General features: G+C 35.5%; 11 protein-coding genes, 2 long non-coding RNA genes and 1 other non-coding gene across 20 annotated transcripts; 4 read left to right on the forward strand and 10 right to left on the reverse strand.

Moving 5' to 3' along the window:
- The first annotated feature begins 1,249 nt into the window (after positions 1-1,249).
- Positions 1,250-3,174, forward strand: LOC131175330 (probable xyloglucan 6-xylosyltransferase 5). The gene has a single exon (XM_058139089.1). It carries the CDS (start codon positions 1,449-1,451, stop codon positions 2,802-2,804), a length of 1,356 nt encoding a protein of 451 aa, XP_057995072.1. The 5' UTR covers positions 1,250-1,448; the 3' UTR covers positions 2,805-3,174.
- Positions 3,175-4,083: 909 nt separating this feature from the next.
- LOC110635678 (uncharacterized) lies at positions 4,084-6,335 on the reverse strand. The gene is made up of 6 exons (XR_002491189.2): positions 6,168-6,335; positions 5,992-6,049; positions 5,345-5,420; positions 5,016-5,095; positions 4,864-4,932; positions 4,084-4,255 (listed from the first exon to the last, which is right to left on the reverse strand). It is a non-coding gene; the product is annotated as an uncharacterized LOC110635678 (long non-coding RNA).
- Positions 6,336-8,587: 2,252 nt separating this feature from the next.
- Positions 8,588-12,032, reverse strand: LOC110635670 (pentatricopeptide repeat-containing protein At5g44230). Its single transcript, XM_058139696.1, has 2 exons — positions 9,882-12,032; positions 8,588-9,799 (listed from the first exon to the last, which is right to left on the reverse strand). Exon 1 carries the CDS (start codon positions 11,904-11,906, stop codon positions 9,945-9,947), a length of 1,962 nt encoding a protein of 653 aa, XP_057995679.1. The 5' UTR covers positions 11,907-12,032; the 3' UTR covers positions 8,588-9,799; positions 9,882-9,944.
- A 3,025-nt stretch (positions 12,033-15,057) lies between these two features.
- On the forward strand, positions 15,058-16,688 carry LOC110635665 (uncharacterized). Its single transcript, XM_021785091.2, has one exon. It carries the CDS (start codon positions 15,362-15,364, stop codon positions 16,364-16,366), a length of 1,005 nt encoding a protein of 334 aa, XP_021640783.2. The 5' UTR covers positions 15,058-15,361; the 3' UTR covers positions 16,367-16,688.
- Positions 16,689-18,004: 1,316 nt separating this feature from the next.
- On the reverse strand, positions 18,005-31,129 carry LOC110635662 (formin-like protein 20). 6 transcript variants are annotated; one of them, XM_058139718.1, is made up of 18 exons: positions 30,470-31,126; positions 29,168-29,871; positions 28,862-29,083; positions 26,828-28,784; positions 26,272-26,794; positions 26,007-26,136; positions 24,444-24,515; positions 23,519-23,617; positions 23,346-23,387; positions 22,768-22,848; positions 22,602-22,652; positions 22,437-22,518; positions 21,400-21,494; positions 20,416-20,487; positions 20,223-20,339; positions 19,526-19,594; positions 19,371-19,437; positions 18,005-18,887 (listed from the first exon to the last, which is right to left on the reverse strand). In XM_058139718.1, the coding sequence occupies exons 1-18, from the start codon at positions 30,540-30,542 to the stop codon at positions 18,736-18,738; spliced, it is 4,608 nt and encodes a 1,535-aa protein (XP_057995701.1). In that variant the 5' UTR covers positions 30,543-31,126; the 3' UTR covers positions 18,005-18,735. The 6 variants fall into 6 exon arrangements, with proteins under 6 accessions (XP_057995701.1, XP_021640779.2, XP_057995703.1 ...); XM_021785087.2 differs by having other exon boundaries at positions 26,272-28,784; XM_058139721.1 differs by having other exon boundaries at positions 18,742-18,887; positions 19,371-19,432; positions 26,272-28,784; positions 30,470-31,128.
- A 3,774-nt stretch (positions 31,130-34,903) lies between these two features.
- On the reverse strand, positions 34,904-43,190 carry LOC110635667 (protein IMPAIRED IN BABA-INDUCED STERILITY 1). 2 transcript variants are annotated; one of them, XM_058139508.1, is made up of 9 exons: positions 42,595-43,190; positions 41,252-41,536; positions 40,696-41,013; positions 39,841-40,068; positions 39,122-39,219; positions 38,517-38,604; positions 37,894-38,424; positions 36,712-36,844; positions 34,904-35,690 (listed from the first exon to the last, which is right to left on the reverse strand). In XM_058139508.1, the coding sequence occupies exons 1-9, from the start codon at positions 42,949-42,951 to the stop codon at positions 35,572-35,574; spliced, it is 2,157 nt and encodes a 718-aa protein (XP_057995491.1). In that variant the 5' UTR covers positions 42,952-43,190; the 3' UTR covers positions 34,904-35,571. The 2 variants fall into 2 exon arrangements, with proteins under 2 accessions (XP_057995491.1, XP_021640785.2); XM_021785093.2 differs by lacking the exon at positions 34,904-35,690 and adding an exon at positions 35,750-36,259 and having other exon boundaries at positions 42,595-43,189.
- A 6,904-nt stretch (positions 43,191-50,094) lies between these two features.
- LOC110635680 (eukaryotic translation initiation factor 5A) lies at positions 50,095-51,956 on the reverse strand. Its single transcript, XM_021785109.2, has 5 exons — positions 51,718-51,956; positions 51,116-51,238; positions 50,959-51,015; positions 50,780-50,854; positions 50,095-50,380 (listed from the first exon to the last, which is right to left on the reverse strand). Exons 1-5 carry the CDS (start codon positions 51,838-51,840, stop codon positions 50,279-50,281), a joined length of 480 nt encoding a protein of 159 aa, XP_021640801.1. The 5' UTR covers positions 51,841-51,956; the 3' UTR covers positions 50,095-50,278.
- Positions 51,957-52,240: 284 nt separating this feature from the next.
- Positions 52,241-53,895, reverse strand: LOC110635681 (uncharacterized protein At5g01610). Its single transcript, XM_021785110.2, has 3 exons — positions 53,648-53,895; positions 52,892-52,946; positions 52,241-52,786 (listed from the first exon to the last, which is right to left on the reverse strand). The coding sequence occupies exons 1-3, from the start codon at positions 53,729-53,731 to the stop codon at positions 52,407-52,409; spliced, it is 519 nt and encodes a 172-aa protein (XP_021640802.1). The 5' UTR covers positions 53,732-53,895; the 3' UTR covers positions 52,241-52,406.
- A 769-nt stretch (positions 53,896-54,664) lies between these two features.
- LOC110635679 (phosphoglycerate kinase, cytosolic) lies at positions 54,665-58,662 on the reverse strand. Its single transcript, XM_058140228.1, is given in 5 exon segments — positions 54,665-55,104; positions 55,678-55,995; positions 56,066-56,326; positions 56,449-56,526; positions 58,468-58,662. Coding segments are annotated over 5 exon segments (1,005 nt in total). The 3' UTR covers positions 54,665-54,951.
- Positions 58,527-65,050, reverse strand: LOC131175583 (phosphoglycerate kinase, cytosolic-like). The gene is made up of 6 exons (XM_058140229.1): positions 64,854-65,050; positions 64,519-64,725; positions 62,494-62,571; positions 62,111-62,371; positions 61,723-62,040; positions 58,527-58,674 (listed from the first exon to the last, which is right to left on the reverse strand). Exons 2-6 carry the CDS (start codon positions 64,711-64,713, stop codon positions 58,666-58,668), a joined length of 861 nt encoding a protein of 286 aa, XP_057996212.1. The 5' UTR covers positions 64,714-64,725; positions 64,854-65,050; the 3' UTR covers positions 58,527-58,665.
- Positions 65,051-70,435: 5,385 nt separating this feature from the next.
- Positions 70,436-72,761, forward strand: LOC110635657 (WEB family protein At5g55860). The gene is made up of 3 exons (XM_021785081.2): positions 70,436-70,678; positions 70,753-70,900; positions 71,000-72,761. Exons 2-3 carry the CDS (start codon positions 70,790-70,792, stop codon positions 72,668-72,670), a joined length of 1,782 nt encoding a protein of 593 aa, XP_021640773.1. The 5' UTR covers positions 70,436-70,678; positions 70,753-70,789; the 3' UTR covers positions 72,671-72,761.
- A 9,796-nt stretch (positions 72,762-82,557) lies between these two features.
- LOC110635682 (probable LRR receptor-like serine/threonine-protein kinase At1g74360) lies at positions 82,558-103,452 on the forward strand. The gene is made up of 4 exons (XM_021785111.2): positions 82,558-82,936; positions 83,181-87,437; positions 87,932-88,247; positions 102,766-103,452. Exons 1-2 carry the CDS (start codon positions 82,873-82,875, stop codon positions 86,417-86,419), a joined length of 3,303 nt encoding a protein of 1,100 aa, XP_021640803.2. The 5' UTR covers positions 82,558-82,872; the 3' UTR covers positions 86,420-87,437; positions 87,932-88,247; positions 102,766-103,452.
- Positions 88,760-89,814, reverse strand: LOC131175369 (uncharacterized). The gene is made up of 2 exons (XR_009145495.1): positions 89,475-89,814; positions 88,760-88,901 (listed from the first exon to the last, which is right to left on the reverse strand). It is a non-coding gene; the product is annotated as an uncharacterized LOC131175369 (long non-coding RNA).
- A 1,407-nt stretch (positions 103,453-104,859) lies between the features above and the next one.
- LOC131175666 (small nucleolar RNA R71) lies at positions 104,860-104,966 on the reverse strand. The gene has a single exon (XR_009145858.1). It is a non-coding gene; the product is annotated as a small nucleolar RNA R71 (small nucleolar RNA).
- Between the last annotated feature and the right edge of the window lie 39,213 nt (positions 104,967-144,179).

Consider the following 144,179-nt stretch of genomic DNA (forward strand, 5'->3'; position numbering starts at 1 on the left):
TCTCTCCGCAATTTTAATTACTAAACAAATAATTGAAGTTTCTGTGGTGATTTTCATTCTATCGAAAAATCAAGAAGCCGAACCTAAAACATTAAAAAAAATAATTTAATTATTTAATATAAAAGTATGGTTTAAAAAACAGAAAATAATGAGATTTTCACCATATTAATATTATAATTGTCTTTAAAATTTTTATGATTTAAAGTTAAAGCTTTTATTAAAATTGAATGAATCAAATAAAATTTTATGAAAATAATAAATTTTAACTTAATAAAGTTATGATGAATTTTAAATAAAAAGGTATATGAATTATCTAAGCATTAAATTTAAATAAAGAAACTAATTTATTAAAAATAGAATCTGGAGCATTTAATTATTTTAATTAAAAATAAAATTAATGCTAATTTATATGAAGCATCAATAAAAATTGACGGTAAGGAAACAGAGGAGTGGGAAATCCACGTGAATCCAATACATAAAGTTATATACTTTTAATATTCAGGATAAGTAATTTTTTGATTAATTAAAATTCAATTTTATTGATAATTATTATAAAATAATTTATTATAAATACAATAGGTTAATATGAAAAAATATACCCTTAACACTAAAATAAATGTACATGTATAAAATTTAATATGAAATATTCTAATCATAAATTAAAAAATAAATAAATATCACTATCGAAATACCAAAACATCTTGATTATATGAGTTTCAATTATTTTTTTATAATCACTAAATCGTTATCATTTGATTTTTTAAAATTTTATATCTAATATGAAATATACATGTGTAATGCTCGTATAAATGGAAAATCTTAATAAAATTATTAAAATATTAAATTTTATCTTCAAATATTGTGCGTACATGTAGCTCTGATGGAGATTTACAGTGTGAGAATATGTCCAGATATTGATCCTCTCTAAATACTGTATATATTTATCTTCGACAACAAAAAAATCATAGTCGTTTTAATAATAATTTTCAAAATCCATTTCGGATATAGCTCCTCAATCATTTCCGACAGGCGCATGTAAATATGTAATAACTAATTATCTACTAAGAAATGGACATTTATATATATATATATATATATACACACACACACATAAAAGTGTCACTGGACAAGCAGTAGTTGGACGTGCGTCGTCCCAGCGCAGTCCCTGATTTGAACTCTTCCATTGTCACCGCTACCAAAACAGGACCAACGCGTCCAACACCAACGCCACCGTCACCGTCACCGCCGCCTAGGATTTTTAAATTATTCTTCCGCTTCCCCCGTCCCTACAAAGAGCTCTCAGAGCTAAGAGAATATAGAACTTTATATTATTATATTAAATGCCTTTCAGATCCACACACTAGAAAACTATACACCAAAAAGAGAGAATTTGGATCTCTCTCTAATTGCTGCTTCTGAGTCTATAATCCGAGAGAGTTAACTTTACTATGGGAATTGAGAACTTCACTCCCCTGAAGAGAGCTAGCGGTGGCCTACCTTCCACGACAGCCAACGGCAGAGGAGGCCGTGCAACCATGCCGCGCGGCAGGCAGATTCACAAAACCTTCAATAACATCAAGATCACTATCCTCTGTGGCTTCGTCACCATCCTCGTCCTCCGTGGCACCATCGGCATTGGCAATCTCACCAGCTCTGAGGAGGAAGCTATCAACCAGAACCTCATCGAGGAGACTAACCGGATTCTGGCCGAGATCCGCTCCGACAACGACCCTACCGACCCGGATGAGCCGCCCGAGGCCGAGATCAACTCCAATGTCACTTACACGTTAGGCCCCAAACTCTCTAACTGGGACGAGGAACGCAAGGTATGGCTTAGCCAAAACCTCGAGTTCCCTAATTTTGTGAATGGGAGGCCTAGGATTTTGCTTTTGACCGGGTCGCCTCCTAACCCCTGTGATAACCCGATTGGGGATCATTACTTATTAAAAGCTATAAAGAATAAGATCGACTATTGTAGGATTCATGGGATTGAGATTGTTTATAATATGGCTCATTTGGATAAGGAATTAGCTGGGTACTGGGCGAAATTACCCATGATTAGGAGATTGATGCTGTCGCATCCTGAAGTGGAGTGGATTTGGTGGATGGATAGTGATGCAATGTTTACGGATATGGTTTTTGAGATCCCGTTATCCAAGTACGATAAGCGTAATTTGGTGATTCATGGGTATCCTGATTTGTTGTTCGAACAAAAATCATGGATTGCTTTGAACACTGGGAGTTTCTTGTTTAGGAATTGTAAGTGGAGCTTGGATTTGCTTGATGCCTGGGCTCCAATGGGTCCTAAGGGGCCAATAAGGGAGGAGGCTGGCAAGATTTTGACTGCAAATTTGAAGGGGAGGCCAGCATTTGAGGCTGATGATCAGTCAGCTTTGATTTACTTACTTCTTTCACAAAAGGATCAGTGGATGGATAAGGTGTATATTGAGAATCAATATTATTTGCATGGGTATTGGGCAGGTTTGGTGGATAGGTATGAGGAGATGATTGAGAAGCACCATCCAGGATTGGGTGATGAGAGGTGGCCTTTTGTGACTCATTTTGTTGGTTGCAAGCCTTGTGGGAGCTATGGGGATTATCCTGTTGAGCAGTGCTTGAGAAGCATGGAAAGGGCTTTCAATTTCGCTGATAACCAGGTGCTTAAGTTATACGGTTTTGGGCATAGGGGACTATTGAGCCCCAAGATCAAGAGGATCAGGAATGAGACAGTGACTCCATTGGAGTATGTAGACCAGTTTGATATTCGCCATTCAGTACATGGAAACAGCAGGTCGGGGAGCTAGTGAGTGAAATATGTTCACTGTGTCATAATTTGTAGGCAATGTAATTCCTCAGTTGAAGGCAGATATAAATTTGATAGCAATCTACATTTAAGTAAGTTTTTCCTTGCTATGTTGTCTTGGTTATGCTTCTGAGATAAAAAAGGATAGAATTCTTTTATTGGCATCAACTTTGTCTTCCTTCTTGTTCGAGTAATCAATGAAGGAAATTTATAAACAAGAGCTACAGTATGGTTGTCCTCCTTCGTTTCTCTTCTTATTTGGGTAATGACTTGTTTATTTTCCTTTGTACTCATTCTTCTGGAATGTAAATGATAAGAATATTGTGTACGATTATAGAAAATTGCAGTCGGGAGAAAATTTGAAATCCTCAGTTTGTCATTCAAATTATTGATTTGGATGAGAGTGTTTTATTTATGTGATTAACTTTATGCTATTTTTGAAAAAAATCATATAGATGTTCTGAAATTTTCCACATTGCACCTTAGATGGATGATTGCATCTGACATGCAGCGCTATTGATCTTTCTTTGTTTGCCTTAATTCAATTCTCTTATTGTCCATGTTGGTTATGATTCTAGCATGCTTAGCCTTGCTAATGTAGTTTGCGAAAAGACATCTTGCTTCAGCAAGCAGTGCTTACTGCTGACCCCTTGGATTGGAATTTTGGAAGTCATGAATGTTCATATTGCCTGTTTCTTAAAGAGAGTGATGAGGAAAGATGAAAGCATACTTTATCATATGGGAAATTATTTGCACTCATAAATAGTATATAGTATATATACAGTTCATCTTTGATAAAAATTTATTACCCCTGTATGTAGATCTGAATGTAAATAATGTATAGTGCGCACTGAATAAATCCTCTCTAATAGGATTTTTCCGATTTAAACACAATTCACCGTAAACTTAAAACACAGTATATGTGTTTAGATCCTTATATTTAATAAACGAATTCTACGTATTTGTGTTTTGAATATACAGTAGACTGAATTTAAATAAAAATTTTTCTTTAATTATTTCATTAAAATACAAAGTATTTCAATATTTAAAAAACAAAAATTATATAAAAAATATAAAACTTAAATTTAAAAGCTCATAATTAAAAAATTATATAAAAAATATTAAAATCAAATTTAAAACCTCACAGTCATAAAAATTATATATAAAAAAATATTAAACTCAAATTTAAACCTCATAAAAACGATCCTAATGACACAAGTCTCAGCTATGTACGTTGCCACTATATCATGTAGAGTTCTTGTAATTAACGGAAGGGCTCATTTACGGAATCATCTTTCTGTGGTCATAGGATCCACAATCACGTGGATCAAAGAATGCTGATTATAAATTTTGATATCTTATGGAGCATTCAATTTACAAATACAAATTTTATTATTGCACCCTGCAGCCCTGTTCTGCCGCTCTAAGATATACCAATCCTCGTTTTATCCTCTGCAAAATAAATCCGAAAGAAAAATGATCAGCGTAATAGGATCCTTGAGATCATTTGACAGATCAAAGAGAATTTTATCCATCAATTCCAGTATCAAGAAAAAGCTTGGGAAAACGTGGCTTTAAAATGCCACATAAGAAATCACTGGAAGTAAATAACTTGATGCACTACTACCAGGCAAGGAACATTTTCCAGGCATTCATCACCAAAGCATTTCGTTACTTTATTTGTCTTACCATCGGGCATCACATAAGTAACATCATCTAAATAGTACCAAACTATCAAGGAGACTAGGAAAAATGTGTTAAGTTCTAAGCTTCATTTGTTTAGTGGAAAATAACTTATGCATGGAAAATATTTTTCATGAAAAATTATTTTTTAAGAAAATATTTTCTATTGTTTGATTGCAATATTAAACTAATGGTATGTATAGCATATAGTTATACATTTTAATAAAACTGTTAAATTTAGAAAATGACTTTCTCTTTTAGAAAGAGAAAGCTATTTTTTTAAAAATGGCTTTGTTAACCCTAAACACTAGAAAATGTGAAAAATATTTTCTATAAAAATATTTTTCTCATAACAAACAGAGCCCTAATATGTATACCTCTTCTGTATCCTTTATGCGCAGGAGCTCCAGTTTTTCATAAGGCTTCCTGTCTGATAATGTAGCAAGCTGCAGCCAAGCATAATCATAATTAGAAAGTACAGTAAACCATGTTTTACTTCCTCATTTTTCTTGTGAATAATAATCAATACCCAGAAACTGAAGCGCTCTGGATCCAGTGGTGTGGGCATCATCACTTCTACGTTGTATGGTTTCTCAAGTCATCTTCGATCTGTATGAATTTTGTCATAAATTGAAATAAAACATTGCAAAATACAAAACAGAAATATAGAATAAGAAATCCTTTTCTGTGTGTTGGCAAACTCTAAATGATTTCTTGATACAGATGCAGATATGAAAATCATTAAAAATAACAAAAACCTTGACTCAAAGTCTTCCATCTGAAAAACACACCAAGTTTTATGTTTTAATGGAATAAATAGAGCTTACACAAGTAAAGGCATTCATCTCAAGCGTTTACCTCGTCTAGCAGATTCCTTTGCCCTCCTTAACCATGATTAAGCATATTCTGCTGCATTATTTGTATTATCCTGTAACTGAAAGCATCCAGAAATGAAACAACAAAGTGACTACAACACATAAAAAAGATGAGCACTCATCACAATTTGAACATAGAAATTTCAACTTGGAGATCTTAGGTTTTAATCCTATTTGGATGAGGGGTATGAGGGTTTTATGGGATTGAGGAGAGCTATCCTCCTTATTTTACCCAATGATTAACGTGACCAATGAACAACTCAACTCAAATGAAGCCCCAAACCCCAGATGAGCCACATACACAGAGGGTTGATATCCTATATCTTCTTGTAACAATATAAACCATTTGGTACTATGAAATCTCAATGACACAAGAACTAACAGAAAGTAGGTAACTTTCTTCAAATTCAAAAAGTGTGTATATGTGCCAAAAGACCAACAATATATAAATCCCAAGACCCTTGAATGGATCAAAACCCAGTAACAAAAGGTTTAACCACCTTTTTCTGCCTTCTAACCTCTCAGCATCACTTTGACAACAAAACAAAGGAATTAAAATGAAAAAAAAAAAAAAAAACTAAAAATAATAATGCAGGAAGTGAAAGAAAAAGATAAAAGCAGCAAGCATACTTGTGCTCTCCTTTTCGGTGGACCATCCTGTAACCATTCAACCTGTGCAACACGATACCTGCTTTAAGAAATAGAAAGACATGAAAAATAACTTACACAATAGATAGACTGGATCAACATCCATAGCTAATGCTATTGAAGAAAATAAATGATATTTAAGAGAAGGCCAAGCTCACCCATTTTGATCCCAAGATCGGAGGATGCGAAATCTACGGCCACTTTCAACCTGCAAGAAATTGTACTTTATTAAACAGGAATAAACATAAAAAAGCGCACACACAGAAAAATGCTATACTTCATGGAAACACCTCTGCCCTCTTCACCCTTGAGGGCTGATAATTGGATCCCGCTGCTCAAAATTTGAAATGCATTTTCTACATCTAGTTGTCACTAAAACAAATATTGCCCACCTTATGCAGGGTGCTCATCAATTATGAAGTCCTGCTACTTTTAGAAGACACGAAATAAAAAAAATAAATAAATAGAAAAAGTAATCCAACCCAAAGCTTCATAAACAATTTAGCTTTCAGACTTCATCGTTTGTAAAGAAAACAAAAAGAGTACAATATGCAAATATTTAGGCAGGGAAAAGAATAATGGTATTTTTACCTCTAGATAGAGTCGTCCATCTGGAAGTGGCTCACGACTATACAGTAACTAGTTAACTCAGAACAAAGTCATGTTTAAACGAAACTGTTCAGAAATATTGGGGGTAAGTGCGACAACTAGACAGCTAAAAATTTGATAACTAAATGGAAAATGAACCAAAAACCCACTCTGTAATGATGAGGAGACACTATCACCAAAGCCACTTTCATTACTCAGGAGTCTAATTATAAGAAGAGCAAGGGAGTTATAAATCTTGATTAGTAGACTTTAAAGGTGCCAAGATGATTAGTTTGGACTTAGCCTTAAGCCTTTAAAGTATAAATGAATTAACTTCACATAATTAAATCTTAAAATCTAAATTTTAAAATATTTTATTATTATTTTTTTATATCATTTATAATTCATATAAGTATTTTTTTTTTATATCAAATAGGAGTAGCTAAGATCAAACATTGACAACAACCGCCGCACCTTCACTCTTGAACCGTTTTGCCTGGCACTTTTGTGGGGGAAGCATCGGGAGATGCAACTACTTTCTACTGTTGTTTATTTAATTATTTATTTTTAATTAGGCAGAAACGTCATCTGTGGCGGTTTTGGTTTATAAGCACTGCCAAATAAAAATGGATAGCTTTTAGTGCTTTCGAATCACGACATCTCCGTATTCCTATTTGTCTCGTTTAGTTTCTCATATTAAAAATGAGGGCTGATCACTATTTAATTTAAATTAAATAAATTAAATTAAATTATTTTAATTTAATAATTTAATTTAATTTGATTTAATTTTTAAAATAATTTAATTTTAAAAATTAAAAAATTTAATTATTTTAATTTAATTTAATTTTAGAAAAAAAAATTAATTAAATCAAATTAAATTGAATTATTTTATTAATTTTTAAATTAATTTATTTTTATAAGAAATTTATGAATTATATGTAATTATATATATATATATATATATAAATTGTTTAATTTCATTGATTAATAATTATTATGTTTAAATTAAGATCAAAATTATTTTAAATAACTTGAAAATTAAGTGTAAATTAAAAAAACCTATCAAAGTTCAAAACCGATCAATTCAAACAGAACCAAACCAAAATAAAACGGTTCAATTCGATTCGACTTTTCATTCATTTCGATTTGATTCAACTTCTAAAATATAATAATTTAATTAATTCAGTTTTAATGGTTCGATTTGGTTCAATTTAAATCAAAGCCCTATTAAATACTGAAACCCTCGTCTGGATCAAGAGAATTTATTCAATGGTTGGTAATGAATTTTAATATACATGTGTATATAATAAAACACACTTTTTTTAACTGTAGAAATTGGACCTGAACTAATAGGAAATGTGAAAATATTTCAGAATAAATAATGAAATTTGAAACAATTTTCCCTTTTCAACACTCGAAAATACCAAAACAATTCAACCTATTTAGCATTGCATTGTTTCGACAAATTACAAAGCAACTGCCATGCCCTTGGCTTGACAGCTGCTGCAGCTCACTGCACCAGAGATGGTAATTCTTTAACATATTCTGAGTCATTTCCAGTGACACCTTTCGGAGATGATGAAAGGCACACTGGCCATAGTTTACACTTCCTCATTAACTTAATTATGTGATAAATACCAACAAATTAAGGTTATCTGATATCAAATATTTGAACCTCAAAAGAAAAGTCACCTTTGACGATTTAAAAATGGTTCTTCCACTATTTCAACCTTACTTCTGGTTCAATTCGAAATAAAGATGCATGAAAACAGATACAAAGGAAAAATGAAATAGATAATATAATAAATGAAATCAAGAATTTTTTTCTTTTTAAATAATAATAATAATAAGTCAGAAAAAACAAATAAATAAGAAGCATAGGTCTCTTAGCTTACACAGAGATTGCAGGAAATTAGTCAATTTTCGGCTAACCCAACCAGTCTTGTTTCAAACTCATTTTTCATGTCAAAAACTTTCAACAGGTTGGCACTAAAGCGAAGACATAACACACCAATAAAGTATATTTGATATCCTAACAAAATTGCCATTGCAAAAAGCCTAACATAAAGCGGTACAATATTCAGACACAAGTAAGTTTGTGTGCCTGTAGCATACGCCAGAGTGAGAAAATGTCATTCTTATACTACAGCAGCTGTAGCTCACTGCACCACAAATGGCTTATGCAAATAGAGAAGTGAGAGCACTGATCAGCACCACATCACAAAAAGAAGAAGAAGAGGAGAAGGACTTACTTGGCGACGATGATACGGGATCAGCATCGCAGGTAAGCGGATCCAATGATCCCTTTAATCTCCCGAGTTCCCATGCTCTGTTTTGCCTTTGATTATTATTCTTAAATTACTTCATAATGTAGTCAAATTCTAATAATTACAAGAATAAAATTTATTTTTATTAAATAAAATATTTTATTTGGTGAGAGCATTATTTTTAATATTTATATTACTATTAATTTCAATGATTAAGTTTTTAATCTACCATTCAAGATATTAGTAATAAAAATGACTATAATACTAACATTATTGAGTTATAAACTCATTAATTATTTTATCTAATTAATATATATATATATTCTTATATTTTTTATATTTATGCATTTTTCACGTTTTCATTCCCTAAAATTTTAAAAATGCCCTTTCCCGTTTCTGTTTCTACATTTTCCTGTGTTGGCATTTCCGTGCCCGTGCTACATAGCAAAAGAAAAGATGAATCACTATGTGAGCAGCGCTGTTGCCCTGCCTACGAACAAAAGAGAAAGACACCTCTATAAGAGATGTTGAAAGCCTCTTACTATCGGTAAGAACATTCCAAATGTCCAGCGGTGATGCGTCTCCATTCAGTGCCCTGATTAGCACCTGGGAATCCCCTTCAATAATCACTCTACCAAAGCCTTTCGCCAAAGCGAGGGGGATCGCCTCTCTGCATGCCAAGCTTTCTAAGATTAAGGAATCTGTAATTGCCTTGTATTTTCTGCAAAACCATCCACAGGGTTGGCATAAATGATCTCTGGCTATAGTTGCTACTAATCCCCTTCTGCTTTGAACACCAACTGCTGCATCAAAATCTGGAAGAGACGTGTCACCTAGAACAAATTGTCTCCCACAAATGATTGAAGCTCTTCCACATGAAGTATCAAGCAGATGATTTGTTGAAACAAGTGCAACATTATTAGGGCAGTGGAATCCTGATGCATTGATAAAAGGAATCTATTAGCAGGATATTTTATGCAAATGCAACAATACACAAGTGATCAGGCTGCAACAAACCATCCATGTGAAGACAGGATTCTAGTGGTCAATCTCCAATCCTAAAGAACATTTAAATCCCCGTCACCAGAAATTACCACAAGAGCATGTCCCATTAGAGAAATGATGGAATCTCATGTTATCCCTGACAACAATCTCTCTCTCCATGATTTGAGATGCACCACACATTACTAAGTGGCAATCTTCACAGATTCTTATGTTCTTCATAATCCTTATAGAGCAACCAGGATTCATACTGATCAATCCAAATGCTAAAGCTAACTTCTCACTATGAGTCATCAGTATACGTCTCTTTTCTTCATCGCACACATCATAAGGCACAGAACTCAGTTTTGGTTGGTACCCATTAGCCTCCAATCTATCCAGAAGATCCATTAGTACTCGCTTAATCTCACTGGACATGGGATGGGTCATATCCCCTGAAAAGAACTCATGAATGACTCCTTTCTTTGGTTCAATCCAGCTACATCCCGGATTTTTCTTTAGACCTTTCCTTCTCATCAATTTCCTTACCCATGAAACATCATGCCACCTTCCAGCTGATGCATATATGTTAGAAAGGATGATGTAGTTTCCAATACCATTGGGTTCAAGCTCAAACAAATGGCTAGCTGCGATTGTAGCAATGTCAGGATTCCCATGGATGCGACAAGCTCCAAGCAGTGCTCCCCACACTCCTCCATGGGGCTCAATTGGCATTGTTTTAACAAGTTCCAGAGCTTCTTTCAACCGTCCTGCTCGTCCAAGCAGATCCACTATGCAAGTATAATGATCAGCTGATGGTTTAACACCATAACATTTCTCCATGGAATCAAATATGGACAGACCTTCTTCTACCATACCTGTATGGACACAAGCAGTAAGCACCCCAATAAATGTAACCCTGTTTGGTTTTGTCTCCGTTTTAACCATTTCATTAAACAATTTAAGTGCAGCATCAGTACGGCCATGCATGGAAAAACCCATAATCATTGAGCTATAAGAAAACACGTTCCTATCCTTCAACCCCTCAAAAACTTTATAAGCATCCTCGACACGCATGCACTTTGAGTACATATCGACCAACGCTGATCCCAAGACAACACTATGACCAGAAACAGGCCCAAGTTTCTCAACAATATCACGAATCCAATCAGCATATTTAGCTGCACCTAATTGAGCACAAGCCGAAATAACACCTACCAAAGTTACTTCATCAGTTCCAACACCAGCGTCCTGCATTCTCTCAAAAAACTCTATTGCCTCTCTTGGCCTAGCATTCTGTGCAAAACCTGTAACCATTGCAGTCCAGGCCATCATATCCTTCACAGGCAAGCCATCAAACAACTCACGTGAAATCTCCATATCGCCACGCTTTGCATATGCAACAATTAACTCCGTCCAAGAAATCACATCCTTGTCAGGCATTTCATCGAAAACTTTAAGCCCGCACTCCAAAAACCCGCATTTTATATACATATCGATCAACGTATTCCGGACGAACACATCAGAGCAAAACCCACCAATCAAAATCGACTGGGCATGCATCTGCTTCCCCAAACTTACTTCCGGCAGTGCACCACACGCCTTAAGAATAGCTGAAAACGTAAATGACACAGGCCCAATACCTTTCCTTCTCATCAAACCATACAATCTAATAGATTCACTTAAAGGTCCTTGGACTGAATAACCCCGAATGACAGCAGAGTAAAGGAACGGATTAGGATACTTGACCTGATCAAAAATGGAGCGAGGGTATGGCTCCATGGGAACATTGAGGTTGGCGAGCGTTCGGACGAGTTTGGTGACGACAAAGCAACACTGGTCAAGTCCTATACGGAGAATATGAGTGTGGACTTGTTTGATTTGAGCGAGGGTGGTGCAGGCATCGAGGGTGGAGACGAGGTGGGATTCTAGGAGGCTTAGCTGTTGTTGAAGCTGAGAAAAGGGAATGGAAGTAGGCGTTGGGTTGTATTGAGAAAGCTGTTTTGGTATATACGAAAGGGAACTACTAGTTGAGTAGAATTTGCGAGAGTAAGTAATCATTATACTCTACTTGTTGATAATCAGGCTGCCATAGTCCACTGAGACTCTTCAGCTCCGCCCTCTTTGCAACTGCAACTGCAACTGCAACTGCCACGGCACTTGAGCTTAGTCTCTTGTATTTGGGCAGCGTTTAAATTTCTCTTGTTAATTATAATTGCGAATTTATTTAGGCCCAAAGAACTATGGGCTGTTTCCCGTGGGTCGAACGTTGAATAAAACATATAATAATTGAGTTAATCAAACGACACACAAGCTTCAACTTCCAGTTTATGGAATCAGTATCACAGCTCTTTGTTAATTATTAAAACAAGTGTACTAAATTTATTTTTTAATTTTGAGGAAATTAATCGCATCATATAATTGAGTTTATGCCATATCTAATTTTGTAAAAAAATTAAAAAAAAAGAAAATATAATGAATTTATATGAATTTATTAGTTAGAATTTATTTATTTTACTGTTAAATTATCATTTAGAAAAAAATATATATTATTTTAAAAATATTTATTAAATTTTAATTTGATGAGAATTGTAAAATAATTTGTCCTTTTCTTCTGTGTATATGATTGGTGGCTGGTATGTATCTCTGAGAGTGATTGATATTTATTTTAAAGTAAATTAAAAAATAAATTAAATCCTTTAAATCGGACTATATTAATCAGTGAATCAATTTGCTTGCTGTTCCCTTACATTCAATCAAATTGACTCGGTAATTTATTTAAATAATATTAAAAATAAAAAGAGTAAAAAAATTTATTTAAATCCTTAAAATTATGTAAACAGTCATATAAATTTTTAAAACATTTTAAGATTTAATTAACTCCTTCAGTTAAAAAAAAATTAAATAAATCATTTAAATTGAAAAAATAAATCAAATAAACACTTTTATTATTTTATATATAAATAATCTATTTAATTTTTAAAAAATATATAAAAAATTAAAATATAATTTATTTGTAATATAAATCTAAGTTAAAACTATGCACAAAGATTTTCTAATGTATGAGTCCTCATAAAAAATCTTGCATATCTCATTTGCACCATTTTGATAAAAATCTGTTGTATCTTAGAATTGATTAATATGTTGTTATTTATAGAGTGATTCAAAAAGTTTATTTACATAAATTTTTTGAATCCATGGGAAAATTGATTGAATCATTCGATATCGAATAATTTATCAATCTGCTTCAAAATGAAATAAATACTTATTAGAATGTTACATAGTAGATATTTAGGATTGCTAACGAGGATCCCGTGGATTAAAAGAATTTCATATATGACATTAATTAGATTTATCTTAGAGTCAAATTATAATTTAATTTTTTTTATTTATTTTTAAAAGTTAAAAAATTTATTTATTAAAAAATAGTAAAAAAGTTTATTTGATCTATTTTTAAAATTTGAATAACTTATTTAATTTTTTTTTAAAACTTAAAAGGCTTATATAAATAATGACCTATACTTAAAGGGTTAAAATAGGCGTTTTGTCAGTAAAAAAAGATGTCACTAATTTAATCCTTAATTAAATTTATCTCATTTTATTTTAAAAATGTTAACAATACTATTTAAACATTCTCTTTATTATTTGTACAATTTTTTGAACAATTATGAATTTTTAAATTTTTAATAATTAATCAATAAATTTTACTTTAATGGTATTAAAAATATTATAAAAATAAAATAAATTGTAATAATTGAATTGAACTAAAAAAAAAAAGAAAGTACAACAGATTGAGTAATTTGGCAATTCAATTATTAAATTAGTAATTTTTTAATTATGATCACATGGTATTATACATTTAAAAAAAAAATAAATAACTTAATGAGTTTAATTAATGGCATTAATTAGGTTTAGATACGAACCTTTTTTTCAGTTAGAAGGTCACTAAATAAATATTGACCCGTTACCTTACGGAAGCAACATTAGCATACTTTTATAGTCAATTCCTTCCAACTCAGATGTGCCACGTCATTTTTGGAGAAATTTCTAAACTCGTGCCAGGTCAAACGACTGCGTACCGACACCATAACTTCCTACCCAATCTGGCTTGGCTCAGCTAAACAGCCTCGGCTAAATTTATTTATTATGAATTTAAAAATATAAATATATACATTTTTTTATATTTTAATTTCATGATAAATTATATTTAAATAAAAAAATTTCAATATTTATTATATTAAAAATAAATTATTCATATTAAAGAATTTAAGAAGAAAATTTATTTTATTTTGAGTTATAGAATGTAAACTATATTAATTATTTATTAAATAAATAAATTATATTAATGAGATAAAAAGTAAACTCATTTTTCAACTTAAAACTTAAGAATGAATTGATGTAATTGTAAGAAAAGTCTTCTCATTATTTAAGAATTGATGACAAAATTATTAAGTTTAATTAATGGAAAATATATATGGCTGAGCTTTACTTGAGTGGTTGATGTCCTATTCAGAATAATAGAATAAGCAAGCACTAATCATGGCAAATGGGTGATAAAGAAATACAATTTAAGAGGCAAGACCCATATAAATTAATGGATTAGAGGTACCTAATTAAATAAATTTAATTAATAAGATTAAAGATTTGGTGCTAATTTCTGATGGGTTTTCTTTTTCCATCATAATTTCAAGAATTAATTAATAAGATGTTAACCCATCTTTGCTCCACTTCTTTTTGCACTAGTGATTATTAAAATTTTCTTGAAAGCTAAGAATACAAATATACAATCACTTGCCATGTGAAAGCCTAACCAATAAGGGAGAGAGGGATTGAATGGACCCAACTCTAGCTTTTCAAGCAATCTCAGTCTCCACAATTTTTGTTGGCATTACATTCCAATGCAATTTTCTTTTATTGAAATTCCCAAAAAAGACATTTTTGTATTTATTCCATTTGTATATTCTCTTCAATGATTCTTTTCTAATTACTCAACAATTTTCCAATTTTTGATTTCTTGTTTTTGTGTTCTTCTTGGCCCACTTTGAAAAGGGAAATTTGAGAATTAATGCTTGAATTGTAAGGTTTAAACAATCCATTAAAGAAAAATAAAGTATTCTTTGAGAATAAGTGAGATAAAAGAAGCCAAGCCATTCAACCCATATGGAGATATAAAACTAATACATGATGAAGCCAAGTTTCCTAATCTTGGCCAACTATATTAAATTACAAAATATGGAGATGGAAAGGACATAAAACCAAATGAAACCAAAGAAAGTCATTGCTCAAACAACTCCTCCAGTAGATTTTTTTTAGTTGACCTATCTATTCATCCAACATAACCAACCCTCTATGATCCTCTAACCTACCATTGAGCAGAAAGAAAGAGAGTGAGAGAGAGAGAGATTGAAGAAAACCCATTAAAAGAAAACTTGAGAATAAAAAGGAGACACCAAATACCTTGTACACTAGTCTCATACACAACCCATTAGTGCCAGTCTCCCCATCCTTCTTCCTCAATGGAAGATAACCGAAGAATTCCCATGGAAAAAGCTGGCAGGATCATCAGAAGATCTATCTATACTTTCCTTCAAAACTATCAATACTTCACCTCAATTGCAGCCCTCCTTGCCTTCCCTTTCTCAGTCTCAATTCTGCTCTCACAAGCAATAGTTCCGTCCTCAACATCTCTCTTGCCAACAATATACTATCGCTTGCAGAATCTCTTCCATGCCGCAGGATTCCCCCTCTCATCAGAATTCTTCACCATTCTGAATCTCAAGCTATCCCAAACAATCTCTTCATCCATCTTCACACTACCCTTCACCCTCACTTTCTTTCTTTTCGCTAAAGCATCTATAATTCAAGCTCTTAATCACCACAAACCATCTTCGCCACCTTCTTTCTTTTCTTTTATTTCTATTTTCAATCCTCTCCTCCTCACCTATATCTGCAACTCCATCTTGATCATCTCCGCGAATGCAACTGCCTTCTGTCTTTTATTCCTTTCTTTCAACTTTCTTGAAGGATTTGGCTTCTATTCGCGCAACAACGTTCTCCTCCTCTCAGCTGCTGGAGTAGTTCTTTATTCTGTTCTTCTTGCCAATGCTCTCATAATAAGCAACTTGTCGTTGGTTTTATCCGGCACAGAAAGATCTAGCGGATACCTGGCGCTTCTCAAGGCCTGTGTGATGATTCGTGGAAGGACTTCAACAGCACTGTCGCTTGCCCTGCCTGTCAATTTAGCCCTGGCTGGAATTGAAGCTTTGTTCCAATACCGAATCGTGAGAGCTTCTCATAGAGGCCAAACACCTTCTTCTTTGATGGCTCTGGAAGGGATGTTAATCGCATACTTGTATTCAATCTTTCTTGTTCTTGATACCATTGCTACTTGCATCTTCTTCAAAAGCTGCAAGACAAGTTCTTGCATAGATCAAGAAGGCAAGTGCGCTTACAAGATTGAAATTGCAGACGAAGATAATGTTGGTTATGTAAGCTTAAAGGTCTCGCAAGAGCTTCCATAAAGCCGGGGGGGATACACGAGGACAGGATCAAGTATTTCTTATTTTCTTGATTTTTATAGAAAGATTCATAGAAAGTAGCTTTTCAATCGCTTCAGGGAAAACCAGGCTAGGGAAAATAAAGACCCACAAGTGAGATAAACTCATCACCAAGAAGCACAAAGGCAAAGGGGAAAAACACACAATTTGTCCAATTCTCCAATTCTTTTTTTCCCCCTCAAGATGTTCATTTGTAGATTGGAAAGTGTTACAATGTGAATTAAGGAAATTTTTTTTTAATGTAAATATAATAACATACAACAATGAAGTTCATGCTTAGTGATAATGCAGTAATTTTCAGGATTGAAAAGCCTTAAATTCGAAGTTCTAATAGAAGTTAATTATAAATAAATAAATCAGTAGTTTATAGCTTTAGAGTTAATGCCAATTTTCAGAGGGAAGGGGTTAAAATTTTAAAATTCAACTTCTTTCTTCATTTTAACAAAATTTCCAAAAAAAATACCCAACAGGGGAAGAGGACAAAACTAACATTTGCAGATGTTAGTAAGAGAGAGAGAGAGAGAGAGAGAGAGAGAAATGAAAGGCAATCATCTGCTGGTAGAAACCAAGAATAGAAGTAACGTAATATATAAGCAAGTAGGTGAAGAAATAGGGTTATGATTATGGCTCGCACTAACAATGGGCTAGAGGACATAATGACGAATCAAGCGAACAGTTAAAAAAAAAAAAAAGGCACTGGTAAACATGTTCCTTCTTCAAAATGCCATCATTGATTGTCCATTTTCCTGTTTTTTCATTTACATATAAACAGAACCTTCCACGTCCCAAATTCCCAATTGATAGGCAAAGAAGAGTTTGGAAACTATCAACTATGGAAGAATCGCATGTAATTATATTTAACTTTGAGAAGGCGTTTTTCACCACTAAAATGCTTTAGAGATTCTCGCTAAGATTTTTTTTTTTTTTTTTTAAGTTTTAAATTTGCTAGAATTTAAATGGAAGGTTGCTTAATTACAATGAAATTACTCTCCATTGTAAAACTTATCCTATAAACAAATAAAATTATTATTTTATTATGAAGCTTATTACATAATAATGAACAAATAAAGGAATTTTCTATGGTTCATAATCATCTCAATTTTAGATTGCACCAAAGTTTTATAAAGTGGGAAAAAAATCACGAAACTGAACACATCACATCAAACTCAATAATAATCTTTAATCCAAAAAAAAAATATATGAATTACTACGTCCCCTTAACTGCATGAGAGACGTAGGTCGAGAGTTGAGCCATCTTCACCTCTTACCCCTAGAGAAAAAAGGGAGTCAACTTCCTTGATGTGGATATACAGATATTTAATGCCATACACAAAGATTTTAACAGTAATGTAATATATTATTTAGTTTTAATTTTACAATTTGAGTCGATTAAGTTGAAATGGTAGAAGAAGCATATTTGAATGCTTCAAATTTTTTTTCTTTTTTTTTTTTTCATGATTCATATATACAATATAAAATCTTAAGATTTATATATACTTTATTGCAATTGTTCATTATTCAGCTAGTAAAAGAAAAAAAAAATAATGAAGAAAGAAACTGATGATCACAGACAAAAATAGAAATATAAATAACAGAAGAAGATTAAAGAAACAAGAAATTTTCATTCTGCAACTTATATTTCGATGTTATAATACAATTACACTAAAAGCAACACCTCTTCTAATTGCTCTATCTTAACCTGAACACCTATACAACATATTTCAGGATGGGTTAGCTCAAATTTTCAATTAGAAACAAAACTAAGACATTAAAAAAAAAAAAAAAGAAAGAAAAACAGCGCCCTATGTGTTACGAGAAAAGAATTGAATCTAATGTTAGGGAGGGGTTAGAGCTTTGTACATGGTCTCATGGTACAGAGCTGCTTTGTGCTTTAGATTACTCGAGGCATCTGCTCTGCTCTGGTGCTGCCAAACCAAACGACAAAATCATACAGAATTTCTTGAAGAACAAATGCCAAGGGCCATATCATCTCCTCAAATATATTCTGCACTGTACGATTCACTACGCCGACATATTTAACCACTCTATTTTGCAAAAACATGATCCGTGTAAAATCTAATGTGTTGAACTCATCATCTGATTGAATGAACCTTTTGCATGCTTTAAGCTCCACAAGCCTCAAGGAATAGCCTTTTCACCTTTGCCTATTTCACCTTGTGAGGCTTATTTCACTCTGTAATGGAGAAGTTGGAGCTGAGGTCCTCAGCAGCAATTTTTGCCGTCACTGACTAAAAAAACAATGCGGCACAAAGTCCGCTGTGTGGCAGGGAGCTCACACTGCCATGTAGGGGAAGCAACATATCAATTCACAACTATGTGTCACTCTTTTTTGTAAGATTTATTCCCTTTGCCTTCTCCATTTCAGCTTCCTTCTCAGCTTTCTTCTTTTCCAATTCAGCCTGTTTCAAATTTTCTTCATGTGCTTTGCGGAACAACCTCACAAAATTTAATAGAGTTGCGGTAACTGCATTGATCATTATGGCATTAAGGACCAAGCAAATTAAGATTCTCATTTTCACCAACATAAATGACAAACCAAGATCAAACTTGGATAACTTTAGAGAATTACAAATCCTTGTTCCCTTTTATCCCTTGTCCTTTTCTTCTGTTAATGTTCTCATTACATAGTTCTTTCAATATAATTACAGAAATCTATCTCGAAGGAACAAGGAACTATTTTCAAAATTAAATTACATCATAATGCTCATACACTTTCCTCATATTTTTTGCCATCTAAATCATCCTTTCACCATTCCACATTGGATAATTGACCCAAATTTCATGAGCTACATACCACCTCATGTGGCCTCAAAATATAGAGTATCTTTAAGAAACATTTACCATGGTACACACACTAATATAGGCAATGCTTAAAACTCTAATAATTACTTCTATAGACTGAATGGAAATAAAATAGAAATGTAAATGTGTAATATACGTAACTTACCTTGCTCAAATGGGCAACGAGCAGGATCCTCACCAAAATAAAGTGCAAGTGCATCTGCGTTTCTACCCTATTCGCCACAGCATAATGATGGATGAGATCATAATAAAACATTAGATGTTATTACACAATTTTTAAAAGTAACAGTACGAGATTACCACAACAGAATATAGATTTGTCACAGATGCCACCTCTGTCTCAGCAACAGAAATGAATTCTTTCAAAGTCTAAAATTGGTAGAAAAACATGTCAGTGCATAACGATGATAACATGCAAGAAAATCTGCAGAAAATAAAATTCAAATTATGTAATTTCTCCTTCTGACGTATTAGATGACATTCTCAAAGGAGATCCTGTAAGTAAGTAAGATAGTTCACAATCATAACATTTTATAGCACCAAATTTTCTTAATTAATTAATCATATTTAAATTTGAAGTTTTGTCACCTGCAGATGTCAGCTAGATGCATTTAGAGACAGATATTTCTTCTGCAATCTAATTAATCCCATTCTCTATCCTCCTAAAAAACTATTTATACAAAACAAAATTAAAAATAAGGCAGCAAAATAAATGACAGTAGATCATCTAGGCATTTTAACATGCTCTCGCTCAAAGCAGAAATCCTGTCGTTGCAAAAGAATACAGCTGTGTCAATTGACTATCAGGAAGAAAAGAAGAGCAAATATCATAAGTAAGAAACCCACACTAACCAAACCACCAAATCAATACATAATCACACAAAATATATATATATATGATAACCAAACTCCAATCAACAATCTTAATGTGGCAAGATACACCAGATATCATGAAATCAATCTAACAAAAAGTTGGAAGACAGAAATAAAACAATACCTTATGGAAAACTTCAGATACAGGACCATCATTCTCTGATGCCAACAGCTCCTGTTTCACCTTTTCTATTCCTTTGATTATAGCTTGCATTTCTTCTGCTAAAGACTTCAATTGTATCTGCAATAAACCAAGATCCAATCTAAGCACATTCTAAAAAAGTGTTTAACTGTTAACAATTAAAGACAATTAGAACCTTAGATGCAGCTTCAAGGCTAACAAGGTCCAGGTGAAAATCTAGAAGCGCGGGTGACTTGGCTGCAAGTACCTGGGAGTGATCATGAATTTGCAATTGCCCTTTAATGTTTGAACTTCAGAATAGCAAAACATATCAGCAGCAAGCAACTAGAGGATGGAAGTAAAAAACAAGTTGAGAAAGCATTAATAGCCCTTTAAAGTTTCTCAATCGTGACACTGAGGCAGTGAGTTAGAACAGAGAAGCATTCACTTTACTTTTCTGGGAGTTGAGCCATAATCCTACAGTAAAGATATCAGCGTACAACATAAATATGAATAATATTTTCAAAAAGCAGAAATTGCAGACCTCCATGTTATTAACTGTGATTAAACTCACAGGATTTCAAGTGTTTAGAGGGCCGGCACAGCTAAAATTAGAATGGTGCATTCAAGATCAATTGTAGAAGCAGAAAGGAATGGTCCTGACGGAGCTTGAGAAGATGCATCTTGATGCCATTATGATTGCAACGAAGAATAAATTTTTTATTGACAATAAGCATCCTCAGCACAACCCTGAAGGCTGAAGCTTCAAAGAAATGTTCTATACAAATGGCATGCTGAAGTGATTTGGACCATTCTAATAACTCACGTTTTGCATTAAGAAAACTAAAGTTCAATAATTCAGGGGGAGGAGTTTCTGAAATACATCTCCTTCAATCCAGTAATGATAAAACTAATTTACCTAAGTAGATTTTCCAGCATCAACCAAATATATTTTCAAAAATCAAATTGTCACCAAATACATACATTCCCAGTCCCAGATATAAAACTCAGAAATGCAAAAATCATTTTTCTTCCCCCAACTATCCTTGATTTACAAACAATAGCAGGCACAAATCTTTAATTCGCCATATCAACCAAATCAGGAATAAGCAAACCAACAATAAGTAAGAAAACAAGCGTTCAAAAGCCTTTAATAAACAAATAAATACACTAAACATACCTTGCAAAGGTAATGCATAAGTGTCATCTTGCTGTTAGAGGCACGTGTGTCAGTAAGTTTTAAAAGACTGTCCAACTTGAAACCAATTGCTGAACCTGTACCAATCAGAAGCATTTGATGCTTCATATCAATTTCATAGTAATCATGGAACAAATTCTTTTTATTTCACTCATGAAAAATTCAACAAAAATTTTTATCACCAGAAGGCAGGATACTAGTAAATTGCAAGAAGTGTAAGGAGGTTACACAAAAAAAATTAAAGGCTTAGTGGTAAAAAAAATCCAAACCTTTTCAATTTTTTGCAATTATGTCCAATCTTTTAATTTTAACAAATTTGACTAATTTAAAATGGTCAGCTGCAATTATAGCCTGCAGTCATAATTGGTTCTAAATCAGCTTGTATAGCATAATTTTGACCATTGATCTCCCTCTCAATCAAATGCCATGTCCGTTGATTTAGAACCAATTTTGATTGTAGGCTACAATTACAATTAACTTTTATAATTAGGCTAAATTGCCAAAATTAAAAGATTGACATGCTTGAAAAAGTCAAAAAGGTTTGGATTTATTTCAACATTAGGCCAAAATTAAAAAAAATAGCAAAGTAAATTAAAGAGCAGTATTTGTGAAACAAAGTACTAGAGCATGAGAGATTATTCTCCAAACACCAAATCAAACCTCTAGTCTCAAACAAGAAACCATAACCACTTTCAAGCTATGAAGTGAAAGCAACGAGACACATGTAGCAAGTCAAGGGCATGCATTGAAAGATGAAACAGTGGTACCCCATGAATTCAAAGAATGCCTGATCCCGCATTAAAAATAAAATAAAATAAAGAAATTTTCATATGTTGCACAATCTACCACCCAAAAGTAGGAACCAGTGCCCATACAATAGAAAACAAATAAATCAAGAGAACTCGGTGGACACTTTCAAGTTTTAAAGATGACAGTGCTTAGAATTCAGTAAATTGATGCAAAAGTATATAAACCAACAAACTGAGTTCTGGCTTAAAAAGTAAATAATAATGACTCACCCCTTGCAGTTCCTTGGTTCAATGTATTCCCTAAATAAAGAATCTTCTTCATAATTTCCTTCAACTTGAGGGAATTCCGAACCTAATTAACAAATAATAAGGCACCTGGTTCAAAAGAAAAGCAACAATCTGCATAAGAAGGGCTCATTGTCATTTGTGGCATACCTCGTCACAAGCAGAGTTTACTGTGTTTAAGCTCTTTTTAAATTCTGTTATCTGAGAAGGAGGCCATGAATAAGACAATTGTGGCACCAATAATTAAAGGGGAATAATAATTTGAGAGAACTATTAATTTATCAAAACTAGAGTAACAATGCAGATACCGCCAAACCTGAGAGCCGAACTGAATCTTGAAAGAAAATACTCTCATTTTTGACTCAACACGAGGCACTTTCATCAGCTCCAGAAAATACTGCACATAAATATGTATAATAAATAACATCAAATACTTTGTTTCAAAATATCAAAGTTATTAAATAGACATGCACTCAAGTTATCCAACCCAATACGTCAACAAGCATGGCAAAGTTTCCAGAATCAAGTCAATGCCTTACAGGACAAACAAAACTGGAAAGAAATGCCACAAATTCTAAGACATAAGTCCATTATATCATGCAATATGGTCACCATGCACAAGATTGACATAAAAGGCACCTCTGTTCTAATAATTGAACCAACAACTGAAGAAATGTGATGAGATCAAATGTCACAACAACCCCATCTAATCCTTGCTCTGGCTTGGCCCTTAACTCCCTAATCCCTAGGTTTTCTATTACTCAGTAGATGATTATTGACAATCAAATAAATTGTTTGAGAATTAGTTTCTCTTTGCTCTTCTTGTTCTACATCAATTGCATTTCACTAAAGATGACTAATTAGAAATCTGGTTGATGAGAAAATTTTGCAGACCTGTTCACACTTTCCCAGGTTCTCCTTGTCACCAGTGTAGCCCTGTTATTGTAAAACCATTCATGATCAAACATCTAATATTGACCTTAAGAATTAATTGCTAACAAAATGTCAAACACTCTTGAATAACTAATGCAATGTGAAAGGGAATCCTTGTGTATTCAAAGCTTCACCTTGAGAAGTTCCATCTCCTCCTTAGTAGGGCAGAATTTGATAAGATTTTCCACTTGATCAGCATCTAATATTGATTCATCCATTGCTAGAACTGCAGCCTGCAAGTAGGCACAAAACTATATTGATATATATAACCTTAAATTCAAAAAATAAATGAAGAAAAAGAAAAAGCTGTCAAACCAAATTGAACCAAAGAAGAACAGCAGACATCATGAAAAAATACATATCAATTGAAAACTAGTGACATAAAATTGGGAAGCCTTATATCTCAATTTTAAGATAGCTACCAAGTAAAATCTGTTGTGAGGGCAAACTATGCACAGTGAAGAAGAAGACAAGCACAGATGCAAATGAGGTAGCATTTTTTTCCTCACAGTTGAAAACTATAAATTGGAAAGTGTATTCCACTATTAGGCTAGACTAAATATTAAGGTGTCTTAATCAAATATGCATATCTATAAAATCCCACCCTGAGATATACTAGCTCCTGAAATCTCCCTATTGGGGTCTAATAAAAACCCAAAAGCAACAGCAAGTTTATCAAGTTCTAGTTCCACGTTAGAGCCAGTCACATTTTCCACTGTATATAAACTTACAATCCCCTGTACTAGATGAGGAAGAATATACTCCAAAGTTACAAACACGAAAGCTCTGATCCATTATAACAAATCCAAGAAAACAAAGCATAAGATCTTCCATTAAGTGCTTTAAAACAGAAATAACTTAAAGGTGGTTTTCCTCTCAGTTAAAGAAGACAATTTTCTTCAACACATATGATATGCTACTATCCCATCCATGCATTTTAAGACTCAAACATTCCATATCTCAAATAAATATCATGAATATGTCAACACAGCACACATACTAATAAGGAGGGGGGGAAAGCTCTGATCAATGCAAGAGCATTCATGATGTCTCTCTTACCATCATGTCAGGCAGTGGCATCTTAACTTTTGTGAGCATAATTTCAGTGTTGTTGGCCCTCCTCAGGTCAATCTACAATGCACAACGATATAATTAATTTGCAAAAATGGTGTGAGAAATTCATTTTCAAGTTATTAGAGAGTAAGAATCATCATCAACATAAATCTATCATAAAGGCCACATTTGAATTTTTTTTTTAAGGGAAAAAAATTTGCTTTGACAGAAAGCAGCGAGAAAACATGCCCATTTTCAATAGAATTTAAAAAAAAAAAAAAGAGGTGGATGAGAATATCTTCTACACAGACAATCTGTAATACCTATAATACGCAAGTAGATATAACAAAGCACATGGTTATATAACACTTACGATCTGCATAGAGATGGCACACATTCCATTGATATTTTATTATGCAAGTAGATATAACAAAGCACATGATTATATAACGCTTACAATCTGCAGAGAGATGGCACACATTCCATTGATTTTTATTTGCATGGTTAGACAACACAATGGCAATCGATAGTTAGCTTAATCCCAGTTGAAGTCACTACATGAATTTGTCTCCTACATTCTTCCGGCCCACATTGTCCATGAGATGTTTAAAGTCGAATCTTTTCCTACAAACTTCAGCCCAAGTACCCAACTCATTTTCATTATCCCCTCCAGTTTAGCACTTACAACTTAAAATTTACTACTTTTAATTCATTTGAATTGTTACCGTAATTGCAGTTAGAACTTAAAGATAATTTGATAAATAACAAATATAAATAGAGTGCTATCAGACACTGCTGTAATAGCGATAGTGCCACATTCAATCAAAAGAATAAAAATTTGAACATCTCATTCGACTACTCTTAAATATCATATTCTGGGAAAGAAACTATTCACATTGATTTCTTTAACTAAACTTCAATCCCGATGATGCTTACAGCAAACATGAACTTCAAAAGGCTTAAACTCACGTTTCCATGCTTTTCCCTTTTGTGTTGTCAACACATGTAATATGTCTGTATTATATATTCTGTGTGTCCCGCAATCAAACTAGGGTTTTATGGTGAAAATTAATCAAAAACCTAATTAATAATTAGACTTACTGTGTGGTTAATTCAATAAGAAAGCATAACTTAAAAACATGAATACCATTTCATAGCAGCCAAAATGGGATCGCAATCACCCTTAGAAACTTTACACACACACTGTATCAAACTTTTCATATGAGAATCTGTGCAAATAGACTTTTAAGTAACTGGTGAAAAAAGCATTCATACAGATATTCACTGCATTTAAAAACTAAATACCCTAATGAAACAAACAAATTCCAGAACCATTTGTCATAATAGCTTGGCAAGACATAATTGAACAGGCTAATCGAGTATTAGCTGTGCATGTCTAACAGAGTTGAATTAATTTGAGTCTCCTTCACAAGAAAACTGCAACTTAAAATTTCTCAATTACAGAAGTCAAGAAAAAGGGTGGTGAAAAAAGAATAAAAAATAGCAATGCCAATGAAAAATCCTTCACATAAAAATTATTCAAGTTGAAGTATTGGATAGTTTGAGTACCAGGTGAACTTTGTCAGTTTTTGATCCAGCAGATTTGCGTCTTCCTCCACCTTTGCCTCCTGAATCAGCAGGTTTGGGGACTGTTGCCGAGAAAAGGCTCTCTAGCTCTGACACGTCAAACTCTGGTGCACTACAGCATATGAATGCAAGATCAGCAATTAAAGGAAGAATAATACTAAACATAAACTGTTTAAAGTATATACCATAACTTTTTAGAGTCTGAAAGACATAATAATTCTAAAAGAAAATCAGTAAGTTACAATACATTTGGGGCTCCCCATGTCTTTGCAGCTCCTCCCACAAACTTCCTTGTAATGCCCTTGTTACCTTGCTCCAGTGAAGAGGCTTTAAGGATGATCTTCTAGGTGCTGTTCCAGCTGAACACATCCCTGAAGACCGTGAAACCCCACGCCCTCTTCCAGAAGCCAGGCCTCTTGTATCAGCTACAGCTCCTTTGCCACCTAATGGCGGAGGCGGAGGGGGTCCAAAACCTGGAGGTCCAGGTGGAGCAGGTGGGCCAGGAACACAGCCTCCAGGAGGAGGTGGGGGAGGTGGGCCTCTCCCTATGGAAGGTGGAGGAGGAGCTCCACGTCCAGGAGGAGGTGGCGGTGGTGGTGCTCCACGGCCTGGAGGTGGTGGGGTTCCATGCCCTGGAGGTGGAGGTGGAGGTGGGGCTCTGCGCCCTGGAGGAGGTGGTGGAGGTGGGGCTCCACGAAAGGGAGGAGGTGGTGGAGGAGGAACACCACTTATTGGAGGTGGTGGAGGAGCTCTACTTGAAGGAGGAGGAGGTGGTGAAGGTGGGGCTCTGCGCCCTGGAGGAGGTGGTGGAGGTGGGGCTCCACGAAAGGGAGGAGGTGGTGGAGGAGGAACACCACTTATTGGAGGTGGTGGAGGAGCTCTACTTGAAGGAGGAGGAGGTGGTGGAGGTGGGGCCCTACGCCCTAGAGGAGGAGGTGATGGAGGTGGGGCTCCACAAAAGGGGGGAGATGGTGGAGGAGGAATGGCACTTATTGGAAGAGATGGAGGTGGTGGTAGAGCTCCCCTTGTAGGAGGAGGTGGAGGTGGTGGTGGTGGTGGAGCTCCACACGAAGGAGATGGTGGTAGAGCTCCATGTGAAGGAGGAGGAGGAGGTGGTGGTGGTGGTGGTGGAGCTCCACGTGAAGGAGGAGGTGGTGGAGCTCCATATGCAAGTGGTGGTGGTGAAGGTGGAGACCCACCTGGCAGTGGAGGTGGCGGTGGAGGCAGTGGAGGTGGTGGTGGAGGCAGTGGTGGAGCTGGAACTCTACGTCCTGGTAATGGTGGTGGTGGTGGTGATGGTGGAGGTGAACCTCCACAAAGAGTAGGAGGAGGAGGAGAATATCCTTGATTGGGAGGAGGTGGTGGTGGTGGTGGTGGAGTAGTAGTTCCAACTCCACCAACCTTTAGAATTGTTGAAACAGTGACAGAATGAGGAGGAGGTGGTGGTGGAGGTGGAGTTGAAACACTCAAAGTTGAAACAGGGAGACTTGGACTATAACTAGACTTCCAAGGGGGTGGAGGAGGTGCAGGAGGTAACACCATCCCAATATTATGCCTATTAGATGGAGGGGGCGGGGGAGGGGGAGAGCGAGGGGGAGGGGGAGGAGGAGGAGGAGGGGGAGGGGGTGGAGGGAATGCATGGTGTGAAGCTATCTCCATATTCTGCCTAACAAATGAAGTGCAAGTAGGGGGAGGGGTGGGGGGTGGTGGAGGTGGAGGTGGAGGTGGAGGTGGAGGTGGAGCTTTAACTGGAGTCTCAGGTGAAAATGCATTGCTAGAATGAGGTGGAGGTGGAGGTGGAGGTGGGGTTGGGGGACGTGGAGGCACAACATTTGCTGGGCCAAAACGTGGTGATACAACTGGAAGGGAAGCAAGCTCGTTTGAAGCTAGATCTCCAGCAGCAGCAGTATCAGAAGAAGCCTTTACATGAGCATCCGCATTAGAATCCTTTGGGGAAGCACCAAAAGCAAGAGTAGGTGGTGCACTATTATATCTGGACGGTGGATGTGCTACATGCATTGAATTGGCAAAGGGGGCTTCATCAGGGGGAACCCAACGAGGTACAGTATTTGGCCTTCTTTGTTTCCCATTAGTTCCATGAGGCTCAAGTTGTTTGATTTTTTGTTTCACGACAGTTGAATCTGCAACAACAGGTATTGCATTCCTAGGTGAAGGTGGAACTAACTTCTCAGGTTTTTGTGTACCAACATCGACACTCAACTTTAGCTGTGGAAGTGTGGCTTCCAAAATTCTTTTATTATTGTTTTCTCCATTAGCTTTATTTTCCATCTCTTTGAAATCTTCACTAAAATCTTCATCCACTTCCTTTATTGCTTCGTTTCTCAATGTATCAACAGCAACAACGATTGAATCTACCTTGATATCCCCATCATCCACAGTTATGTCTTTCACTGCTTGAAGATCAGGGTCTACCTTCTCATCCATCTTGTATTTCACATCATCCACAGCTATGTCCTTCACTGGATCAACATTAAAATCCATCTTCCAACCCTCTTTGTGATTCCCATCATCAAATGTATCCGTGAAGACTTCTTTATGTTCTATGTCAACTGTCAAGTTGTCATAGTCTGTGTGAGTGTCATAATCCCCTTTTGCTTCTTGTGCATCTACCGCATTGCTGAATATCTCTTCGGCCTCAAAAAATTCCTCAGGCGAAGCAATTTCTGCCTCATTCCCATCTTCATTTGCTTTAACTGCAGTGAGATTAGGCACAATGGCATGACCATCCCCAAAAAGTACCTGATACAGATATGAGTATGCATTCAACTCTAACAGTTTCAAAGGAGACCTTTAATTGAAGAATAATGACGGCGTACCTCTGCCTTGAAGTCCTTTGCAAATTGGTCCTTGGCATCCCACAAAGTGTCAATTTCATCACGACAGAGCATCAAAACATTTGCCCTAACAAATGCTGTATGAAACATAACTCTAAAAATCATCTCCTCGCGAACAAGATCTTCTTCCAAATGGATGCATTCAAGAACAACATCCCCTTGAACACGGCATCGGACGTCTATTTTCACCAGCATACACTCTTCCTACAATTGAAACTTGTAAGAATAACTAATAATGTAACCAACTCATCAGGCATTTTCAATAATAAAACTTGGTATTAGCATTACCTGTAGGTAATGCCTAACATGTTTTTTTGTCTTTGAAGTCGAGAACAGAAGCTTAGAAGTTCTGTTGGCTGGCTTTGAAGGATCCTGACCATAAACTCGTACAACTGGCCTGCAGCCCTTTCCCCCCTCATACAATGGAAGAGCCCTGAGCATCAGGCAATCCAACACCAAGGGCGTATCAGATGGAGGCCAATCGGAACCAAAATTTCTTCTAGAAATGTACTGAAGATATCTTAGTTGGGAAGGTTGTGGATTTAAAGGAGATAAAAGGTGTAGAAGTTCTTTGGGAGCTTGCTTGTAGATCATTTCAAGAGTCTTCTGCTCCCCGTTATACTGTTTCCGATATAACAAAAGACCTGCGAGCATGAACGCAAGCACAGGCCATCCTCCTCTTTCGCAATGCATTAACAACACATTTTGCTGCCCCTCCAAGGACAACCAGCTTTCGCTAGATCGAAGGAAGTGGTGGATCATCTCCAGCGGAAGCATAGGACATCCTTCATATTGACGAGGATAATCCATGACTGTCATATCGTATTGAGATAATACGTCTGATATTTGGCTCCGCTTATCCCCTTCTCTAAAATTAAACACCATGAAGGAAGCATCAGGAAAATGGTCCTGCAATTGTGCCACAATGCCACCCAAGTACACTTTGTACTCATCTTCTTCCAACACATCAGTGGAGAAGCAACAATCAAACACTACAAAAGAATAGAAAGAAAGAGGAAATGAGGCAACCAGCGGTCATAAAGAAAGGGAGCATCGCCATGAATACAGGAAGTTCAGTCTCTTAATATATGCAGTATAATCAATTCGCTACAAAGTTAATTCATTAGTCATAAAATAAAATTGTAAAAATTAAATTCAGTTATTGAACTGGGTAACCTGACAAGTGACAACTCCACCTAAGCTTAAATTTCCAAACCTTGACTACCAAAGAATGAGAGGAAGTGGCCGCAGCAGGCACAAGAAATGAAGAATGCTAAAGCCTATCAAAATTTTGTTCCATTTACATAAAACAAAATGTGAATACAGATAACCAAAAGGAAAGTGCTGCATTGTTTGAAAATGAATGGCAGACTTCAATAATTGAGCTTCTAAAAGGTAAATTCGCAAAGGAATTCTAAAACCTAATTGAGCTCCGGAAGCAATCATGTAACTTGGAAAATAAAATTGCAAGCAAAAATTGGTCACAATGAGACAAAACCGCATTCTGCACAGAATCCAAGAGAATTTCCGAAAATCAATATTCCTCCAGGGAAAAAAAAAAAAGGGAAATAAGCAAAATGCAAATGGTACCATAAACTCTCTCGGAGATTTCAAGAAGCCGATCCGGCGGCTTCCGGTAAAAGAAGCGTCTGAACAGCGCCATCTGATGGCGCTGTTTCTCCCCCGATCGGATCCAAACCGTTGATTTATAATACAAGCAAAGAGATCCCAATTGACGTCAAAATCAGAGCAGATCCCAAAATTCTCCAACGCAACCAACCGTTACCTCAAAATGCGCCAAAATTCACCGATTATCCCCACAACATTCAGAAATGAGAAAACTTATAGAGGAAAAACTGGTCACGAATTGAAGAATGAGGCACAATGAGCACGAAACTTCCCAAAAAAAATAAAGTCTCCGGCCAAAATCGAGGTAGAAAAATCAGCTAAAAGACAGGCGCTATTACATTATGATGGAATGTGATGAAGAGAAATTAGATAATTTAGAGAGAGAGGAAGAGAAGTGAATGTGTGCAGAAGAAGTGACAGTAGAGAGAGGGGATCAAGGTGAAAATGATGATAACATTTTTTGGAAGAGAATTTTCAGAAATTTGCTTATTAAAAATTAAATTAGGATCAAGCAAAATCACATGGAGAGAGAGAGAGAGAGAGAGAGAGAGAGGGAAAAGGAAAAGAGAAACTCAGTGGACTGAAAAGGAGAATACTTCTCTAAATACCCCTAAATTTTTGGTTTTGGTTGGCTTCATTAATCTTTCCCTCGCACCTGCATATTAGTGTCGTGTGGATTCTACGTGGCTCGACAAGTGGCAATTATTACACACGTCCATACATAGAGGAAGAGGTGCGTGTCGTGTTTATTTTATTTTACTTTTACTTTTCATATTAAATAAATTAAAATAACGTAGAGATAATTAATTTAATTAAAATAAATTATTATTTATACTCAACAATATCCCTAAACAATTTATGTTGTTCACAAATTTTTTTTTAAATAGGTTACTGTGTATTTCTCTAATAGTTATGATATTCATAGCCTTGCGTGTGACAATAATACTATGATATAACTCTAGTTGTAATAATATAATTATGCCATAAATTTATATCATTATAATTATTAAGTAGATAATAGTATTAAAAATATTTTTTATCTTTTAAATTTAATATTAATTTAATATTATATATTTATATGCATACATGAGTATTTAAGTTTTATATGATAACTAAGAAAGTAATTAAATAATTTTATTTTTATAAAAATATATTAATGATATTTTTAGTGTTGAAATAGGTTTATATATACAAGTTAGAAAATCTAAATCATGATGGGTATGCAAATTCCAATTGGAAATTTCCTTGACAAAACTAATTAGATCATAATAATTGATAAATTAAATAAATTATAAAATAAGTTATAATTTATAAATAATGACATTGCCATGTTTATTCCCATTCATGGGATTTTTTTTTTTTTTTGGGGTCATATTATGCCATAGTGATGAGTTCCCTTTTACCTAATTAATGGATAGTATGCATATGAGTTCCTAATCTTTGCCTTGCATGTGAAATAATTGTATGATATGAGTGAGAAAATGCCCATTAAGATATGAAAAAATTTTGAAATAAAATTTTTATTTTTACACAAACATTACTATTTAAATAAGTTGGAACTAAGCGCTTATGGACATTGCTTTAATTAATAGTAATAATTACTAACATGCTATGTTTTAGGCAAGACAAGATTGCAATTATTTACATTCTCAATTTAAAAAAAAAAAAAAGAATTGTAATAAACTAATTCTAAACTAAGCTGAAGGCTTGTTTTTCCATATTTAATCAAAAAATATCAAGTAACCATCTCAATTAAATTTTAATTGCAATTAAATTTAAAACTAGTTGAATTTTATTTAGCAAAATGTTCATTTTAGTTCTTACTTATTGGAAAAAATCAATTTAGGCTATTTTTAATTCTTTATCTAATTTAGTCTAAAAATTTTAATTTAAAATTAATTTAGTTCAAAATTTAAAATTTATGAGTTAAATTTTTTTATTTAAATAAAAAATAAAAAGTTTAGTTTTTTTAAATTTTGAAACTGAATTTTTAATTTTTTTGATTTAAACTCAAAAATTAAAAAATTAATTTTTTATTTTTTAGTTAAATTAAATTTTTTAAATTAAATAAAATAAAAAATAAAAAAATAAATTAAATTAGACTGTCAAGTAGAATTGAGCTTTAGTCTAATTTTATTTTATTTGTTGAGATTCTTCTTCACTGGACACGTGTAGGGCCAACATGGCGTAACGTGTTTAGAAGACTCGTCGTTTAGTGTATCCTAAAATCACAAAAATCAGACACTCTCTAGGTTATTTTGCTCTGCAAGGATTATATCACAGTTCTTTATCTTCTCGAAACGTTTCGTTTATTTTTTATTTATTTAATTAATTTTTTTTTCTCTTTCTGATAAAATAATGATCGTGTTAAAGAAGTACCACTATGGTCTGTAGCTATACGCCTTAATAAGGCGTGTTTGGATCTAACGCATCTTGCTCCTGTGGTCTCATCTTTTCATCAATGTCACCACTGTTCCAGCGGCGGATCTATAAATTTGTTTTCTCAAATTAATTTATAAAAATTTATACATATTACGAACAAAGTTTTTAAATTATTTTTAAATTATTAAGAATTCAACATTTAAAAATTTAATATAATAAAAATAAATCAATCTAACTAATGGTGGGAGATGCATTAAAAACACTTTAAATCTACTTTTCATTTATACAATAATTAATATCAGTTTTTATTAATATTTTTTTTTTAATTTACCAAAAAAATAAATTTTTTTTTATATTTTCACGCAAATTTAAATTTCAAAGTTTCTTTTTCATTTAATTTTTATTAATTTATATTTTTTCATTTAACAAATGAATTAAACCCTTGATTTCAATGTTACTATCATATTTAAATAAATACTCAATATTGACATTTTATTTATATAATAATATTATGTTAATAAATATAAAAATTAGGAATGATGATTGTTCACAAGTTAATTAAAATTATTTTACACCCACTAATTTTTTTAATTTTATTTTAATCTCAAAATTGTGCGGACAAAAACGAAAAAAAAATCTCTTTAATTCGAATTTCAAAATCTCAACTTAATTAAAATATTATGTTATTATTTTTATTAAAATTTAAATTTATTTTTTATATTTAAGTACTTAAATATAATGTTAAATAAAGGTCCTAATTGGATTCTGGATTTATGCTTGAATTTGTTATAATTTTTTTTATATTGAATTACTGTGTTGTGAATTACGGTCTTGAGGTCCATTACTAGTGTCTTGGCTGATTTTATAAAATGGGGTCACGATTTTGTTGTGTGAAGTGGCTTACTGGCCCGACGACGTGTTAAAATCATGGGGTTGAGAGTACATGGAAATTGTGGTCCATCGAACTACTGAAAAATTTCTCACTTTTGCAATAGGGAACCACTCATACCAACACCGTTGGTTCCATATGGATAGTTTAATTAATAGTTAAAATTTAATTTTATAAAAAATTGTTATTTTAAATATATTAGGTAAATATAAAATATATATTCTTAAAATGTTCATGTTAAAGAATTGAATCATAATATATTATTGAAAATATTTGTTTACAAATAAAAATGTATAAATTTATTATTTATATAACTTGAATTTTTAATTATGGCTTAGGCACTGATTTTTATTAAAATTTTCATATTTAACAAATTTTTAAATATTATGTTATAAATATCTGGGTGAAAAAAATTAACATTTAAGTAATTGAAAAATAAATAAAGAACATGGGTAAAATATATTTTAGAACTTATTATTTGGAGGAAATAGAATTATAAAATAATAATACTAATTAATGTGAAAGTACTTAGTCTTTGTCCGTTGACATCGTTATGTTGCGAGTGAACAAGCATTATTGATTATAAAAATATAATTAGTTTTCCCTACTATACATAAATCTGACTTACACGTGTTTTAATTTTTTATTATTTTTTTGTTAATACTAATTAAATAGTATTCAAGTGACAATTATATTTATTATTAAAAAATTTTTATATAGATCTGATTCACTATAAATTTAAGATACAATCATATAAGATTCATATATTTAATGGATAGATTTTACTATATATTTTAAATTTTAAATATAAATATTTATTATGTTAATATAGAAAAAGGGAAAGTACATTATATTGGGTATTTATTAGAATTTAAAAAAAAAAAAAATTATATATATGTATATAAGAGTAACTTGAGAGGATAAGACGTGAAGGACTAACCTTTGACAATGAAAGAAAAAAATCAAGAGTAAGGAGCCGAAAACACATCCATTTATTTCAGAGGAGGTGAACCAAAATGGTCCCTTTCCACTTTATCATAACAATGATGGAGTCCTTCCAAATGGTGAATAACAAAAGCCACCATCGCCCTTACCCTCCCCCTCCCCCTCAAATGGTTGGCCCTATTCGGGGATCCCATGGACTGTCCCTCTCTTTAAAGGTGTGATGGATGGTTGCTACTTGCTAGGCAGTACCATATGTTGATTGATTTTGAAACTAGGACTCAACTTCTTTGTACATTATGGGAACCTTCATCCTAATTGCATATCTTCAACAACAATTTACGACAATAATTCTTCCTTGAGACGACACAAGACTCATGAAAAAACTCGTTTGTTTATGTGACACTCCTCATGGTTAAATTACTAGATATTTAGCCTAAGATAAGGTTTAGGTAGAGGTCCTTATCTATCTCAAACAACTGAAACAACATTTGTTATGGGATTATTATTCTTAGAATTTCCCCATTTTGCCTTGCAAGTTGCAAGCTTCACCCTTATAATACAGTTCCCAGCCCAAAAATCCAATTTTGGCTAAAACTTTGTAATTACATGCTGATCCAAAGGTTTCATCAAAGCCCAAAATCGAGAACGAGCTTACAATTTAGGTGAGCAGGTGGAGTTTGGGCTGGACCCAGATTGTTTGTGGTTGATAATGTAATCATTTTTGTATTATCTAATGGCTTTAGTTGAAGTACAGCCAGCAAGCAAAAGAGCACTACCGAGTTTTTCACTTTAAAGCACCAAAGCAGCAGCAAATGCAAAATCAGAAAACGACTAGAAAGGTCTTTTTTCAAGTTTCTGTATAGGAAGGCATACTTGTAAGCTTGATCCTGCGCTTACTATAGTAAAGCTGAGTTGAAGAAGTTCCTTTTGGATGTTCGACTGTGAACTGGACTCTAGATGATAACCCTGCAATGCAATGCCAACAAAAGGAGAAAAAAGACACCTGATGCCACAAGTCTTAGAAATTGTGACCAATATTATGCTTTATATTCTCTTAGTAGATGATTAGATAAATCAAAGAACATGTACATGATGAATAAAATAACCTCACTGAAGGGAGGGAGGAGATAATTTAATACAAAAGGGACTAAAAACAAATAAACTAATGCTCATAAGGTAAGGGAAAAAAAAAAAAGAAAGAAAAAAGAGAGCGCAAATCATCATTGATTCATTGTGGATCCCTTTTTGCTTTCTCATCTCTACTCTTGCTTTTTAATATGTACTGCTCCCTAAATCTCATTGATCACCAGTCTTGTGTAGGATATTCTGCTTAGACCGATGGTTTCATTGTGCCAATTGGTGGGAAGGAAGAGTTTCTATGATCCTTGCTTTTGAGGGCAGGGATTCTCGATAAATGACCACTTAATCTGATGTTCCATCTCTTTTCCACAGGAAAAAGAGAGATGCATCTGTCCCGAAAAACGGACACTATGAGGCCAATATATCTAGTGATCATCACTTCCCAAGTTTCTTGCCTGAGACAGAATCATACCATGAGTCATGCTTGATTAGGCTTCAGGAACTTTATTCAACAAGATGGCAATAACATGCTTAATTACTTATCACGATAGATGGAGTTTTTAATAGTGGACCATTATAACATTAGTTCAAGTTTCTTTAATAATTTTACTAAAAAATTGTAGGAAGCAGTATATGAGGATCATAATGGCAGACAATGGCCAATGACATCTTAGCTACTTGTTTTCAATTAATTGTCCAAGTGTAGGTTTATTTTTCTTCTGTTTCTGATTGAAATAAACCTTTTATAGAACCCAACAAATTATCATTGTTGCATGGTACGATGACAGCAGGCTTAAGAACAAAGCATTGGCTCAGATCTAAGATTAATTGATCAAATTGAAAAATGCTGTGAAGCTTACCAAAAGAATGAGAAAATTAAGATTATCATTATCATAATCATATATACCTCTTTGAAACCATGACTTTCGAACAGCTTGGCGGATATGGCGTTCATGTCTTTCTAGGAGTTCATCCACTCTATGTGATTGGGTTAGCAAGGGTCCAGACAATTCAACCTTGTCTCCTTGATCTTGAAAACCCTGCTCAATTCCAACATAACATCAGACGGTAGAAAGTAGAAAAATAATTCATATATGTCAATTTTACGTGCACTTTACAAAATATATAGATGTACAATGAGAAAAAAAAATGCACTACTTGCTGAAGCCTACTTTATTGATGATAATATCTTCTGCTTTTAACTTTTAAACCATGACAATTATAGTGAAAATCATATTCCGCAAGGTTCATGTTTGCTTTCTTGTTTTCCAAATAAATAAATAAATAAAATGAGGAAAAAATATTGAAAGAAAAAAATATTAATGCTTTTGAGAAATTTTCTTTTGGGATAAAGCTTTTGAGATTTCAAATTTGGCATCATAGTCTCTGTTACTGCTGTTAGTGCAGAAGAATCATCATCAAGGTACCAATGGGGTTCCCCTCTCTGCCCTCACTGCGACAACCACCTGTGCTAGTTGAACCCTGCTGCTGTGCTGCCTCTTTGATTGACCCAAACTTCCAGCATATCCAATTCACTGAACTTTAAAACATTAGTTATATACCTTATGACTATTTATTATTATTATTATTATTATTATTATTATTATTATTATTATTATTATGTTAGTGAACATGATATGCTTTTAAAATAAAATTTATGATGTTTCCTAGATGAGGAAAAAAAAATTTAAAAATAGAAAATAAAAACAAGTGTGTTTTTCTATATTGCTAATACAAAGATGCCAACCCCACTATAAATTTTCTTTAATGGCAACTAAACTTAATGGCTTAATGCCTTAGTAAATAAGACTAGTAAAAATAAAACAAACAGATAGACAGTATAAAATGGGAGATATTCTCACCTACTGAAGTTAGTGAAACTAAAATAATCATTTAGCCTTCATCATTTCACTTTTGGATTTTAACAAATTTCCATTAATTTTTAGATTTTCATTGAACCTAAATCTATGGCAAGTTGCATGCTTTTTTAACAAAAATCTAAGTATGCAACATTAACGCAGATATTTCCTTCATCTTCAACAAAGAGAAAAATTAAAGTTAGATGTGATTTTATTATTTACAAACGTACCAAATTATTTCTCTTTGCTTCCATTTCCTCTCTTTGATAAAGTGCCAATGAAAGTTCTTGTGAATGGTACCCATCAGAAGCGTCAAAGGAATCTGGCCTTTCAAGTTGACTCCACTGTTTCTGCAAAGCACGCTTGGAAATTTCATATGAATCATGGCCCCTAGAATTGGAACGGATCCCATATGTGACATCTCCATTATCATGTTGTCTTGAATCAAAACTCTTCTTTTCTTGCAACGCAGTAGAGGGTTCTAATCCGTTATTAATGTGAACTCTTGAAATAGACCTATTGTGGGATCTTATGGATGCATCATCCTTCCGCCTTTTTGCCCATGCAAAGCCACTTGAACTGGAGACCTGTAATGGGCCAGAAAAGGGAATGTCTCCTTGGGATGCATTCTTTACATGGAAAATCTCTTCCAGTTTGTCAAATGATGGCTTCCGTGCCTCTCCACCAGACCTGCCATCCCTTCCTTTAGGAATACGCATATTATTACTAGTATTATTTTGAGCACCTTGCATTCGAGCTGCCTGGAAAACAAGAAGGAAGCTATCAGTGTGAATTAGCTTCCTTAAAAATATGTGCCTGAGAGAGAGAGAGAGAGAGAGAGAGAGAGAAAGACCTCTGCTGGTGCCAGTTTACAGCTTCCACCAGGTTTTCTTGCTGGCTTTTTGGTTTCAGCACCACGACTTCTCCCACTGATCTTTTTCCTGAAAGTTTAGAAAGTCTTCTCAGTAATCCAGAGATTTTTCCTTTAAAAATTTTGTTTACCATAATTTCTCAAAAAACTAGCCCCAAACAAATTACAACGTTGACAAGCTATTTGACACTGCCTTTCATATAAAAATATCAATTTCATTTCCGCAAATATTTATAATTTTTATGGTTTCCTTACCAACAGAATGACCCTTGTTCTAAAAAGCATTTTTAGGATTTTTATATCATTATTATTTTCTTGGTTATTGTAGTGGCCATATAACCATGACAAATGCAGTCCAATATGCTTTAAAACATAATAGAGAGATCTGATAATTCATTAGATTCCATCCCATCACCATTAGTGACTTGAATTCAAAACCATAGACAAATATATAATCTAATTTCATGCTTTCAGCTGTTCCCCACAAGTATGATTGATGACATGACTGTATGTCGGCACAATCAATATTTATTTCAGAGAGGACTAATTGAAAACTTTCATCAGAAAGGAAAAACGAGAATCCTCACCTCTTTGCCTCCTCACGGTTTTTCGCATCAATCTCTTTGCTGGGTGGATATTTTGGCAAGCTTGATGGATCACAGGCATAAGGTTTTGTGGTGAAGTACTGAAAATTGAAGATGAAGAGCATTGCATTAGAATAATCCTAGTAAGACAAACCAGAGGTGACAATCATAGAATTCCCAAAAAAAAAAGGTGCAATTGTTTTGTTGTGTGGTTTTATTAGAACTAATATGAAAAATATGAACCAAATATGAAGAGTTTATACATGAATTCATCAATTTTGAATGAGAGATGGGCATATAACTGAAATGAACAACAGTGTTATATGGTAATGTTTCTTAAGAAAATTGGCTGAGTCTAAATCACCCAAAAAGCTAGCTCAAGAGGAAGGAGTGACCAAGGCCATATAAGAAGTACATTACCCTATTCCAAATTAATGTGAATCTTAACATACCCTCCTCACGCTTAGGATACTTAGAGCATAAAATACTTACGAGAGGTCCAAATATTGATTGGAGAAGTTTTGATACCATCTTAAAAAAATTGACCGAGCCTAGCTCACTCTCAAAAACTTACTCGAAGGGGAAGGAATGTCCAAGACTATACAAGAGGCACATTACTCAAATCAATGTAAAATCTTAACAATGTCAAATAGAGCATGATAAAGAAAATTCATTTCCATGATCGAGTTGCCCCATCAGATTTCATAGAAGAAGATGATCACCTCAGATGCAAGAGCAGACGTGGCAGTGCTACGCTTGTACGGCTCTACAGATAGAAGTGTTTCTATCAGGTTCACAGCAGTTTTTGGCAAATCTTTGAAGGTCTCATGAAGACAGCTATCATAAGGTTGTTGTGGCTTGAACAAAGTAGCATGAGGAAGTTTGGATTTTTTCCAATATTCATCAGGTGGAGACCCGCAAAGCTTGAAAATTTTGTGTAATTGTTCAACCTGAAGAAGAAACAAATAGTATTTATTCATGTCAAATCTGAAATTGACAATTCAAAAAAATTACAAATAACTTCTTTTAGGTCGGATGCTTTATCAGTTTGTAACAAATATCATAATAAAACAGCTATATCTGATCATCCCAATTCCTGATTCTTGCATGTTGTACTGTTTAAATTATTACACAGCAGAATCTCAAAAATGGAAGGGGTGTTTTTGCAGTTACCAAGTTAGATTTTCCAATTAAAAATTGCCACATCACGGACTGTTGTAATGACTACTGACTGGAAGCAAACGGCCAGTTTTGTAATTCAACAACGACAAAATGGTTTTGCTGGCTATATTTTCAAACTCCATTAAAGAAAAGAAAAAGGCCTCAGGAATATGCTTCTGACCGCCTATTGTGTTTTCACACAGAATTTTAAGAAAATAAAGGTTAATCTTGTCATAATTTTAATCATTAATGAGCATGTTAAGCCTGTCAACACACCAGGAAAAGTGAGCACTTTCACAGAAACTGCACATTTTCTAATATAAATCTTTAACAGCTCGATTAGCATATTTCACCAATTAGATAATGTGAGAAAAAGAATAATGGTACATAAAAATGTAGTTCAATCAGTTGATTACCTCTGTTCTCCCTTGAAGGACAGGTTTTCCAAGATGAAGTTCTGCAAATACACAGCCAACACTCCATAGATCCACAGCTGCTCCATAATCAGTTGAACCTAGTAAAAGTTCCGGGGGACGGTACCATAAAGTTACAACTCGACTGGTTAATGGTTGCCTGTGCCCAGAATTGCAGAAGTTTGCCAATCCAAAATCTCCCACCTTCAATATTCCTTCGTTGTTTACAAGAAGATTTGATCCTTTGATGTCCCTATGCATTACACCCTTTGAGTGACAGTGCTCCAGTCCAGAAAGCAACTGCTTCATGTAGCACTTAATCTACAAAAATGAACAATTCATATGCTTCAACAGAGAAGGAGACACATCAACAGCAAAAAAATTATTATCTTTCCGTGATGTTACTATCATTTAGAAGTCCATTACTCTGAATTCTATGAATGGATTAAGTTCATTTTGTGTGGTTAAAACTTCAATGCTGCAGAATCAAATAATTTCCTCCTCTATTTATGGTCTCGGAACACCCTAAATAGAATTCCAGAAAGTTAAGTGAACAAACCTGTGATTCACTGAACCTGACATCAGGGCAAGACAAAAGTCCAGTGATGTCATGCTCCATGTACTCAAAGACCAGGTAAATGCTACATGATAACCGGGAAGTAATTAATCCATCCAATTTCATTACGTTGGGATGGTTGAGCCTGCGGAGAATCAGTATCTCTCTTGCCATGAACCGGACACTCTCAGGCTCAAAATTATCAAAGCGAACCTTCTTTAGAGCAACAATCCTCCCAGTTTCAAGCTCGTGTGCTCGAAACACACTGCTATATGTACCTTGTCCTATCTATGAAAGCAACTGAAAATCCGGTAAGTCCATTATCCAGTTAAAGTAACAGAAGCAGTGGCAAAAGTTCATGAGAACTACCAATAATTGATATATGCAATGGAGGAAGGAAGAACTTTTCGTAATGTAATAAAATCAAACACCAGCAATTAACACAAAGGAAAGCAAGATACCATCATAGCAAAAACGGGGGAAGAAGAAGAAGAAAGGGGACTACAAATAACAGAATACTGTTATCAACAAGATTTTATATCATTCAAGGAAAGTGCATAACAGAAGTAACTGATTTCTTCAAAAGGTTTTAACAAGACTAAAAGATCCTTAAATGAGTACAATACTGTCAAAACCATCGTGGCAGCAAGATTCTATTCATGCATAAAAAGTGCAGGTCAGAAGCAACAGAGAGGGACAAAATTTTTTCAAAAAAAAAAATCTAAAAAGCACCGGAATTTGGTCCAATGAGAGTATGCCCACTGTTAGAAACAAACAATTGTAATCAACCACGAAGGGAAAAATTGCAAGGAGCAAACTATAAACTTAATACTAAGAATCTCAAATCACAAGAAAAGAAATCTCCACACCACCACCACCCCCCGCCCCCAAAATAAAAAGGAGGAAGAAGAAGAAGAAGAAGAGCTCCACCAAGCAGAGATGAGTTAACAACTTCTTAATTTCTCAATTATGCCTGTCAACCAAAAAGCTCAGAAATTCTAAATTTCGAAAAAAATCTCTATTCTGTCAATCTTAATGGTGAAGAAGAAGCACCAAAACAATATTATTCTTTTTCCGAAAGCAAGAAAGATATGAACTTTCCCAAGAAAAAATGCACAATGAAAATAAGACGAGTTTCTTCATAATTCACATTAACCTCGCGTGTTCATTTCACAATGGACCAAACAAAATAAAAACAAAGCCGCTTACCATCAACAAAATGACAAAAGAAGCTATCTTTGCACCAAACACGTCACCCAATTCCATTTATAAAAAAAAAAAAATCTTGAAATCTTAACATGTATGCATGTGAATTTATGTGTGTATGTAAGGACGCACGGGACAACCTTCTCCAATTTCTCAAACGCATCGGCTTTAAGCGGAACCCAACCCTGAATGGCCTCGCCGGCGACGGCACTAAGCCATGCAGGCCACCCGGCGGCCACTTGTTCACCTTCAATATACTTTTGCAAATTCCTCAACCTAAAGCTCAACGATTCACTGTTAGAACTAGCTCTCCCGGACTCACCCAACTCGCTTCCACAACTCAACTCGCCATTCTTCTTGTGGTTGCTGCTCCCGTAACTCTTGTGGCTGGCCTTGTCATTCTCTAGCCCCACCCGAATCCGACCCGAGTTCAACCCACCCGAGTGGTCGAACGCCGGCGTGACGGACACCGTCTGCTTGGAGCTGACGCACCCCATTGCAGAAAGCGAGTGCAAGCCGACCCGGCAGGAGGGTCCGGTAAGATTCGGGTAAGTGAATTGGCTGATCCGGAGTCCAGAGCGAGAGAGAGGGGGAAAGAGAGGATACAGACCGCTCAAAAAATGAAAGTGAAAAATGGGGCTTTATACAACCCAAAAAACCCAAATACGGGAATGTTCTCCATCACTTTCTGCTCTAGCTTCTCGCCATTTCTATCTAGCTTGCTTTCTTTCTTTTCTTTTTTTTTTTTTAATTCCAGCGAAAATCGCGGGCCTATTTTAATTTTAATTTTAATTGGCCCGATAACAAAATCGCCGGAATCAACGGAAGAAAATTATATATAAAAAAAATAAAAATAAAAATGCTTATGTTAGGAAAATATTAATTGCATTTTTTTCCAATTTTTTGTTTGGATTTTGCTCTCTTTTTTTTTTTCATTCTAAAAAAATGTTTTGTCAAATTCTGAGTTGAGTTATGGTGGGGCCTTTCTATCCCTGAAAGGTGCAGTAGGAAGGACACTGGACCCTTCATGGTGGGAGCCAATAGGACTGCGCGTGGGTTTTTTTTTATAAATAATTTTATATAAAAATAAATTTGATAATAATTAACTTAAATATTTATAATTAAATTTATGTAATTTTTGCATAAATTGAATTTTTATAATAAATGAATCCATCTTAAAAACATCGTGCATGTTACGGGCGGTTTTGGTATCGTGGATCTCGGGTGGGTAGTTGTTGACTTAATGTGGATATGTGACGTGTCATGAGTGTGTATTATTATTTTAATATTTTTTTTCTTATAATTCAATTATTTGGATACATGGTTTACGTGGCAGTGGCAGCAACACAAAAAAGAGGGGGAAGAAAAGTTCAAATATGGTTTTTATTTTTAAATATATTTTTTGACAATTTATTTTTAAATATTCAACTGACCCAGAAATAAATGCAATTGCAGAAATTTAAAATTTAAAATATTTTTACATTTTAAAATTTTTTTTTTTTATCAAATATAAATTATACGCACAAAAAATTTTAAAATTCATTTATAAAGATAACAAATAAAAAATAAAAAAAAGGATATTATGAAATAAAACAGAGAAAAAAGAATAATAGAAGTAGCGTGCTGGTAGTCAGCTTTTTCTTTGCAATCTTTTTCTTATTAAAATGCATAAAAATGGATGTACAGATTGAATCAGCAGTGTGAAATTGGTCTCTAAATAAATTTTATTTAATTTAAATTTTAAAATTATTTTTATTGAAAAAAATTTATTTGAATATCAATCCAATTTGAACGTAAGAATTAATATGTACTGAAATAAAAGGGGTCCCATAATGGTAATGGGGACAAAAGGGCATGGCATCTCTATGCTCTAATTCACAGTGAAATATTTAAACTTTATGATTGCAGACATTGACCCCTCTCAACCTTATTATTATTCCTTTTTTTTAATATTAATAATAAAAAATTTAAAGATTTGATTAGAAAGCACACTTTTGGATGCTGGGGATTGGATAAATAGTGGAAATTTTATGTTTTTAATACAAATTAATGATGAAAGAGGTCTGCTTTATTAGACATTGCATTCAATTTGGGAGTCTTATTACTGACTAATTTAAAGTTACTTTTCTTAACCATTTTTTTCCCTGGTTCTTTATTTATGTGTGGTGGGCTAACACCACCATTCTTGCAAGAAGGTTTGCCTAATCATTAGCAGAGCAGAGAATAGCAGTAGTGGTCCATTAAATGCTAAACAGAAAGGCTTAACTTTCATTTACATATTTATGATACAGAATCAATCCAAATTATTCATCACTAAAGCCATGCAGAATATATGAAATCTTTAATCCAAAAATTAATTGACAAATTCAACTATCTATTAGGTTATGTTTGATGGGTGTTTCACCTTTTTTGTTGGTGGATTTATTATAATATATAAAGTTTCTTTTAGAATATAGCATGTGGTGAGTGGCACCACTACTCCTGCTGCTCTCATATTAAGCCATGATGGTTGCCTCCCATGATCTAATCAGGGTATCCCTTTTCTAGTAGAAAAGCATTCCCTTGCATTTTTCACTCATGCACACCCATAATATTTATCATTACACTTAAGAAACCTTTTTAGCAAACCAACACTATTTCCCTTTCTTTTACCAGGAAACCATCTGTCAGCTCAATCATAAAGAAATTTCCCATATGCTTGTGTTTCAAGAGTCTTCATCTTGTTTTATCAAAATAAATAAATAAATAAAGGTCTTGATCTTAGACTAGTTCAACACATAGACATATATGCATATACAATACCAAAATAAAAAAAAAAAAAAGAATTAGATTTTTTTTTGGCTTAATTAAATGTCTTCCACATGCATCAAGGTACTAGCGTGCTGCATGGTGAAATGACATTAATCAAAGAATTAAATAGGGGATGGTGATATCCAACCAATTATCTATATCCATTGCTCAAAAATAGTTGAGAAAGGGAAAATTTGTTGATGATATTTGAATTCAAATGTTCCATTATTAATATTATCGTCCAAAATAGAGTAAATTATCGATGCTCGAAGAATTCAATGTGATAATTAAAGTGTTAACGCTCAATTAAAAAATCAGAGTAAAGAAAAATATTCATTGCTAGAGGGTTAGACTAATCATCGTGTGTCTCAGATTCACTGCACTGAGCAAGTAAGATTCGGATTACCTAGATGGAATAAAAGAAAGCGCGGATAACTCAGACTGAGTAAAAGAATGCTCGGGCTAGTAAGGCCAAACGAACACAATCGACGTGACAATATTGTGAAAACGCTCACTTGACATACCGAGCATCAAGCATACCAAGTATCAGCAATACTAGTCAACGATAAGACCGAATTTTTAGAAGAAAATCTCGAGATATTAGTCGAACATCCGAAATTCTTGCAGATGGTATAACGGCTATGTGGCCTTTAGTTTATAAATATAAGAATCAGTCATTAATCAGGAATGCTTATATGCTAAATTTATCTCAGAACTCTCTATTATTCACTCTATTCTGCAAGCATTTCTAAGTTGAGCATCAAGTGGTTGGCCAATAGGCCACCGGTCTCATTATTTTTCTTGTTTTCAGGCCAACTTGGCATATTGAATTAATCATGTGAGACTCACGATAGCATCAATTATTATTAATCAAAGAAAATTAATTAATTAGGCATTTTAAGGTTGATTTAGCCATTTATGCTCTAATAAACAACATTGCAATCAGTGAAATGCCAGTGGTTATATTTGGTTAATTTACTTGAGGATAGACCTTCAAGTCGCGATTCAGCAGCAGTCGCTAAAAAACTTTCGTAAGTTTGAAACTACCAAATGCAACAACTATGGAAAAAAAGGAATTGAAGATTGGGTAAGTCAAAGGTAGGTCTGGCCAGTGGTGTCATCATCCAAATCATTGTCTCGTCTAACAACTCCACTCTTAAGCCCTAGGTGATGATCAACAATTAAGCACTTCAATTTTAGCTTAAAATCAACTGTTTTGGTAGGAGAGTTCATTTATTTGGGGATGAGAACATGAAAAAAATATCTGAGTCTCTCACACCCATTAAGGCATTAATTACCTAGAATCCCTCACCCAACCATACAACAATAGTGAAGTGGATAAGTGATGAAAATTAGGATAAGATTAACAATAAATTAATGGGTTAATCCCAATCATCTAAATAATACTTAACAACATGCATAGAGATTCTTTCGTGTTTGTCTATACCTACTGTGCTCGTCAAAATGATTAGCCACCCTCTCCACCACACCAGTGTGAAGATCTTTTCATTTTCTTTTGACAAATAGTGGAGGATCTAGATTAGTGTTGGGAGGTTCTTTTATCTTATATTGTCTTCTTACTCCCCCATAATAATTCCTGGTCAATGATCATTGCTTAGAGATGAATTTGGACTTCCAAAGATCAATGTTTAGCCAGGCTGGGTATCATTATTATTTATCATTACCATGATTTAGAGAAAGAAGAGGTGCATGAGCATTAAAGAAAAAAAAAGAGTAAATTTAGGGAATCATATAATTGATTTTAATTAATTTGGAACAAAGACTTAGACTCTTATCAGTAATATAAGTTATTTTAATAGTTGCTAGCTATTTTACTAGATGTTAGCTGTTATATATTAGCTATTTATACAGTAATTTAAAAGCAGAAGTAATTTAGAAAAGGTAACATTTCATGAACCACTACCTCAATTTCTAAATATTAATATAAATATTATGCCACCGAAAAATATAAATAAGTGAAATAGTATTTTGATTAGAATCAAAATGTTAAATGCTAGCTTAAAGTTGTTGCTAAACAGTACTTGATTTAGATTTTCAACATAATTTTTTACCTCTCTATTATTTTAGAATTTGAGCATGGTGGGTTGACTGGAATGGTCACAATCTGTCAGTCCCCTAATCACTCAAGAAACACAAATTTCTTTTCTAGGTGGAGATGACCATTGAGCTAGCTTGCAAGTCAGTTTCCAATAAAGCAAACGGTCTATTCTGCTATGTAATTTCACATATATTTCATGGTTTGGAAGCTACTGATGATTTGTGAGGGAGATAAATTTCCGTAGTTGCTTTCCACTCTCAAGAACAGTTGATTATTTCTTTAGTTATCTGGCGTTGATGGCTGAGCTGATGACCCTGTCAAGTGCTGGTCATTTTCAAAATCAAGCAAAGGAAAAGCAGCGTAAAACCAACGTTTGTGGCATCAAAACTTAAACTTGCCTAACCCTACAGGCATTAATATTAATTCATCATCAATTAGGTCAATTTGTTGTCATGCATCTCTACTAGTCTGCAAAATATGAAAATAGATCCAAATTCTCCCATCTTTTCTAACCAACAACGGGCTGGGTTACAAAATTAAGACAGCCAAGGGTGATTCAACAATGTTGATTTGAATATGCAACAAATGGGCTTTAAATGTTTGGAAATGCCTTTATCAACTGCATTTAAAGGTGTCAGATGATCTCTCTAAGATCCATGAATGAAAAAAATTCATAGAATGCAAAATGCAAGTTATTTCAATAAGTTCCCTGCTAGATTTTTTGATGCTTGAGAGCTACAACGATTCCTCACCATATGGCAATTTGCAAGCAGCTGCACAGTCTTTCGATATCTATCGGCCAAGCATTTCAGCAACAGTTCTGTAACGACACTGGTTTACAGGGTGAATCGCATCCCCATAAACAGCCATTTCGATTATGTCAAGCTCATTGTCTGCAAGTTGAAAAAGAACTGATGCTGTGATCATCAATTAAGTGTCAGAAGGGCAAAGATAGAAATATAGCATTCGGCAAGATGACCATTCAAAGGGAAAGGTTCATGTTGCAGTAAGGTGAGGGCTTCCCTTTTGGGTTGAAGAAGCAAGAGGCACCAGCCCAAATGTGAATATTTAACAGGCCTGGAAAAGGCCTAGCAAGATGGTCATGTTCAACCTCTCATACTTCTCAATCGCTTATTTATTTATTGAATTTACATGCCCAAACAATCTCAATAGGGAGAAGGGGAAAAAATATCAACAAGGAATATAAAATTAATAAGACAAATATCCCCAACATGCAATGGTGCGCCTGGTGTCTCTCAAGAGTGACACAAGAATCTTTGAACGAGACTCAATTTTAAAAACTGCAGAAATTCATTTTTAGCAGTATGCACCATAAATTCACGCTTCAGGATGGGTGTACATTCCCTTTATATATGTATGTCCACATAGAATCCATCAGAATAAGAAGAAGAGAAGTTCTCATAAGGAAGAGGTAGTAGGTACCCATCTTTCTAATCATTCCCTTGAGATCACATGAGTAACCTTTCAATTGAGTTTTGTCCACCTCCTCCTTATCTGATTAGAATTGGTATTTGACAATTATCAGTTGTAGATTCACCCCATAGAACACAGACCCAAATTAAAGCAGCGAGATCTAAACACCTCCAATTTGTGGATATCTAGAAAACAAAACGCTTGGAAATTATGCCTTCAAAGTAGATTCCTATCATAGGAGTAGCTAAATCCGTTCTCTGAGAAACTTGGAAAATTCAGACTCCAATTATCAACCATTTTGTCCAGGACTAGAGATAGTCCAACAACATGTCAGATTTATTACGCTGAGCAAGTAAAGATTATGTTTATTCGCAGTAATTCAGAGGCAAAAACCCAGCAGCCAGAAATTCTCAAGAAGAAAGATTGTAACTAATAAATTAGCATGAGAAAAGAAATTCATGAAGAAGGGGAAGTGGACCTTCGGAGAAGTGAACGATGTGATAATACTGGAAGCAGAAGAAACCATTGCAATTGCACAAGCGCTTGCAAACAATGCCTGTTGGGGACGTTGCCTTGTTGGCATTGAACTACCTGAGGAGAAAGATGAAATGATCCCAACAGCCCATTGGCGGAAAGAGCAAAAATTTTGACAGAAATAAGTGACGAGGCCATCACTGGGCATTTCATGGTCACATTATATCAACATGAACTGGACCAATAATTTAATTTTAATTTACTTTTCTTCAACTCAACTAGACATGTTCCTTACTACTAGCACTTAAACTAAAATTTTCTATTGAGACCAAATAACAAATTTCAGTCATTTCGCGTTCTATCGAAAGTCACATGGATACTTTCATTTTTATAATATATTTAAGATAACATAATATATATTATAAATTACTATTTAATATTATATATAATATATAATTTTTTTTTAAAATTAAATTTAAAAAATTAATTACTAATCTACTCAAAAGCCATGTTGAGCCAAACCATGAAAAATAGTTTCTTTGATAATTCTTCAGCACTAGAGTAGATGATCTGCCTATTCTTAAAAACTAAAAGCAGATCACAATTAAGTTTTAAACTCATAAAAAATGAGAAAAAATTCCTACACAAGAAAAAGGAAATAAAAAAAAAAAAATCGAGAAAACATAAAAGAAAGAGGACGCTCTACAATACAATAGTAAGAGTGTCGCCTGACAGTTCTCATCTCCAAAGAGAAATTGAGGCCAAGGCTCCTCCTACTGAAGAAGACCACCGTCAAGCATTTCCTCTCAATAACCTTTGTTGATTTTAAAACATCTACTGTTATGAATTTAAAGGACAGCGAAATAAAACCAGAGACCATTAATGCTAGGGAAATAAAAAGCCCAATATCATACCAGTAACGGAAATTCTGTTTCCACATTTCACATTAAAACCATCCCCACAGCATTCTACTAGTCTACTCTAACTTTATAAAAGGCAAGCTATAATAGCTTTTACAAAATCCTTTTCACTTAAATTGCAACAACCATCTGCAAACCAATGATAAATTACTTTGGGCCAATGTCCTTGAGAGCACAGATCTGCTCCTCTCCCATTGAAGACATGACTGTCACAACAAGGTCTTTTCCCTCAGCAAAGCCATCTTTGATCTGCATTCACCGATAAATGATACAATTAATTTACAATACAAGAATCCAGAAGAACAAATTTGATATCAGAAAAAAAATAAAGAAAAATAATTTTACACAATATAATAACAATAATAATAACAACAATTTGACTACAGCAGTGTGTATAGCTTTAGATAATAGCAGAAAACAAATACACACACAGTCTTAAAATAAAAATTCATGAACCTATTCAGCATTCAGACACTGCAATATACAAGTCAATCATTTAACAACAGAGAAGGATCCTGCTTTGCAAGCTATAATGCTGATTGAATGATTGTTTTCCTAATTACAGCCTACAATATTAGCCCATTCCAAACACTATCTAGAATGGCAAGCAAATTAACTCTCTGATAAAAAAATCAGGAATTAGTATACCTGAGACAAAAGATTCTCATCAGTTGGAAGCCTCAGGTCATCCTTAGTGTTCCCATTTTCAGTCAGTAAACTCACCTGAAATTTGAAAAAATTTTAGTTTAATTTAGTCAGAAACCATAACTATTAACTGGTGAACACAAACAAGATAAGCAAGGATGAGTGCAAAAAACTGAACTTACAAATCCATCCTCAGAAATATCAATTAGCTGGTAGTCGGTACGAGTGACATGGGGAACCTTCAAAAGACAGGGAATTATTCATATCAGCATCATACAACATCTAGTTAAGTGTTCAAAAGAGCTACAGTTGGGAAGATAGTAAGCATAAATAACATACATCACAGTTATGGGAGGAGGGGACAATATCTTCAAGCTTTTTGGCATTGAAGATGTCTATTCCAACGAAATGGCACTTAGCATGACCGTGTTTTCCAGTCTTGGAGGTGGAAACTTCAACAACCTATCACAAAACAATAACACAACAATGTCAATACAAGTCTCCTCATACATTTATGGTAGTGCAAAGACATATACGGCAGTCAACACTTGCGATACACAATACACTTTCTAACCTATCACATGCGACAAATCAACAAAAAAAAAATATTAAAAATTGTTTCTAAATGCACAAAATTTTAAACGCAGCACATCAAACAATATAAAATCCCGAATTATTGCAAACAAATATATAGCTAATTAACCGAAAAATAAAAAAAAAATAGCAAAAACATAGGTATACCATACCAATCTAGAGAAATTTTTTTTATTTAAACAACAAAAATGGAAACAAATTGCATAGCGTAAAATCGAAGCACATAGAACAAAAAAGAACACAAACAGAATCCAGACAACCATAGTTAAAAAATCAACTTCAGATCCTAATTGAAAGAAAAAAACTAATAAATCGACAGATAAACAAAAAAAATTAATAGGAAGGACCTTGCAAGGGCGATTCTTGATGACGATGTAACCGTTTTTGCGGATGGTACCGGCTTGCTGCGGGTAGGTCTTGGACGCTCCAGCGTCGGCTTTGGACTCGAAGTGATGCTCCTCGTCGGACATGGTTTTTTAGAGATTTCTGGAGAAAGAACCGAATAAAAGAAACACCAATATAGGTCGCCTGACCAGGCGGCTAAGGAGTGATGAGCACTCACGTTTCTAGTTTTTTTTTTTTTTTTTTTTTTTTTAGGGTTTGGTGATTATTTCGATGGGCCCATCTATGTAGACTTTGTCCACGGGGTTGTGGATTAAAAATAGATACAATATTTACTTTTTAAATGGACTTGGGCTTGAGCTTGAGAGCCAGGCTATTGGGTACTCGGGCTTAGCTTGGAGTTGAGGTTTAAAATTTTAATAATTAACATATGCGTAATGACAATACCATTCAAGAGCCTTCAACTTCAGCAGGTAGTAATTACTTATTAGTTTAATTAATTAATAGGCAGAAGACAGAGCTCGCACATTACGTTTGAACTTTTGAATATTTTGGTTACAATCTGGCATGGCAGCAGCCAACAGGTTATGTCACTTGAGTAATAAAAGGCCAATGAAAAGTAATAGGTACAGATATGTGTCTGTCAACAAAGAACTTGAATCAATAACCAGCAAATTATAGCTTGCAAAAGTTGTCAAAATTCTTCAACTTGAATGGCTTCGCGAGGCATTTCATATGCATCTTTAGGCCTGGTTTTCTTCACACCAGCAGTGAACCACACTTTATCAGATTTGTAGCTCTCAACAGTAACGCTGCTGACTTTAACCCACATTATAACTTTTGTTTTCATTCCTTCTATTCCAGTGAGCTTTCCCCTTGACAATGTCGCTTTCACTCGAGTGGCATACCGTAAGATGGATGAGTCCTTGAAACACACCTCGCAGACAGAGGGCAAGTAAACTATTAGCTTACCTTTCGATTCATCCAACTCGTAGCATTTCACGTTTTGAGGGAATAACCCAGGGGGAAGGTTGTACTCTCGGAGGACATCTGCCAAGGATTTTTGTGGCTTACCTGTGCAAAACAGCAAGCAGCTTAGTTTCATCTAGAAAACTACAGCATATATGTTGATGGCCCTATGATCGCTTAATCCAAAAAAAAAAGTTGCAACAAGGAAACCTTTCAGCTTGTTGAATACCCTTTTTGCCCTCTCTTCAACAGCACCTGAGAAAGTCTGGAATATTTTGCACATAATTAAGGGTTAAAGAATCGAAGCAGCCATTTACTTTGTAATCATATAAGCCAAAGAAAGGTTTTTGTGTTTGTGTTATTCATTCTATCAGAAAATCAGCAGGGCTTTTACTCTCCTAATACAGGAGGTAAGGGATTCAATGTAAACATCCATAATATCTTAATATGATGCACACTGTAACATATTGATTCCTGAACATATAATAATAGGAAATTAGTTGAGAGAGAGAGAGAGAGAGTAAAGAAGTACAATAAGTTCAGATTTGATTGAAAGTATATCTCTCTCTCCATTTGAAATTTCGGAAGAAAAAAAGTATTATGACAAGAAGATGCATATACCAATCTTTGAACATTGTTCTCTTAATAGCAAAAAGACCTTGATTCTTGATATGAAAGAAATAGTCAATTAAATCAACCAGAGTAGAAAGAAAGCCCACAACTCTTCTGAAATTCAGATCTGTTTCTACCAACTATCAAGACCTTATAAATACTAACTAGCAAATTGAACTTTAAAATCTGAACACGCATTAAAGAGTTACAGAACAATTTTCTGTCAAAGAAATGGGATGCGTAAAAGCAAGCATGCATTTCCACGTTTCTAATAAAAAATTTTTAAAAAAAAAAAAGAAAGAAAACAAGATTCTAGAGAAATGCAAATGCAAATGAAGCAGATGAGAGACATACAGAGAGGTCATGAGAAATGGTGGAGAGTTCTTTGGCTTTCTTGGAAATCCAGAAGCTCCCAACCTTTGTCAGTGCTTTCTCCATTTCTTTCTTTATTTCCTTCTTCGTCGCTAATCACTCCTCTCTTCCCACTTTTATGAGAAGCAAAGCAGGAACAAACGTCTCTCTCCCTCTATCTCTCCTTCTCACTCACGCCTACAGAGCAGAGGAGAACCAAAGGCCACCTAAACAGATCAAATGCACATAAGCTTTCAAGAAACAGAAAACGACTTTTGTAGCTTTGTGTTATATTAAACGACATCGTTTTAACCTATCCCCTAATGAATTTTGCATCCCACATCGGCTGGGAGCAATAGCTTATTAACTTTATAAGTCTCCACCAAGGGCATCAAAGGCACTTCACCAGGAGGTGGTGGTTGGGTGCCTCTGCTTGTACCCAGGAAAGTCCTCGGGCCCTTCCTGCAGAGATGCAGTCCCGGAATCGGGAAAACTTAGGCATGGAATTCGATCGCAATTGGCGAGGGGCTGAGACAAGTTTGGAGCCCTCGAATTCTATACTTGAGTCACAGTGGCCGTTGCTTCACAGTTATTCACTTAGCCCGCTCCAGGGTTCTAACAGAACGGGGCTTACGGCCTCCTGGTGTGTTTGTCTATTTTAGATGTTTTATTTCAAATCATAAATAATTAACTATTATTTTTAAGTTCTGTTTTTATGTATAATATTGAATCTATTTTCTTTAAATTATTATTTATATTTATTTGTTTTCTTTCCCTTGCACAAAGACGAATGATTTCCATCGAACTTCATAATCCAGGACTTAGTCGTAGCCACAAAGAGAGTTGAATTTTGAAACAGACAAAACATATATTCCACTTACGAATAGATTGAAGAAACACTTACGAATAGATTGAAGAAAAAAGGATGGTGCCCTTCTATGATTTTTTTTCTGTTTTTTATTTCTATCATATCAATTAATACACATCAAGATTTCTTTTTCAAACGATTTTAAAAACATATTTTCTCATGCCAATCTGATATATTTATAATATTTTAAATAATTTTAGAGTATTTTTTAACAGAAGTTCTATGATGTGTTACTGTATACAAAAAGTGGTCCAACGAAGAAAGTATCATGTGCTCTGAAAGTAAGGTGATTCTGTGACACAGTTTGTTGCGTAGGTTACTTTCCACCGTCTTTGGCATCATTGCGACAGACTGGGGAGGAGATCACATAAGAGCGCTACAGCTACCACCTCCACCATTTTCAATTTGTTAACCCCTTGTCATATATGCACAATACATTTCAACCGCATGATTGGACATTTTGGGCATACTGAAATGCTTCAAACGGCAGATTTGCAATCAAAGGGAGTGATCTATATTCTTGTGCTGTTCTCACTCTCTGGATATTCAAACCGGTTGGCTTTGAAAACCTTTGCTGCCATGTGAGAGACATCTGTGTTGTGGAATGTGGATATTTCAAACAAGAAACCAAAATATTAACTGAAAACAATTGTATGGAATCAATCGATGATTTCAGCATCAAAACTAGAATTTATTAATATAAGGAAGAAAAGAAAAACAAATTGAGGTTTTTCCGCCCTTTATCAATTTTTGTTCTCAATTTCATACACATCAATTCATTATAGAAGCTCTAAATAAAACAACTGATAAAAATGAACCATATATTAAAAACTTGGATGGCTCTCTTTGCTCATCCTTGCTGTCTATTTTAGCAATTTTAGCATAAAGAAACAAAGAGAAAAATTTACAACATGAGCTCATATCTTTCTACAACAACCCTTTCTCCTTTATGAAGCACGATAAAAGCACTGACACAGGGATGAGGGGGAAAAATTAGATTAATCTTACACAGCAACTGGTGTGGCTTCATCAAGAGCAAGAACACCTGGAAGTTCTTTGCCTTCCAACAACTCCAAATCTAAGATGCTTCTCTTAAGAAATTCAAGTTTCTCTTGGTCACTTAAACCAGGCAAAAATTCACTACAAAAGCCATTGAAAAGCATACCTTGCTGTTGGCATCAGCTGCAAACTTGTCAGCAATGACCACATCAGTAGGCAGCAGTAAAGATACCCCCTTAGCCTTGGCTTTTTCAACAAGTGAAGTTGCAAGATCAAGTTTGTCCTCCTCCACAAGGGATGACCCAACTGAGTACCCTTGTGCCTTGTATAAAGTAAACATCATTCCTCCACCCAATATGAGGATATCAACCTTCCCCAGGAGGGATTCTATCACTCCAATCTTGGTTGATACCTTTAAGCCACCAACAATTGCAGCAAAAGGCTTCTTAGGATTTGCCACAGCTCCAACAAGATAGTCAAGTTCCTAATTGCAAAAAGCACATCAGCATTCTTTCATGAAAGAACAAAGAAAAATGAACAGGCATCTAACACACCTTCTGCATAAGAAAACCGGCAACAGAAGGTTTCAAGTATTTAGCCACACCCTCTGTTCATGCATGGGCTCTATGAGCACTGCCAAATGCATCATTAACGTAGACATCTGCAAGAGCAGCTAGTTTCTTGGAGAATTCAGGATCATTCTTTTCCTCCTCCTTGTGGAACCTTACATTCTCAAGAAGCAAGACACCTCCGTCTGAGAGCTCAGCCACCAGTTTCTCAACTTCCTCACCAATACAGTCATTAGCCATTTTAACCTATTGTATAGAGGAATAAGAAAAACTAAGCAACCCAGATAATCCAAAAACAGAGGAACAGAGAGGGGGGAGTGGAGGAGTAGGAGTTGGGGAGGAGAGGGGACAGAGAGACGAAGGCAAACCTGGACTCCAAGAAGTTCAGATAGCCTAGGTACAAGTGGCTTCAAGCTGTACTTGGGCGTAACACCCTTTGGACGTCCCTGAAAAGCACAATCAGATAAAATAATCATACAAGTGCTCACTATCAAAAATTGGCACAGAATAAAATCATATTTATCACATACTCATTTATTCTATTATGCAACAGACATGTGATTGAAAGGAATGCACATACTTTCATGCCAGTAAGCAAACCATCACTCTAGATCATAGGTTTTGTTCATAGTAAAAGAGCTATCAACATTTTCATACGCTCATGTAAACAACAGTGCATCTTTCTTCAGCCTGTCACATTTCAGTAATTTTACTCATCTTCAAATCTTAACCCTTTTAAATAACAGGTTTTAGTTCAACTTTCAAAATAATAACAAATATTCCACATAAATGAATATCTTTTATCAATTCCAATTATTTTTGAATAATTTAATGCATCCCATATCACCTCATACGTCTTGGCAACATTACTTCAAGCATAAGGTAGCACACCTCCAGTCTGGATTTTTTTTTTATAACAAATATTCATATTCTTGCCAAAGAAAGTTAAAACTCAATTTTCAAAAGAAACTGAATATTCCATAAAAATGGATTGCAGATGTCAGGCATGATCTTTTCATTTAATGATGTCTATGACAAATATGTATGATATATCTAGATGGACTACAGTCTCACAACGATGGAGAAGAGAAGAAGGAATATCACACTATACACCCCAATAGAGGTTGAGCAAAGGAAAATATAACCTTAATTTACCAATTCCATGAATTTTGATCACGTAAATTCAATCAATAGTCATAACAATGATAAAAAAAATAAAAAAAAAAAAACAAGAATAACATAACCTAGAAAAAACAAGATTAACATAACCTAGAAGACGAGGAAATTTTCCTCATGGCAGAAAAAGACAAAAAGATGATGCATATTACAACCGACAAAAGGAACTGATAATTCTACTATTACAAGTCCAAGAAAAGCTTTCATTGGGAAGGCCCAGATAGCTAAGCACTGCCTTATCCACATTTAGACAAATGAAGCCATCAAAAGAAACAATAGCAACAAAGAAACTTAAAAATGCTTAGATAAATAAATTTTGTGATGCCCACCTTTCTTCAGTACTAAAAACACTTAGGATTTTTGTTTTAGTCCTTCAAACTGATCCTTCTACTTGATTAATTGACTAAGCAGATTAATGCCATCCAATTACTACCACAATTACACCAAAGAAAATACACCATGTGTATGAATGTAGGTGTCCTCTCCCAGATATCAAATATGAATATATGACAGATATCATGGCACAAATCCATTTTCAAAGCCACATTTTGCACCAGCAAAAACTATTCCCAAAAAAATAAAAAGCTTATCGGGCAGCGACCACTGTAGATCCAAACAGCTAATTACAGAACCAAGCAGAAATCTGATCAAAAGGGTAAATAGGCACTACTGAAAAATAAAGCTGAGAAGTTGCATAATAATAATTGAAAAAGCCAATTTCACGATAAAAGTAATCACAACCACAAACAATTAAACTATTTTATACATATCCAAAGGAGCTAGCAGGAAGCAAAATAAAGAAATATCAACCAGAGCATTGATAGAAGACAAGCCACAGACCCATTTTATCAAAACAGCATCAGATATCAGAAGAACATGCAAATCTGTTAACATGCGCATGATTCAGGCAAATCCTATAAGCTATATCACAACAATCAAACAGCGTTTTTGTGAGATATCAGAATTACGTGATGTAGATACACATCTGCAGACATATAACCACCAAAAACGCAGATACAACTAGTAGAAGCAATGAAATCAGCACATAAATTAAGGGTCGGGCAAACGAAGAATAACAAATAAACATATCAAGAATCTACAAGGGTAAATATAAGTGATCTAAAGGGAGAGATCAATCCAAAAAAAATTTCCAACTAGAACAAGAAATATAACTGGTAAAAAGCATTAAATAAGGCATTGCAAGTATATACCAAATGGGTGCAAAGAATAACTTTGGAGCCATGATCCATCAAGTACTTGATGGTGGGAACGGCAGCTCGGATCCTGGTATCATCAGTGATATTGAAGTTATCATCCAAAGGGACGTTGAGATCCACTCTCACAAACACCCCCTTCCCCTTCAAATCTGCGTCATTTAGACTGCTAACGCTCTTCTTTGTAGCCATATCTCAACACACCTGCAAAAAACCCAGAATAAACAAACCAATACATGAGTACCCAGATCAGTAGAACACGCACACGCGCATATATAAACAAATTAGTATATATAAAATATGATAACAGTGAGTGAAGGATAGTTGCATACAACGAGAAACAAGTAAAGATCAAGACCAGAGCTTTCTGGGTGAAATGAAGAAAAGACAAAGCAAGAAAATAAAGAAGGCTTTAGAAAGAGAGAGAGAGAGAGGAAGATTAGGTGGATTTGTTCGGTCTGGGGCCTTGGAGGCTTCAAAGGCGAAGGGGATTGTGGTTTTTCTTGGGGCGGGGTACACACTGGGCTAGAGATGTCTGCACTATGTAGTACGTGGGTTGGGTTTCTCTGTGGTCCAGCTTAAACCCTTGAGCTGTCGGTTGATGGTTTTGCATTTCAGCATATGCGAATCAGATTCAAACTTTTTATTTCATAATTAGTTGAAATTAAGCAAAGAAACAAATAAGTAGAATATAAGAAGAATTCTTCTAGAAGATCACAAGCTTTGACACTTTGACTTTTGCTTTAGAATCTTCGGTTGCGTCAAGTTTAATATTCAATGGTTTTGTAAAGTAAAATAATTCAATTACATTATTTGTAAACATATTTTTTATTTAATTTCAAAATAAATTTTAATTTATTATATCATAATAATTTTAAAAATGAGTATAATAATATTAAGAATGCATCTAATATAAACTTAAATTTATATGAGAACTAACTTAATTATCATTAGATTAAATATTTATATCCACATATACAGAGAATTAATTAAAGTGTGTATATATAAAATGTATTAATCTATATATAAAAATTTAATCTGATGATAAATATACTCATCTTTATATGAGCCCGAGTTTTAATAGGCACACTCTAATATTAAATTGAAACTTATTACTCTAAGAGATTTGATTTTCATAGCATCTCAATTTTATTTATTTAGGCATTTGAAACATTTTTGTAGGAGATGAAAGTGATGGTATTTGTGGCTAAAGTGCATTTACAGTATTCATCGTGCTTCTCTCTACTTACCTTTTAATAAATCTACTCACATGCTTTGTTTCAAATCATTTTAAATTTTAATTTATTATATCATAATAATTTTAAAAATTAGTATAATAATATTAAGAATGCATCTAATATAAACTTAAATTTATATGAGAACTAACTTAATTATCATTAGATTAAATATTTATATCTACATATACAGAGAATTAATTAAAGTGTGTATATATAAAATGTATTAATCTATATGTAAAAATTTAATCTGATGATAAATATACTCATCTTTATATGAGCCCGAGTTTTAATAGGCACACTCTAATATTAAATTGAAACTTATTACTCTAAGAGATTTGATTTTCATAGCATCTCAATTTTATTTATTTAGGCGTTTGAAACATTTTTGTAGGAGATGAAAGTGATGGTATTTGTGGCTGAAGTGCATTTACAGCATTCATCGTGCTTCTCTCTACTTACCTTTTAATAAACCTACTCACATGCTTTGCTTCAAATCATTTTAAATTTTAATTTATTATATCATAATAATTTTAAAAATGAGTATAATAATATTAAGAATGCATCTAATATAAACTTAAATTTATATGAGAACTAACTTAATTATCATTAGATTAAATATTTATATCTACATATACAGAGAATTAATTAAAGTGTGTATATATAAAATGTATTAATCTATATATAAAAATTTAATCTGATGATAAATATACTCATCTTTATATGAGCCCGAGTTTTAATAGGCACACTCTAATATTAAATTGAAACTTATTACTCTAAGAGATTTGATTTTCATAGCATCTCAATTTTATTTATTTAGGCGTTTGAAACATTTTTGTAGGAGATGAAAGTGATGGTATTTGTGGCTGAAGTGCATTTACAGCATTCATCGTGCTTCTCTCTACTTACCTTTTAATAAATCTACTCACATGCTTTGCTTCAAATCATTTTAAATTTTAATTTATTATATCATAATAATTTTAAAAATGAGTATAATAATATTAAGAATGCATCTAATATAAACTTAAATTTATATGAGAACTAACTTAATTATCATTAGATTAAATATTTATATCTACATATACAGAGAATTAATTAAAGTGTGTATATATAAAATGTATTAATCTATATATAAAAATTTAATCTGATGATAAATATACTCATCTTTATATGAGCCCGAGTTTTAATAGGCACACTCTAATATTAAATTGAAACTTATTACTCTAAGAGATTTGATTTTCATAGAAGTGCATTTACAGCATTTATCGTGCTTCTCTCTACTTACCTTTTAATAAATCTACTCACATTCTTTGCTTCAAATTATTTTAAATTTTAATTTATTATATCATAATAATTTTAAAAATTAGTATAATAATATTAAGAATGCATCTAATATAAACTTAAATTTATATGAGAACTAACTTAATTATCATTAGATTAAATATTTATATCTACATATACAGAGAATTAATTAAAGTGTGTATATATAAAATGTATTAATCTATATATAAAAATTTAATCTGATGATAAATGTACTCATCTTTATATGAGCCCGAGTTTTAATAGGCACACTCTAATATTAAATTGAAACTTATTACTCTAAGAGATTTGATTTTCATAGCATCTCAATTTTATTTATTTAGGCATTTGAAACATTTTTGTAGGAGATGAAAGTGATGGTATTTGTGGCTGAAGTGCATTTACAGTATTCATCGTGCCTCTCTCTACTTACCTTTTAATAAATCTACTCATATCTTTCTACAACAACCCTTTCTCCTTTATGAAGCACGATAAAAGCACTGACACAGGGATGAGGGGGAAAAATTAGATTAATCTTACACAGCAACTGGTGTGGCTTCATCAAGAGCAAGAACACCTGGAAGTTCTTTGCCTTCCAACAACTCCAAACTGGCACCACCACCAGTTGATATCTAAGATGCTTCTCTTAAGAAATTCAAGTTTCTCTTGGTCACTTAAACCAGGCAAAAATTCACTACAAAAGCCATTGAAAGCATACCTTGCTGTTGGCATCAGCTGCAAACTTGTCAGCAATGACCACATCAGTAGGCAGCAGTAAAGATACCCCCTTAGCCTTGGCTTTTTCAACAAGTGAAGTTGCAAGATCAAGTTTGTCCTCCTCCACAAGGGATGACCCAACTGAGTACCCTTGTGCCTTGTAGAAAGTAAACATCATTCCTCCACCCAATATGAGGATATCAACCTTCCCCAGGAGGGATTCTATCACTCCAATCTTGGTTGATACCTTTGAGCCACCAACAATTGCAGCAAAAGGCTTCTTAGGATTTGCCACAGCTCCAACAAGATAGTCAAGTTCCTAATTGCAAAAAGCACATCAGCACTCTTTCATGAAAGAACAAAGAAAAATGAACAGGCATCTAACACACCTTCTGCATAAGAAAACCGGCAACAGAAGGTTTCAAGTATTTAGCCACACCCTCTGTTGATGCATGGGCTCTATGAGCAGTGCCAAATGCATCATTAACGTAGACATCTGCAAGAGCAGCTAGTTTCTTGGAGAATTCAGGATCATTCTTTTCCTCCTCCTTGTGGAACCTTACATTCTCAAGAAGCAAGACACCTCCGTCTGAGAGCTCAGCCACCAGTTTCTCAACTTCCTCACCAATACAGTCATTAGCCATTTTAACCTATTGTATAGAGGAATAAGAAAAACTAAGCAACCCAGATAATCCAAAAACAGAGGAACAGAGAGGGGGGAGTGGAGGAGTAGGAGTTGGGGAGGAGAGGGGACAGAGAGACGAAGGCAAACCTGGACTCCAAGAAGTTCAGATAGCCTAGGTACAAGTGGCTTCAAGCTGTACTTGGGCGTAACACCCTTTGGACGTCCCTGAAAAGCACAATCAGATAAAATAATCATACAAGTGCTCACTATCAAAAATTGGCACAGAATAAAATCATATTTATCACATACTCATTTATTCTATTATGCAACAGACATGTGATTGAAAGGAATGCACATACTTTCATGCCAGTAAGCAAACCATCACTCTAGATCATAGGTTTTGTTCATAGTAAAAGAGCTATCAACTTTTTCATACGCTCATGTAAACAACAGTGCATCTTTCTTCAGCCTGTCACATTTCAGTAATTTTACTCATCTTCAAATCTTAACCCTTTTAAATAACAGGTTTTAGTTCAACTTTCAAAATAATAACAAATATTCCACATAAATGAATATCTTTTATCAATTCCAATTATTTTTGAATAATTTAATGCATCCCATATCACCTCATACGTCTTGGCAACATTACTTCAAGCATAAGGTAGCACACCTCCAGTCTGGATTTTTTTTTTATAACAAATATTCATATTCTTGCCAAAGAAAGTTAAAACTCAATTTTCAAAAAGAAACTGAATATTCCATAAAAATGGATTGCAGAGGTCAGGCATGATCTTTTCATTTAATGATGTCTATGACAAAAATGTATGATATATCTAGATGGACTACAGTCTCACAACGATGGAGAAGAGAAGAAGGAATATCACACTATACACTCCAATAGAGGTTGAGCAAAGGAAAATATAACCTTAATTTACCAATTCCATGAATTTTGATCACGTAAACTCAATCAATAGTCATAACAATGATAAAAAAAAAAAAAAAAAAAAACAAGAATAACATAACCTAGAAAAAAACAAGATTAACATAACCTAGAAGACGAGGAAATTTTCCTCATGGCAGAAAAAGACAAAAAGATGATGCATATTACAACCGAAAAAAGGAACTGATAATTCTACTATTAAAAGTCCAAGAAAAGCTTTCATTGGGAAGGCCCAGATAGCTAAGCACTGCCTTATCCACATTCAGACAAATGAAGCCATCAAAAGAAACAATAGCAACAAAGAAACTTAAAAATGCTTAGATAAATAAATTTTGTGATGCCCACCTTTCTTCAGTACTAAAAACACTTAGGATTTTTGTTTTTAGTCCTTCAAACTGATCCTTCTACTTGATTAATTGACTAAGCAGATTAATGCCATCCAATTACTACCACAATTACACCAAAGAAAATACACCATGTGTATGAATGTAGGTGTCCTCTGCCAGATATCAAATATGAATATATGACAGATATCATGGCACAAATCCATTTTCAAAGCCACATTTTGCACCAGCAAAAACCATTCCGAAAAAAAAAATAAAAAGCTTATCGGGCAGCGACCACTGTAGATCCAAACAGCTAATTACAGAACCAAGCAGAAATCTGATCAAAAGGGTAAATAGGCACTACTGAAAAATAAAGCTGAGAAGTTGCATAATAATAATTGAAAAAGCCAATTTCACGATAAAAGTAATCACAACCACAAGCAATTAAACTATTTTATACATATCCAAAGGAGCTAGCAGGAAGCAAAATAAAGAAATATCAACCAGAGCATTGATAGAAGACAAGCCACAGACCCATTTTATCAAAACAGCATCAGATATCAGAAGAACATGCAAATCTGTTAACATGCGCATGATTCAGGCAAATCCTATAAGCTATATCACAACAATCAAACAGCGTTTTTGTGAGATATCAGAATTACGTGATGTAGAAACACATCTGCAGACATATAACCACCAAAAACGCAGATACAACTAGTAGAAGCAATGAAATCAGCACATAAATTAAGGGCCGGGCAAATGAAGAATAACAAATAAACATATCAAGAATCTACAAGGGTAAATATAAGTGATCTAAAGGGAGAGATCAATCCAAAAAAAAATTTCCAACTAGAACAAGAAATATAACTGGTAAAAAGCATTAAATAAGGCATTGCAAGTATATACCAAATGGGTGCAAAGAATAACTTTGGAGCCATGATCCATCAAGTACTTGATGGTGGGAACGGCAGCTCGGATCCTGGTATCATCAGTGATATTGAAGTTATCATCCAAAGGGACGTTGAGATCCACTCTCACAAACACCCTCTTCCCCTTCAAATCTGCGTCATTTAGACTGCTGACGCTCTTCTTTGTAGCCATATCTCAACACACCTGCAAAAAACCCAGAATAAACAAACCAATACATGAGTACCCAGATCAGTAGAACACGCACACGCGCATATATAAACAAATTAGTATATATATAATATGATAACAGTGAGAGAAGGATAGTTGCATACAACGAGAAACAAGTAAAGATCAAGAACAGAGCTTTCTGGGTGAAATGAAGAAAAGACAAAGCAAGAAAATAAAGAAGGCTTTAGAAAGAGAGAGAGAGAGAGAGAGAGAGAGAGAGAGGAAGATTAGGTGGATTGTTCGGTCTGGGGCCTTGGAGGTCTCAAAGGCGAAGGGGATTGTGGTTTTTCTTGGGGCGGGGAACACACTGGGCTAGAGATGTCTGCACTGTGTAGTACGTGGGTTGGGTTTCTCTGTGGTGCAGCTTAAACCCTTGAGCTGTCGGTTGATGGTTTTGCATTTCAGCATATGCGAATCAGATTCCAACTTTTTATTTCATAATTAGTTGAAATTAAGCAAAGAAACAAATAAGTAGAAAATAAGAAGAATTCTTCTAGAAGATCACAAGCTTTGACACTTTGACTTTTGCTTTAGAATCTTCGGTTGCGTCAAGTTTAATATTCAATGGTTTTGTAAAGTAAAATAATTCAATTACATTATTTGTAAACATATTTTTTATTTAATTTCAAAATAAATTTTAATTTATTATATCATAATAATTTAAAAAATGAGTATAATAATATTAAGAATGCATCTAATATAAACTTAAATTTAAATGAGAATTAACTTAATTATCATTAGATTAAATATTTATATCAACATATGCGGAGAATTAATTAAAGTGTATATATAAAATATATTAATCTATATATAAAAATTTAATCTGATGATAAATACACTCATCTTTATATGAGCCCGAGATTTAATAAATTAAAACTTATTACCCTAAGAAATTTGATTTTCATAGCATCTCAATTTTATTTATTTAGGCGTTTGAAATATTTTTGTAGGAGATGAAAGTGATGGTATTTGTGGCTGGAGTGCATTTACAGCGTTCATCATGCTTCTCTCTACTTACCTTTTAATAAATCTACTCACATGCTTTGCTTCAAATCATTTTAAATTTTAATCTCTTATGTTACAAAATAAATATTAAAATCAAAAGAATACTATGATTATAATTGAATGAAAAATATACTCTAAAAGTCTTGCTTTGATCATGCATTCCTTTATAATTGATGGGTAATGAAAGGGCAAGTTCTGCATCCCACATCGGCTGGGAGCAATAGCATATTAACATATACAGATAATTAATTAAAGTGTGTATATATAAAATGTATTAATCTATATATAAAAATTTAATCTGATGATAAATATACTCATCTTTATATGAGCCCGAGTTTTAATTGGCCCACTTTAATATTAAATTGAAACTTATTACTCTAAGAGATTTGATTTTCATAGCATCTCAATTGTATTTATTTAGGCATTTGAATCATTTTTGTAGGAGATGAAAGTGATGGTATTTGTGGCTGAAGTGCATTTACAGCATTCATCGTGCTTCTCTCTACTTACCTTTTAATAAATCTATTCACATGCTTTGCTTCAAATCATTTTAAATTTTAATTTATTATACCATAATAATTTTAAAAATGAGTATAATAATATTAAGAATGCATCTAATATAAACTTAAATTTATATGAGAACTAACTTAATTATCATTAGATTAAATATTTATATCTACATATATAGAGAATTAATTAAAGTGTGTATATATAAAATGTATTAATCTATATATAAAAATTTAATCTAATGATAATTATACTCATCTTTATATGAGCCCGAGTTTTAATATGCACACTCTAATATTAAATTGAAACTTATTACTCTAAGAGATTTGATTTTCATAGCATCTCAATTTTATTTATTTAGGCGTTTGAAACATTTTTGTAGGAGATGAAAGTGATGGTATTTGTGGCTGAAGTGCATTTACAGCATTCATCGTGCTTCTCTCTACTTACCTTTTAATAAATCTACTCACATGCTTTGCTTCAAATCATTTTAAATTTTAATTTATTATATCATAATAATTTTAAAAATGAGTATAATAATATTAAGAATGCATATAATATAAACTTAAATTTATATGAGAACTAACTTGATTATCATTAAATTAAATATTTATATCTACATATACAGAGAATTAATTAAAGTGTGTATATATAAAATGTATTAATCTATATATAAAAATTTAATCTGATGATAAATATACTCATCTTTATATGAGCCCGAGTTTTAATAAGCATACTCTAATATTAAATTGAAACTTATTTCTCTAAGAGATTTGATTTTTATAGCATCTCAATTTTATTTATTTAGGCGTTTGAAACATTTTCGTAGGAGATGAAAGTGATGGTATTTGTGGCTGAAGTGCATTTACAGCATTCATCGTGCTTCTCTCTACTTACCTTTTAATAAATCTGCTCACATGCTTTGCTTCAAATCATTTTAAATTTTAATCTCTTATGTTACAAAATAAATATTAAAATCAAAAGAATACTATGATTATAATTGAATGAAAAATATACTCTAAAAGTCTTGCTTTGATCATGTATTCCTTTATAATTGATGGGTAATGAAAGTGTGTATATATAAAATGTATTAATCTATATATAAAAACTTAATCTGATGATAAATATACTCATCTTTATATGAGCCCGAGTTTTAATAGGCACACTCAAATATTAAATTGAAACTTATTACTCTAAGAGATTTGATTTTCATAGAAGTGCATTTACAGCATTCATCGTGCTTCTCTCTACTTACCTTTAATAAATCTCTACTCACATGCTTTGCTTCAAATCATTTTAAATTTTAATTTATTATATCATAATAATTTTAAAAATGAGTATAATAATATTAAGAATGCATCTAATATAAACTTAAATTTATATGAGAACTAACTTAATTATCATTAGATTAAATATTTATATCTACATATACAGAGAATTAATTAAAGTGTGTATATATAAAATGTATTAATCTATATATAAAAATTTAATCTGATGATAAATATACTCATCTTTATATGAGCCCGAGTTTTAATTGGCCCACTTTAATATTAAATTGAAACTTATTACTCTAAGAGATTTGATTTTCATAGCATCTCAATTGTATTTATTTAGGCGTTTGAATCATTTTTGTAGGAGATGAAAGTGATAGTATTTGTGGCTGAAGTGCATTTACAGCATTCATCGTGCTTCTCTCTACTTACCTTTTAATAAATCTATTCACATGCTTTGCTTCAAATCATTTTAAATTTTAATTTATTATATCATAATAATTTTAAAAATGAGTATAATAATATTAAGAATGCATCTAATATAAACTTAAATTTATATGAGAACTAACTTAATTATCATTAGATTAAATATTTATATCTATATATATAGAGAATTAATTAAAGTGTGTATATATAAAATGTATTAATCTATATATAAAAATTTAATCTAATGATAATTATACTCATCTTTATATGAGCCCGAGTTTTAATAGGCACACTCTAATATTAAATTGAAACTTATTACTCTAAGAGATTTGATTTTCATAGCATCTCAATTTTATTTATTTAGGCATTTGAAACATTTTTGTAGGAGATGAAAGTGATGGTATTTGTGGCTGAAGTGCATTTACAGCATTCATCGTGCTTCTCTCTACTTACCTTTTAATAAATCTACTCACATGCTTTGCTTCAAATCATTTTAAATTTTAATTTATTATATCATAATAATTTTAAAAATGAGTATAATAATATTAAGAATGCATATAATATAAACTTAAATTTATATGAGAACTAACTTGATTATCATTAAATTAAATATTTATATCTACATATACAGAGAATTAATTAAAGTGTGTATATATAAAATGTATTAATCTATATATAAAAATTTAATCTGATGATAAATATACTCATCTTTATATGAGCCCGAGTTTTAATAGGCATACTCTAATATTAAATTGAAACTTATTACTCTAAGAGATTTGATTTTTATAGCATCTCAATTTTATTTATTTAGGCGTTTGAAACATTTTCGTAGGAGATGAAAGTGATGGTATTTGTGGCTGAAGTGCATTTACAGCATTCATCGTGCTTCTCTCTACTTACCTTTTAATAAATCTGCTCACATGCTTTGCTTCAAATCATTTTAAATTTTAATCTCTTATGTTACAAAATAAATATTAAAATCAAAAGAATACTATGATTATAATTGAATGAAAAATATACTCTAAAAGTCTTGCTTTGATCATGTATTCCTTTATAATTGATGGGTAATGAAAGTAGGGGTGAGCAATCGGTTCAAACCGAACCGAACCGAACCAAACCGAATTAAATTATCAAAACCGAACCGCCAATTTTAGAAACCGAACCGAACCGAAATTAGTGAAAAACCGAATCAAACCGAACCGCTTTAATTCGGTTCGGTTCGGTTTAAACCGATCAGTTTGATTTTTGATTGATTTTTTAATTTAGACTTGATTTTCAAGTTATTTGGTCTAATTTTAACTTTGGTTTGAACCTAATAACCATTAATCAATGAAATTAAATAATTAATATATATAAAATTAAATATAATTCATAAATTTTCCATAAAAATAAATTAATTCAAAAATCGATTCGGTTCGATTTAGTTCGATTTGACTATATAAATCACTATTCGGTTCGGTTCGATTTTTTCTCTTCAAAACCGAACCGAACCGAAATAACCGAAATTTTTATAAATTAAAACCGAACCGAACCGATTAACTTTTAAAACCGAACCGATTGAACCGAATTGAATCGGTTCGGTTCGGTTTTTCGGTTTGAACCGTATTGTGCTCAGCCCTAATCCCCTTTGGATTTTAAAGGATTTTCCTTTTCAAAGTGGCGCTCCCTCCTTCTAACTTGGTGATTAGATCTACCTTATCAAGGGATATTAAATATACGCAATTAAATATTAGGGCAGAGATGGAGATCTATCCTAATAAAACTCTAACTACCCATTTCTCTAAACATGGCATAATCATGTTTAAATTAAGAATGAAATTAACTTAATAATTATTAAATTAAATATTTATATAAAATATATGAAATTAATTAAAATATATAAATATAAATATAAATATAAATATTTAATATTTATTAAATTTATTCTTATATGAACTCGAGTCTACAGCAACCAATGTGTACAACAAGTAAAAGTTGTTTGATGCTTCAATAATAATTAAAACTATAATGAGGTTGAATTAATTTTTAAGACAAGATAGACAAAGACAGCACAACATATAGAGGCTATCCTCAATGGAGACAATCTTCAATAATGATAACAGCTTGCCTTTCATGAACTTTTCCATCCAATTCCAGGCACCTCACGTTTTCGTTTTAAGCCAATATATTAGTAATTATTCGAGTAGCTATTCTTATATTTATAACTATTTTGAAAAATAAAACAATTTATAAACATTAATAAAATTAATGAGCATCAAATGTGATTTGAGTTCATGAGATTAACTTATGTAAATATAATTGGATTCAATTCAAAGACAGATTTTTCTTTTAATTATTATAAACGCGTAAAATGAGAACATGCAAATGGAGAATACAATTTCATACTAAAAGATATGTACCATGCAATTGCACGAGCCCATTGGGCCTATTTTTGTGTACACTCGGCCACAGGCCGAAAGCAACGGAAATTCGAAAGCACAGGAAGTCAGGAAAGAAACAAAAACATTGTTTCCTTGCAACAATCAAAGATTAAAGAATGAGAAAAGCTGTTAACTTCAAATTGATCACTTCAAGGCAACGTAAGATTCATCGCTGCACCTTGTACTGTTTTCAATTCTGACAAAAACTTACCCTCTTTGTTTTCTCCAGCAAAACATAGCTTTCAGATACAATCTTTTATTTTCTCTCTCATTTTCCAGTTTTCCAATGCACAATTTCAGGTATCTTTCAATTCTCTATTTTCCCTGGAATCCTTTTTCAACTATGAGTTTAATGCAGTTTTTATCTGTTGCAGATTGGCTCTGGCTTGGAGTTTCTGAGGGTGCAAAAATATGGGCGAGATTGATGACAAACCTATTGAACCTGTACAGGTTACACTGCCCTTGTTTGGAGAGAAGACTGAACAAAGGAAACACCTGCCCGGCAGTAGCAGCAGCGGTGATGTGAGATTTTTAACATGTAGAAAATTGAAAATATTTACTAATTTTTTATTAAAATTTTTATGAAAATTTTTTATTCTATTGTTGATCTTTTACCTTCAGGAGATGGATAAAGAGAGAGATTTTGAACGCCTCCAAAAGGATTTGGCCAATTACAAGGTGCAGCTGGAAGCAAAAGACCCTGCCTACTTGCAGCTGTTACATAAATTGGAGCACCACCAGAAAACAGCCGAGGAACTTTCTGCTCAGCTGAAGAATTCCGAGGTTGAGAGAGATGTCTACTTAGAAGAATGCAGGGAAGCTAGATTTCGGATCGATGAACTTGAGGCCAAGGTAAAGGAAACGGGTGATCAACTATTAGAATCTGGAAAAATAAGGGAGCAGCTTTCACATGTTTTAGGTGAATTGAAGGCTGTGCAAGGAGAGCTGCTTAGTATGGAAACAGAACTTGCTTCTGCCACAGAAGCAAAGCTCAAGGCCCTGACGCAAGCAGAACTGATGGAAACTGCTGCCAACATGGAAAAGGAGAGAGCTGAAGAGCTTCTAAATCGTGTCATCGACCTCAGTGAAGCTGCTTTTCTGTCAAAACAGGCTGCTCTTGAAGCCGAAAAAGATAAGTGCACAGCTTTATCTGAGATAAAGGAGGCAGCAGAAACACAAGCTCAAGCACAAAAACATGTGGAAGACATGAAAACTCAACTGGAAATTATGCAAGAATTGGAAAATCAGCTAAGGGCCAAGTCTGTATTCATTGATTCGCTGCAGGTGGAACTTAATCAAGCAAATGAACTACTTAGTTCATCTGACAAAGTTGTTTCTGATGTCATAAATGATTTGAACCAGCTAAAGGTAGATCTGAAAGGCAAGGAAAAAGAGAACTCTGATCAAGCAATTTATATTGGGGAATTGGAAACTGAAATGAATCAGTTAAAACTAGAACTGAAGAAAACAAATGATGAGATAACTCGCTTGAACTGCGATGTTGAAATGCTCACAGATGAGCTGGAGAAGGTAAAAACAGAAATGCAGGAAATCAAGGAAAGAGAGAATGATGAACAGATTGAGTTAGCATTGCTGAAAGCTGAGCTTCATAAAGCAAGGTCAAAACTTGCAGCAGCAGAGGCAGCTGAAACAAGACTTGGTAATGTTAAATCAGGGTTATATCTTGCAGTTCAGCAGCTAGCCATCGAAGCAGAAGAAGTGAAGAAGGAAAATGAAAGGTTAAAACAAGGAGCAGATATGGCTGCAGAATCCGCTGACCTTGGCCTGGGACATGAGAACTCTTCTCAGGCAGAAGAAGTTATTCAGGCAAATGAATCAGGAGCAGAAGCTGGAAGGAGAAGAGGTGAGAATGATCATAACATAACAATTTCACTAGAACAATACGAGTCCTTGATAAGCAAAGCTGAAAAGGTCAACCCATCTGGAAAAGAAGACTCAAATAGGTTAACTACATCTGAGAACAGCAAAGAATTGGAGACGTTGAAGAAGGAATTGGAAGTTGCAAGTGCGAAAGTTGCAGAGTTCAGGACTCGTACAGAACAGGCTATTACGAGGGCAGAAGCAGCAGAGAAAGCTAAATTAGCAGTTGAAGGTCAGCTAAGGAAATGGCGAGAACAGAAGCAGAGGAGAAAGGCTGCATTAGCTGCACTTCGGGAGGAATCATTATCCAGGGAGTTTGGTTCTTCCTCATATGACAACACAGTGAACACACCAACAAACTACCAGCCACTGGGTGAGGTTCTAAACATAAATTCTAGTCTTTGGAAGTAAATTTTTATATAAAACACCAACCGTTTGATGATTTGCTTGTATTAATGGGCCTTGTAATCTTTGATGGAATGGAATGGACCGACATTCTCGATCTTGATTCGCTCCCCTGACAGAAATTAAGGCTCCCCGAATGGAACCCAGTAGTATCATTTTCCGTAAAAGTTCGGCCCAGATTAGTAAGGAAGTTTAGCCCAACAGAAACTATTTCCATTTCCTCAGCTATTCCTTCGCATGCTTGATTTATTATTATATATTTAAGATATAAATAGTAAAATTATAAGTTTAATAGGTAAATTCCACCATCATATAATTTGCATCTTAACTCTATAATAAATCGAGTTTAAATAAAAAAGTCTAAAATTCAATTGTTCTTATTTTCTAAACTACTCTCAAGAATAAAAATAAAAAATTATAATTTTCTATAGAAATTAAAAAAAAAAATCTTATACTTAATAAATTTATAATGATTAATAAATATATAAATTAACTAATAAAATAATAATAATAAATATAAAATAAATTTACATATCTTATAGTATAAGTGATTTTTATATATAAATAATGTCATCACTGAGTGATTTTAGCAAAAATCAACTAACCACGTTGATTGATATCAAAATTTTTGGTCTTATCATTTAAGCAGAACTGATATATGGAAGTGCGAAGGAGCATCGATAAATAGGGACAAAATTTTCCAAAAGTGCTCAATGCCCCGTCAAAGTTTGTGTGTGATTCTTCCAAGCAAAAGAAAAAACAATACACTGCAACACGCTACTGCTGGTGGTCGAAAAAGTCCCAAAGTCATTGGTCTAAATTTTGCATTCTCGTGATCTTTAATTTTGACTCAAGCCCAACCAAACTTTGTCACGTAAGTGAAACATTTTGCAAATCAGATTCGTCAATTTTACGTACTTGTGGGGTTTCACCCACTACATCACAAATTGGAAATGCTTTTGCATGTGAAGCATGTGTTCTTGTACCTTATTTTTACTCTCACAATTAGAATGTAACAACAATTTTCATTGGTTGAGTTCCCACAATGTAAAAGCTAGTGATCTCTTTTAAAAAATTTCTAATATATAAAAAAAAATTAAAAATTAAAAGTCTACACAATAAATAGGAAAGTATTTATCTCATTTTCTTTTATCTAAATTTTCATTGTCACTTTAAATAATATAATAATAATGTAACATAAATAGTAACATTTTTTTTTAAATTTAAACGCTGTCGTTTTATTCAAGTTATCTGGAATACGCGTGAAAATAAATTAGTTGTTCTAAACTAACCCAAACGAGGGGAGAGGGGAAAGGTTAGGACCATTAATGGTTTAATATAATGATATAAAAAAGGATTTTCAATATCATATAATGGATTTCACACGCCACACTTGTCTACATATTGTGCACACATGCCTTTGCTATATTGACCGAGACTTTATTAAACCAGCTCCTAATCACTTTGATTATTATTGAATTTTGACTCTAACAACAACGATAGTGTTGTGAACATTGAACCCAAAACTTTGATTCTTAAATTGTCAATAATGCATTGATGTTAGCATGAACCAATTGATAGCCGCTAATAATTCATTTCTACCTAAGATGGTACTAAGCTATCGTATTAAATTTATTAGTTTTCAATTCATGATGTATTTGGATAAAATGATAAGATTAAGATGTATTGGGTTAAAACTCAATTATACCCTCTACTTATTAAAAAATTTCAATTTAGTATATATTTAACTTTTTGTCTAATTTAGTTTAAAAATTTCAATTTAAACTAAATTCACTCAAAAAAAAATAAGAAATTGAGTTTATTAATTTTTGAGTTTAAAAGTTTTTATTTTTTATTTAAATAAAAAAATAAAAAAAATTAACTAATAAATTTTAATTCTTAAATTAAAATTTTAAAATAATTTAGATAAAAGAATTAAAAATTAATTAAATTGAATATTTTGCCAAGATGTATTTGGTCTTTAATTTAATTGTAAATTTTAATAAAGAGTTGTCATATGATTTATTAAAGTTGTTTTGTACGTGTTGTCCTGTTGGATTTTAGCTGTTATTTTTTGCATCTGGCAGAAGTTAACATTAATGTAAACATTCTCATTAGTGGGCCATATGCCATTATTACAAGTATCGTGTTATTACTGCAAGAAGGGATCCATTAGAATACCGAAAAGAGAAAAAGATTATATTATTATAAAAATTTATTTTAATTGATTCTAATAGTTAATTATTTATTACAATTTCAAAGCAATCTTAAATGGGGCATATTTAATTTGACCATCTTTATTAGTATTATTCTTAGTGTTTTTTTTTTAATTATTATATTGTATTCTATTTTAATAAAATAAATTAATTAATTAAGTTTGACTGATCTCTTCAACTCCAAAGATTATTTATAGTCTATAGCCTCCTAATTTTAAATGCATATGCATTAAAAAAAAAAGGAAAAAACAAGGATTTCAATTGGATTAGTTTTAATTACGGTGGTAAGAGAAGCGATAAGAACACCCCAACTAGAATTAGCTATTTCACCCATAAAAAATAAAATTTTATTATACAACGGTTGACAATTTGAGCAATCAATTTGACTATGGTTTCCTAATGATTAGTACTTGTTGATGGTGACATCCCCACGAGTGATGGGCTAGTTTCCCATGCCATTAAGCTATATTCTAGGACTTGATGGATGCTCCACATCTTTTCTCCTACGCCTCTTGATCTTATTCAATTTGGTCCATTCTGATTAAAATGACAATATTTATATTTTTTAATATAAATATATAATTGTAACAACAAATTACTTATGTGTCTCATTCTAAAATTATAGGAATTAATTTAGTTTAATTCAGTGACTAAAAATGTATTACTTATCTGAAAATTTAGATTTAAATGTTAATTCTCTTAAAAAAATCACAAGAAAATAATATATCTAAATAATTTATTCATGCAAATTAAATATCTATATTAAAACACTTTTAGATGAGATTAGAGTTGTAATTCTAATTCTTCAATAGTCATTAAAATTTTTTTTATTTAAATATGTGATATGTTATGCTCCAATTTGAAGTAGTATTTAAATAAAATCATCATAATAATAACAACTTTAGAATTCGATCGTTTACCTTGCAAGTAAAGTTCACCTATTGATTAGTTGTACTATAACTTTTTTAATATTTTGTAAATTTTATTTGATTGAGTTTCTTTTAAGTTATAAGAGATAATTAGAGTTATATTTCAATTTTTTAAGAATCAATGAATTTGCAATCAATTTATTTATTATGAGAGGAATAATAAAAAAAAATAATAAAGGAGGGTGGGATAGTGATTAAGGATTCCATTTCTAGACAAGAAGCAAAGGTGGTTGTTGTAGAGAAGCAGCGTAACAACTCTTGATGGAAAACATCATTTTCCTTTGACTATACTTACAATCAAAGGGCATAAGATTTAATCCCTAATGTCATTTTCCTATGGGCATTTTGTGTTTGTTGGGTGGGGACTTTTCTGTTGTTTTTTATGCGTTATTCTCGTCTGATTGCTTCATCCATTGAATTTTTTTTTTTTCAAAGTAAAAATTCATAGAAGGCCCTAAGTGGGCAAAGTTGTGACATCCCTTACCCGTCTACAGTATAGTCGAGCAAGATATGCCACATAGTGTATCGGAACACATTTTTTATCTCAATTATTTTTATCCTTCCTTAATTTATTTCTTCATGGTTATAAAGTGCAATTTGTGAAATTTGACTTATTTAAGTCATTTATTGAAATTATAAATTTATTTGAAGTTCCGAAAATTTTATAGAAAATCTGTCAGAGTACCGGCTAAAAATGAATAAAACAGTTTTTCAGAACCTGTGAAAAAGACTTCCAATACATTTTCAATCATTCTCAAACTCCATTATATCAACATAATCTCAATATTTCTCAACTATTTCTCAAAAATTCTTCTATTTATCATTTATTCATTTCACATGATAATCATGTATAAATTATAAATAAATACTACATTTTCATTTATAAACACAAATTACAAATATTTGCATTAATACCAAAATATATTACATGAGTTTCAACTATACATAAGAAAATAAAAGTTTAATTACAAAATACAAACAGTAACAAAATACCAAAATGGGACCTAATGTCCTACCAATGCACTGTAGTCTGTGAGGTGACACAAATACTATGCAGAACTGTGAACGGCCTCACCAAGTCTGTGGTCTACTAGACTCTCTGTCAGTTTCTTCGGAACCTACGCGTTGCAAAAGCGACGCGCTAAGCATAAAGCTTAGTGGTGCCAATAATACAAGAAAATATAATATGCAAATAAAAGTAAAAGAAAATTTCCTAGTTATTGTGCTTATAAGAAATAAATAATTATTAACTTATTATTTAGTCGACAGCTAATTACATCTTATGATATTAACTCTTTCTAGTATTTATTAATCGTTTTCTTAATGATTTTGAGCCTCTCTTTATTGTAATTATTCTTGTTATTTATCTTAATATTTAATTTCCTTACTTCCTTTAATAATCAATTTAATTACATTTATACTTTTCCATACCCAAGTAACCTATACAGATTGACCGGACTGGATAAACGGGTAAACTAGCACTGGGTACCAGTTACCTCCGCTCGTCACACCATCAGTTACAATGTGTCTCCCAATGTGCAGACAGAATGGCTAATAAGCCATAAAAGCAATAAGGCATAAAGTCAAGTACAACATCATGATCAGTATAGCCATAGGCTATCATATCACAGAATGGCATGAAACTATATGCAGTACTGCTATCAAAACCCTATTGGCATGGCAATCTATCCAAACCAATCACACTAGGCCTACTAGGGTATATTAAAAAGTTATTTCTTGAATATTTGTACTTAACATGTAAGGTTACTATTCATTTAATTATTTAAGTCAAAATATTGACTTTTTCATATATAATAATTACATGAGTTTTAATCACATAGATTTACCACATTTTGGTTCTCAAAAGTGTTGGCATTAGTTGCCAATCACTGCAATGGAGTATAAATCAAAATTTTTAGTTTTGGGTGCTAGAGTTCACTATTCCATTAGACCATTCTACAGTGAGAATTTGGCCAAGTGTTCTCAATCAAAGTTGTTTTTTATTGTGTCTAGTTATATTTCACTTTTTGAATCACCCCATTTGGAGTTTTCTATCTCAAGTTATGGCTATTTCACCACAACTGGTCAGATTGCCTTTACCCAGAATTTTTAGGCAATTTTTGGTTCTAACAGATTTAGTAGTTCAATTTTAGCTAGCAATTTCATTTAGTTAAGTCCAGAATTTGAGTTTGTGTTCTAAATTAAAGTTGTTCTAAATTGTCTAAGCTTTTCATTGATATAAATTTCATGTCAATTGGACCTTTCTACACTGAGTTATGACCAAATGAATGAACACTGTTCATTTGGTCATTTTGCCCAAGCAAAATTGGTGTTACCCAAATTTGGTCAATTTTTAGGGCATCATAAATTTATTTTCTGGACAGGGTTCCTTCATCAAAGTTGTGCCATTATGTGTCTAATTTCATGTCTAATTGGCCTTACACCAATTGAACCTACACAACTCAAGTTAAAGCTATTCAACCTTACTGGACTCACACCTAGCCCTGCAGGTCACTCAAGGCAGCACCTCTACCTTCAATTCCCATGGCACAATTCACTTCAATTCCTACTCAAATACAACCAAATGGTCATTAATTGACCATTAGAATTTTCTTTCACAAATACATGAGCAAAATCATAATTTGTTGCCCAAACCCTAGCCCTAAATTTTGCTAAGTTCCAATTTCTTACACCAAACTCATAAATTAATAATTGAAGTGATACATTTACATCAACGGCAGCCTATACACTCCTTTAAATCAAAGAAATTCATCACTACACTAAAATTTTCATGGCTGCCGAAATTTTAAAGGGACTTTAACATGCCTATTTTTCTTCAAATTTCACATTTTCTAGCTTAAATTAATGTTGTCACAAGGAATATAAGAAAAAAATAAACAAAAGTGGCACTAACCTTGACTTAGTCACTTTTCAAAACTTCAAAACTTCAATTTCTTCCTTTTTTTTTGCTGTCCAAAGCTTGCACTAAGTATGAGGATAAGTTTTTGTGAAGAGAGTAAGAGATTTTATAGTGAAATGGGGTGGGAATCAAAGCTTTGAATGAAGAAATCAATGGAGGAAGAAATAAGTGGGTCTTGGCCAGCTGAACAAAATGAAGAAGACAACAGAAATTTGGGTCAATTTTGTCTCTTTTCAATAGTTTAATAAGTGTTTATCTAAATATGATTGGTGGGTGATTTTAAATGACATCATTATGATGTCACAATTCCAAATTTCCTTTATTTTCTTTCCTTTTATTTTCTATTCATTTTCAATTAAATTTTTAGCAATATTTATTCACATTTTATGTCATAATAATTATTTACTTAACTGGACAAGTCGGCAAAAAATTATCTCTGAAGACGAAATGACCAAAATGCCCTCCATTTTACTTATTGAGCCAAAATTATCTGTACCAATTGAAAAAATTTTCTAAGCCTTTTCTTGGCATCCTAATGTCATAGAAATCTCAATGACTCTTCTTTAGAGTCCCAAAAATTATTTCATAAATTTTCTCCCGGGTTTAAGGCTTATAACTGCGAACACCGCAACTTCCCACTGGATTTCCCATCACTAGGGCACCGGCTCATTTAACTTGGTTATATTTTATTTCTAAAATTTTTCCTAAATTTTTCTTATAATTATTTGAGTTATTTATGACTCCTCACTCTAATCTAAATATTTTTCCAGACGTTCTAGCTGTCCGGACCAACACTAGTCACCTGAACAATAGAATATACGAAATGGCTACAGTGAGGGTATTACAAAAGTAGAAATTATAAATTGTAATGTAATTGAGTTAAAGGGTTTCATGCATTTATTCATTTATTTACATTTTCAACACCAAAAAATAATATTCCATTATTTATCTTATTGTCTAAATTTTAATCCCACGCGATGGAGAGTTTCAATTCCAACCCTTTCAAAATTAATTTTACTTTCATACCTAAATAATAAATTTTAGAAAAAAATAATTATTTAATCTCTCTAAGACTTAAAAAATAAAGAGACTATATAAGAAATAAAGATGAAAATATTAGATAATTATTGAATTGAGACAGATAATGTAAAAATAAAAATAAAAACTAAATTATTACAACAACTTTTAGGATTAGAAGATTTTGAGTTTGAATTATAATTAAAGTTAACTATCAAATAAATAAAAATAAAAATTTTAGAGCACCTTCTGACCACTATCACTAATTATTTTTTAATCTGAGATAAATTTTAAGAGTTATCTCTGAATTTTAAAATTTGTAACATAAATATCCTTAAACTTAATAATGTAATATAAAATTATCTAGAGTGTGAAATTTTGCAAAATAAAATTCTTTTAACCCTAATAGCTAGTTTACAACATTGGCGTGGATAATCTAAAACAACATTGACGTGGATAATTATTGTTATTTTTCAAAGGTAAAATCCTCTAATCAACTACTATATATTTGATACTTCCTTATTCCATGTTATTGAGATTCTTTCATGATTAATCTGTAGGAAAAATAATAATTGATTTTGCCACTATCATCCACATCACTACTATTCTAAACTGTTCATATCAATGTATTATTTTGTAAATCTGTTATTAAAAGTAAAAAAAAAAAAATTTATTTACATAATTTTTGAAGTTTAAAAAATTTAATAACTCTGTTACAACCCCTTAAAATTAATGATAGCTATTGAGATTTGATTAGTTTACACGGCATTTAACTAAAACTGCCAAAACAGCCTTCTCAATGTCATTAGCCACAATTTCCCCATAAATTAACAATTGCCTGTTCTTAAAAATCTCCCCCTTGAGATTATAGGCAGACCCACCTGTTAATAATTTCTTGAAAAATACCTGAAACAATTTAACAAATTATTCAAACAGGTTAATGAATTTTTTCTCATCCTTATTAATTAAAGTTTGATTATATTAAGTTATAATTTATGATAATGACTATGAATACATTAAATTAATCTAAAACAATATATTTTTAATTAATATAATTTAAAATTTAATTAGATATTCATTTTATAATTTAAAATATTTAACAAATTATTTCTTCAAATGCATAAATTTAATTTCGAACTTAAAATAATTAATTAATCATCGTATTACTCAAAAGCAGCATATATTAATTAATTATTTATTTAATTTATTTATTTTAATATTTAAATATATATTACTCTAGACTTATGTTTGAATTTTTACTTTTCAGTTTTTTTATTAAAAAATATATAATAATTAATTAAAATGAAGTTTCGTCGAAATTTCTAAACGTGCAACTTGAGTTCATTGTGGCTGTGTCATTACCGTACGCATGGCACTTAATTATCATTTTACAAACGGTTTAATGAGCATTTTCCTTAATTAATTAAATGAGTAATGAGATTAATAATTTTTCTTAATTAATTAAATTAGGAGGATCGTCTAATATAATACAATATTTTTAGTTAATATTTTAATAATTAAATACTTATTTTATAATAGAAAAATAAAGTCTTCTCCGCATTTTTCAATCTTTATTTTTTAAAAAAATTCTCATGCTATGATCTCATCATGGTCGGCAATTAAACACATTTTCTCAAATTTTATATTTGCGCAAAGGAGACAAAAGTGCTCTAACGTTGACGATGTTGCCTTCTTGGATTAATGTAAGAAACCAAAACCCTTCCACCCCTTGCCTTCCATGGCCGAAACTTCGTCGCAGAAGACTGGACTTAAATTTCACATGATCACATTTTATTATAATTAAAAAAAAAAAATTGTTGGGCAAGAAACCACCACGTACAAGATGGGCAATTATCTTTAAACTGTATGTTTCAAAGAAATTAAGAATTCAAAGATTTAAATTTTTAATATTATATATTTATTATATTATATAGCAGCCATAAAATGATATTAAAATTTGTGTTAAATTGATTTGACGAAAATAGTGTTAAAAAATTATTATTATTATTATTATTATTATTTGGTTCGCTCAAGTTTGGGCTATGTATTCCAGTCACGAGATAGTCATGTTCTTCATCCAACACTTAAATGTTACGTCGGTTCCATCTTCCCCATAAATGTTTTATACTAATTTTTTAGAAATAATTTATTAATATTAATGCATGTAATTTAATTTAAGATATTTTTAATTATAAATATTATATAATTTTTTAAATTATCATATTTATTTTATGAAAAAATTTTAAATATAATGAAAATATTAAAAATAAAAATAAAAATTAATTAATTTTTTAATTTGAGAAGTAAATTTCATATGCTTTATAAGAAAAAAATAAAAATATTGGGTATATTTAATAATTCTTTTTATTTTTTGTATTATCTGATATATATATATATATATTTATTTATTTATATTCAAAATCTAAATATTGTAATTCTAATGAAATCCTCGATACTATCAAAAAATTAATACTAAGCATTATATCAATTAATGCGAATTCTAAACTTTATGAAACATTATAATCGAAAATCTTACTAAATTTTCTTTTCTCAAATTCATTGTTTGAATTATTATTTATTTATAAAATAATAATAATAATTGAAAAATGTAAGGTTGCTCCTGGCTTGGCATTGGCATATTTGGGTCAAACCCATGGCCGAAACAGACGTGAACCGGTCAACAAGGGCGGCTCACTGGCCCATGATTTGCTCCAAAGCCTCTTCCTTCTTTCCCACCACTAAACTGCACATCATATTCCATCACAAAATCAAAGCTCCACAACTGTTTCACGACAAGACGCCATTACATTAATTAATCAATATTACATCACCTTGTTTGCGAATTTATTTACAAAAATTTAAAAGAAAAAGAAAAAGAAATAGAGGAAGCAAACATATCTTTCAAGTTTGGGTTGCTCTAACTGCAGGCCTTGTACCTCAACGACATTCGAGTGCCTTCAATTTTAACATATTTTTGTATGTTTATAGCTCCATTTGCTTGTAGCCCACTATTATTCTTGATGGGATTGTAAAGCAGGAACAGTAATATTCTCTATCCACGACAACAAGAACAAAGAACATATATACAAGAAGAAGAAGAAGGAAGGTGGTTTATCAAGATTGATCATGCCAGAAGACGAAACCGATTTCTCCCATGCTGTATTCTTCGTCTTCTTAATCTTGATTACAGGTACCATTCTATGGTATTTTTTTTAGATTTCTTTTCCTTATTTTTATTTCCTCCTGTTAGATGATGATTTTATAGTTTTTAAATTTGTTGGTTTTAATATTACTAATGTTGTTACCAGTTTCCAATGATAACTTCTTTTTTAGAATCCCAAACTCCCTGAAAATTTTGTGGGAATCTTAGTTTCACTCTTCGAGGAAGATTCTGTTAACTGGGATCTTGGTTTTTGTTATTTAAATTGTTGCAGGTACAGTGGTTGCCGGAGATTCTCTAGACACAGACAGGAAAGTCCTGCTGAACCTCAAGTCATTTCTGGAAGAGAAGAACCCAATAAACCGAGGACAATACTCACAATGGGATCAGCTCAACACAAACCCCTGCAACTGGTCTGGAATCATTTGCACGGATGATGGCTCTGGCTCAAGGGTTACTGGCATCAACCTTACAAACAACAACATTTCTGGAGACTCGTATAACAACTTCTCTTTGCTGACTGCTCTTTCTCACCTCGATCTTTCTCAAAACTATATCAGGGGTTCAATTCCTAATGACTTGAGCAACTGCCAAAACTTGGTTTATCTCAATCTCTCACACAATATGCTGGATGGGGAGCTCAACCTGACTGGATTGAGTAATTTGCAAACTCTGGACTTGTCTGTGAATAGGATTTTCGGGGAAATTCAGACCAGCTTTCGAGCAATTTGTAACAAGTTGGTTGTGGCAAATATTTCGGCAAATAATTTCACCGGTAGGATTGATAATTGCTTTGATGGCTGCTCGAGTTTGCAGCACCTTGATTTGAGCTCGAATTTTTTCAGTGGGGGGACATGGAGTGGTTTTTCGAGGCTCAAGGAATTTTCAGTATCTGAGAATTTTCTTAGTGGAGAAGTTATGGGGTCAAGTATTGCCGAGAATTGTAGTCTGGAAATTTTCGACCTGTCAGAAAACAATTTCACTGGTCAGTTTCCAAAGGAGATCTCGAATTGTAGGAATTTGAAAATTTTGAATGCGTGGGGAAACAAATTCACTGGACAAATTCCATCTGAGATAGGATCGATTTCTGGTCTTGAAGCTTTGTTCTTGGGAAACAACAGTTTTTCTCCGGTGATTCCAGTGTCTCTTTTGAACTTGAGTAGTTTGGCTTTTTTGGATTTGAGCAGAAACAATTTTGGAGGTAATATACAGCAGATTTTTGGGAGATTCAAACAGGTGAAGTTTCTGGTATTACACGGAAATTCATATACTGGTGGCTTACATTCTTCGGGTATTCTCAGGCTACCCAATGTTGTTCGATTAGACTTGAGCTACAACAATTTCTCAGGTCCATTACCTGTTGAAATCTCTCAAATGCCAAGCTTGAAATACTTGATCCTTGCTTATAATCAGTTCAATAGCAGCATACCTCAAGATTATGGAAAATTGGCAAAACTCCAAGCTCTTGATCTATCCTTCAACAGCCTGATTGGATCTATACCAACTTCACTTGGAAACTTGAGTTCACTCTTGTGGTTAATGCTTGCCAACAATTCTCTAACAGGTGAAATTCCTCGAGAACTGGGAAACTGCGGCAGCTTGTTGTGGTTAAACCTTGCCAACAACAAGCTTTCTGGGAATATCCCAGCTGAACTGGTGAACATGGGCAGCAATCCCGCACCAACGTTCCAGTCAAATCAGCAGAATGAAGGCATAATCGCTGGGTCTGGAGAGTGTTTAGCAATGAAGAGATGGATTCCAGCAGACTATCCTCCATTCAGTTTTGTATATACCATCCTCACACGTAAGAGTTGCAGAAGCATATGGGATAGGATACTTAGAGGGTTTGGCCTTTTCCCTGTGTGTGCTGCAGGCTCTACAGTGAGAACGCTTTCAATCTCAGGTTATCTTCAACTAAGCGGAAACCAGCTTTCTGGTGTGGTCCCTCAAAACATTGGCAAGATGAAGAGCTTCAGTTTATTGCATTTGGGTTCCAATGAGATTAATGGGACAATCCCTCCACAGATTGGACAGTTGCCACTTGTAGTGCTAAACCTCAGCAAGAATGGATTTTCTGGTGAAATTCCAAATCAAATTGGGAATATCAGATGCTTACAGAATCTTGATTTGTCTTACAACAATATCTCTGGCACCTTTCCTGTAATCTTGAACGACTTGAATGAGCTTAGCAAGTTCAATATCTCATACAATCCATTGATTTCTGGTGTTATCCCATCAACTGGACAATTGGCTACTTTTGAAAAAGATTCTTACTTTGGTGATCCACTCTTGGTCCTTCCAAAATTTATCAACGATTCATCGGATTTCCCACCCAAAGATAGGAAGACTGACCTCAATAGGAGAGACCATATAAGGTGGGCTGGACTTTTGGCGTCCTTAACACTGATTCTAGCTTTCTTAGTCTGCGGAGTTCTGCCAATTGTAGTGTGGATTTTAGGGAAAAGTCCACCAGAATCACCCGCATATCTCTTGCAAGAAACCAAATACCGGCATGACTTGGCATCAAGTTCAGGCGGCTCATCTCCATGGTTGTCAGATACGATTAAGGTCATCCGTTTGGACAAAACAACATTCACTCATGCTGACATTTTGAAGGCAACAGGTAATTTTTCAGAGAGCAGAATCATTGGGAAGGGAGGATTTGGAACGGTGTATCGAGGTTTATTGCCTGATGGAATACAAGTAGCAGTTAAGAAGCTGCAAAGGGAAGGTACTGAAGCTGAAAGAGAGTTTCGAGCTGAAATGGAAGTCCTAAGTGGGAATGGCTTTGGCTGGCCACATCCAAATCTTGTAACACTTTATGGGTGGTGCCTTGATGGTTCAGAGAAAATATTGGTTTATGAGTACATGGAAGGTGGAAGCTTGGAGGATCTTGTATCGGATAGAATGAGGCTAACATGGAGGAGACGTATTGATATAGCGATAGATGTAGCGCAAGCATTAGTATTTCTGCACCATGAGTGCTATCCTGCAATTGTGCACCGTGATGTCAAGGCTAGTAATGTTCTGCTAGACAAAGATGGTAAGGCAAGAGTCACAGATTTTGGACTAGCAAGATTTGTTGATGCTGGAGATAGCCATGTGAGCACAATAGTGGCTGGCACGATTGGGTATGTTGCACCAGAATATGGGCAAACTTGGCAAGCTACTACAAAAGGTGACGTATACAGCTTTGGGGTATTGACAATGGAACTGGCAACAGGAAGGCGAGCTGTGGACGGTGGGGAAGAATGTCTGGTAGAATGGGCTAGACGGGTACTGGGAAATGTGCAAAATGAAGTAGGCAGAGCAGTGATACCAGTTATGCTTTTGGGGTCTGGATTAGCAGAGGGAGCAGTGGAGATGTGTGAGTTACTGAGGATTGGAATAAGATGCACTGCAGAGGCACCCCAGGCTAGACCAAACATGAAGGAGGTAGTAGCTATGCTGATAAAGATTTCAGGCACCAGGAGGGATTTCATTTATGGCTCTTCTCCTCCTCCCTTATTCTAATTTAATGTTCAGATGGAAAGAAAAGTGTCCATAGGTTGTTAAATTATTTCCACACAGATATATATAGTAGACAGATTTTCGTTTATCTGATCATTCTTCTTGTAAACAAGCATTTTTCATTCACAGAATTGAAAAGAGATATATATATATATATATATTTTTTAATGTTTTTGCAATGATTCTATGCAATCTGTAGGGAAGAATTACTCGCTGAGATTCTATTTATTTTTGATGTTATTAAAAGAGTGCTTTGAACTTCTTTCTTGATGTGGGTAAGCACAATCTGCTTCTAATTTTTGACATTTTTTAGGCATTTACTTTCTCAATGTGGAGGGTGTTTTTCTGTCTTATCTGTCATTTTCTCTCCTGGCAGTATTTTGCTTCCTTACTGATAGTCTTGAAAGTGCATGTCAAAATTCTTGTTGGATTGAGAGTGTGTCTTACTTTAGGGTTTCAGTGACAGATTGTGTACTTGTTTCACCTTGTTTACCAATCTTTAAGTACCATTTTCTTGGTTTCAGTCTAAATTAATTGCTCTTAAATTTGAGCTTGTTATTGTGCTTTGTATCTGTTATTGCCTTAACCATCACAAAACTGGTTTACTGCAATAGTCTACTCCACTGACTTGAAAGCTTTCTCACTAACATTTTAGTCGACAACATTGGCAAATTTTATACTGCTAGATAATTGTGCTTGTTTTTCTATATTCCAGTTTTGAAATATGCTTTTTGGAAGTATGCTGTGGTGTTTAGGCTTTCTTGGACAACAGTGTGGCATTGAGGACTGACAAGTTTAAATCAGGATAGTCCAAAGAGCATATAATTGATAGAGAAATGACAAGTTTAAATCAGGATAGTCCAAAGAGGATATAATTGATAGAGAAATGGCTGATTTGAGGGGAGTAAATATTATGTCAGTGGAGGCTGCTGTTCAAAAAGAGCTGGCTCATAGGAGGAAGGTGGCCATGTTGCAATAACCATCCAATTCCAACTTCTGCAGAGATCATAGACCAATGGAGGTGGGAATTCACATACTAAGTATGAAAATTGCTGCTTGTTACTAATTATAAAGATGGGCCTATTTGTTTATATCTCACTCACATAGGATTACTGATATGATTTTTAATTAACAATGAAGGCAAATGGGATCGCATTAAGTCCTTAATAACTTTGTTTAGTGACTAGATTATGGTAGATGGTTCATAATCTTTCTGATTTGATAATTTTCCATATCCTAAAATGCTAGTTTTTATTGTGTTGTTTTTACATGTTGTGGCTGCTAATCTTGCAACAATACACTTGCTTTTGGATGGTTTAATAAATATAAATGGTCATATGAAGTAGGAAAGAATCATTTTGTTCAGAATACAGGCGTCTCATTTGAATCTGTGAAACTAAAATTATCACAAGGTTTTTATTCTTTTTGTTTTGAATGCTTCTTAGCTGGATTGATGAACCAATGTAACAGTATAGTTCTTAGCCAGTGTCTTATGAACTATATTGTCACTTGCAGGTGCAATCTTCAAGTCATAGCACATGGTCAAATTCAGGTTCAACTCCTAGGTTTCCGGAATAAAACAGCAAGCACTAACAAACAGCCTTGAGTTCTTGACAACTCCAAGTTCAGATCCTAGTCCAAATACTATGCCAAGGTCAAATTCAGGATCAACTCATAGGCATTCCGGAATAAAACGAAATGCAGTAACAAGCAGCATTGAATTCCTGACAGCTCCACAGCCACAAGAACTACAGAATCGGATGGATCTTTTTTTACAAGTTTTGCCAAGTACCCTGTTCTTGTTATTTTTGTTGCAAGCAGCACAAAAAAGGTAAAAAGCCGCAGCTGAAGTTTGGTGAGGAAGTGTAGGTTGTTTCAGACAAAGAAGTGGAGAAAACTCACATTTCATTAATTCAATATATATGCATATATAGCATTACAAAAGGAGCATCAGTCATCACACGTTTAGTTACTGTTTATATCAGCTTTTCTACCTAAAAACAGAGAGCCATTGTCACGACCCAACCTATGGGCCGGACCGACACTAGGACCTGGGCCAGCCTAAAGCCCCCGAGGCCCGTAGTAAGCCTAACTGTTCATTAATCCAACTCTAAGGCCCATTTGGGCCCAATATCAAGAAAACAAACGGACAGAGTCCGGCCATAAAATGGACTTTCCAACGGGGAGTTTTCGACTCACCCGACCTGTAAACATAATAAATACTCAATTGGGGAGCTCAGCTCACCCTCCACATACTCATATCCTCATAAAAATAAATGGGAGCTCAGCTCCCTCATCCAATCCATCAAACATGCATATCATTATACGTTTACAGGTCCAACATGATAATAATATTACAGACCATAATCAAATAAATACTTCTAACACATGCGGAAATTCTAGGAGTAAATAAAATTACACAAATATTGATAAACAACCTGCGAAGGAGAAAAGCAGGTTAACCAAAATAAAATCCTCCTGTAGCCTGAAAAAAATATTGAACAGGAGTGAGCGTTCGACTCAGAGAGTAAAATATCAATTTTAACCATAATCTCTATAACTATCTAAAACTAATGCACCCTGTAGAGTGAAATGTAACATCAATATCATTTTCACATCATAACATCAAAAAGGTAATTTGGAGCACTCACGCACCCTGTAGCATCAATCATAACATATGGGAGCTGATCCCTATCTGACTCTCTTAAATCCAACTGGTGCCGTGAAGAACTCAAGCCGGACTTTCGCTTAATAAACCAAATCGAGAGTCCCAGCGAAGAACTCAAGCCGTGACTACCCCTCGAAGGATCGGGTCCCAGCGAAGAACTCAAGCCATGACTACCCGTCCTATCCATAGTCCACACCACATCACACGCACGCCAACGCACACACACTGCTCCAAATTACCACAACAACATCATCGCACTTTAACAGTTATCAATGCATCATAAATCGTGCCTAAAGTTTAACTACATAAATATATGCATATAAGTGATGCATGGACATGCTGAACATATAATAATATCGAAATTACAATTAAAATTAATATTTTACTCACAGACTTGACGACAATCACTGTGGCGGCTGGGCGGAGGAAGAAGGCTGTCCCGGCTCACCTGACAATTATATTACATTTATTTAATACAATCTGACTCAATACAAACAAAGAAAAAGACCAATACGTCCTAAGTCGTGCCGAAAATCCGGCAGAGTCTCCCCTATACCTAGGACCTACCCAACCTGCAAAAGGGCTCAAAATACACTTCTATACTCACAATCCATATATCCACAGCTCAATCATATCACATAGCCCCTCCTGGGCCCATCAAATCAATCATCCATCACAATATGTAAAATTTCAATTTAGTCCTTATAATTGATCATTTTTGCAAAAACTGCTCAAATAAGCTCTAAAAATTATAAAACTCTGCCCCGTGGTCCTTAGAAATATTACTAAGCTATTGCAAAAAGAATCGTAATTTTCTAAGCTACCACGAATATTTTATGAATTTTTAATCCTATTTAAGCACTAGAAAATTACGAAAAAGCAAGGTTCGGGTTTACCTTTGCCGATTCCGATTTCGGGAACGCGCTCGGGATGCCTGACAATGGTGGGGTAGCCAAAACCTCGATCCAATTCGGAGACTTTTCGGTGGTGATGCTGTAGGAAATTCACAGATCCGGACAACTGTCGAATTTTCGCGAATTGAGGATACCTACACGAAGCCCAATAATAATATATAAAAAATCAGGGGTGTTACAGCCATATTTTGTCACACCTTACCCCTCTGTAAGGCATCACATGATCCCGTAGAATACCTAATGAACTACCGCACTTCACCTACCGATAACTCATTAAGTACCCTACAAGGGATTTTAAAACAATTTTCCTATTTTTGATAAGTGGTGAGCATTTCTAATAAGTGTTTAAAACATTTAGTTGAAATTAAAACTAATTAATATTTTTGGCCATTTTAGTTTTTCGCAAATTTTATAAAAATTTTGTGAGTTTCCTCGTATTTTGAGAAAACCGTTCTTCGAATACCTGTAAAAAGTACTTCTAAAAGTTTTTCTCAACCACTACTTCAGTTTCACAATCAACTCAATCAATTTCTCAAGATTCACAAGTTCAATAATTCTCAAAATACTGTCAATCAATATCATTCATATTTCATTAAAAACAAAACAATTTGTACACAACCTTACAAATTTATATCAAAAGAAATACAAACTAAACTTTATTACAAACTTTATACAAATTTGTGTATAAGCTGCTCAAGACCCATTTTTACATGTCCATACATTTATGTGCAATATATACATCAAAAGAAGTATTCTGATTAGGGTATAAATTATACAGAAGGCTTCAAGTGATGACTTCACACACCTCGTGCTCGATCTGCTGCTCCTCTAGTCTCTGTATCTGCGGCAAAGAATAAAGCTATCGTTGAGTACTAGGACTCAGTGGTGCAAAATATACTAAAATAATCTTTATGCAAAACTTAAAGCACATTCATTCAAAAATTTGGCTAAACATGAAAATTAAATACAATCATGCATTGTGAGATTTTACATGTAAACCAAGTTCATTTCAAAGTATCAAAACACATTTCATAAAACCCACGGTTAGATCACGCCATTGAAACAAATAGAATCTCAATAGCCGGAGGCTAAAGAGAAATCACATCACAAGGCTAGCTAGCTCAAATATATGGATATCCATTCACATCCTCTTCTCTTGGCACACCTCAACACTTCTCCAGAGAAGGAATCAAAATTCGAAACTAATTACCCCACTAGTCGTGCTAGTGAGGTGTTCAAATATATGGTCATGACACTGTGGTTTCAAAACTTATCTTAACAATTTGCTAAACATTGTCATTTCGAATATACACAGTAACTTTCACAATTTAAATCAAACATCATAAGAATGTCATAATCCAATATTTCACATGATTCAAAACAGTATGTAAAAGATGATTATAAAAGTATCGTTGTGCACAAACCTCAAACGAGTCGCTGTTGGCCTTGACTCGACTCCTCGGAGTTCTGTCGGTATTCTTTTCCTGAAACACGAAATTTTCCAATGTTTCAGTACTAAAACTTAAAATAAATCCAAAATAAACTTAACTTCACATTTACCTAGCTCTAACGTGTTAAATTCGACGTTCTCGAAATTTTGTGTTTCGGGTTACTATTCACTATACTATTCAAGTCAAATTATTGACTTTCTAAGGCTTAATGGGTATGGGAACTCTAACTTCACCCACATACCACATTTTGGTCACCAAACTTGTTGGTTTTGGTCATTTGTTTAAAGCTTAGGTCATTTTTGCAAACTTGCCAATTTTAGGTTTTGTTTCTCAGAAGTTGTACTGTTCCATTGGACGATCTACTGTTGGAATTTGACAAAACTTCCTTCATAGAAAATGTTCCTTATTGTCTTAAGTGTATTCTCATTTTTGGATCACCCCAATCGGAGTTTTGTAGCTCAAGTTATGGCCAAAATAAGTTTACTGTTCACATGTACTATTCATACTGAGATTTTAGTGCTGGCAGATTTTTGGTCCAAATTTTGTTAATAATTTGACCAAGTTAAGTTCATAATTTGGTCTCACTTTCTTCATATGAAATGTTGTACTATGTCTTAGGTTTCCATCGGTTCAAGAATCGCCTAAATCCGAGTTTTCTAGAGAGAGTTATAGCCATCCAAACATTGCTGCTCAATGAAAATTCTGCAGAATCTCAGTACAGTAATTTAATTTTGCTCAATGATTTTGAAAGGGTTAATAGCCTAATTTGGGTTGGTGTTCTTCATGAAAGTTTTAGGTATATATCATATCTAATTGCTGGTAAAATTTCAGGTCAATTTGACCTACCTAGCTCGAGTTATGACCAAATGAACAGTTACTGTTCATTTGGTCAGTTTAGTGAATTTGCATCCTGCAATCAATCCACTTTGGTCAATTGTTTCACCAAGTTTTGGTCAGTTTTTGGCCATGGTTCCTTGATGAAAATTGTGCTCTTTTATGTCTATTTTCATCTCCAATTGGTGGCATATCAATTGGACTTGTAAAATTTGAGTTTTGGTCCTTCAAAGTGGGTTTGGTCATGCTGCCAACAGCATGACCATTGACCTACGAATTTGATTTTTATTCCAACAATTCCCACACAACTTATTTGGTCATAATTGACCATTATTTCACTTCACAATAAGTCCAACATGCCATTTATGCATTTTTCCCAAAATTTGGTTCACAACCCTAGCATTTAAAACCCTAACTCATCAATTTCACTACTTTGTTGCAATTAATCACACTTAATGGTTTTAATACTAATCATTCAACCAAGAAAGGTTTCTAAACTCATTCAAATGTATCATATCCATGCAAATCATATTCCTCTCAAGCTGCCCAAAATTTCAGTTTAATTCTTCCCCCATATTTGTTTCATTTAAATCAAGTTCTAAGCTCACTTTCAACCATCACATGTGCATTTGAATGGATAAATGAAGAGTTTAGCATACTAACCTTAGGTGAACCTTAAATCTTCACTTTTTGTTCTTCTTCTTCCTTCTTCTTGCTTTCTTATGCTTCTTCTATACTCTTTAAGATGCAATAATGAAATTCATGTGGAGAATTTTAGGGAAAGCATGTTTAATTTAGGGTTTCAAAAGCTTGGTTAGACTTATCCATGGTGGAAGATGAAATAAGTGAGAGGGAAGAGTGAGTCACGTTTTTCCTTTTGAAGATGATGAATTTAATTTTTTTTTTCTTTTGTTTCTTTTATTTATTCTGCTATGGAAGACCATAAATATCAAATTTAATAAATATTTAATAAATTTGTTTATGACATCATTAATGATGTCATCAACTTTGACTTTTCCAACCTCTTTCCTTTTCTTTTTTTTTTTTTTCTATTTATTTCTCTATTAGTTCTTTAATTTTATTTTCGATTCCGAAATTTTCTTTTCTCCGATTTTAATTGACAGTTAGGTCAGGAGTCAGCTCTCGGGGTCAATTGACCAAATTGCCCCTCGTAAGTTCATCGGTTTGCAAATAATCCAATATTTCTTAGGCTCACGACCTAATTATTTGACGGCTTAACAGTTCTTTTCGTGGTTTTCTCTTTTCCACTTTGTGTTCATAAGGGTCCTAAGGGGCGGCGTCACTTTTACGGTTGAAATTTGAGTTTAAAGCGACTTGTGATCATTCCGAGGAGGTCACTCATCGCTGTGACTCTCGGCTCGTTTAACCTCTTATGTTCTGTTTTTCTTATTTATAGTTAACTAATTAAACATTACTAATTATTTGTGTTTATGGCTTCTCAAGTTGTCTTAAATGTGGCTCTAATCTCCTTAATTGTCCGGACCGACACCGGTCACCTGAACAGTGAAATATACTAGGCTATGCAACGGGGTGTTACAATTCTCCCCCCCTTAAATAAATTTCGTCTCGAAATTTTTACCTGGTATCAATCTTTGAACAGCTGTGGGTGTTGTCTCCTCATGTCCTCCTCTCGTTCCCAAGTAGCTTCTTGGCCCGAATGATGGTTCCACAGCACTTTTACCAACGGTATCTGCTTGTTAAAGTATGCTTCACCTCATATGCCAGAATCTCTATGGGTTCTTCTTCATATGTGAGGTCTGGATTCACTTCAATTTCCTCTACTGGTAGTATATGAGATGGGTCTGATCGATACCTCCTCAACATAGACACATGGAAGACATTATGTATCTTCTCTAACTCTGGAGGTAGTGCTAACCGATAAGCCAAAGGACCCACTCTTTTCAGAACCTCATATGACCCTATGAAACGAGGACTTAGTTTCCCCTTTCTGCCAAATCTCATAATCCTCTTCCAAGGAGAAACTTTGAGGAAAACTCTGTCACCCACTGCATACTGAACATCTCTTCTCTTCAGATCAATGTAGGACTTCTGACGGTCTGATGCAGTCTTAAGTCAACCTCTAATCACCCTAATCTTCTCTTCAGTCTGTTGAACAATTTCGGGTCCAATCATCTTTCTTTCACCCATGTCATCCCAACACAACGGGGTTCTACATTTTCTGCCATACAAAGCTTCATATGGAGGCATCCCAATGCTTGATTGGTAGCTGTTGTTGTAAGCAAACTTAATCAAAGGCAAGTGTGTATCCCAACTGCCTTCATATTCAATCACACAAGCCCGTAGCATGTCCTCCAAGATCTGAATTACCCTCTCAGACTGGCCATCTATCTGTGGGTGGAATGCAGTACTGAAGTTCAATCTAGTTCCTAGGGCTCTTTGAAGACTACCCCAGAATCTAGAAGTGAACCTAGGATCTGCATGCGTCGATGGATCTGGCACTCCATGCGATCTCACAATCTCATCAATGTATAACTTGGCCAATTTTTCTAAAGCGTAGTCCATCCGGATGGCGGAAAATGAGCGGACTTAGTTAGTGCGACAATGACCCATATCTTGCATCATGACTCTTACGTGTCCTCGGAAGTCCCATTACAAAATCCATTGTTATCCTTTCCCATTTCCATTACGCATTGGTAGTGGATGTAACAACCCGATTGGTACTTGATGCTCTGCCATTACTTGCTGACAAGGAATGCATTAGGAAACACACTCAGCCACATCTCTTGACATACCCATCCACAAGTAATGCTCCTTTAGCCCCTATACATTTTTGTGCCACGGGTGCATGGTAAAGGAGACTCATGTGCTTCCTTCAAAATGATCGCCTCAAATCAACATCATTAGGAACACATATTACGCCACAGTGTAACGATGAAACCATCATCTCGATTGAGAATTACGGTTTCTTGCCTGTCGGACTTCTTCCATCAACCGATACTTCGATCATTACGGCGACCATTCTTATCGATCAATCAACATTGGCTGTACATGCCATGCAACTGCTGTCAGCCCCTCATCATTAATCTCTAAACTGGCATGTAATGATCTCAACTCATGTACCAAAGACAAAGGAGTAACTCGTAGACTTGCCATAGTCTTGCGACTTAAGGCGTCAGCCACAACATTAGCTTTCCTTGGCTGATAGTCTATCAGACAATCATAGTCTTTTATTAACTCTAACCATCTCCTCTGTCTCAAATTCAGCTCTTTCTGGGTGCCCAAATACTTCAAACTCTTATGATCTGTGTAGATATAACATTTCTCCCCATACAAATAATGTCTCCAGATCTTAAGAGCAAACACTATAGCTGCAAGCTCCAAATCATGTGTTGGATAATTCCTCTCATGCGGTTTTAGCTGGCGTGATGCATAGGCAATGACATTTCGATCTTGCATCAATACACAGCCTAACCAATTGTGAAGCATCACTATATCTTGTATATTCTTTACGGAGTAGGTAAAGTCGGGTGAGCTTGATCAAACATTTCTTCAATTCATCAAAACTCTGTTGGCATTTATCCGTCCACTGAAATTTTACATCTTTTCTAAGCAGCTTGGTCAATGGAGATGCCAACATGGAGAATCCCTTCACAAATCGACGGTAGTATCCAGCTAAACCCAAAAAACTACGAATTTCTGTGACATTTCTTGGTGGCCTCCAATTAAGGACAGCTTCAATCTTACTTGGATCTACCTTAATACCCTCTTCTGATACTACATGCCCCAAGAAAGATATTTCCTTCAGCCAAAATTCACACTTCGATAATTTGGCATATAGCTGTTTCTCCCTCAAAGTCTGCAGTACAATCCGTAGATGTCTATCATGCTCTTCTGCATTCCTCGAATAGACCAAAATATCATCAATGAATACCACAACAAAGCGGTGAGGTATGGTGCGAAGATAGTGTTCATCGATTCATAAAAGCGTAGGAGCATTTGTTAACCGAATGGCATGACTAGGAATTCATAATGGCCATAGCGGGTTACGAAGCGATTTTAGAAATACTTTGCTCTTGTACTTTCAGCTGATAATAACCTGATCTCAGGTCAATTTTGGAGAACACAGCTGCACCCCTCAACTGATCAAACAAGTCATCAATACGGGGTAATGGATATCTGTTCTTTATTGTCACCTTATTTAACTGTCGATAATCAATGCATAACCGGAGAGTGCCATCCTTCTTCTTTACAAACAACACTGGCGCTCCCCAAGGTGACACACTAGGGCGAATAAAGCCCTTGTCAAGCAACTCTTGTAATTGTATTTTTAACTCTTTCAATTCTGCAGGTGCCATTCTATATGGCGTTATGGAAATTGGGTCCACACCAGGCATAACATCAATCTCAAACTGCACCTCTCTTTCTGGAGGTAATCCTGGCAATTCATCAGGAAACACATCCGGAAAATCACATACAGTAGGGATGTCCCTTAGTGCTGGACTCCCCACTTGGGTGTCTATAACATGTGCTAAGTATGCTTCACACCCCTTTCTGATCATTCTTCTGGCTAATGCAGTCGAAATGATGTTTGATGGCAGTAAATGCCTCTCCCCGTGTATTACCACATCACCGTATAAAGGGAGACCAAAAGTGTATCTTGATCTGATCAATCATGACGTGATGCCTGGCTAACCAATCCATACCCAAGATGATATCATACTCTCTGAAGGGCATTTCAATCAAGTCGGACAGGAAAACATGTCTTTGGATCACCAAAGGACAGTCTCTATAAATCATTGACCGGACCTCTTGTCCTAAAGGACTAGTTGCTAGCACTTCAAAACCCATTTGCACACATGGAGCAGCAAGTGAAGCCCGACTATGCTAGCACTAACATATGAATGGGTTGAACCGGATCAAACAATAAAAATACATATTGACCGAGAGATAGAGAATGTACGGCTACCACATCGAAGTCTCGGCTTCTTCTCATTTGTTTCATTGCGTAGATTGCAGTTGAAGCACTTCCTTGTCTTGATTGACCAAGCGTGCCACTTTGCTGAAGCGGTGCCTCTACCTCTGCCTCTTCCTCCGCCCTTGTGTGAACCTCTAGGAGCGGGACTGCGAATAGATGCCTCGGCGATGGTAGGAGCTGGACCATATCTCGGAGCACTAGTACAATCTTTAGCCATATGGCCTTTGCCTCCACAGTTAAAACAGGCTCCGGTGGCCCAATAGCATTCCCCTATGAATCTTGCCACAAGTCTCACGGCGGGCGAATGTGAACCCTGCAGCTGACTAGACTGAAGGGGTCTCGACCGGAAAAATCTGCCTCTGCCAAATCGCCACCTCGACCCTGCTTTGGGTCCACTAAACTTCTTTTTCTTTCGGAGTAGCACGAGAACTCTGCTCAACTGATTTTTCCATCTTGTCTTTTTCTATTTTGTCAACTTTTTCCTTCACCGGGTTTGCTTACGCTTCAACTCTCTCAATTCAAGTGCTTGAGACATAAGCTCGAGAAGTTCTTGTGTCGAAATCCTACAACTTGCATCCGTATGCTGGGGCTTCAAACCCGTTTCAAATCTCTTGCACCTTGCCTTACTGGTAGTAAGGAGACTCTCCGCATAGTGACTCAGGCAGGAGAACTCCCTCTCATACTCCGCCACTGAACGAAATCCTAGTTTTAAGCTCAAAAATTCTTGCGATTTCGATCAACATATGCATCCAGGATGTATTTCTGTCTAAACTCTCGATGAAGTCATCCCAGTCGACCGGTGGTTACGCTTGCCGTGGGGATGGTCTTCCACCAATCATATGCATCCCCTTGCAGTAGCAACATAGAATATTCAAACTTCAACTCATCTGGGCAGTGCAATTTCTTAAACACTCTGTCCATTCTTTCAAGCCATTGCTCTGCCTCTAAAGGGTCCACAGTACCCTTAAATTCTGCAGACCCCATACTTCAATAATTTATCATATTGTCCGGTGGAGCGGTGGTTGTGCCACAGTGGTTGGGGTGGAGCTTGAGCGGGCATACTGACCATTTGTTGAAACATCGCGACCATCTGCTTTGTGAATCAGGCAGAAGCTGCGGCATTTGTGGGTCTTTGTGACCCACTAACATTACGCAAAGTGGGGCTTCCCCTTGTGCCTCGGCTTCAGCAATTTGCTCAAGCGGCGATCCCCTTCTTCCATTTGATCGAAGTTAGGGTATCTCCTGAACAAGTAACACATGGAGATTTCCTTCCGTTAGTTCATATTCATGATGTAATGCACTGTATGTAACAATTATGGACATTGAGCAGTTGTACTTAACAAAGAAAAGACACAAATTCACGATTTAAAACATAATTCAAAAACTTGCTCTGATACCACTAAAACATGTCACACCTTACCCCTCTGTAAGGCATCACATGATCGTAGAATACCTAATGAACTACCGCACTTCACCTACCGATAACTCATTAAGTACCCTACTAGGGATTTTAAAACAATTTTACTATTTTTGATAAGTGGTGAGCATTTCTAATAAGTGTTTAAAACATTTAGTTGAAATTAAAACTAATTTATATTTTTGGCGATTTTAGTTTTCGCAAATTTTATAAAAATTTTGTGAGTTTCCTCTGTATTTTGAGAAAACCGTTCTTGAATACTGTAAAAGCACTTCTAAAAGTTTTTCTCAACCACTACTTGATTTCACAATCAACTCAATCAATTTCTCAAGATTCACAAGTTCAATAATTCTCAAAATCATCAATCAATATCATTCATATTTCATTAAAAACAAAACAATTTGTACACAACCTTACAAATTTATATCAAAAGAAATACAAACTAAACTTTATTACAAACTTCATACAAATTTGTGTACAAGCTGCTCAAGACCCATTTTTACATGTCCATACATTTATGTGCAATATATACATCAAAAGAAGTATTTAGAGTTAGTGTATAAATTATACATTAAGGCTTCAAGCTGATGACTTCACACACCTCAGCAGCTCAGTCTGCTGCTCCTCTAGTCTCTGTATCTGCGACAGCAATAAAAGCTATCGCTGAGTACTAGGACTCAGTGGTGCAAAATATACTAAAATAATCTTTATGCAAAACTTAAAGCACATTCATTCAAAAATTTGGCTAAACATGAAAATTAAATACAATCATGCATTGTGAGATTTTACATGTAAACCAAGTTCATTTCAAAGTATCAAAACACATTTCATAAAACCCACAGTTAGATCACGCCATTCGAAACAAATAGAATCTCAATAGCCAGAGGCTAAAGAGAAATCACATCACAAGGCTAGCTAGCTCAAATATATGGATATCCATTCACATCCTCTTCTACTGGCACACCTCAACACTTCTCCAGAGAAGGAATCAAAATTCGAAACTAATTACCCCCACTAGTCGTGCTAGTGAGGTGTTCAAATATATGGTCATGACACTGTGGTTTCAAAACTTATCTTAACAATTTGCTAAACATTGTCATTTCGAATATACACAGTAACTTTCACAATTTAAATCAAACATCATAAGAATGTCATAATCCAATATTTCACATTATTCAAAACAGTATGTAAAAGATGATTATAAAAAGTATACGTTGTGCACAAACCTCAAACGAGTCGCCTGTTGGCCTTGACTCGACTCCTCGGGTTCTGTCCCGGTATTCTTTTCCACTGAAACACGAAATTTTCCAATGTTTCAGTACTAAAACTTAAAATAAATCCAAAATAAACTTAACTTCACATTTACCTAGCTCTAACGTGTTAAATTCGACGTTCTCGAAATTTTGTGTTTCGGGTTACTATTCACTATACTATTCAAGTCAAATTATTGACTTTCTAAGGCTTAATGGGTATGGGAACTCTAACTTCACCCACATACCACATTTTGGTCACCAAACTTGTTGGTTTTGGTCATTTGTTTAAAGCTTAGGTCATTTTGGCAAAATTGCCAATTTTCGGTTTTGGTTCTCCGAAGTTGTACTGTTCCATTGGTCGATCTACTGTTGGAATTTGACAAAACTTCCTTCATAGAAAATGTTCCTTATTGTCTTAAGTGTATTCTCATTTTTGGATCACCCCAATCGGAGTTTTGTAGCTCAAGTTATGGCCAAAATAAGTTTACTGTTCACATGTACTGTTCATACTGAGATTTTAGTGCTGGCAGATTTTTGGTCCAAATTTTGTTACTAATTTGACCAAGTTAAGTTCATAATTTGGTCTCACTTTCTTCATATGAAATGTTGTACTATGTCTTAGGTTTCCATCGGTTCAAGAATCGCCTAAATCCGAGTTTTCTAGAGAGAGTTATAGCCATCCAAACATTGCTGCTCAATGAAAATTATGCAGAATCTCAGTACAGTAATTTAATTTTGCTCAATGATTTTGAAAGGGTTAATGGCCTAATTTGGGTTGGTGTTCTTCATGAAAGTTTTAGGTCTATATCATATCTAATTGCTGGTAAAATTTCAGGTCAATTTGACCTACCTAGCTCGAGTTATGACCAAATAAACAGTTACTGTTCATTTGGTCAGTTTAGTGCAGTGGCAGCCTGCAATCAATCCACTTTGGTCAATTGTTTCACCAAGTTTTGGTCAGTTTTTGGCCATGGTTCCTTAATGAAAATTGTGCTCTTTTATGTCTATTTTCATCTCCAATTGGTGGCATATCAATTGGACTTGTAAAATTTGAGTTTTGGTCCTTCAAAGTGGGTTTGGTCATGCTGCCAACAGCATGACCATTGACCTACGAATTTGATTTTTATTCCAACAATTCCCACACAACTTATTTGGTCATAATTGACCATTATTTCACTTCACAATAAGTCCAACATGCCATTTATGCATTTTTCCCAAAATTTGGTTCACAACCCTAGCATTTAAAACCCTAACTCATCAATTTCACTACTTTGTTGCAATTAATCACACTTAATGGTTTTAATACTAATCATTCAACCAAGAAAGGTTTCTAAACTCATTCAAATGTATCATATCCATGCAAATCATATTCCTCTCAAGCTGCCCAAAATTTCAGTTTAATTCTTCCCCCATATTTGTTTCATTTAAATCAAGTTCTAAGCTCACTTTCAACCATCACATGTGCATTTGAATGGATAAATGAAGAGTTTAGCATACTAACCTTAGGTGAACCTTAAATCTTCACTTTTTGTTCTTCTTCTTCCTTCTTCTTGCTTTCTTATGCTTCTTCTATACTCTTCAAGATGCAATAATGAAATTCATGTGGAGAATTTTAGGGAAAGCATGTTTAATTTAGGGTTTCAAAAGCTTGGTTAGACTTATCCATGGTGGAAGATGAAATAAGTGAGAGGGAAGAGTGAGTCACGTTTTTCCTTTTGAAGATGATGAATTTAATTTTTTTTTTCTTTTGTTTCTTTTATTTATTCTGCTATGGAAGACCATAAATATCAAATTTAATAAATATTTAATAAATTTGTTTATGACATCATTAATGATGTCATCAACTTTGACTTTTCCAACCTCTTTCCTTTTCTTTTTTTTTTTCTATTTATTTCTCTATTAGTTCTTTAATTTTATTCTCGATTCCGAAATTTTCTTTTCTCCGATTTTAATTGACAGTTAGGTCAGGAGTCAGCTCTCGGGGTCAATTGACCAAATTGCCCCTCGCCGGTTCATCCCGGTTTGCAAATAATCCAATATTTCTTCCGGCTCCCTGACCTAATTATTTGACTGGCTTAACAGTTCTTTTTCGTGGTTTTCTCTTTTCCACTGTGTTCATAAGGGTCCTAAGGACGGCAGCGTCACTTTTTACGGTTCGGAATTTGAGTTTAAAATGACTTCGCAGTCGTTCCCGAGGAGGTCACTTATCGCTATAACTCTCGGCTCGTTTAACCTCTTATGTTCTGTTTTTCTTATTTATAGTTAACTAATTAAACATTACTAATTATTTGTGTTTATGGCTTCTTAAGTTGTCTTAAATGTGGCTCTAATCTCCTTAATTGTCCGGACCGACACCGGTCACCTGAACAGTGAAATATACTAGGCTATGCAACGGGGTGTTACATATTTGGCCATACTTAGCCATACTTCCAAAACCAAAAAACTAGACAAAGTACATTAATGAAAATAATATAATTTCTGCATAATGTAATAGCAAAAATGTCAGAACTATCATCACTCCTCCTTTGCATTTTTACTGGAAATGCCAAGGCTGCTCCTTAATATTTCAAATCTTGCTTTGGACGGGCTGTTTGTCAAAACATCTGCAATTTGATCTGCTAAACCACAATGAACTAGCTTGACTTCTTCATCCTTTTCTACTTCTCTGATGAAGTGGTATTTAATCTTGATATGCTTGGTTTTTGATGCATGCATTTTATATCATCATTTAGGTATAATTTTTGCACATAATTTACCCTTGTTCATATCTATTACTATAGATAGTAGCATATATTTAGTCAATTTTATAATTTTACACTTCTTAATTTAATTTTTGAAATTTATTTGTTTTGTAGGTTAAATTTGAAGAAATTTGGTGTATTTTGATCAGAGCAGCCATTTGTAAGAAAATAGAGTTGAATTGCAAAAATTTTGAAGTTGAGTTAAAAAGGCCGAAAGTGACACAACCTGCGATACAGCTTGTGTCACAGATTGTGTCGATTGTCAGATATGCAGTTTTTCTCGGGCAGCAGGTTTCACAACCCGCGACACAACCCGCAACACAACCGATTCAGCTTGTGTCGTTTTACTGAAACTTGCTGACGTGGCATTTTCGTTCCCCTGATTTAATACATCACTTTCTCTATAATCTTCTACCTTTTTACCCATTCTAGGGCAGACCTCTGAACCATATAAAAGCTCCTTTATCTCTTTCTTTCCATAGGGAGAAAAAGGAAAAAGAGAGAGAGATTTTTGATAAGAAAGAAGGAGAGGAAGAGGAGCAAGGGAATCATTTTTTGCAGCAGCAGCAGAGGCCATTTTCTGCAATTCTCCAGCAGCTAATCCTTCATCATTTTATTGGGTTTTTCTATTCCTTAGCTTAGATTTTCATTATTTCTTCATTTCTACACTTGGATTTGTCTTGAAACCATGATTTGTGAGTAGATATTTGAGATTCTAGAGATGGGTTTGTAAATATTATTTTGTATTGTGGTTTTGAACTGATTTAGTCATTTAAATGAGATTTGTTGCATTTTGATTTATTGCTTGTGAGCTTGTTGCCTTGCTTGATGAATGGGCTCTCATTAAGTTAAGTTTTAATACTTGGCAGATGGACTGAAAAGTGAATGTTTGGGATAGATAATTTTGCAATAAACTTAGTTTTCTTGGTGTTAGAGATAAGCTAAGCGGATTAAGGGGACTTTTCAAAATCAATTAGAGCTTTAATTGGGTTTTTGTTAGGTTTGAAATACCGTGAAAACAGGGTTTGATTTAATGAATACCAATTTTGAAATGCTTGAAAGAGGTTTCAAAGAACTAAGAATTGATTTCCCTCAAAATTGAAATTCTCATGTGTTTGTCTAAATTGGGGATAAATCACATGCAAATAATATTGAAAACCCTATCTCTAGAATCACTTTAATTTTTATTGAATTTAGATTAATTCCTCCAAATTTCATAAATAGCAATTTCAATTTAAATTTTGGTAATCTAGTTTAATTAATTTAGTTAATTATTTGATTTAGCTTAAACTCCTCAAATACCAATCTTAAATTTTAAATTTTATTTTATATTTTTAAATTTTACCATTCTAATTAGCTTATCCTTTTATTTCTAATTTAAGCATAATTCTCTATTGGAACGATATTATTTTTAAAACTATACTACTGTGACCCGTGCACTTGCGAAAGCTACTTCACAGCTAGCACCCTACCAAGTTTTTGGCGCCGTTGCCGGGGAATTGTTTGTTTTTAAGTTGGATTTTAATTATTTTAAGCTGATTAGAATTTTTATTTTCTTTTATTTTCACTGTTGTTCCTTGTGTTTTTCAGGTACTTTTCTTGTTTATGAGATAATCGAAAAGCACAAGTGATACTGAATTGTTGTTCAACCTTGAAATTGAAAAATTCTGTCGAGCCAACAAAAAGGAATACAAGAGAAGAAAGGAAGCAGAAAAAGAAGAACAATAAAGATTTGAGCAAGAGGAGACAATTGAAAATATGGAGAATCAAAATAGAGCTATTGGTGGAGATAATGGAGGAAATGAGCAAAATAGACAGAATGAAGTTGTTAATCAAAATGATCCTCAGAGAAGATCCATGTTAGATTATGCTTTTCCTAGATGTGCAGATGTGAGAGATAACAGACCTATTATTGGAGCTAATCAATTTGAGTTAAAGACTGGTCTCATTCAAATGGTTCAGAATTCATAATTTGGAGGTAGTCCACTTGAAAATCGTCATTCTCATTTGAAGAAATTTTTGATGATATGTGCCACACAAAGGCAGCCTGGAGTTTCAGATGAAGTGATTCGGCTCACCTTATTTCCATTCTCTCTTCGGGATTCAGCATTAGAGTGGTATGACTCACTTCCACAAGCTACTATAGCTACTTGGGAGCAGCTATCTCAAGCTTTTCTATCTCAATTTTTCCCACCTGGGAAGACCACTCATTTGAGGAATTTGATGGTAGCTTTTAAGCCAAGAGATGATGAAACTTTATATGAATCTTGGATGAGATTTAAGGAGCTTGAAAGGCAATGTCCTCATCATGAAATACCCAAATGGATGATTGTTCAGAATTTCTACACCAGAGTTACTCCAGCCATAAGAAACACAATTGATTCACAAGCAGGAGGAGATTTCATGAGAATGACAAGTGAAGAATGCTATGATTTATTAGAGAAGATTGCTCATAATACCCATTTATGGGGAAATCCTAGAGCACTTGAGCCAAAAAAGGCTTGGATTTATGAACTTGACTCAGTTAGCTACATGAGTGCAAGATTTGATCAGTTGACTCAACTTCTTAGTGATTTTTGCACAAAGGCAACAACCTCAACTCCTATAACTATGCAACAAGTTGCCTACATAGATGGAAGCCAAAGTTGTGGAGTTGATTACTCTTTTTATGGTGATGATTATTTGCAAGAACAAGCTGCTAATGCAGGAGGTTATTAACAGAAACCTATAGAAAATTCTTACTTTAATGTGAACAACTCAACATGGAGATGATAAGCAACTTTTGCTCAACAAGGTCAAAGCTCAAATTATGCTAATGACCAGCAGTATATGCAGCAGAATAGGCCTTAGTTTCAGCCAACAAGGCAGCCACAACCTAGATATCAAGCAAGAGCACAACAATCCCTCCCACCTCATGAATTGAAGCCAACCTTGGAAAGCATGATGGAGAAATTTTTTGCTAAACAAAGCAAGATGAATAGCAAATTGGAGGAAGAAATGCAACACATGAGACAAACCATGGATCAATTACAAGTTCACAATCGTATGTTGGAGACTCAATTGGCTCAACAAGCAAGCTCATTGGGAAGCAAATCCTATGGGAAACTACTTAGCCAACCACAAAACCCTCATGAACAATGTAAGGTTGTGACCTTGAGAAGTGGTAAGAAAGTTGGTCAAGAGAGTGAAAACAAGAGAGAAGAAAAAGAGAGCACAAAAGGCGAAAATTCAATTGAGAGCAAGAAAAATGAAAAAGAAGAAGAAAGCAAAAGTGAGCAAAATGAGGGAGAGAAACCATACATCCCACCTGAACCTTACAAGCCCACCTTTCCCTACCCTCAAAGATTCATCAAGCATAAGCTAGACAAACAATTTGGCAAATTCCTTGAAGTGCTAAAGAAGTTGTATATCAATGTGCCATTCACTGAGGCACTATCCCAAATGCCAAGTTATGCCAAGTTTTTGAAGGAGATTCTTACCAACAAGAGAAGGCTAGAAGATTATGATACCATTAACTTGGGAGAGCAATGCAGTGCTATAATTTAGAAGAAGTTACCTCCCAAACTCAAAGATCCGGGTGTGTTTTCCATTCCTTGTCATATAGGTGATAATTGTGTGGCAAATGCCTTATGTGACCTTGGAGCTAGTGTCAGCCTAATGCCTCTTTCAATATATGAGAAGTTGAATATGGGAGAGTTAAAGCCCACAAACATGTATCTTTCATTGGCTGACCGTTCAATTAAGTATCCAGAAGGCATTCTAGAAAATGTGCCTATCAAGGTTGGGAAATTCTACATTCCGGTGGACTTTGTCATTTTAGATATGGAAAAAGACACAAAAATTCCTATCTTATTGGGTTGGCAACAGTTGGTGCATTAATTGATGTAAAGGGTGAGAAATTGACACTTAGAGTGGGAGATGATCAAATGATATTCAACATCAATCCAGCAATGAAATGGAAACATGAAGAAGTTGAGTCTTGTTTACGGGTAGACATTATTGATGAGATTGTTCAAGAGCATTTCAGAAAAAGCTATCCACAAGACCCTCTTGAAAATTGCTTAGTCCATGGTGGGAGCATTGATGATGACAATCACAACATAGCTGCTTTTGCACAACACTTGGAGAGCTCTCCACCACATCCTGAAGCCACAATTTTTCAGCTTGAAGAAGTGCAAACTTTGGAGATTAAACCACCAACATTAAAGGTAGAGGATGACCCAAAGGTAGATCTTAAACCTCTTACTTCCAACCTCAGGTATGCTTTTTTTGGACCAAATAGAGCATATCCTGTTATAATTAATGTATCTTTGACTGATATTGAGATTGACAAATTGTTGAGAGTTTTGAGAGAATATAGGAGAGTTTTGGGTTATTATACAATTGATGATATAAAGGGAATTAGTCCAACAGTCTGTATGCATAGGATTTTCTTAGAGCCAAATAGTAGACCTTCTATTGAACATCAAAGAAGATTGAATCCTACAATGAAGGATGTTGTGAAAAAGGAAATTCTAAAATTACAAGCTGCTGGACACAAAAGACTTTTGCAACTTGATGAGTTAGAAGAATTGAGACTTGATGCTTATGAAAATGCTAGGATCTATAAAGAGAGAACAAAAATATGGCATGATAAGCATATCAAGAAAAAGGACTTTAAAAAAGGAGATTTAGTGCTCTTATTCAATTCAAGGTTGAAATTTTTTCCAGGAAAATTAAAATCAAGGTGGTCAGGTCCATTTAAAGTTATAAAAGTTTTCCCTCATGGTGCTGTGGAAATTTTTGGTGAAAAATCTAGTAATTTCAAGGTAAATGGGTAAAGGTTGAGGCATTATTCAGTTGGTGAGCCAATTGAGAAGATAACAACCTACTATCTCTGTCATTCTCCATAAAATTTTGATTGAGTAAGGTCAAGCTAAAGACCTAAACTTAGCATTTTTGGGCATAACCCACAATTTTTCATTGATTTTTTATTTCTTTCATATATTTGTTTTAAGTTTTTCTATACTCTTTATTCAGAGTTTGACATTGTTCTAATTTTCTTGTGCAGATGGGATACAATTCATTGCAAGCAAATGAGCATTAAAAAAAAATTGTTTTAGTTCTAGTTTTAAATTTCAGCTTTAAATTTTAGTTTTAAATTTGTTCACTTATACTTTTCATCTTTCTATTGTTGATTATTTGCTGGTGGATTTTGCAGGATTCATTGCCTTTTTTGTTAATTTTAAGAGGAAGTTTTTCCAAACTTTGATATCTTGGTTTAAAAAGAAAATTATTTGAATATGGATGTGTGAATTGGTGCTTTGAAAATTTTTTTTTATGAGTATTTGATGAATATAACAGGTTGAGCAATTAGAATTCATGTTATGAAGGTCTAATTACTTGAAATCTAATTTGTTTCAATTTTTCAGGTACTGTGTAATTTTGTCAAATTTGGGCAGCAGATTTCACAACCTGCAACATAATCGATTTTGGTTGTGTCGTAGCTTATATTCACTGGGCGTAATTTGGGCAGAATATTTCACAACCTGCGGCACAATCGATTTTGGTTGTGTCGTAGCTTGTGTTCACTGGGCGCAATTTGGGCAGAATATTTCACAACTTGAGGCACAATCGATTTTGGTTGTGTCGTAGCTTGTGTTCAATGGGCACAATTTGGGCAAAGATTTCACAACTTCTGGCACAAACTCCATCTTTGTGTTCTAACTTGTGTTGTTTATTTTTTTTTGCAGGTTGACAACCCAATTCACTAGAATGGGCCCGCGACCAACCCCATGCTAAAAAGCCCACTAACCCATGATTTAAAAAAATATATATATATATATATATATATATATATATATATATTTCATGTCTTTATTTTAGTTGCTTCATTAATTAGTGTTTTTAGTAACTTGTTTAGTTAATATTTTGCTTGTGTTGCTTTTCTTTTATTTGAAACATTTGCTTATTCAGTATTTTTTTTAGTTGCTCATAAGTATATTTTTCTTTTGAATCTTTAATGCTTTGGTCACTTGCTTTTATATGCTACTTCAGAATTTCACTTAATGAGTGGATATCTCATGGTTATATTTTTGAGCTTAACCTCTCTATTTCAACTTTTTGAGTTTAATTACTTTAATGGATTTCATTCCACTGTTTCTTTTGCAATGAATGCAGCAGCTATCCAATTTTTATTTAATTAAACTGGCCGCACCTTCAATGAGATAATAATTCTTATCTTAGCTTGTGTCATTTTCAGCACAAGTTGTGCCACCACTTATGAAACAGGGTAATAATTCTTTATGCACATATTAGCCACCTATTTTCTGCACAATATTTGAGAGAACCCATTGCATTGATAGCTAAAATTATCCCATTCCTTGCATTCTTTTAACATTGAGGACAATGTCCATTCTGAGTATGGGGGAGAGGGTAAATTTTTTGCAAAAAAATTATTTTTCCTTTTCACTTGCATATAGTGACATACTCATTAATTCATACTTGTACATATTCACATATATAGACTGCATATAGCTTCATACACTTAGTTATGCGTACTTAGTTACATATAGGTTGATTATACATTTATACATTCATGCATTTCATTTATTCATTTAAAATTTTTGGATTTTTAAACCAGTCTTTGAATTCCAGAAGCTGTTTATGCAAACAATCCAACTTGCCTTTAGATGGTTAGTGGAATGAAAGTTCCAACTGGATACAAAGTTTTAAGCATTATTCTTTCTCTTATGTAGCAAGGTATTTTGCGGTCGCCTGGACGAACACTCACCGAAGTGGGAAAGAGTGAGGAGTTGCCACTTTAATTTTGAGGGAAATTAAAGGAAACCATTTGTGAAAATAGACTACCATAAAATCACTTCGAAAACAGAGATTCTAGGTTCGGGGTCCGTATACGGGCGGGGAAGGTGTTAGGCACCCCGCCTCGTCCCTCTAAGAGGGTCAGCAGATTTAACATTATGCTCTTTATAAATTAAAATCGATAGCTAGGAGGGTTAGGCTAGAATGAAGATGTTAATCCCTTTGCCAAAAGAGAATATTTAATTTTTCACTAGTTTTCGGGTTACCCAGATACATAAGTAAATGAGACGACCTTAGTGAATTGATATTGCGCTGCGATTTTCGTTTATGGGATTTACTTTGCGTGCTTATTAAAATTTGATTTTGAGAATCGGATAAGAACTCTCCTCCGTTCTCTGTGCATTTAGTAAAATTTGATTTGAAAATCGGATAAGAACTCTCCTCCAATCTCTTTTTTAATGTTTAAAATTTGGGATTGAGAATCGGATAAGAACTCTCCTCCGATCTCTTTTTAATGTTTAAAATTTGGATTGAGAATCGGATAAGAACTCTCCTCCGATCTCTTTTTAAAATTTGGGATTGAGAATCGGATAAGAACTCTCATCCGATCTCTTTTAATATTTAAAATTTGGATTGAGAATCGGATAAGAACTCTCCTCCGATCTCTTTTTAATATTTAAAATTTGGGATTGAGAATCGGATAAGAACTCTCCTCCGATCTCTTTTTAATGTTTAAAATTTGGGATCGAGAATTGGATAAGAACTCTCCTCCGATCTCTTTTAATATTTAAAATTCGGGATTGAGAATCGGATAAGAACTCTCCTCCGATCTCTTTTAAATGACTATTAAAAATCCTGACTGAAGACCAGATAAGAACTCTCCTCCGATCTCCTATTTGGTTTGGATGGGGATCAGGTAAGAAATCTCCCCCGACCTCTTGAAATTTAATTACGATCGTATCGCGCAAGGACTTTAGGCTAAGTGTTCTGGCATTTGAAGACACTGGGAACCCGGATTAGGCTTCTTTTAATTCGTTGGTACCTTGTGACTAGATAAGGGATACTGGACTGAATTTTACTGATCTCCTATGTGATCGGCTTACCAGTACCTTTCGATAAGCAACGTTTGCTCTATTCCATTTGCTAATCTGAAATTCAATTTTACTCCGACTCTCCACCTTACCCAGTTATCTTCTCGAGCTAGTCTAGTGGTTCGACTTCATAATTCTCTGATTTATTATCCGAACGTTATATAAAAAAAACTCTTATGTTAAGATACTGCTACCCATCATTTATCAAACTACCTATACGTTACCCGTAACCAGAACTCCTACATTAGGAAATAATAAAAGACCAAGAACAAATAAATAACATGGACTGATATATCAAAGACAAACTCAAAAATAACCACCCATGTGGGACCTTCTAACATAAGACAAATTTTAACGAAAATTACGAGCGTAAAAAGAAAATAAAGACGAACACTGGATAGGGCAACGGTTCAGACACTCACCTGCAGGAAGTTGAACCTATTGAACCAACTATGGAGTCGCGAATGTTGCAGAGTTGTGTATTAATAGTCTGGGGACTAATGCTTACCTTGAAATGACGAATGCCTAGTTAGCATGTAATCGAGCCGGAATGACAATGAATGAGATTGAGCTCAGAAAATAAAAGTGGATATAAAGGTAAGGAAAACAGAACTAAAACTTAAGAAAGGGTATCGCAGAGCAATGAATAAACTGAAAATCAAGAGTTCCAGTGTCCAACACTTCTTCAAAGAAAATACTTCAGAAAACTGGTTTCTAAAGTCTTTCTAGCTTAAAAATAGCAGAGTAGCAAAACTGAATCAATTTTCAGAGCCTTTCCACTATAACCACCACCCTTTTTCCTCGTCTCCCTTCAATAGTTTTCATGCAGGTATTTATAGGGAACCAATGTTCCTAATGAAGGGTCAGGATTTCCTTTGAGGGAAATGGAAGGTTTGGATTTTAAAGGACATGATCTGATGGTTGGGAATTAAAGAGAATCAAAACGAATGACTGAAATCCTTTTTTGAATATTTGTCCTTTCTCCTTTTTAATCTGACGGCTTAGAATTTTCTTGTCAAGGGCGATCCGAAGGTTGGGAATAAAAAGCGCCGGTCTTGTCGTCTTCCTCTTTGATCCAAGGGCTTTGGACTTGTCCTTACAAGTAAGATCGACGGTGGAGATTAGGATGTACAGGACTGTCATGACATACTCTGGCACCTGTCAGTAATGTGGGCGATTCTGCAAATGAGGCGTGCGGTGGAGATCTCGTCTGCAACGCTTTAACTACCTCGGCTCTGATTATGACGACAGTTAGTGGAAGTTGTCTTATTCTCTTTGCTTTCCGACCTCCCATCCTTTTCGATCTTTCTAACACGCTCCTTTTCCGATCTTTCATGCCGGGCCTGCTCTTCCGATCTCTCCCACTCCAGTCTTCTCCTTGGTCCGGTTCAGTCAAAGCATTTATTCCTTCGATTTTGGAGGCGTCCGCTTCGTTTTCTGCTAGCAATAAATGCTCAGACCTTCTCTATATATATAACTCAACAGGAAACCCCTCTGCATTTGATTTTCTCCTCTTTCCTTCTAACTTTTCCTGTTCTAGCCGCTCCGGCGACAATACCGGCCATGATAGCTGCTTTTGATCTTTTTCCGGCTGTTCACCTTGTTTATCAACTGAAAATTTACGACCCCGGTGATCCGAAAATCACTATGGCCACCTCTAATGACAGTGAGAGAACTGGACTAATTTACCGACCCAAATCGAAAATATTGATTGTGTCGACCTCGGATCGGTCGATCGATGTAATCGGGGAGCCGATTTCGGGCTAGAAGACTGCTAATTTCCCTCCGATCTTTAGTGACCGTCCTTCGAAGTTCATTTGGCTTTTCACCACATTGGCTGTTCCGACAGCGGCTTGGTTCCGAGCGATAACATTGATGACGATCTCTCTCATCCTCATGAGAGTCATAGTCCCCCCATCTGAGCTGTACATCTATCCGATGTCGACGGCTGGTCAAACACATCTTTTGATTCAGCCACGAGACTAGGTCTTTGTTAGATGGGATGTACCACCTATCTCTAAAGATCGCCCTTATGATGTAATCTGACCTTTAATGTAATCCGATATCTTAAGATCACCCAAATGATGTAATCTGACCTTTTGGAAATGAAATTTTATTTTGACAATTATCATTTTATTATTATTGCTTGTTATTTTCTAATCTCTGATGTGTTTATCCGATCCGACTCCCAATTGAATGGCCCTTAACCGATCTGTAATTCAAAACATCTATCTTAATCTGCCGATCTCTAACTAGCCGATCTCTTTGTGGAATTTCCAAAATATTCATGAGACGTGTCAGAAAAGGCTAGCGAATCCCGCTAATCGATGCGCCGCTTGGGACACCGTGAGCATTAAATGCTCAGACAGGTATAAATAGGGGATGGGTTAGCTAGTTGCTCCCTTATGTCATTTTTGGCCTCTCACGAGCAATTCCAAAATTCTCTCGTTTTCTTCAAGTTCTTCCAACACCGATCACACTCTGGTAAGGGTTTTGATCTTTCTTTTAGTTTAAATTTTCTCTTTTCTTTAAAAATGAGCGGCGCCGAGAGTCAGAGAGCGGCAAGCCCCCTTCCTTTCAGATCTCGTGGTCGTCAGATGAAGTAGAAGTGGTCGGACTAAGCGGGCGATCTGAACCTCCTAGGACCTTCATTTCAGCCTGAGGTCAAATGGCATCCTTAAGGCAAGTGCATTTTTCAGGGAGAGAAAACCTTCCCGTGGACGAGCTGCCGTCAATCCTTCAAGAAACTGACCTGCAGTCGTTTAACGAAGAGTATAACATTCGGGGTGATTCATACAAACTTATCCGGTGTCACGGTGATCTCCGAGCCGATCACTTCTTCGAAGAGAATGACATGATTATGGTATACGAAGAGCAGTTAAAAGCCGGGTTGCGGTTCCCTCTTGACGACTTCTTCAAGGAAGTTCTGAAATTCCATCAAGTATGCATAGCCCAAGTTCACCTGAACTCATGGCAGACCTTAGTAGCCTTCAGAGGCCTCTGCCGAGCTAAGGGGCTTAGACCAATGGCAAAGGTGTTCACCGAGCTACACAGGCTAACTCGTCGAAAGGACGACGAGTATTGGTTCTTTCAGGCGAAGCCACATTGCAGGCTTTTTACCGACCTGCCCTTCTCTCTGAAGAATTGGAAGAATCGCTTTTTCATTCTGAGGAGCAAGGTTCCGAGCGGTTTTGAGGGTTTCCCGCGTAGCTGGCTGCATCAGAGCCCATTAATTCCGAAGTGCATTACCCTGAATAGGGAAGAGGGCATAATGGTGATGGAACTGAAAGATCAGGCGACCACGCAAAAGTTCTCTTATTTAGATGCAGTGACGGCCGAACTGCATCATTGGACAATGCAACTGATCACCGGCAAAGAACGCGGGCTTCAGCTCTCTGACCTCGGCCTTGGTACTTTCTATATCTCTGATCTTTTGGCCTTAGCGAACTCACTGACCTCTTCTTTATGCAGGTATGGCAAGCGGCAAGGCTTCCAAGGAGAGCCGGAAGCGAAAGAGAGAGGTCTCCAGGAAAGTGCAGGAGATGAAGCATGCCGAGGCCCTTCAGACGCCAAGGCACGATTCGGGGGAGATGTAGGAAGGCTCATCTCGACCCTCAGGATTGCCGATCCCTGACATAGAAGTGGTTTGGTCTCCCCCTCGACTCGAAGAGCCACCTCCACCTCCGCCGGTTGCTTCGAGTGCGGAAGGGGGTCCTTCCCAACCTACTGCGACGACCCTTTCCCGCGGCGCTCAAGTTTTGATCCATTCATTGGAGAAGAACCGCACAGTTCGGGAGAATTCGAGCTTGGCTAAGGTCTTGGGGGCCTTGATCTGCCTTCAGGAGGATCGGGATAAGCTGTCCCCGAACAGTCTCGATGATATCCTGACCCGGACTATGAGCCTAAACGTGGAGAGTTTGGTGAACCAACACATTGTCCGGGAGAAGGCTCACCGTATGAGGCAGGAGATCGAGAAGGTGGGTCAGGAAGCCGCTTCCCTCCGATCCCAACTTTCATCCGCCTAAAACTACATATTCGAAATTGAGGGGCGGATGAAATTCTACGAGGATAAACTGGCCGAGCAAGCTCATGTTCTTGAAGAGGTTTGGGCACTCCGAGCTACTGATGTCGCTCGCCTCTCTAAGAAACTCAAAGCAAAAGAAGAGGAGGCAGTGGCGAGGGAGGCCGGTGCTTATGTAAACGCCCATGGGGACCTTTTGGCCGAGCTCAAGAAACGCTATCCCGAGGAGGACTTTTCCTGGATGGTGGACCTGGCTCCCCAAGAAGAAGAGGATAGCGAGGAGGAGGCTGAGGGTGATAGGGGGGGTGAACAAAATGTAGAACAGGCTGGGGGTGATCCTCCAGCCGAATGATTTGTACACATTTTTAATTTGAAATGAAATGAAGTTCTTTTTGGCTCAATGACTGGATGAGATCGGAATGCGCTTGATTGTCTGAACATATTAGAACAACTTGAAAGCAATTATTAACCTATGTATGAGTGATCGGTAAAACTTTGTAAACATGAGATCAACCTAAACCGAGAATAAACACTGAACAAAACTTAAAATTATTAAAACTAGAAACCTAATCTGAACACATAAGATCGGAAACACCATTAAACTGGATTAAAACCTTAACTTTATTGAACAACTATCTACAATGTTGGTTCAATTTTGTTTGACAAGAGATCGAATGTGTGATTAATTGGAAAAGAGACTTGGTAATTGATTTGAGAGATCGGTGAGGACTTAGATGATATGGAGACTTAGTATTGGATCACTTCCTTTTTGAAGAGAGATCGGAAATGTGATCGACTGGCCAGGGAACTTGGTAATAAATCGGATAGGATTTAAATGACATGGAAACTTAGTATTGGTTCGATTCCTTTTGAAGGGGGATCAGAGATGTGATTAACTGGCAAAGAGAGATCGGCAATGGCTGGAGACTTGGTGCTGGGGATAGACTTGAAAGCTTATTGATTTTCGGGGGGGTCGGCCAAAATATGGTGTCGACAGCTGCCCCTCTTTACATAATTTCTATTGAAGGGAAAAAACTTTCCTGTGTAGGAATTATGTAAAGATTCAGACCCATATTTTGGACGATTAAAACTTCGAAACTTGAAATTTAAGTTAGGAAACTAGAACCTACTTAGGTCGGCAACCCTGAGGTTGGTAACAGAAATTTAAATGCTGAAAAATTAAGATCAACTTAGATCAAGGAACTAAAGGTTGATAACAGGAAATTTAAATGCTGAAAATTAAAATCAACTTAGATCAAGGAACCAGAGGTTGATGGTAGGAATTTAAATGTTTGAAAATTAAAATCAACTTAGATCAAGGAACCAGAGGTTGATTAACAAGAAATTTAAATGCAGGAAAATTAAAATCAACTTAGATCAAGGAACCAGAGGTTGATGGTAGGAATTTAAATGCAGGAAAATTAAAATCAACTTAGATCAAGGAACCAGAGGTTGATTAACTGGCAATTTAAATGTTTGAAAATTAAAATCAACTTAGATCAAGGAACCAAAGGTTGATTAACAAGAAATTTAAATGCAAAAATTAAAATCAACTTAGAAAGCAAGTCTAACCTGACACGAGAAGTTCTTCTGCGACGAAGTGTACTTAACAGGATCGCGAAGATAGACGATTAATGGAGGACGAGTTACAAGACTTGACCCACAACTTCCCTTTCCTTACTCACTTCCTCGGACGCCCTTTTTCTGTTCTCGACTTTCTTCTTATTTTACGAAAAGCGCCCTTGCAGGTTTTCACTTTCCTTTCGCCCATTCGACTAGAAGCGCCCTTCCAGGTTTTCACCTCTAATTTTTTTTTTTTGGCCATTCCCTGCAAATCTCATAGCAAAGTACATGAGGTTATCAATATTCAAATCCTAATCTTATAATAAAATTTTAACAAATTAATAGCGCATGGAAAGCAATATTAGAATGTGAGCAAAAAGATAAATTAAAATGCAAATGTGCGAGGAAAGTAGATCAAAGTGAAAGGATGACTTTATTAGGGCTAAGAAATAAAAGGTGCGGTTTCAAAGAAAAACAAGGGGTACAGGGATAGATCTCACAAATTTCTTGTAGTTAGCTTTGAAGTCTCTTAACTGCCATTATTTCAAGTATTCTACTGACGAAGTTCATGTCGGGATTGTTTATTTTCCTTTCCTGGTCCCATATTTTCTTCCTTATTTCTCCATTTTCTGGTTCTAAGGGTGCCCCTTCGGGTTTTCACCCTTAGATTTTATTTTTTATTTTTTATTTTTTATTTTTTTAGCTTACTTTTTCATGGCGCCCTTTCGGGTTTTCACCCTTCACTCATTTTACAGAAAGCACCCTTCCGGGTTTTCGCCTTCTTTCACATATTTTGCTAGGAGCGCCCTTTCGAGTTTTCACCCCCACCTCTTTTTTTTTTTTTCTTTTTTTAGGTATAGTATCTTTTGACAGTGTCGACATTCATGGGTCTTGGAAGTTCTTCGCCGTCCATGTGGGTTAGGATCAGGGCTCCACCAGAAAACGCATTTTTAACCACATAGGGTCCCTCATAGGTCGGCGACCATTTACCCCGGAGATCATTTTGACTCAGGATCATCTTTTTTAGGACAAGATCTTCTGGTTGAAATTCACGTGGGTGGACGCCTTTGTCAAATGCCCTGGCCATTCTTCTCTGATATAACTGCCCATGACATGCTGCCGCTAGCATTTACTCATCTAGCAAATTTAATTGGTCCAACCTTGATTGGATCCACTCCGACTCATCGATCCCTGATTCCTTCAGAATCCTTAGGGAAGGAATTTCAACTTCAATAGGCAGTACTGCTTCCATCCTGTAAACCAGTGAATATGGGGTTGCCCCAGTTGATGTCCTTACCGAAGTCCGGTATGCGTGAAGGGCGTAGGGAAGTATATCATGCCAATCCCTATAAGTGACTGTCATTTTCCAGATTATTCTCTTGAGATTTTTGTTTGCTGCTTCCACTGCTCCATTCATCTGGGGACGGTATGGTGAGGAATTGAGATGTCGAATCTTGTATTGATCACATAATCTTTGAATCTTTGGATCATTCAAATTCTTGGCATTATCAGTGACGATTTCATTGGGGAGGCCATGCCAGCAAATGATATTATTTTTGAGGAACTTGAGAAATGTGTTCTGCGTAATATGGGCATAAGATGTCGCTTCGACCCATTTAGAAAAATAGTCGATAGCTACCAGGATAAACCTATGCCCGTTGGATGCCTTAGGGTTGATGGGACCAATCACATCGATGCCCCACATTGCAAACGGCCATGGTGAGACGAGGTTAAACAACTGGTGAGGCGGGACATTTATTGGATCCGGGTAGATTTGACATTTGTGACACTTTCGAAAGTAATCAATACAATCCTTCTCCATAGTAGTCCAGAAGTATCCTCGTCGCAAGATTTGTTTAGCCATCATATGCCCATTGGCATGGGTTGCACAGTTCCCCTCATGAGTTTCGAAAAGGATCCTCTTCGGTTCTTTTGTATCCACACATCTCAACAATTCACCATTTGAGCTCCTTTTGTATAAGATTTCGCCACTAGGGAAGTATCCCAACGCTAATCTCCGGATCATTCTTCTTTCGTTTCTACTTGCCCCTGGAGGGATCTCTCTGGTTTTAATGTAAACCTGGATGTCATGATACCAAGGTTTACCATCAGGTTCTTCCTCGATCATGGAGCAGTATGCTGGCTCACTCCTTGCTTTGATCTGCAGTTCCTGAGTCTTCTGCCCTTCTTCTATTTGAACCATGACAGCCAGAGTGGCTAAGGCATCCGCGAATTGATTTTTGTCCCGACTGAGGTGAGTGAAAGAAATTTCTTCAAATTTCTTGATCAGCTCCAATAAGTACTTTTGATATGGGATTGACTTCGGATCCTTAGTTTGCCATTCTCCCTTGACTTGATAAATGATCAGGGCTAAATCTCCATATACCTCCAACTTCCTGACTTTCATTTCGATGGCAGCCTGTAAACCCATCACACAGGCTTCGTATTCTGCGACATTGTTGGTGCAGTCAAACTTTAATTTGATAGCTATCGGGAAGTGTTTTCCATCCGGGGATACCAACACAGCTCCGATTCCACTACCGGACAAATTGACAACTCCATCGAAATACATTTCCCATACATCAGCTGGCTCTTTTTCCCCGTTGTCTACTTCGTTAACATGCTCATCAGGGAACTCAAAATCCAGAGCTTCATAATCCTGGATAGGGTTTTCTGTTAGGAGATCAGCGATTATGCTACCTTTCACTCCTTTCCGGGTCATATAGACAATGTCATATTGGGAGAGTATGACCTGCCATTTGGCTATCCTTCTCGGCACAAATGGGCTTTCGAATACATACGTAATAGGATCCATCCTAGAGATGAGCCATGTCTTATGATTCAACATGTAGCGTTTGAGGCGATTTGCTGTCCAGGCTAACGCGCAGCAAGTTTTCTCTAGGAAAGAGTACCTTGACTCACAATCGTTGAACTTCTTGCTCAGGTAATAAATGGCCTTCTCCTTTCGACCAGTATCATCATGCTGCCCCAAAACACATCCCATTGAGCTTTGTTGGACTGCCATGTACAGAATCAGTGGCCTTCCTGCCACCGGAGGAACCAATACTGGTGGGTTTGACATGTACTGCTTAATTTTCTCGAACGCCTATTGACAAACGGAATCCCATTGAGTGGTGTTGTTCTTTCGGAGTAGTCTAAAAATTGGCTCGGCTTTTGCAATGAGGTTGGAAATAAATATCGAGATGTAGTTCAACTTCCCCAGGAAACTGTGCACCTCCCTTTCTATTTTTGGGGATGGCATCTCTTGAATAGCTCGAACTTTGTCTGGATCTACTTCTATTCACTTCTCACTCACTATGAATACCAACAACTTCCCAGATCTAGCTCCGAATATGCATTTGGCAGGGTTCAGTTTCAGCTGATATTTCCTGAGTCTCTCGAATACTTGCCTCAGCACCTGCACATGGCTTTCTCCTCCCCTGGACTTGATGATCATATCATCCACGTACACCTCCACTTCTTTATGCATCATATCGTCGAATAATGTAACCATAGCACGTTGGTAGGTAGCGCTAGCATTTTTCAACCCAAAAGGCATGATCCGGTAACAAAATACCCCCCATTGAGTGATAAAAGCGGTTTTTTCCTTGTCTTCCTCATTCATTGGGATTTGGTTGTACCCAGATGCCCCATCGATACATAAACATCTGCCTAGTCCTGCAGCATTGTCTACTAACACATCTATGTGTGGGAGAGGAAAATCATCTTTCAAGCTTGCTTTATTAAGATCCCTGTAATCAACACACACCCTGACTCTCCCGTCCTTCTTCATCACCGGGACAACGTTAGCTATCCATTGGGGATATTTGACCACTTCCAGAAACCCAGCATCATATTGCTTCTTGACTTCATCCCTAACTTTGAGCAGCGTGTCAGGGTTCATTCTTCTTAGCTTCTGCTTCACTGGGATTGTTCCGGGAATTAGGGGAATTTTATGCGTCACTATGTGAGGGTTAAGGCCGGTCATATCGTCATAGCTCCATGAAAATACATCCAGGAATTCTTTAAGCAAACTGACCATATCTTCTAATTCTCCACTCTCCACAATCTTAAGTTCCCTTTTCACTTCTTCCGTGCTAAATTTATGGTGTGCGTTTCATCCCCGCAAGGCACTAGGGAAGGTTCATCTCTTTCATCCCTCTCTTCCACGAGTCCTCCCTCAGAATCACTTGAAGTAATGGTAGTTATGGGGATTTCAAAATTAACTGAAGGAATTTCTGAATCTATTGAATTATTAGGTGTTAATTGATGAATGATCCTGAAGAAACGAAAATGGAATATATTATAAGAATGGATTTCAAAAAGAAAGAAGAAGAGAATTGGATATAAAATGCGCTATTAATTCATTAATATTTATGACATAAGAAAAGGGTCCATTTACAGTATTACACTTGTCATCATGGACAAAATGATCAAGTGTTGATAACCAAAAGTACTTTACTCAAAATTGAGTACAGGAATGTTCTCTGCTGTCCAGTTGTCCAGTTCTTACTCTTCAATTATTGGTGAGACTAGAGCTTCATACAAGGAATCGAGATGGATGACATCGATGGATGGTTCATCAGGTAATTCTTCAACTCCGGCCGGATTTTCAATGACCGATTTGGTGAAGACCTCTGTAATTCTCGGGACCACCTTCATTTTCCCGATTTTCCGCTCAAATCTCTGGTCCCGAAGCATATTTCTCATCCAGAATCGTCCATCCATGAGGGCGTCTTCCTCATAACCCAAACCGCAACGGCCAACCTTCTGGATAGCCGGTATAGGTTCAACAATCCCCTGTAACGTAGCGCCTAACCCTTTGCCCATCTCATACCCATTCTTCAGCATTACTTTGGCTACCATAGCCGTAGCCCCTTCATCTCTGGAGGTGGTTTCTTGTAATTCAAGAGTCTGGAAAGAGCTTTCCAACGACTCCTCAGCTGCTTCCACATAAGGAAGTGATTGCGGCTTGGTGACCAGCATGGCTTCCTCCCCTTTCACAGTGATGATTTTGCCGTCCATAATGTATTTAATCTTCTGGTGCAAAGTCGAAGGAACGGCATTTGCTGAGTGGATCCAAGGCCTCCCCAGCAACATAGTGTATGCGGGCTCAATGTTCATCACTTGGAACGTGACGTTGAAAGTGCATGCGCCAATTTGGAGTGGCAAGTCTATGTCTCCCAGCACCTCCCTCCTTGTACTGTCAAAAGCTCTTACCACCATAGCACTTTAACGTATGTTTGACCGGTCAACCGGTAGCCTAGCCAAGGTGACATTAGGCAGTACATTGAGCGCAGATCCATTATCAATAAGGACCTTGGCAACTATGCAACCTTTACATTTCACTGTCACATACAGAGCCTTAGTGTGCGTTAAGCCTGCTGGGTCTATCTCTTCTTCTGAAAAAGTGACAAAGCTGAATGCCTGAGTTTGTCCCACTATCTTTTCGAACTGCCCCGGTGTGATGTCGGGGTTCACAAAGGCCTGATCCAGAATTTTCTGTAGGGCTTGACGATGTACCTCTGAGCTCAGAATTAGGGACAATAGTGAAATTCGAGCAGGTGTCTTCCTTAACTGTTCCACCACGTCGTACTCACTTTGCTTCATTATTTGAAGCAATAGTTCCTCCTCTTCTTTTGGTCCGACAGGTTCTTCTTTCTCCGCTTTCTCAGCCTCATCTTTCGTATTTTCCCGTGGCTCTCCCATTTTTACTTTCCCTCTCTTCTTTTCCCTTTCTTTATTCCCGTAACACCTCCCACTTCGGGTTATAAACTCAACTTCTTGCTCAAGAGGGGAGGATCTTGTGGTAGTGACGGGCTGAGGGTTTGATTCGGGAGTAGCACTGCTAAAAGGTCCAGCGTAAGTCATCTTGAAGTGTTCATGAGGAGTGAAGCACGGTTTAGGGGGGGTTGAGGGTGAAGCTAGGCTAAGAGCCAGTGTATTGCTCAATGCTCCTTGGATGAAAACTTGGAAGTTATAGTTCCAAGGTACGGCATGGATATTCGTAACTGGGAGCTGGGGCGGGGTTCGGATAATTGTTACTGGTGGTGAAGATGCTGGGGGTGAGAAAGTGATTCTGTGATTAGAGGTGGAGGTATTTTGGCCGAATTGGGCTGTGTTTACTCCGCTCTCTATCTTTGACTTTGCTTGGCATCTCAGAATTTTGAGGGATAGCAAGTTCTGTACCTCTTGTTTGAATTCCTCACAATTTTGCAGCTCATGGTTAACCGCTCCTCCATGATAGGGGCATCCTGTATTGTCTTCAGGTTCTGGCGTTTGAGGGGAGAGGTATCCTTCCCTTACTGCTGTTGTAAAAATTTCCCCAAAGTGAGGAATCAGTTGATCTACCTCCAAGGTAGACCTTCTCCTTCTGAATCTATCATGTTCGCACTATTGCCCGTACCATGATTGGGCAATGGGTTTGAGGTGACATTGGGGAGGGAGCCATTCCCTTCGATTTTCAGCCATCCGTTTCTAATTAAAGCGTGCACCCTTCCCCTGAGTGCACCACAATTATCAGTAGAGTGCCCTTGTGCCCCTCCATGATACTCGCACCGGGCACTGGCATCATACCACCTGGGATATGGTGGCTGAATTGGGTCAAGGGGAATCGGCACTATTTGATTTATACCGACAAGGTATCAGTATATTTCGTTGAGTGGGAGGGGAAGAGGTGGATCAGGGTTTCTTTGGGGTCTTGGGTTGTTTTGAGGTGGTCTGGTTTGAGTGGGTTGTGGAGGAGGTCTGGGTTGATAAGTTATCGGGGGTGGATACTGTGGACGTGGGTGAGGATAATTTGGAAAGGGGGTGGAATGTTTACAATGGATTGGGCATGAGGGGGAGGATATGGCTGGTAGTTATTTGGGAGTAATGAAGATTAAGCGTTCTGACGGGTGATGGAATGCACATCACCCTCTTTCTTCTTGCCGAAACTGACAGTTTTCTTTGCAGGATTCTCAGTCAACTCCTGCAGTCGTCCCATCCTTAAATTAGCTTCTATCCTTTCACCAGCTTGGATGATGTCTGAGAAGCTATTGGAGGTGTTTCCAATCATCAGATTGAAATAAGGAGCCTTCAATGTCTCAATGAACAAGGAGCATAGTTCATTGTCAGTCACTGGAGGATACACTTCAGCGGCCTTCTCTTTCCATCTCTGGGCATATTCTTTAAAACTTTCTGTCTCTCTGCACCAGGTTTTGGAGGTCTCTCCTTGTGGGGGCAACGTCGCAGTTGAACTTGTATTGTTTTAGGAAAGCATCAGCCAAATCCTTCCAGGAGCGCAATTTGCTCCTGTCCAACTAAATGCACCATCTCAGGGCTGCCCCGGAGAGACTTTCATGGAAAAAGTGGACTAGGAGTCGATCATCCTCTGTCAGGGCGGACATTTTGGCAATGTAGGTGGCCAGGTGAATGCAGGGGTCTGAGTTCCCAGTGTATTTGTCGAAGTCCAGGATTTTGAACTTAGGCGGCACTACCACATCTGGCACCAGTCTCAGTGATGCCACATCAACTGAACCATACATGTTTAGTCCCTCTATTGCTCTTAACCTCTCTTCTAGAGCAAATAGCTTCTCACTTTCTCTCGTCTTATTTTCTCCTCCTACTATATGAAATACTCTCCCAGTCGGGAGTTGAGGGGTGGAATGAACCGGAGGGATCAGGATTGAAGAGTGTGGCTCGGCATTTGGGATAGCTGGGTAATAGGAGAAAGGTGGGTCATTATTTAGGGGAGCCGGATTGATGGTGATTGTCAGATCCGGGATAGGCGGCTGAAAAGTGAAAGAGGTTGAAGCATGATGAGAATCAACCGTTGTGGGAGGTGGGGGAGGTAGTGGTAAATTAGGCTCTGAGGTAGACTTATTATGGGACATCTCTCTCATTAGTCTTATGAGCTCTGAGACCTGGTCTTTCAACTCGAACACTTGTCCTTGTAGGTTTTGGACTTGTTCCTGATCTTCCATTAGCCTTCTTGTTCGTGATCTTGTTAAGTACACTCGTCTAGGTTGAACTGCGTGTCTGGTCAGGCTTGCTTTGTTTGAAGCAATGTTGATTTTCTGTAGGAAGTAAAAATTTTTAATGAATTTCGAATTTCGCAAAAAAAATTCCTGGTTCGGACAAAGGATACAGTGGCATTTGGGAGCCAAAATGAAATCTGCAGAAGGATAATTGCATCAATTTTATTATGGCATCGTTCGACAGTCCGACTGTGAATGACTGGATTGAATGCGCATCTATGATACCTGTCCATATGGCGTATCCAATTTTTCGCATAACCCTAGCGAGGGGATTCCTACGGGAGTTATACTATTTATTCACAATTTTGCTAAACAATGGCCCCAAAGTTATTCCATTAACTGAATAATTCATACACAGCATTCCTTACATCGGCCTAGGCTCAGGGAGGTTTTTTATAATGTAATGACATTTCCTGAGATATTCATATAACCTTTCTTCTTGTCTGGCAGGGTTGAACACTTTCAGGGCATACTTGGATTCAGGTAGGAGTTCTTGTTTCCCCTGTGCTATCATTATCTCCAGCTGGTCAACATTTTCTTTCAGCTCCTGATAGAGAGTGGCTTGTCTTTCTTTTTCCTTCCTTTCTTTAACACATTCTCTTAGGATATCATTGATAAGCTGTGCTTGCTCCTTCAGTTCAAGCTTCTTCTTTTTGCTTTCTTGTTTATACTCCTCTACGAGTATCTCCTGGTATTTCATTTTCTCTTGAAGCTTGCCATTCCGTATTTCTGCTTCTTTTATTGTAGCTTGGAGAGAACTCTTTTCCCTTTCCCATCGTATTTCTTGTTCTTCAAACCCCATCTTTTCGGTCCTTGCCTCTTCCCTGAGCCTTCTTACTTTTCTTTTGAGGATCTGCTGTTGGTTCTAACTGTTTTATTCGTTCTTGTAATTGCGAATTTTCAGTGTTTGCCTTTTGTAGAGAATCGGCCAAGCGAGTGGTAGCTTCTTCTGAAAGGATGTCTTGACGGAGGTTGCTGCCTTCGAATTTGGTTGGATCCGCAGTTAGGTATCCTTGATCCCTGCCAGCCCTCCATTTAAGATAATCGCCCGTGACACTCGGACCTTTAGGCGACCTTTCCACCATAGTGATGTTTTCCCAGGATTTGCGAGCTATTTTCAATTCTTCTTCATTATTGAGCTCATGATAGAAATGACCTCGGTGGTATTCTTCAATACCGATTGCGGACTGGGTTGAACCGAACTGTCTCATTACTAATGCTAGAGTGTAACTTGTGTATCTGGTCACTCCAATTAGGGATACTGATTGATTGCCCCCGGTGTTGACCAAAATGGGTTGACCCAACGTCCACAATTTCCTCCAACAGTAGTCATGGCTATTGGAGCTTAGGATCCGTTCTTGCCACTGCAACTCATCCTTTGGGCTGATTACTAATCTGGTCATCTTCTCGATAAGAGGCTGGTCAAGGTACCAAGTCAACCCCTTTGTCTCTACAGGACACATATGACTGATGATCCAGAGGTGCAACAGTTGAGGACAGCACCTAATGGATCCCTTGCCTTGTTGTCTGCAGTAAGTAAGGGTTAATAAAGTCTCTGCAAGAATTGCCAGTACGGGATTGACCTTCTGTTTTTCTACTGCCCAGAATATCTCCACAATGCTACAGGTTATGATTCTCGAAGGCCCAGGGAACAAGATCAGGCCATAAATCCCCAAGGCGAGCGCCAATGAGGCTTACTCCCAATGTTCATTTTGGATATATTGATCCAACCACTTCTTGAGATAAGTCCAATACCATCCATGCATGTTTCCTTTGACAGTTTCTCTTGTCTTTGCTTCTTCCGGGGGAATCCCCAACATATGTGCGAACTGTTTCCAGGTCTGCCTATGCTCAAAGTGTAGGTAGATCCGATGTTGCACCACATAAGAAATTTCTAGCAATGCCTGATATTCTTCCATAGTGGGAGTAGTATCGATATCTTTGAAGGAGAACACCCCATACTTGGGATTCCAAACTGACAGCATAGCTCTTAATGCCGAAACTTGGACTTTGACGCGTATCAAGGTCGCAATCTTTCCATATTTTTCCTCAAATCGTGCCTTGACTTGATCGGGAAATGACCTCCAACCATTAGATAGACCCTCGAGACTGTTCATTCTGAACTCAATTTTGCTTAGGTCCAATGGAGGTAGAAAGCTAGTATGGCCCTAGTGACATCACTTTGTGGGGGCACTGAACTATGAGGCGGTTCAGACCACGGTTTAGCATTCTGAACTTCTTCTGCCGTCTGACTCGAGGATGCCATGTTAAAAATGATGCTTACCCTTTTACAGAGCTTAATTTGGTGATGCCTGTAGGAAAAACTTGTTAGTATGGTAAATTCGGGTAATTTTGAATTATACTGTTGGGAAAGTGACACCTACACATTTATCAAAGTAGGAAAGTGTGTAGGTCTTCCTAACAGTATGATCCAAGATTACCCTTAAAAACAAGAACATAAGAAAACACAAACAGAATAGGGTAAGAGCAAGTATGTCCCTTTTGTCCTAAAATAGGGAGAGTCCTGGTACCGGATAGGTGCTACCTAATTGGATGGTTCTATCTTTTGAGGTAGTTTGCTACGGCTTCCAGCTATTGTGATAGTTTAGCTCAAGGTCTAATTTTCTAAAAGCCACAGGTTCCCAGATTGCCCCTACTGCAAACAGTAGAGCCCCATTCTATCACCATGATACTAACGGGAGAATTCCATGGGTATCACAGTAAATAGAACAAGTTTCAACCTGAGCAGGAGCCTTCACGGATACTAACGGGGTAAAACCCACGGGTACCGCTACATGACTCCCTCCTATTTTCCTAAAAGGGATAAGAAAAGCCCGGGTATAGGGCTGAAGTGTGTGAGGACATTGTGTGAGTGTTCAGTGTGTGAAGGGACACCTTTACCTCTTCCCAATATGGGGGAGTTTTTCCTTTTTTTTTTAGATGAAGAGTGCTGTGGTAAAACAATCAAGACAAGCAAAATGGTTAGCAAAAATAACAATAATTAACATATGGAATTTTGTAAATTAAGCCCACCTAACCATGGTTTGAGCATAAAATTAAATCTACGTTTGGACCTCTGAACTGGGGTTAAGGTGAAGGTTCGATAATCCCCAGCGGAGTCGCTAAGCTGTCGCAAGGTATTTTGCGGTCGCCTGGACGAACACTCATCGAAGTGGGAAAGAGTGAGGAGTCGCCACTTTAATTTTGAGGGAAATTAAAGGAAACCATTTACGAAAATAGACTAACATAAAACCACTTCGAAAACAGAGATTCTAAGTTCGGGGTCCGTATACGGGCGGGAAAGGTGTTAGGCACCCCGCCTCGTCCCTCTAAGAGGGTCAGCAGATTTAACATTATACTCTTTATAAATTAAAATCGATAGCTATGAGGGTTAGGCTAGAATGAAGATGTTAATCCCTTTGCCAAAAGAGAATATTTAATTTTTCACTAGTTTTCGGGTTACCCAGATACATAAGTAAATGAGACGACCTTAGTGAATTGATATTGCGCTGCGGTTTTCGTTTATGGGATTTACTTTGCGTGCTTATTAAAATTTGATTTTGAGAATCGGATAAGAACTCTCCTCCGTTCTCTATGCATTTAGTAAAATTTGATTTGAAAATCGAATAAGAACTCTCCTCCGATCTCTTTTTTAATGTTTAAAATTTGGGATTAAGAATCGGATAAGAACTCTCCTCCGATCTCTTTTTAATGTTTAAAATTTGGATTGAGAATCGGATAAGAACTCTCCTCCGATCTCTTTTTAAAATTTGGGATTGAGAATCGGATAAGAACTCTCCTCCGATCTCTTTTAATATTTAAAATTTGGATTGAGAATCGGATAAGAACTCTCCTCCGATCTCTTTTTAATATTTAAAATTCGGGATTAAGAATCGGATAAGAACTCTCCTCCGATCTCTTTTTAATGTTTAAAATTTGGGATCGAGAATCGGATAAGAACTCTCCTCCGATCTCTTTTAATATTTAAAATTCGGGATTGAGAATCAGATAAGAACTCTCCTCCGATCTCTTTTAAATGATTATTAAAAATCCTGACTGAAGACCGGATAAGAACTCTCCTCCGATCTCCTATTTGGTTTGGATGGGGATCAGGTAAGAAATCTCCCCCGACCTCTTGAAATTTAATTACGATCATATCGCGCAAGGACTTTAGGCTAGGGGTTCTGGCATTCGAAAACACTGGAAACCCGGATTAGGCTTCTTTTAACTCGTTGGTACCTTGTGACTAGATAGGGGATATCGGACTGAATTTTACCGATCTCCTATGTGATCGGCTTACCAGTACCTTTCGACAAGCAACGTTTGCTCTATTCCATTTGGTAATCTGAAATTCAATTTTACTCCGACTCTCCACCTTACCCAGTCATCTTCTCGAGCTAGTTTAGTGGTTTGACTTCATAATTCTCTGATTTATTATCCGAATGTTATATAAAAAAAACTCTTATGTTAAGATACTGCTACCCATCATTTATCAAACTACCTATACGTTACCCATAACCAGAACTCCTACATTAGGAAATAATAAAAGACCAAGAACAAATAAATAACATGGACTGATATATCAAAGACAAACTCGAAAATAACCACCCACGTGGTACCTTCTAACATAAGACAAATTTTAATGAAAATTACGAGCGTAAAAAGAAAATAAAGACGAACACTGGATAGGGCAACGGTTCAGACACTCACCTGCAGGAAGTTGAACCTATTGAACCAACTATGGAGTCATGAATGTTGCAGAGTTGCGTACTAATAGTCTGGGGACTAATGCTTGCCTTGAAATGACGAATGCCTAGTTAGCATGTAATCGAGCCGGAATGACAATGAATGAGATTGAGCGCAGAAAATAAAAGTGGATATAAAGGTGAGGAAAACAGAACTAAAACTTAAGAAAGGGTATCGCAGAGCAATGAACAAACTGAAAATCAAGAGTTCCAGTGTCCAACACTTCTTCAAAGAAAATACTTCAGAAAACTGGTTTCTAAAGTCTTTCTAGCTTAAAAATAGCAGAGTAGCAAAACTGAATCAATTTTCAGAGCCTTTCCACTATAATCACCACCCTTTTTCCTCGTCTCCCTTCAACAGTTTTCATGCAGGTATTTATAGGGAATGAATGTTCCTAATGAAGGGTCAGAATTTCCTTTGAGGGAAATGGAAGGTTTGGATTTTAAAGGACATGATCTGATGGTTGGGAATTAAAGAGAATCAAAATGAACGACTGAGATCCTTTTCTAAATATTTGTCCTTTCTCCTTTCTAATCTGATGGCTCAGAATTTTCTTGTCAAGGGCGATCCGAAGGTTGGGAATAAAAAGCGTCGGTCTTGTCGTCTTCCTCTTTGATCCAAGGGCTCCGGACTTGTCCTTAGAAGTAAGATCGACGGTGGAGATTGGGATGTACAGGACTGTCATGACATACTCTGGCACCTGTCAATAATGTGGGCGATTCTGCAAATGAGGCGTGCGGTGGAGATCTCGTCTGTAACGCTTTAACTATCTCGGCTCTGATTATGACGACAGTTAGTGGAAGTTGTCCTATTCTCTTTGCTTTCCGACCTCCCATCCTTTCCGATCTTTCTAACACACTCCTTTTCCGATCTTTCATGCCAGGCCCGCTCTTCCGATCTCTCCCACTCTAGTCTTCTCCTTGGTCCGGTTCAGTCAAAGCATTTATTCCTTCGATTTCCGAGGCGTCCGCTTCGTTTTCTGCTAGCAATAATTGCTCAGACCTTCTCTATATATATACCTCTAACAGGAAACCCCTCCGCATTTGATTTTCTCCTCTTTCCTTCTGACTTTTCTTGTTCTAGCCGCTCTGGCGACAATCCAGGCCATGATAGCTACTTTTGATCTTTTTTCGGCTGTTCACCTTGTTTATCAACTGAAAATTTACGACCCCGGTGATCCGAAAATCACTATGGCCACCTCTGATGACAGTGAGAGAACTGGACTAATTTACTGACCCAAATCGAAAATATCGATTGTGTTGACCTCGGATCGATCGACCGATGTAATCGGGGAGCCGATTTCGGGCAAGAAGACTGCTAATTCCCTCCTATCTTTGGTGACCGCCCTTCGAAGTTCATTTGGCTTTTCACCACATTGGGTGTTCTGACAGCGGCTCGGTTCCGAGCGATAACATTGATGACGATCTCTCTCATCCTCATAAGAGTCATAGTCCCCCCATCTGAGCTGTACATCTATCCGATGTCGACGGCTGGTCAAACACATCTTTTGATTTAGCCTCGAGACTAGGTCTTTGTTAGATGGGATGTACCGCCGATCTCTAAAGATCGCCCCTATGATGTAATCTGACCTTTAATGTAATCCGATCTCTTGAGATCGCTCAAATGATGTAATCTGACCTTTAATGTAATCCGATCTCTTGAGATCGCCCAAATGATGTAATCTGACCTTTTGGAAATGAAATTTTATTTTGACAATTATCATTTTATTATTATTGCTTTGGTTATTTTCTGATCTCTAATGTGTTTATCCGATCCAACTCCCAATTGAATGGCCCTTAACCGATCTGTAATTCAAAACATCTATCTTAATTTGTCGATCTCTAACTAGTCGATCTCTTTGTGGAATTTCCAGAATATTCGTGAGACGTGTCAGAAAAGGCTGGCGAATCCTGCTAACCGATGCGCCGCTTGGAACACCGTGAGCATTAAATACTCGGACGGGTATAAATAGGGGATGGGTTAGCCAGTTGCTCCCTTATGTCATTTTCGGCCTCTCACGAGCAATTCCAAAATTCTCTCATTTTCTTCAAGTTCTTCCAACACCGATCACACTCCAATAAGGGTTTTGATCTTTCTTTTAGTTTAAATTTTCTCTTTTCTTTGAAAATGAGCGGCGCCGAGGGTCAGAGAGCGGCAAGCCCCCCTTCCTTTCAGATCTCGTGGTCGTCAGATGAAGTAGAAGTGGTCGGACCAAGCGGGCGATCTGAAGCTCCTAGGAGCTCCGTTTCAGCCCGAGGTTAAATGGCATCCTCAAGGCAAGTGCATTCTTCAGGGAGAGAAAACCTTCCCGTGGACGAGCTACCGTCGATCCTTCAAGAAACCGACCTGCAGTCGTTTAGCGAAGAGTATAACATTCGGGGTGATTCATAGAACTTATCCGGTGTCACGGCGATCTCCGAGCCGATCACTTCTTCGAAGAGAATGACATGATTATGGTATACGAAGAGTAGTTAAAAGCCGGGCTGAGGTTCCCTCTTGACAACTTCTTCAAGGAAGTTTTGAAATTTCATCAAGTATGCATAGCCCAAGTTCACCCGAACTCATGGCGGATATTAGTAGCCTTCAGAGGCCTCTGCCGAGCTAAGGGGCTTAGACCAATGGCGAAGGTGTTTGCCGAGCTACACAGGCTAACTCGTCGAAAGGACGATGAGTATTGGTTCTTTCAGGCGAAGCCACATTGCGGGCTTTTTACCGACCTGCCCTCCTCCCTGAAAAATTGGAAGAATCGCTTTTTCATTCTGAGGAGCAAGGTTTCGAGCGGTTTTGAGGGTTTCCCGCGTAGCTGGCTGCATCAGGGCCCATTAATTTCGAAGCGCATCACCCTGAATAGGGAAGAGGCATAATGGTGATGGAACTGAAAGATCAGGCAGCCACACAGAAGTTCTCTTGTTTAGATGCAGTGACGGCCGAACTGCATCATTGGACAATGCAACTGATCACCGGCAAAGAACGCGGGCTTCAGCTCTCTGACCTCGGCCTCGGTACTTTCTATATCTCTGATCTTTGGGCCTTAGCGAACTCACTGACCTCTTCTTTGTGCAGGTATGGCAAGCGGCGAGGCTTCCAAGGAGAGCCGGAAGCGGAAGAGAGAGGTCTCCAGGAAAGTGCGGGAGATGAAGCGCGCCGAGGCCCTTCAGACGCCAAGGCACGATTCGGGGGAGATGCAGGAAGGCTCATCCTGACCCTCAGGACCGCCGATCCCTGACATAGAAGTGGTTCGATCTCCCCCTCGACGAGAAGAGCCACCTCCACCTCCGCCGGTTGCTTGGAGTGCGGAAGGGGGCCCTTCTCAACCTACTGCGAGGACCCTTTCCCGCGGTACTCAAGTCCTGATCCATTCGCTGGAGAAGAACCGCACAGTTCGGGAGAATCCGGGCTTGGCTAAGGTCTTGGGGGCCTCGATCTACCTTCAGGAGGATCGGGATAGGCTATCCCCGAACAGTCTCGATGATATCCTGACCCGAACTATGAGCCTGAACGTGGAGAGTTTGGTGAACCAATACATTGTCCGGGAGAAGGCTTACCGTATGAGGCAGGAGATCGAGAAGGTTGGTCAGGAAGCCGCTTCCCTCCGATCCCAACTTTCATCCGCCCAAAACTACATATCCGAAATTTAGGGGCGGATGAAATTCTACGAGGATAAACTGGCCGAGCAAGCTCATGTTCTTGAAGAGGTTCGGGCGCTCCGAGCTGCTGATGTCGCTCGCCTCTCTGAGGAACTCAAAGCAAAAGAAGAGGAGGCAGTGGCGAGGGAGGCCGGTGCTTATGTAAATGCCCATGGGGACCTTTTGGCCGAGCTCAAGAAACGCTATCCCGAGGAGGACTTTTCCTGGATGGTGGACCTGGCTCCCCAAGAAGAAGAGGATAGCAAGGAGGAGGCTGAGGGTGATAGGGGGGGTGAACAAAATGTAAAACAGGCTGGGGGTGATCCTCCTGCCGAATGATTTGTACATATTTTTAATTTGAAATGAAATGAAGTTCTTTTTGGCTCAATGACTGGATGAGATCGAAAAGTGCCTGATTGTCTGAACATATTAGAATAACTTGAAAGCAATTATTAACCTATGTATGAGTGATCGGTAAAACTTTGTAAACATGAGATCGACCTAAACCGAGAATAAACACTGAACAAAACTTAAAATTATTAAAACTGGAAACCTGATCTGAACACATAAGATCGGAAACACCATTAAACCAGATTAAAACTTTAACTTTATTGAACATATCTACAATTTTGGTTCAATTTTGTTTGACAAGAGATTGGATGTGTGATTAATTGGAAAAGAGACTTGGTAATTGATTTGAGAGATCGGTGAGGACTTAGATGATATGGAGACTTAGTATTGGGTCGCTTCCTTTTTGAAGAGAGATCGGAAATGTGATCAGCTGGCCAGGGAACTTGGTAATGGATCGGATAGGATTTAAATGACATGAAAACTTAGTATTGGTTCGATTCCTTTTGAAGGGGGATCGGAGATGTGATTAACTGGCAAAGAGAGATCGGAAATGACTGGAGACTTGGTGCTGGGGATCGACTTGAAAGCTTATTGATTTTCGGGGGGGTCGGCCAAAATATGGTATCGACATCTTACTTAATAGCTGAAAATTAATATATTTATCTAGGTATGCAGATTCTGATTAGTTATTTTGAGTTTTGAGTGTCTGAATAAGCCTTTAAGGAAGAAAATAGTCATTGTCATCTCAACATTCCTAGAACAAGCATCTTAGATCTTTCAAAGCAAAATTTTTTAACTTGCATTTGATAAGAATATGATTTAGGCATTCCTTCATATTTTAAACCTCACATTTAGCCTTAACCTACCTTAATTTTATTTCAACCCTTGCAAACCCCCTTGAACCTTAATTCCCTAATTTCTTTGGAACTCAAATCATTTACCTAGCCATAAAACCTAAATACTACCACCTATTTATGAGAATAATATTTTAGCAATTAAGTGCATAAAAAATAAAAATAAAAACTTGGAGGATTGAAACATCTTGAAAAGTACTAGAGTAATTGTGAAAAGTTAATAAAAAAAAAAGGCCACCAAAATATCCCAAAGGTAATTTTGGGTGTGACATGAAATAGGGACACATAAAAAATCAAAAAAATAAAAATAAAAATAATAATAAAAAAAAGTATAAAAAGTAGTCCCTTTATATAATCATTGTGATAGCACTTGAGATTCATTGTGAATTTCTTTCCTCTTGAAATATATAAAAAAAAAACATTGGATGCACTTTGAGTTTCATGATTAATATTATTCTCATATTTTGTTTACCTTATTCCCTTTCTTTGTTAACCATAATTTTACCCTATTTGACCCCATTACAACCCTTAAAAAGACCTAATGATTCTTTGAAAAATGCTTGTTACATTAGTGGAGTTAGATCTTTTATGCTTGCATATGGGTTTGGCAATATAATCTTCCATACATTACTCACAATCTATTTGAGACACATTGGTTATCTATTTCATTTAGGTTTATTTTGGCACAATTGACTCTTGTAGCTGGTTGGTATTTGTTGCCTGGGTTGATTGGTTAATTCTTAGCTATTCTGTAATTGTTGAGAGTGATTGCTTCATTCTTTGTGCTTCACTGGTGGGAATTTGGAATGTTGGTGGCTAGAGGTAAGTTGGTGATTTGGATTAGTGATTTTTGTGTTTTCAAAGACTGATTCTATTCCCTTCCAAATGAGTTTTAATAAAATTTTGCTTGGGGACAAGCAAGAGTTTGAGTATTGGGGAATTTGATGCATACATTTTATATCATCATTTAGGTATAATTTTTGCACATAATTTACCCTTGTTCATAGCTATTACTATAGATATTAGTATATATTTAGTCAATTTTACAATTTTACACTTCTTAGTTTAATTTTTGAAATTTATTTGTTTTGTAGGTTAAATTTGAAGAAATTTGGTGTATTTTGATCAGAGCAGCCATTTGTAAGAAATTAGAGTTGAATTGCAAAAATTTTAAAGTTGAGTTAAAGAGGCCGAAAGTGACACAACCTGTGACACAGCTTATGTCACAGGTTGTGTCGATTGTCAGATATGCAGTTTTTCTCGGGCAGCAGGTTTCACAACCCGCGACACAACCGATTCAGCTTGTGTCGTTTTACTGAAAATGGCTAACGTGGCATTTTCGTTCCTCTGATTTAATACATCACTTTATCTAGAATCTTTTACCTTTTTACCTATTCTAGGGCAAACCTCTGAACCATATAAAAGCTCCTTTATCTCTTTCTTTCCATAGGGAGAAAAAGGAAAAAGAGAGAGAGATTTTTGGCAAGAAAGAAGGAGAGGAAGAGGAGCACGGGAATCATTTTTTACAGCAGCAGCAGAGGCCATTTTCTGCAATTCTCCAACAGCTAATCCTTCATCATTTTATTGGGTTTTTCTATTCCTTAGCTTAGATTTTTATTATTTCTTCATTTCTACACTTGGGTTTATCTTGAAACCATGATTTGTGAATAGATATTTGAGATTCTAGAGATGGGTTTGTAAATATTGTTTTGTATTGTGGTTTTGAACTGATTTAGTCATTTAAATGAGATTTGTTGCATTTTGATTTATTGCTTGTGAGCTTGTTGCCTTGCTTGATGAATGAGCCCTCATTAAGTTAAGTTTTAATACTTGACAGATAGACTGAAAAGTGAATGTTTGGGATAGATAATCTTGTCATAAACTTAGTTTTCTTGGTGTTGGAGATAAGCTAAGAGGATTAAAGGGACTTTCCAAAATCAATTAGAGCTTTAATTGGGTTTTTGTTAGGTTTGAAATACCGTGAAAACATGGTTTGATTTAATGAATACCAATTTTGAAATGCTTGAAATAGGTTTCAAAGAACTAAGAATTGATTTCTCTCAAAATTAAAATTCTCATGTATTTGGCTAAATTGGGGATAAACCACATGCAAATAATATTGAAAACCTTATCTCTAGAATCACTTTAATTTTTATTGAATTTAGATTTAATTCCTCCAAATTTCATAAATAGCAATTTCAATTTAAATTTTGGTAATCTAGTTTAATTAATTTAGTTAATTGTTTGATTTAGCTTAAACTCCTCAAATACCAATCTTAAATTTTAAATTTTATTTTATATCTTTAAATTTTACCATTCTAATTAGCTTATCCTTTTATTTTCAATTTAAGCACAATTCCCTGTTGAAACAATATTACTTTTAAAACTATACTACTGTGACCCGTGCACTTGCGGAAGCTACTTCACAGTTAGCACCCAATCAGTTTTCCCATGAAAAACAAGATTCTTAGCCATTGCTACTGCTAATTGATTATCACAAAGAATGATAGTAGCCTCTTCTTGATCATGCCTCAAATCCTTCATAATTTTTCTGAATCAAATTGCTTGATTCACAGCAGCAGTAGTAGAAATATATTCTGCTTCAACAGTGGATTAACCACAACATCTTGTTTCCTTGAGCTCCAGCTGATGACTCCTGAGCCAATAGAGAACACAAAGCCTAAAGTGCTTTTCATGTCATCAACTGAGCCACCCCAATCACTATCTGCATAGCCAACTAGCTTCACCTTCTTGCCACTCTTGAACCAGATTCCAAGATCAATGGTTCCTTTCACATACCTGAGCACCCTTTTTGCAGCTTTGAAGTGATTTTGGCTTGGTTCATGCATGGATCTTGAAAATAAGCTTGTTGCATACATGATATCAGGTCTGGATGCAGTTAGATACAATAAACAATCAATCAAACATATGTAAATTATAGATTCTATCTTCTCAAAACCATCTTCTCTGCTCAATTTTTCACTTTGAGCTATCAGAGTATCAATGCTGTTGCAATTTTCCATCCCAAACTTCTTTAGTATTTCCCTTGCATATTTTTCTTGACATATAAATGTTCCTTGGTTTGTTTGATAAACTTCAAACCAAGAAAGAAAGTCATTTTCCCAAGATCAGTCATCTCAAACACAGATTGCATCTCCTTCTTGAAGTGATTTATAAGATCAATATTACTGCTAGTGATTAGAAGATCATCAACATACAATGGTACTAGCAGTGTTTCACCATTTTCAATCTTCACATACAATGTGGCTTCACTTGAGCTTCTTTTAAACCCTAGTTGTAGCAAATGATTGTCTATTCTACTGTACCAAGCTCTAGGGGCCTGTTTAATCCATATAAATCTTTCTTGAGTAAGGAAACTTTATCTTCTTTTCCCTTTACTGCGAAACCAGGAGGCTGCTCCACAAATATCTCCTCTTGCAAATAACCATTCAAAAATGTTGATTTAACATCCAGCTGATAAATTCTCCAATTTTTCTGAGTTGCTAAGGCAATCAGAAGCCTTATTGTATATACCTTCCAACTGGAGCACAGGTATCAGTGTAATCAATACCAAATTGTTGTGAATATCCTTTCATAACTAACCTGGCCTTGTGTTTGTTTATAGAACCATCGGGGTTTAGTTTTGTCCTATAAACCCACTTCACTCCAATTACATTTTTATTCAGTGGCCTATCAACCAATTTCCAAGCTTTATTATTGTGAATCATCCTCAGCTCCTCCTGTATTACATCTATCCAACTTGATGATTTCATTGCTACTTCAAGACTTGTTGGCTCAAGGAATCCGACATTGCATCTCTCATAAATATCCTCTCAGGATCTAGTGCCCCTCACTACAAATTCTAAATCTGTGTCACTATCAGACTCAGCTTCTTATTGTGCTTCTGTTGTTTCTTGTTCTTTAGGAATGTCCCTTTGAATTGAATTGTTATTCAAAGGCTTTACTTGTAATTTCTCCCAATCCTAGTATGCTTTCTCATCAATTTTAAATCTCTACTAATCATCACCTTTTGTGTTTGAGGATTGAACACTCTGTAACCTTTTTAATTACTGCTATAACCCAAAAAGATTCCAACTTGAGACTTGTAATCCAACTTATCCCTTTTAGCTATTGAAATGTGAGCATATCATATGCTTTCAAAGACTTTTAAATGCTCAACAGATGGTTTTACCCCAAACCAAGCTTCAAATGGAGTCTTATCTCTCAAAGCTTTTGTTGGAAGTTTGTTCATAAGGTAAATTAATGTGTTTACTGCTTCAGCTTAGAATTTCTTTAGCAACTTCTTCTCAAACAAAAGGCATGTAGACATCTCCATAACAGTTTTATTTTTTCTCTCACTTATTCCATTTGCTGTGGAGTGTAACTAACTGTAAATTAATGTTGAATTCTAGCTTCTTCACACAACTTTGTAAACCTATTCAGTCCTATTATCTATTCTAAGAGCTTTAATCTTGAAATTGCTTTGAATTTCAATCATAGTCTTGAATTTCTGAAAGACACTTAAAACTTCTGATTTCTGTTGCAGAAAATACACCCAACAAAACCTTGAAAAATCATTAATGAAAAGGCACAAAGTACTTGCTCCCTAAAGTGAATATTTTTCTATATATTTTATTGAATGAGACATAAGGTATTTATATATAAATGATCCTATTATTAAGTATTCAAATTTTGGTGATATCCCACTAATTATGCTAACTAATTAGCTAACCAATTAAGAAAGAATATTATTTACATAATTATAGGATTGACTTCCTATAATACTCCCCCTCAAGTTGGAGCATAGATATTAACCATGCCTAACTTATTACAAATGTAGTCAACTCGAGCCCTATTCAAAGCCTTTGTGAAGATATCTCCTAATTGCTCTCCGATTTTAACATGCCTTGTTGAGATGATCTTCTGTTGAATCTTTTCTCGAAGGAAGTGACAATCAATTTCAATATGCTTAGTATGCTCATGAAACACTGGATTTGAGGCGATATGGAGAGTGGCTTGATTGTCACACCATAGTTTGGCAGGAGATAAGGTCTCAAAACCCACTTCTTCCAATAACTAACGTGTCCACATTACTTCACACACAGCTTAGGCCATAGCTCGATATTCTAATTCAGCACTCGAACACGAAACTACAGTATGTTTTTTAGTTCTCCAAGATACTAAGTTTTCTCCAACAAAGATACAATATTCTGTAATGGATCTCTTATCAATCTTTAAACCTACCCAATCTGCATATGAAAAACATTCAATATTTAAGTGCCCATGATTGCAATATAAGAGACCACGACTTAGAGCACCCTTCAAGTAACATAAAATTTGCCCCAAAGCTTCCTAATGGTTAACAGTAGGAGATGACATAAATTGACTTACAACACTAACTGAATATGCAATATCCGGACAAGTCACTGTGAGATAATTAAGCTTGCCAACCAATCTCCTATACATTTGAGGGTCCTCAAATAGTTCACCATCTCCTGCTGTAAGCTAAAGATTTGGAGTCATTGGTACACTGCATGGTTTGGCACCTATTTTTCCTGTTTCTACCAATAAATCAAGGACATACTTCCTCTGAGATAAGAAGATGCCTTTCTTACACCTTGAAACTTCAATGCCTAAGAAATATTTTAACAAACCCAAATATTTTGTTTGAAACCGAGTCTAAAGGAATGACTTAAGTGATGAAATGCCTGCAGATTCATTTCCAATAATGACAATATCATTAACATAAACTATAAGTAAGATTAGTCCAGCTTTAGAATGTCTATAAAACACCGAATGATCGGACTTACTCTTCTTTATACCAAACTGCTGAATTACCTCACTAAATCTGCCAAACCAAGCTCGAGGACTCTGTTTCAAGCCATAAAGGGAATTTCGGAGCCTGCAAACTTTGTCTAACTCCCCCTGAGCAACAAAATCTGGTGGTTGCTCTATATAAACTTTCTCCTGAAGATCACCATGAAGGAAATCATTTTTGATATCTAATTGATGTAAAGGCCAATCATATATAGCTGCCAAAGAAACAAACAAGCGAACAGAAACTAGTTCAGCAACATGTGAGAAAGTGTCAGAGTAATCAATTTCATATGTCTACGCATATCCTTTAGCAATAAGGTGAGCCTTGAGACAAGCCACAGTACCATCGGGATTTACTTTGACAATAAAAAACCCATTTACATCTAATAGCTTTCTTATTCGAGGACAGATGCACTAATTCTCAATTACCATTAGTATCTAAATCCACCATTTCCTCTTCCATTGAAACACATCAGTCAGAATGGGACAATGCCTCAGCAACAGTTTTAGGAATAGAAATGGTATCTAGAGAACTGATAAAACAACGAGATGAAGGAGACAAGTGATCATAACATACAAAGGAAAAGATAGGATAAGTATATTGACGTTTACCTTTGCAAAAAGCAATGAGAAGATCTAAGTTAGACTGAGGAGCAGTGGATGAAATCAGATCTTTTGACGAAGAAGCTGGTTGAGAATCTGAGTCAAGAGTCTTCAATCTTTTAAAATAAACATGAACAACAGGTAGGCGAGGGGGTTGAGCCGGTGCTAGTGCAGGAGAATTCTGAGGACCTAGCTGAGGACATGACACTGGATGGACAAAATAAACTAAGGGATCATCTTCCTCTTCCTCTCCCGGACTCTCATATATAGGTGAGGGAGAAAAGAATGGAATAAATTCAAAAAAGGTAACATCAGCAGATACAATATAATGATTATGGGTTGGAGAAAAACATCTGTACCCTTTTTGAAGTCGAGAATATCCAAGGAAAAGACACCGAAGAGACTTGGGATCCAGTTTAATAACCTATGGACGAATATCTCGCACAAAACAAGTACTACCAAAGATACAAGGTTCAATAGGAAACAAAATGGTATAATGAATATCACCGTTAAGGACAGATGGTGGCATATGATTAATAAGGAAACTAGCTGTAGAAACTGCATCAGCCCAAAACTATTTAGGAACCTTCATTTAAAAAAGAAGTGCCCGTGCTACCTTAAGGAGATGTCTATTTTTCCTTTCAGCAACCCCATTCTGGGATGGAGTATCAACACAAGATGTTTGATGAAGAATGCCTTTTTATGACATATAAGTTTGACAATTGCCATAAAGATATTTCTTAGCATTATCACTTCTCAATATGTGTACAGATGTATTAAATTAATTTTGAATCTCAGCACAAAAGGCACAAAAAATAGAAAATAATTCTGAACGATTCTTCATTAAAAATAACCAAGTAACACGGGAATAATCATCAACAAATGTAATAAAATACTTGAATCCAGAGTTTGAAATAACAGGACATGGACCCCATACATCAGAATGAACTAACTCAAAAGGGGACGAAACCCGTTTATTGACTTGAGACACTTTAGGAAAACGATGATGTTTAGCAAATTGACAGGACTCACAATTTAAAATTGACAAAGACTGAAACTGTGGACATAACTTTTTCAAGACAAATAAAGACGGATGTCCCAACCGACAATGGACTTCAATAGGAGTTAAAATATTAGAACACACAAGAGATCTTGGCTCCTGTTTGTAAAGGATGTAGAAGCCTCCATACTCATATCCTCAACCAATAACATGCTTCATCGTAAGATCCTAGAATAAACAATGATCAGGAAAAAATGAGACACTATAATTTAAGACTTGAGTAAGTTTACTAATGGAGAGTAAATTAAAGGCGAATTTGGATAGACGCAAAACAGATGATACAGAAATGGATAGTGTGAGATTTATAATGCCAGAACCAGTGACACAAGACTTAGACCCATCGGCCAAAACAATAGAGGATGAAGGATGATGAGGTTAAAATATAGACAAAAGGTTAGAATTACCTGTCATGTAGTCTGTAGCACTAGAATTAATGACCCATTTGGAGGAGACAAGGCATGTAGTAGATTTACCTGACTCAGCTATTACGATGATTGGGGAACTAGAGGACTTTAGAGAGGCCTGATACTATGAGAACTGTGCATATTCTTTAGCAGATACTAAAACTCCTTTCTCAGAAGGAGCTACTTAAGAGTCATCAACTGCCATATTGGCCATCCAAGATCGTGGGTTCTTATTCTGAAGTTTTGGACAATACCTTTTTGTATGACCTGGCCTATGGCAATAGTAATATTCAATTCCTCTTGAGTCATGATTAGGGGTAACATTCCTACTACGCTTGTTACCCTTATTGTCACTATACACTCCTTTACTACCTCCTTTATGACTTTGCCTGCAACTGTCAGTATGACTAACAAGAGCACTATTAATAGGATTGGGAGAATTGGGGAGCTTCAGTATGAAGTACACTTGAGAAAGTATCATGCAGAGATGAAATTTCAGAATCAGAAAGAATTTAAGATTTAGCAGTCTCAAACTGTAGGGGAAAACCTGCCAAAAAACTCATGACAACCATTTATTCTCTTAGAGCTTACTGAACTTTCACATAAGGACTAAAAAACATTAAGACATTAAGTTCCTCGTAGATCCTTTTAAAATCCATAAAATAGGCTGTGAGGAACTATCTTGTTCCATTGCACGATAAAATGCCTTACATACCTCATAAATATAAGAGATATTTACTTTACCCGAATATAAGAATTCTAAATAATCCATCAATTCTTTAACAAACTCATAGTGATTAATTAAACTAATTACCTCATTGTTAATAGAATTTTGAATTTGCAAGAATAAACGAGCATCCTCCCTTATATAAGTTTGCTTTGTATCATCAGTAGGTGGATCTTGGGTGAGATGATCATTCTCATCGATACTCCGCAAATAAACTCGAACTGTCTTACTCCAATCCAGATAATTAGAACCATTAAGTTTGTGTTTTGTGATTTTAGTCATCACAGGAATCACATCAGTTATTACACTTTTACTTTCCACCATTAAAAAAAAATTTCACTGCAGCAAATCACAGAAATCTCCTTTTCCAAATCAATAAACACAGAGCAAACACACCTCAATACACAATTTTAAAGCAGTTCAGTGTAACAGAAGCCAGAAACATACCCAATAGTAGGTGGACCAAGACAAATCACCTCCACAAAGGTACCCTATAGCAAAACAACTAACAGGAATGCAGTATACACCCAAGGTGACACCAGTGAGAGCAATCAAAGCGACAGAGGATGTCAGACGCGCCTCTACGCATCTCAAAAAAAAAAAATCTTTTCCCAGAAGGCTCTAATACCATGAAGTGAATATTTTTTTGTATATTTTATTGAATGAGATACAAGGCATTTATATACAAAAGATCCTATAATTAAGTATTCTAATTGGGGTGATATCCCACTAATTATGCTAACTAATTAAGAAAGAATATTATATACATAATTATAGGATTGACTTCGTATAACACTCCTATTGAGTGAAGGAGAACTCATGGGGCCACAAACATCAGTGTGAATAAGCTACAACTTCTCTATAATTGATTTATACAAAAGGGCATTCTTATTTGCTTACCAAACTGACACACGCCACAAACTCCAACTTAATCTTGCATAAAAGGTAAATCATGAACTAAACCTTTATTATGCATGTGTTTAAGTGACTGGAAATTTGAGTGACCAAATCTCCCATGCCAAAGTAAGGATTCATCAATAACACTAGAAAATGCATGAGTATCTAACTTATTCCACTTCAAGGAAAAACTTCTATCTTTCATTTTTACTAACATTAATTCAGTTCTAGTAAGATCCATGATAGTGCAAGTCATATCTTTAAACAATAATGAATAATGCTTTTCAAGCATTTGACCTACACTTCATAGATTTTGATCTAAACCAGGTACATACAAAACCTTAGAGATGAATTTGATACCTGTTGAAGTTCCTACTGCAATTTCACCTTTCCCTTTGACTTCCAGATATTCTCCACTCCCAATTTTAAATTTGGAACTAAATGATTTGTCAAGCTTCTTGAATAAATAAACTTCTGAGGTCATATGATGTGTGCATTCACTGTCAATAAGCCAAGAATCACTGCTGGTAGTAGCTCCATAACATGTGGCAACAAACAACTTGCCCTCTTCCCCCTCTTGGTTCTCTGCAACTTGTGCTTGTTATTCCTCGAGTTGCTTTTGATTTGCAAACTCTCTCAACATGTCCAAATTTTTTACAAGATATACAATGAATGCTAGGTTTGTACCAGCAAAACTTTTCTAGGTGATTAGTTTTTTTACAATTTGGAGATGGAGGGTATTTATTTTTTCTTTCCCTTGCTTTGCTATTGTCACCCTCCCTTTTGTTTCTTCTATCAGCTGTCTTTTTGCCTCCTGAGTTGAACTGATCTCTACTGTAACACCCCTAATTGCATAGCCTGGTATATTTCACTGTTCCGGTGGCAGGAGTTGGTTCGGACAATTAAAGGGATTAGAACCACACTTAAGACAACTAGATAAGCCTTAAAC

This window comes from Hevea brasiliensis, chromosome 17 (assembly GCF_030052815.1).
Source record: "Hevea brasiliensis isolate MT/VB/25A 57/8 chromosome 17, ASM3005281v1, whole genome shotgun sequence".
NCBI lineage: Eukaryota > Viridiplantae > Streptophyta > Magnoliopsida > Malpighiales > Euphorbiaceae > Hevea > Hevea brasiliensis.

Excerpts from the sequence above, each read along its gene's own strand:
- LOC131175330 (XM_058139089.1), top strand. The coding sequence starts at position 1,449 with ATGGGAATTGAGAACTTCACTCCCCTGAAGAGAGCTAGCGGTGGCCTA.
- LOC110635670 (XM_058139696.1), bottom strand. The coding sequence starts at position 11,906 with ATGATTACTTACTCTCGCAAATTCTACTCAACTAGTAGTTCCCTTTCG.
- LOC110635665 (XM_021785091.2), top strand. The coding sequence starts at position 15,362 with ATGGAAGATAACCGAAGAATTCCCATGGAAAAAGCTGGCAGGATCATC.
- LOC110635662 (XM_021785087.2), bottom strand. The coding sequence starts at position 30,542 with ATGGCGCTGTTCAGACGCTTCTTTTACCGGAAGCCGCCGGATCGGCTT. Across the intron at positions 21,495-22,436 it reads GAACCAAGGAACTGCAAGGG|GTTCAGCAATTGGTTTCAAG; the intron begins GTGAGTCATTAT and ends TGATTGGTACAG. Across the intron at positions 20,340-20,415 it reads GCCTTGAAGCTGCATCTAAG|ATACAATTGAAGTCTTTAGC; the intron begins GTTCTAATTGTC and ends GGTTTATTGCAG.
- LOC110635667 (XM_058139508.1), bottom strand. The coding sequence starts at position 42,951 with ATGGGGTGCGTCAGCTCCAAGCAGACGGTGTCCGTCACGCCGGCGTTC. Across the intron at positions 39,220-39,840 it reads CGTCTGCTCTTGCATCTGAG|TACTTCACCACAAAACCTTA; the intron begins GTGATCATCTTC and ends TTCAATTTTCAG. Across the intron at positions 38,425-38,516 it reads GTAAACTGGCACCAGCAGAG|GCAGCTCGAATGCAAGGTGC; the intron begins GTCTTTCTCTCT and ends CTTGTTTTCCAG.
- LOC110635680 (XM_021785109.2), bottom strand. The coding sequence starts at position 51,840 with ATGTCCGACGAGGAGCATCACTTCGAGTCCAAAGCCGACGCTGGAGCG. Across the intron at positions 50,855-50,958 it reads ATATTTCTGAGGATGGATTT|GTGAGTTTACTGACTGAAAA; the intron begins GTAAGTTCAGTT and ends TTCAAATTTCAG. Across the intron at positions 50,381-50,779 it reads ATGAGAATCTTTTGTCTCAG|ATCAAAGATGGCTTTGCTGA; the intron begins GTATACTAATTC and ends CGGTGAATGCAG.
- LOC110635681 (XM_021785110.2), bottom strand. The coding sequence starts at position 53,731 with ATGGAGAAAGCACTGACAAAGGTTGGGAGCTTCTGGATTTCCAAGAAA. Across the intron at positions 52,947-53,647 it reads CCATTTCTCATGACCTCTCT|ACTTTCTCAGGTGCTGTTGA; the intron begins GTATGTCTCTCA and ends AAAATATTCCAG. Across the intron at positions 52,787-52,891 it reads GGTATTCAACAAGCTGAAAG|GTAAGCCACAAAAATCCTTG; the intron begins GTTTCCTTGTTG and ends TGTTTTGCACAG.
- LOC131175583 (XM_058140229.1), bottom strand. The coding sequence starts at position 64,713 with ATGGCTACAAAGAAGAGCGTCAGCAGTCTAAATGACGCAGATTTGAAG. Across the intron at positions 62,572-64,518 it reads TTATTCTTTGCACCCATTTG|GGACGTCCAAAGGGTGTTAC; the intron begins GTATATACTTGC and ends TGTGCTTTTCAG. Across the intron at positions 62,372-62,493 it reads CTGAACTTCTTGGAGTCCAG|GTTAAAATGGCTAATGACTG; the intron begins GTTTGCCTTCGT and ends TCTATACAATAG.
- LOC110635657 (XM_021785081.2), top strand. The coding sequence starts at position 70,790 with ATGGGCGAGATTGATGACAAACCTATTGAACCTGTACAGGTTACACTG. Across the intron at positions 70,901-70,999 it reads GCAGTAGCAGCAGCGGTGAT|GAGATGGATAAAGAGAGAGA; the intron begins GTGAGATTTTTA and ends TTTTACCTTCAG.
- LOC110635682 (XM_021785111.2), top strand. The coding sequence starts at position 82,873 with ATGCCAGAAGACGAAACCGATTTCTCCCATGCTGTATTCTTCGTCTTC. Across the intron at positions 82,937-83,180 it reads CTTCTTAATCTTGATTACAG|GTACAGTGGTTGCCGGAGAT; the intron begins GTACCATTCTAT and ends AAATTGTTGCAG.